Below are 144,179 nucleotides of genomic sequence, written 5' to 3'. Positions count from 1 at the left end.
CTAAAACATTGCTATTTGTACCAGTTATAAAGCAAACTATTCTCTACAATTCGGTAAAAAATTCATTAAAATCAGAACAATACAAAAAGAGATATAGAGGTTTGAAATTTGAACGAGTTACAAAACCTCTAAAATTTAACCTTCTATAACTCATTACCTTTTACCACTAAAACATTGCTATTTGTACCAGTTATAAAGCAAACTATTCTCTACAATTCGGTAAAGAATTCATTAAAATCAGAACAATACAAAAAGAGTTATAGAGGTTTGAAATTTGAACGAGTTACAAAACCTCTAAAATTTAACCTTCTATAACTCATTACCTTTTACCACTAAAATATTGCTATTTGTACCAGTTATAAAGCAAACTATTCTCTACAATTCGGTAAAGAATTCATTAAAATCAGAACAATACAAAAAGAGTTATAGAGGTTTGAAATTTGAACGAGTTACAAAACCTCTAAAATTTAACCTTCTATAACTCATTACCTTTTACCACTAAAACATTGCTATTTGTACCAGTTATAAAGCAAACTATTCTCTACAATTCGGTAAAGAATTCATTAAAATCAGAACAATACAAAAAGAGATATAGAGGTTTGAAATTTGAACGAGTTACAAAACCTCTAAAATTTAACCTTCTATAACTCATTACCTTTTACCACTAAAACATTGCTATTTGTACCAGTTATAAAGCAAACTATTCTCTACAATTCGGTAAAGAATTCATTAAAATCAGAACAATATAAAAAGAGATATAGAGGTTTGAAATTTTGAACGAGTTACAAAACCTCCAAAATTGAACCTTCTGTAACTCATTACCTTTTACCACTAACACATTGCTAATTGTACCAGTTATAAAGCAAACTATTCTCTACAATTCAGTAAAGAATTCATTAAAATCAGAACAATATAAAAAGAGATATAGAGGTTTGAAATTTTGAACGAGTTACAAAACCTCCAAAATTTAACCTTCTGTAACTCATTACCTTTTACCACTAAAACATTGCTATTTGTACCAGTTATAAAGCAAACTATTCTCTACAATTCGGTAAAGAATTCATTAAAATCAGAACAATACAAAAAGAGATATAGAGGTTTGAAATTTGAACGAGTTACAAAACCACTAAAATTTAACCTTCCATAACTCATTACCTTTTACCACTAAAACATTGCTATTTGTACCAGTTATAAAGCAAACTATTCTCTACAATTCGGTAAAGAATTCATTAAAATCAGAACAATACAAAAAGAGATATAGAGGTTTGAAATTTGAACGAGTTAGAAAACCTCTAAAATTTAACCTTCTATAACTCATTACCTTTTACCACTAAAACATTGCTATTTGTACCAGTTATAAAGCAAACTATTCTCTACAATTCGGTAAAGAATTCATTAAAATCAGAACAATACAAAAAGAGATATAGAGGTTTGAAATTTGAACGAGTTACAAAACCTCTAAAATTTAACCTTCTATAACTCATTACCTTTTACCACTAAAACATTGCTATTTGTACCAGTTATAAAGCAAACTATTCTCTACAATTCGGTAAAGAATTCATTAAAATCAGAACAATACAAAAAGAGTTATAGAGGTTTGAAATTTGAACGAGTTACAAAACCTCTAAAATTTAACCTTCTATAACTCATTACCTTTTACCACTAAAATATTGCTATTTGTACCAGTTATAAAGCAAACTATTCTCTACAATTCGGTAAAGAATTCATTAAAATCAGAACAATACAAAAAGAGTTATAGAGGTTTGAAATTTGAACGAGTTACAAAACCTCTAAAATTTAACCTTCTATAACTCATTACCTTTTACCACTAAAACATTGCTATTTGTACCAGTTATAAAGCAAACTATTCTCTACAATTCGGTAAAGAATTCATTAAAATCAGAACAATACAAAAAGAGATATAGAGGTTTGAAATTTGAACGAGTTACAAAACCTCTAAAATTTAACCTTCTATAACTCATTACCTTTTACCACTAAAACATTGCTATTTGTACCAGTTATAAAGCAAACTATTCTCTACAATTCGGTAAAGAATTCATTAAAATCAGAACAATATAAAAAGAGATATAGAGGTTTGAAATTTTGAACGAGTTACAAAACCTCCAAAATTGAACCTTCTGTAACTCATTACCTTTTACCACTAACACATTGCTAATTGTACCAGTTATAAAGCAAACTATTCTCTACAATTCAGTAAAGAATTCATTAAAATCAGAACAATATAAAAAGAGATATAGAGGTTTGAAATTTTGAACGAGTTACAAAACCTCCAAAATTTAACCTTCTGTAACTCATTACCTTTTACCACTAAAACATTGCTATTTGTACCAGTTATAAAGCAAACTATTCTCTACAATTCGGTAAAGAATTCATTAAAATCAGAACAATACAAAAAGAGATATAGAGGTTTGAAATTTGAACGAGTTACAAAACCACTAAAATTTAACCTTCCATAACTCATTACCTTTTACCACTAAAACATTGCTATTTGTACCAGTTATAAAGCAAACTATTCTCTACAATTCGGTAAAGAATTCATTAAAATCAGAACAATACAAAAAGAGATATAGAGGTTTGAAATTTGAACGAGTTAGAAAACCTCTAAAATTTAACCTTCTATAACTCATTACCTTTTACCACTAAAACATTGCTATTTGTACCAGTTATAAAGCAAACTATTCTCTACAATTCGGTAAAGAATTCATTAAAATCAGAACAATACAAAAAGAGATATAGAGGTTTGAAATTTGAACGAGTTACAAAACCTCTAAAATTTAACCTTCTATAACTCATTACCTTTTACCACTAAAACATTGCTATTTGTACCAGTTATAAAGCAAACTATTCTCTACAATTCGGTAAAGAATTCATTAAAATCAGAACAATACAAAAAGAGTTATAGAGGTTTGAAATTTGAACGAGTTACAAAACCTCTAAAATTTAACCTTCTATAACTCATTACCTTTTACCACTAAAATATTGCTATTTGTACCAGTTATAAAGCAAACTATTCTCTACAATTCGGTAAAGAATTCATTAAAATCAGAACAATACAAAAAGAGTTATAGAGGTTTGAAATTTGAACGAGTTACAAAACCTCTAAAATTTAACCTTCTATAACTCATTACCTTTTACCACTAAAACATTGCTATTTGTACCAGTTATAAAGCAAACTATTCTCTACAATTCGGTAAAGAATTCATTAAAATCAGAACAATACAAAAAGAGATATAGAGGTTTGAAATTTGAACGAGTTACAAAACCTCTAAAATTTAACCTTCTATAACTCATTACCTTTTACCACTAAAACATTGCTATTTGTACCAGTTATAAAGCAAACTATTCTCTACAATTCGGTAAAGAATTCATTAAAATCAGAACAATATAAAAAGAGATATAGAGGTTTAAAATTTTGAACGAGTTACAAAACCTCCAAAATTGAACCTTCTGTAACTCATTACCTTTTACCACTAACACATTGCTAATTGTACCAGTTATAAAGCAAACTATTCTCTACAATTCAGTAAAGAATTCATTAAAATCAGAACAATATAAAAAGAGATATAGAGGTTTGAAATTTTGAACGAGTTACAAAACCTCCAAAATTTAACCTTCTGTAACTCATTACCTTTTACCACTAAAACATTGCTATTTGTACCAGTTATAAAGCAAACTATTCTCTACAATTCGGTAAAGAATTCATTAAAATCAGAACAATACAAAAAGAGATATAGAGGTTTGAAATTTGAACGAGTTACAAAACCTCTAAAATTTAACCTTCTATAACTCATTACTTTTTACCAGTAAAACATTGCTATTTGTACCAGTTATAAAGCAAACTATTCTCTACAATTCGGTAAAGAATTCATTAAAATCAGAACAATACAAAAAGAGATATAGAGGTTTGAAATTTGAACGAGTTACAAAACCTCTAAAATTTAACCTTCTATAACTCATTACCTTTTACCACTAAAACATTGCTATTTGTACCAGTTATAAAGCAAACTATTCTCTACAATTCGGTAAAGAATTCATTAAAATCAGAACAATACAAAAAGAGATGTAGAGGTTTGAAATTTGAACGAGTTACAAAATCTCTAAAATTTAACCTTCTCATTACCTTTTACCACTAAAACATTGCTACTTGTACCAGTTATAAAGCAAACTATTCTCTACAATTCGGTAAAGAATTCATTAAAATCAGAACAATACAAAAAGAGATATAGAGGTTTGAAATTTGAACGAGTTACAAAACCTCTAAAATTTAACCTTCTATAACTCATTACCTTTTACCACTAAAACATTGCTATTTGTACCAGTTATAAAGCAAACTATTCTCTACAATTCGGTAAAGAATTCATTAAAATCAGAACAATATAAAAAGAGATATAGAGGTTTGAAATTTTGAACGAGTTACAAAACCTCCAAAATTGAACCTTCTGTAACTCATTACCTTTTACCACTAACACATTGCTAATTGTACCAGTTATAAAGCAAACTATTCTCTACAATTCGGTAAAGAATTCATTAAAATCAGAACAATACAAAAAGAGATATAGAGGTTTGAAATTTGAACGAGTTACAAAACCTCTAAAATTTAACCTTCTATAACTCATTACTTTTTACCAGTAAAACATTGCTATTTGTACCAGTTATAAAGCAAACTATTCTCTACAATTCGGTAAAGAATTCATTAAAATCAGAACAATACAAAAAGAGATATAGAGGTTTGAAATTTGAACGAGTTACAAAACCTCTAAAATTTAACCTTCTATAACTCATTACCTTTTACCACTAAAACATTGCTATTTGTACCAGTTATAAACCAAACTATTCTCTAAAATTCGGTAAAGAATTCATTAAAATCAGAACAATACAAAAAGAGATGTAGAGGTTTGAAATTTGAACGAGTTACAAAATCTCTAAAATTTAACCTTCTCATTACCTTTTACCACTAAAACATTGCTATTTGTACCAGTTATAAAGCAAACTATTCTCTACAATTCGGTAAAGAATTCATTAAAATCAGAACAATACAAAAAGAGATATAGAGGTTTGAAATTTGAACGAGTTACAAAACCACTAAAATTTAACCTTCTATAACTCATTACCTTTTACCACTAAAACATTGCTATTTGTACCAGTTATAAAGCAAACTATTCTCTACAATTCGGTAAAGAATTCATTAAAATCAGAACAATACAAAAAGAGATATAGAGGTTTGAAATTTGAACGAGTTAGAAAACCTCTAAAATTTAACCTTCTATAACTCATTACCTTTTACCACTAAAACATTGCTATTTGTACCAGTTATAAAGCAAACTATTCTCTACAATTCGGTAAAGAATTCATTAAAATCAGAACAATACAAAAAGAGATATAGAGGTTTGAAATTTGAACGAGTTAGAAAACCTCCAAAATTTAACCTTCTATAACTCATTACCTTTTACCACTAAAACATTGCTATTTGTACCAGTTATAAAGCAAACTATTCTCTACAATTCGGTAAAGAATTCATTAAAATCAGAACAATACAAAAAGAGATATAGAGGTTTGAAATTTGAACGAGTTACAAAACCTCTAAAATTTAACCTTCTATAACTCATTACCTTTTACCACTAAAACATTGCTATTTGTACCAGTTATAAAGCAAACTATTCTCTACAATTCGGTAAAGAATTCATTAAAATCAGAACAATACAAAAGGAGATATAGAGGTTTGAAATTTGAACGAGTTAGAAAACCTCTAAAATTTAACCTTCTATAACTCATTACCTTTTACCACTAAAACATTGCTATTTGTACCAGTTATAAAGCAAACTATTCTCTACAATTCGGTAAAGAATTCATTAAAATCAGAACAATACAAAAAGAGATATAGAGGTTTGAAATTTGAACGAGTTACAAAACCTCTAAAATTTAACCTTCTATAACTCATTACCTTTTACCACTAAAACATTGCTATTTGTACCAGTTATAAAGCAAACTATTCTCTACAATTCGGTAAAGAATTCATTAAAATCAGAACAATACAAAAAGAGTTATAGAGGTTTGAAATTTGAACGAGTTACAAAACCTCTAAAATTTAACCTTCTATAACTCATTACCTTTTACCACTAAAACATTGCTATTTGTACCAGTTATAAAGCAAACTATTCTCTACAATTCGGTAAAGAATTCATTAAAATCAGAACAATACAAAAAGAGATATAGAGGTTTGAAATTTGAACGAGTTACAAAACCTCTAAAATTTAACCTTCTATAACTCATTACCTTTTACCACTAAAACATTGCTATTTGTACCAGTTATAAAGCAAACTATTCTCTACAATTCGGTAAAGAATTCATTAAAATCAGAACAATACAAAAAGAGATATAGAGGTTTGAAATTTGAACGAGTTACAAAACCTCTAAAATTTAACCTTCTATAACTCATTACCTTTTACCACTAAAACATTGCTATTTGTACCAGTTATAAAGCAAACTATTCTCTACAATTCGGTAAAGAATTCATTAAAATCAGAACAATACAAAAAGAGATGTAGAGGTTTGAAATTTGAACGAGTTACAAAATCTCTAAAATTTAACCTTCTCATTACCTTTTACCACTAAAACATTGCTATTTGTACCAGTTATAAAGCAAACTATTCTCTACAATTCGGTAAAGAATTCATTAAAATCAGAACAATACAAAAAGAGATATAGAGGTTTGAAATTTGAACGAGTTACAAAACCACTAAAATTTAACCTTCTATAACTCATTACCTTTTACCACTAAAACATTGCTATTTGTACCAGTTATAAAGCAAACTATTCTCTACAATTCGGTAAAGAATTCATTAAAATCAGAACAATACAAAAAGAGATATAGAGGTTTGAAATTTGAACGAGTTAGAAAACCTCTAAAATTTAACCTTCTATAACTCATTACCTTTTACCACTAAAACATTGCTATTTGTACCAGTTATAAAGCAAACTATTCTCTACAATTCGGTAAAGAATTCATTAAAATCAGAACAATACAAAAAGAGATATAGAGGTTTGAAATTTGAACGACTTACAAAACCTCTAAAATTTAACCTTCTATAACTCATTACTTTTTACCACTAAAACATTGCTATTTGTACCAGTTATAAAGCAAACTATTCTCTACAATTCGGTAAAGAATTCATTAAAATTAGAACAATACAAAAAGAGTTATAGAGGTTTGAAATTTGAACGAGTTAGAAAACCTCTAAAATTTAACCTTCTATAACTCATTACCTTTTACCACTAAAACATTGCTATTTGTACCAGTTATAAAGCAAACTATTCTCTACAATTCGGTAAAGAATTCATTAAAATCAGAACAATACAAAAAGAGATATAGAGGTTTGAAATTTGAACGAGTTACAAAACCTCTAAAATTTAACCTTCTATAACTCATTACCTTTTACCACTAAAACATTGCTATTTGTACCAGTTATAAAGCAAACTATTCTCTACAATTCGGTAAAGAATTCATTAAAATCAGAACAATACAAAAAGAGATATAGAGGTTTGAAATTTGAACGAGTTAGAAAACCTCTAAAATTTAACCTTCTATAACTCATTACCTTTTACCACTAAAATATTGCTATTTGTACCAGTTATAAAGCAAACTATTCTCTACAATTCGGTAAAGAATTCATTAAAATCAGAACAATACAAAAAGAGTTATAGAGGTTTGAAATTTGAACGAGTTACAAAACCTCTAAAATTTAACCTTCTATAACTCATTACCTTTTACCACTAAAACATTGCTATTTGTACCAGTTATAAAGCAAACTATTCTCTACAATTCGGTAAAGAATTCATTAAAATCAGAACAATACAAAAAGAGATATAGAGGTTTGAAATTTGAACGAGTTACAAAACCTCTAAAATTTAACCTTCTATAACTCATTACCTTTTACCACTAAAACATTGCTATTTGTACCAGTTATAAAGCAAACTATTCTCTACAATTCGGTAAAGAATTCATTAAAATCAGAACAATACAAAAAGAGATATAGAGGTTTGAAATTTGAACGAGTTACAAAACCTCTAAAATTTAACCTTCTATAACTCATTACCTTTTACCACTAAAACATTGCTATTTGTACCAGTTATAAAGCAAACTATTCTCTACAATTCGGTAAAGAATTCATTAAAATCAGAACAATACAAAAAGAGATGTAGAGGTTTGAAATTTGAACGAGTTACAAAATCTCTAAAATTTAACCTTCTCATTACCTTTTACCACTAAAACATTGCTATTTGTACCAGTTATAAAGCAAACTATTCTCTACAATTCGGTAAAGAATTCATTAAAATCAGAACAATACAAAAAGAGATATAGAGGTTTGAAATTTGAACGAGTTACAAAACCACTAAAATTTAACCTTCTATAACTCATTACCTTTTACCCCTAAAACATTGCTATTTGTACCAGTTATAAAGCAAGCTATTCTCTACAATTCGGTAAAGAATTCATTAAAATCAGAACAATACAAAAAGAGATATAGAGGTTTGAAATTTGAACGAGTTAGAAAACCTCTAAAATTTAACCTTCTATAACTCATTACCTTTTACCACTAAAACATTGCTATTTGTACCAGTTATAAAGCAAACTATTCTCTACAATTCGGTAAAGAATTCATTAAAATCAGAACAATACAAAAAGAGATATAGAGGTTTAAAATTTGAACGACTTACAAAACCTCTAAAATTTAACCTTCTATAACTCATTACTTTTTACCACTAAAACATTGCTATTTGTACCAGTTATAAAGCAAACTATTCTCTACAATTCGGTAAAGAATTCATTAAAATCAGAACAATACAAAAAGAGTTATAGAGGTTTGAAATTTGAACGAGTTACAAAACCTCTAAAATTTAACCTTCTATAACTCATTACCTTTTACACTAAAACATTGCTATTTGTACCAGTTATAAAGCAAACTATTCTCTACAATTCGGTAAAGAATTCATTAAAATCAGAACAATACAAAAAGAGATATAGAGGTTTGAAATTTGAACGAGTTAAAAAACCTCTAAAATTTAACCTTCTATAACTCATTACCTTTTACTACTAAAACATTGCTATTTGTACCAGTTATAAAGCAAACTATTCTCTACAATTCGGTAAAGAATTCATTAAAATCAGAACAATATAAAAAGAGATATAGAGGTTTGAAATTTTGAACGAGTTACAAAACCTCCAAAATTGAACCTTCTGTAACTCATTACCTTTTACCACTAAAACATTGCTAATTGTACCAGTTATAAAGCAAACTATTCTCTACAATTCAGTAAAGAATTTATTAAAATCAGAACAATATAAAAAGAGATATAGAGGTTTGAAATTTTGAACGAGTTACAAAACCTCCAAAATTTAACCTTCTGTAACTCATTACCTTTTACCACTAAAACATTGCTATTTGTACCAGTTATAAAGCAAACTATTCTCTACAATTCGGTAAAGAATTCATTAAAATCAGAACAATATAAAAAGAGATATAGTGGTTTGAAATTTTGAACGAGTTACAAAACCTCCAAAATTGAACCTTCTGTAACTCATTACCTTTTACCACTAAAACATTGCTAATTGTACCAGTTATAAAGCAAACTATTCTCTACAATTCAGTAAAGAATTCATTAAAATCAGAACAATATAAAAAGAGATATAGAGGTTTGAAATTTGAACGAGTTACAAAACCTCTAAAATTTAACCTTCTATAACTCATTACCTTTTACCAGTAAAACATTGCTATTTGTACCAGTTACAAAGCAAACTATTCTCTACAATTCGGTAAAGAATTCATTAAATCAGAACAATACAAAAAGAGATATAGAGGTTTGAAATTTGAACGAGTTACAAAACCTTTAAAATTTAACCTTCTATAACTCATTACCTTTTACCACTAAAACATTGCTATTTGTACCAGTTATAAAGCAAACTATTCTCTACAATTCGGTAAAGAATTCATTAAAATCAGAACAATATAAAAAGAGATATAGTGGTTTGAAATTTTGAACGAGTTACAAAACCTCCAAAATTGAACCTTCTGTAACTCATTACCTTTTACCACTAAAACATTGCTAATTGTACCAGTTATAAAGCAAACTATTCTCTACAATTCAGTAAAGAATTCATTAAAATCAGAACAATATAAAAAGAGATATAGAGGTTTGAAATTTTGAACGAGTTACAAAACCTCCAAAATTTAACCTTCTGTAACTCATTACCTTTTACCACTAAAACATTGCTATTTGTACCAGTTATAAAGCAAACTATTCTCTACAATTCGGTAAAGAATTCATTAAAATCAGAACAATACAAAAAGAGATATAGAGGTTTGAAATTTGAACGAGTTACAAAACCTCTAAAATTTAACCTTCTATAACTCATTACCTTTTACCACTAAAACATTGCTATTTGTACCAGTTATAAAGCAAACTATTCTCTACAATTCGGTAAAGAATTCATTAAAATCAGAACAATATAAAAAGAGATATAGAGGTTTGAAATTTTGAACGAGTTACAAAACCTCCAAAATTGAACCTTCTGTAACTCATTACCTTTTACCACTAACACATTGCTAATTGTACCAGTTATAAAGCAAACTATTCTCTACAATTCAGTAAAGAATTCATTAAAATCAGAACAATATAAAAAGAGATATAGAGGTTTGAAATTTTGAACGAGTTACAAAACCTCCAAAATTTAACCTTCTGTAACTCATTACCTTTTACCACTAAAACATTGCTATTTGTACCAGTTATAAAGCAAACTATTCTCTACAATTCGGTAAAGAATTCATTAAAATCAGAACAATACAAAAAGAGATATAGAGGTTTGAAATTTGAACGAGTTACAAAACCACTAAAATTTAACCTTCCATAACTCATTACCTTTTACCACTAAAACATTGCTATTTGTACCAGTTATAAAGCAAACTATTCTCTACAATTCGGTAAAGAATTCATTAAAATCAGAACAATACAAAAAGAGATATAGAGGTTTGAAATTTGAACGAGTTAGAAAACCTCTAAAATTTAACCTTCTATAACTCATTACCTTTTACCACTAAAACATTGCTATTTGTACCAGTTATAAAGCAAACTATTCTCTACAATTCGGTAAAGAATTCATTAAAATCAGAACAATACAAAAAGAGATATAGAGGTTTGAAATTTGAACGAGTTACAAAACCTCTAAAATTTAACCTTCTATAACTCATTACCTTTTACCACTAAAACATTGCTATTTGTACCAGTTATAAAGCAAACTATTCTCTACAATTCGGTAAAGAATTCATTAAAATCAGAACAATACAAAAAGAGATATAGAGGTTTGAAATTTGAACGAGTTACAAAACCTCTAAAATTTAACCTTCTATAACTCATTACCTTTTACCACTAAAACATTGCTATTTGTACCAGTTATAAAGCAAACTATTCTCTACAATTCGGTAAAGAATTCATTAAAATCAGAACAATACAAAAAGAGATGTAGAGGTTTGAAATTTGAACGAGTTACAAAATCTCTAAAATTTAACCTTCTCATTACCTTTTACCACTAAAACATTGCTATTTGTACCAGTTATAAAGCAAACTATTCTCTACAATTCGGTAAAGAATTCATTAAAATCAGAACAATACAAAAAGAGATATAGAGGTTTGAAATTTGAACGAGTTAGAAAACCTCTAAAATTTAACCTTCTATAACTCATTACCTTTTACCACTAAAACATTGCTATTTGTACCAGTTATAAAGCAAACTATTCTCTACAATTCGGTAAAGAATTCATTAAAATCAGAACAATACAAAAAGAGATATAGAGGTTTGAAATTTGAACGAGTTACAAAACCTCTAAAATTTAACCTTCTATAACTCATTACCTTTTACCACTAAAACATTGCTATTTGTACCAGTTATAAAGCAAACTATTCTCTACAATTCGGTAAAGAATTCATTAAAATCAGAACAATACAAAAAGAGTTATAGAGGTTTGAAATTTGAACGAGTTACAAAACCTCTAAAATTTAACCTTCTATAACTCATTACCTTTTACCACTAAAATATTGCTATTTGTACCAGTTATAAAGCAAACTATTCTCTACAATTCGGTAAAGAATTCATTAAAATCAGAACAATACAAAAAGAGTTATAGAGGTTTGAAATTTGAACGAGTTACAAAACCTCTAAAATTTAACCTTCTATAACTCATTACCTTTTACCACTAAAACATTGCTATTTGTACCAGTTATAAAGCAAACTATTCTCTACAATTCGGTAAAGAATTCATTAAAATCAGAACAATACAAAAAGAGATATAGAGGTTTGAAATTTGAACGAGTTACAAAACCTCTAAAATTTAACCTTCTATAACTCATTACCTTTTACCACTAAAACATTGCTATTTGTACCAGTTATAAAGCAAACTATTCTCTACAATTCGGTAAAGAATTCATTAAAATCAGAACAATATAAAAAGAGATATAGAGGTTTGAAATTTTGAACGAGTTACAAAACCTCCAAAATTGAACCTTCTGTAACTCATTACCTTTTACCACTAACACATTGCTAATTGTACCAGTTATAAAGCAAACTATTCTCTACAATTCAGTAAAGAATTCATTAAAATCAGAACAATATAAAAAGAGATATAGAGGTTTGAAATTTTGAACGAGTTACAAAACCTCCAAAATTTAACCTTCTGTAACTCATTACCTTTTACCACTAAAACATTGCTATTTGTACCAGTTATAAAGCAAACTATTCTCTACAATTCGGTAAAGAATTCATTAAAATCAGAACAATACAAAAAGAGATATAGAGGTTTGAAATTTGAACGAGTTACAAAACCTCTAAAATTTAACCTTCTATAACTCATTACCTTTTACCAGTAAAACATTGCTATTTGTACCAGTTATAAAGCAAACTATTCTCTACAATTCGGTAAAGAATTCATTAAAATCAGAACAATACAAAAAGAGATATAGAGGTTTGAAATTTGAACGAGTTACAAAACCTCTAAAATTTAACCTTCTATAACTCATTACCTTTTACCACTAAAACATTGCTATTTGTACCAGTTATAAAGCAAACTATTCTCTACAATTCGGTAAAGAATTCATTAAAATCAGAACAATACAGAAAGAGATGTAGAGGTTTGAAATTTGAACGAGTTACAAAATCTCTAAAATTTAACCTTCTCATTACCTTTTACCACTAAAACATTGCTATTTGTACCAGTTATAAAGCAAACTATTCTCTACAATTCGGTAAAGAATTCATTAAAATCAGAACAATACAAAAAGAGATATAGAGGTTTGAAATTTGAACGAGTTACAAAACCTCTAAAATTTAACCTTCTATAACTCATTACCTTTTACCACTAAAACATTGCTATTTGTACCAGTTATAAAGCAAACTATTCTCTACAATTCGGTAAAGAATTCATTAAAATCAGAACAATATAAAAAGAGATATAGAGGTTTGAAATTTTGAACGAGTTACAAAACCTCCAAAATTGAACCTTCTGTAACTCATTACCTTTTACCACTAACACATTGCTAATTGTACCAGTTATAAAGCAAACTATTCTCTACAATTCAGTAAAGAATTCATTAAAATCAGAACAATATAAAAAGAGATATAGAGGTTTGAAATTTTGAACGAGTTACAAAACCTCCAAAATTTAACCTTCTGTAACTCATTACCTTTTACTACTAAAACATTGCTATTTGTACCAGTTATAAAGCAAACTATTCTCTACAATTCGGTAAAGAATTCATTAAAATCAGAACAATACAAAAAGAGATATAGAGGTTTGAAATTTGAACGAGTTACAAAACCTCTAAAATTTAACCTTCTATAACTCATTACCTTTTACCAGTAAAACATTGCTATTTGTACCAGTTATAAAGCAAACTATTCTCTACAATTCGGTAAAGAATTCATTAAAATCAGAACAATACAAAAAGAGATATAGAGGTTTGAAATTTGAACGAGTTACAAAACCTCTAAAATTTAACCTTCTATAACTCATTACCTTTTACCACTAAAACATTGCTATTTGTACCAGTTATAAAGCAAACTATTCTCTACAATTCGGTAAAGAATTCATTAAAATCAGAACAATACAAAAAGAGATGTAGAGGTTTGAAATTTGAACGAGTTACAAAATCTCTAAAATTTAACCTTCTCATTACCTTTTACCACTAAAACATTGCTATTTGTACCAGTTATAAAGCAAACTATTCTCTACAATTCGGTAAAGAATTCATTAAAATCAGAACAATACAAAAAGAGATATAGAGGTTTGAAATTTGAACGAGTTACAAAACCACTAAAATTTAACCTTCTATAACTCATTACCTTTTACCACTAAAACATTGCTATTTGTACCAGTTATAAAGCAAACTATTCTCTACAATTCGGTAAAGAATTCATTAAAATCAGAACAATACAAAAAGAGATATAGAGGTTTGAAATTTGAACGAGTTAGAAAACCTCTAAAATTTAACCTTCTATAACTCATTACCTTTTACCACTAAAACATTGCTATTTGTACCAGTTATAAAGCAAACTATTCTCTACAATTCGGTAAAGAATTCATTAAAATCAGAACAATACAAAAAGAGATATAGAGGTTTGAAATCTGAACGAGTTAGAAAACCTCCAAAATTTAACCTTCTATAACTCATTACCTTTTACCACTAAAACATTGCTATTTGTACCAGTTATAAAGCAAACTATTCTCTACAATTCGGTAAAGAATTCATTAAAATCAGAACAATACAAAAAGAGATATAGAGGTTTGAAATTTGAACGAGTTACAAAACCTCTAAAATTTAACCTTCTATAACTCATTACCTTTTACCACTAAAACATTGCTATTTGTACCAGTTATAAAGCAAACTATTCTCTACAATTCGGTAAAGAATTCATTAAAATCAGAACAATACAAAAAGAGATATAGAGGTTTGAAATTTGAACGAGTTAGAAAACCTCTAAAATTTAACCTTCTATAACTCATTACCTTTTACCACTAAAACATTGCTATTTGTACCAGTTATAAAGCAAACTATTCTCTACAATTCGGTAAAGAATTCATTAAAATCAGAACAATACAAAAAGAGATATAGAGGTTTGAAATTTGAACGAGTTACAAAACCTCTAAAATTTAACCTTCTATAACTCATTACCTTTTACCACTAAAACATTGCTATTTGTACCAGTTATAAAGCAAACTATTCTCTACAATTCGGTAAAGAATTCATTAAAATCAGAACAATACAAAAAGAGTTATAGAGGTTTGAAATTTGAACGAGTTACAAAACCTCTAAAATTTAACCTTCTATAACTCATTACCTTTTACCACTAAAACATTGCTATTTGTACCAGTTATAAAGCAAACTATTCTCTACAATTCGGTAAAGAATTCATTAAAATCAGAACAATACAAAAAGAGATATAGAGGTTTGAAATTTGAACGAGTTACAAAACCTCTAAAATTTAACCTTCTATAACTCATTACCTTTTACCACTAAAACATTGCTATTTGTACCAGTTATAAAGCAAACTATTCTCTACAATTCGGTAAAGAATTCATTAAAATCAGAACAATACAAAAAGAGATATAGAGGTTTGAAATTTGAACGAGTTACAAAACCTCTAAAATTTAACCTTCTATAACTCATTACCTTTTACCACTAAAACATTGCTATTTGTACCAGTTATAAAGCAAACTATTCTCTACAATTCGGTAAAGAATTCATTAAAATCAGAACAATACAAAAAGAGATGTAGAGGTTTGAAATTTGAACGAGTTACAAAATCTCTAAAATTTAACCTTCTCATTACCTTTTACCACTAAAACATTGCTATTTGTACCAGTTATAAAGCAAACTATTCTCTACAATTCGGTAAAGAATTCATTAAAATCAGAACAATACAAAAAGAGATATAGAGGTTTGAAATTTGAACGAGTTACAAAACCACTAAAATTTAACCTTCTATAACTCATTACCTTTTACCACTAAAACATTGCTATTTGTACCAGTTATAAAGCAAACTATTCTCTACAATTCGGTAAAGAATTCATTAAAATCAGAACAATACAAAAAGAGATATAGAGGTTTGAAATTTGAACGAGTTAGAAAACCTCTAAAATTTAACCTTCTATAACTCATTACCTTTTACCACTAAAACATTGCTATTTGTACCAGTTATAAAGCAAACTATTCTCTACAATTCGGTAAAGAATTCATTAAAATCAGAACAATACAAAAAGAGATATAGAGGTTTGAAATTTGAACGACTTACAAAACCTCTAAAATTTAACCTTCTATAACTCATTACTTTTTACCACTAAAACATTGCTATTTGTACCAGTTATAAAGCAAACTATTCTCTACAATTCGGTAAAGAATTCATTAAAATCAGAACAATACAAAAAGAGTTATAGAGGTTTGAAATTTGAACGAGTTAGAAAACCTCTAAAATTTAACCTTCTATAACTCATTACCTTTTACCACTAAAACATTGCTATTTGTACCAGTTATAAAGCAAACTATTCTCTACAATTCGGTAAAGAATTCATTAAAATCAGAACAATACAAAAAGAGATATAGAGGTTTGAAATTTGAACGAGTTACAAAACCTCTAAAATTTAACCTTCTATAACTCATTACCTTTTACCACTAAAACATTGCTATTTGTACCAGTTATAAAGCAAACTATTCTCTACAATTCGGTAAAGAATTCATTAAAATCAGAACAATACAAAAAGAGATATAGAGGTTTGAAATTTGAACGAGTTAGAAAACCTCTAAAATTTAACCTTCTATAACTCATTACCTTTTACCACTAAAACATTGCTATTTGTACCAGTTATAAAGCAAACTATTCTCTACAATTCGGTAAAGAGTTCATTAAAATCAGAACAATACAAAAAGAGATATAGAGGTTTGAAATTTGAACGAGTTACAAAACCTCTAAAATTTAACCTTCTATAACTCATTACCTTTTACCACTAAAACATTGCTATTTGTACCAGTTATAAAGCAAACTATTCTCTACAATTCGGTAAAGAATTCATTAAAATCAGAACAATACAAAAAGAGTTATAGAGGTTTGAAATTTGAACGAGTTACAAAACCTCTAAAATTTAACCTTCTATAACTCATTACCTTTTACCACTAAAATATTGCTATTTGTACCAGTTATAAAGCAAACTATTCTCTACAATTCGGTAAAGAATTCATTAAAATCAGAACAATACAAAAAGAGTTATAGAGGATTGAAATTTGAACGAGTTACAAAACCTCTAAAATTTAACCTTCTATAACTCATTACCTTTTACCACTAAAACATTGCTATTTGTACCAGTTATAAAGCAAACTATTCTCTACAATTCGGTAAAGAATTCATTAAAATCAGAACAATACAAAAAGAGATATAGAGGTTTGAAATTTGAACGAGTTACAAAACCTCTAAAATTTAACCTTCTATAACTCATTACCTTTTACCACTAAAACATTGCTATTTGTACCAGTTATAAAGCAAACTATTCTCTACAATTCGGTAAAGAATTCATTAAAATCAGAACAATACAAAAAGAGATATAGAGGTTTGAAATTTGAACGAGTTACAAAACCTCTAAAATTTAACCTTCTATAACTCATTACCTTTTACCACTAAAACATTGCTATTTGTACCAGTTATAAAGCAAACTATTCTCTACAATTCGGTAAAGAATTCATTAAAATCAGAACAATACAAAAAGAGATATAGAGGTTTGAAATTTGAACGAGTTACAAAACCACTAAAATTTAACCTTCTATAACTCATTACCTTTTACCACTAAAACATTGCTATTTGTACCAGTTATAAAGCAAACTATTCTCTACAATTCGGTAAAGAATTCATTAAAATCAGAACAATACAAAAAGAGATATAGAGGTTTGAAATTTGAACGAATTAGAAAACCTCTAAAATTTAACCTTCTATAACTCATTACCTTTTACCACTAAAACATTGCTATTTGTACCAGTTATAAAGCAAACTATTCTCTACAATTCGGTAAAGAATTCATTAAAATCAGAACAATACAAAAAGAGATATAGAGGTTTGAAATTTGAACGACTTACAAAACCTCTAAAATTTAACCTTCTATAACTCATTACTTTTTACCACTAAAACATTGCTATTTGTACCAGTTATAAAGCAAACTATTCTCTACAATTCGGTAAAGAATTCATTAAAATCAGAACAATACAAAAAGAGTTATAGAGGTTTGAAATTTGAACGAGTTACAAAACCTCTAAAATTTAACCTTCTATAACTCATTACCTTTTACACTAAAACATTGCTATTTGTACCAGTTATAAAGCAAACTATTCTCTACAATTCGGTAAAGAATTCATTAAAATCAGAACAATACAAAAAGAGATATAGAGGTTTGAAATTGGAACGAGTTAAAAAACCTCTAAAATTTAACCTTCTATAACTCATTACCTTTTACTACTAAAACATTGCTATTTGTACCAGTTATAAAGCAAACTATTCTCTACAATTCGGTAAAGAATTCATTAAAATCAGAACAATATAAAAAGAGATATAGAGGTTTGAAATTTTGAACGAGTTACAAAACCTCCAAAATTGAACCTTCTGTAACTCATTACCTTTTACCACTAAAACATTGCTAATTGTACCAGTTATAAAGCAAACTATTCTCTACAATTCAGTAAAGAATTCATTAAAATCAGAACAATATAAAAAGAGATATAGAGGTTTGAAATTTTGAACGAGTTACAAAACCTCCAAAATTTAACCTTCTGTAACTCATTACCTTTTACCACTAAAACATTGCTATTTGTACCAGTTATAAAGCAAACTATTCTCTACAATTCGGTAAAGAATTCATTAAAATCAGAACAATATAAAAAGAGATATAGTGGTTTGAAATTTTGAACGGGTTACAAAACCTCCAAAATTGAACCTTCTGTAACTCATTACCTTTTACCACTAAAACATTGCTAATTGTACCAGTTATAAAGCAAACTATTCTCTACAATTCAGTAAAGAATTCATTAAAATCAGAACAATATAAAAAGAGATATAGAGGTTTGAAATTTGAACGAGTTACAAAACCTCTAAAATTTAACCTTCTATAACTCATTACCTTTTACCAGTAAAACATTGCTATTTGTACCAGTTACAAAGCAAACTATTCTCTACAATTCGGTAAAGAATTCATTAAATCAGAACAATACAAAAAGAGATATAGAGGTTTGAAATTTGAACGAGTTACAAAACCTTTAAAATTTAACCTTCTATAACTCATTACCTTTTACCACTAAAACATTGCTATTTGTACCAGTTATAAAGCAAACTATTCTCTACAATTCGGTAAAGAATTCATTAAAATCAGAACAATATAAAAAGAGATATAGTGGTTTGAAATTTTGAACGAGTTACAAAACCTCCAAAATTGAACCTTCTGTAACTCATTACCTTTTACCACTAAAACATTGCTAATTGTACCAGTTATAAAGCAAACTATTCTCTACAATTCAGTAAAGAATTCATTAAAATCAGAACAATATAAAAAGAGATATAGAGGTTTGAAATTTTGAACGAGTTACAAAACCTCCAAAATTTAACCTTCTGTAACTCATTACCTTTTACCACTAAAACATTGCTATTTGTACCAGTTATAAAGCAAACTATTCTCTACAATTCGGTAAAGAATTCATTAAAATCAGAACAATACAAAAAGAGATATAGAGGTTTGAAATTTGAACGAGTTAGAAAACCTCTAAAATTTAACCTTCTATAACTCATTACCTTTTACCACTAAAACATTGCTATTTGTACCAGTTATAAAGCAAACTATTCTCTACAATTCGGTAAAGAATTCATTAAAATCAGAACAATACAAAAAGAGATATAGAGGTTTGAAATTTGAACGAGTTAGAAAACCTCTAAAATTTAACCTTCTATAACTCATTACCTTTTACCACTAAAACATTGCTATTTGTACCAGTTATAAAGCAAACTATTCTCTACAATTCGGTAAAGAATTCATTAAAATCAGAACAATACAAAAAGAGATATAGAGGTTTGAAATTTGAACGAGTTACAAAACCTCTAAAATTTAACCTTCTATAACTCATTACCTTTTACCACTAAAACATTGCTATTTGTACCAGTTATAAAGCAAACTATTCTCTACAATTCGGTAAAGAATTCATTAAAATCAGAACAATACAAAAAGAGATATAGAGGTTTGAAATTTGAACGAGTTACAAAACCTCTAAAATTTAACCTTCTATAACTCATTACCTTTTACCACTAAAACATTGCTATTTGTACCAGTTATAAAGCAAACTATTCTCTACAATTCGGTAAAGAATTCATTAAAATCAGAACAATACAAAAAGAGATATAGAGGTTTGAAATTTGAACGAGTTACAAAACCTCTAAAATTTAACCTTCTATAACTCATTACCTTTTACCACTAAAACATTGCTATTTGTACCAGTTATAAAGCAAACTATTCTCTACAATTCGGTAAAGAATTCATTAAAATCAGAACAATACAAAAAGAGATATAGAGGTTTGAAATTTGAACGAGTTACAAAACCACTAAAATTTAACCTTCCATAACTCATTACCTTTTACCACTAAAACATTGCTATTTGTACCAGTTATAAAGCAAACTATTCTCTACAATTCGGTAAAGAATTCATTAAAATCAGAACAATACAAAAAGAGATATAGAGGTTTGAAATTTGAACGAGTTAGAAAACCTCTAAAATTTAACCTTCTATAACTCATTACCTTTTACCACTAAAACATTGCTATTTGTACCAGTTATAAAGCAAACTATTCTCTACAATTCGGTAAAGAATTCATTAAAATCAGAACAATACAAAAAGAGATATAGAGGTTTGAAATTTGAACGAGTTACAAAACCTCTAAAATTTAACCTTCTATAACTCATTACCTTTTACCACTAAAACATTGCTATTTGTACCAGTTATAAAGCAAACTATTCTCTACAATTCGGTAAAGAATTCATTAAAATCAGAACAATACAAAAAGAGATATAGAGGTTTGAAATTTGAACGAGTTACAAAACCTCTAAAATTTAACCTTCTATAACTCATTACCTTTTACCACTAAAACATTGCTATTTGTACCAGTTATAAAGCAAACTATTCTCTACAATTCGGTAAAGAATTCATTAAAATCAGAACAATACAAAAAGAGATGTAGAGGTTTGAAATTTGAACGAGTTACAAAATCTCTAAAATTTAACCTTCTCATTACCTTTTACCACTAAAACATTGCTATTTGTACCAGTTATAAAGCAAACTATTCTCTACAATTCGGTAAAGAATTCATTAAAATCAGAACAATACAAAAAGAGATATAGAGGTTTGAAATTTGAACGAGTTACAAAACCTCTAAAATTTAACCTTCTATAATTCATTACCTTTTACCACTAAAACATTGCTATTTGTACCAGTTATAAAGCAAACTATTCTCTACAATTCGGTAAAGAATTCATTAAAATCAGAACAATACAAAAAGAGATATAGAGGTTTGAAATTTGAACGAGTTACAAAACCTCTAAAATTTAACCTTCTATAACTCATTACCTTTTACCACTAAAACATTGCTATTTGTACCAGTTATAAAGCAAACTATTCTCTACAATTCGGTAAAGAATTCATTAAAATCAGAACAATACAAAAAGAGATATAGAGGTTTGAAATTTGAACGAGTTACAAAACCTCTAAAATTTAACCTTCTATAACTCATTACCTTTTACCACTAAAACATTGCTATTTGTACCAGTTATAAAGCAAACTATTCTCTACAATTCGGTAAAGAATTCATTAAAATCAGAACAATACAAAAAGAGATATAGAGGTTTGAAATTTGAACGAGTTACAAAACCTCTAAAATTTAACCTTCTATAACTCATTACCTTTTACCACTAAAACATTGCTATTTGTACCAGTTATAAAGCAAACTATTCTCTACAATTCGGTAAAGAATTCATTAAAATCAGAACAATACAAAAAGAGATATAGAGGTTTGAAATTTGAACGAGTTACAAAACCTCTAAAATTTAACCTTCTATAACTCATTACCTTTTACCACTAAAACATTGCTATTTGTACCAGTTATAAAGCAAACTATTCTCTACAATTCGGTAAAGAATTCATTAAAATCAGAACAATACAAAAAGAGATATAGAGGTTTGAAATTTGAACGAGTTACAAAACCACTAAAATTTAACCTTCCATAACTCATTACCTTTTACCACTAAAACATTGCTATTTGTACCAGTTATAAAGCAAACTATTCTCTACAATTCGGTAAAGAATTCATTAAAATCAGAACAATACAAAAAGAGATATAGAGGTTTGAAATTTGAACGAGTTAGAAAACCTCTAAAATTTAACCTTCTATAACTCATTACCTTTTACCACTAAAACATTGCTATTTGTACCAGTTATAAAGCAAACTATTCTCTACAATTCGGTAAAGAATTCATTAAAATCAGAACAATACAAAAAGAGATATAGAGGTTTGAAATTTGAACGAGTTACAAAACCTCTAAAATTTAACCTTCTATAACTCATTACCTTTTACCACTAAAACATTGCTATTTGTACCAGTTATAAAGCAAACTATTCTCTACAATTCGGTAAAGAATTCATTAAAATCAGAACAATACAAAAAGAGATATAGAGGTTTGAAATTTGAACGAGTTACAAAACCTCTAAAATTTAACCTTCTATAACTCATTACCTTTTACCACTAAAACATTGCTATTTGTACCAGTTATAAAGCAAACTATTCTCTACAATTCGGTAAAGAATTCATTAAAATCAGAACAATACAAAAAGAGATGTAGAGGTTTGAAATTTGAACGAGTTACAAAATCTCTAAAATTTAACCTTCTCATTACCTTTTACCACTAAAACATTGCTATTTGTACCAGTTATAAAGCAAACTATTCTCTACAATTCGGTAAAGAATTCATTAAAATCAGAACAATACAAAAAGAGATATAGAGGTTTGAAATTTGAACGAGTTACAAAACCTCTAAAATTTAACCTTCTATAATTCATTACCTTTTACCACTAAAACATTGCTATTTGTACCAGTTATAAAGCAAACTATTCTCTACAATTCGGTAAAGAATTCATTAAAATCAGAACAATACAAAAAGAGATATAGAGGTTTGAAATTTGAACGAGTTACAAAACCTCTAAAATTTAACCTTCTATAACTCATTACCTTTTACCACTAAAACATTGCTATTTGTACCAGTTATAAAGCAAACTATTCTCTAGAATTCGGTAAAGAATTCATTAAAATCAGAACAATACAAAAAGAGATATAGAGGTTTGAAATTTGAACGAGTTACAAAACCTCTAAAATTTAACCTTCTATAATTCATTACCTTTTACCACTAAAACATTGCTATTTGTACCAGTTATAAAGCAAACTATTCTCTACAATTCGGTAAAGAATTCATTAAAATCAGAACAATACAAAAAGAGATATAGAGGTTTGAAATTTGAACGAGTTACAAAACCTCTAAAATTTAACCTTCTATAACTCATTACCTTTTACCACTAAAACATTGCTATTTGTACCAGTTATAAAGCAAACTATTCTCTACAATTCGGTAAAGAATTCATTAAAATCAGAACAATACAAAAAGAGATATAGAGGTTTGTAATTTGAACGAGTTACAAAACCTCTAAAATTTAACCTTCTATAACTCATTACCTTTTACCACTAAAACATTGCTATTTGTACCAGTTATAAAGCAAACTATTCTCTACAATTCGGTAAAGAATTCATTAAAATCAGAACAATACAAAAAGAGATGTAGAGGTTTGAAATTTGAACGAGTTACAAAATCTCTAAAATTTAACCTTCTCATTACCTTTTACCACTAAAACATTGCTATTTGTACCAGTTATAAAGCAAACTATTCTCTACAATTCGGTAAAGAATTCATTAAAATCAGAACAATACAAAAAGAGATATAGAGGTTTGAAATTTGAACGAGTTACAAAACCTCTAAAATTTAACCTTCTATAATTCATTACCTTTTACCACTAAAACATTGCTATTTGTACCAGTTATAAAGCAAACTATTCTCTACAATTCGGTAAAGAATTCATTAAAATCAGAACAATACAAAAAGAGATATAGAGGTTTGAAATTTGAACGAGTTACAAAACCTCTAAAATTTAACCTTCTATAACTCATTACCTTTTACCACTAAAACATTGCTATTTGTACCAGTTATAAAGCAAACTATTCTCTAGAATTCGGTAAAGAATTCATTAAAATCAGAACAATACAAAAAGAGATATAGAGGTTTGAAATTTGAACGAGTTACAAAACCTCTAAAATTTAACCTTCTATAATTCATTACCTTTTACCACTAAAACATTGCTATTTGTACCAGTTATAAAGCAAACTATTCTCTACAATTCGGTAAAGAATTCATTAAAATCAGAACAATACAAAAAGAGATATAGAGGTTTGAAATTTGAACGAGTTACAAAACCTCTAAAATTTAACCTTCTATAACTCATTACCTTTTACCACTAAAACATTGCTATTTGTACCAGTTATAAAGCAAACTATTCTCTACAATTCGGTAAAGAATTCATTAAAATCAGAACAATACAAAAAGAGATATAGAGGTTTGAAATTTGAACGAGTTACAAAACCTCTAAAATTTAACCTTCTATAACTCATTACCTTTTACCACTAAAACATTGCTATTTGTACCAGTTATAAAGCAAACTATTCTCTACAATTCGGTAAAGAATTCATTAAAATCAGAACAATACAAAAAGAGATATAGAGGTTTGAAATTTGAACGAGTTACAAAACCTCTAAAATTTAACCTTCTATAACTCATTACCTTTTACCACTAAAACATTGCTATTTGTACCAGTTATAAAGCAAACTATTCTCTAGAATTCGGTAAAGAATTCATTAAAATCAGAACAATACAAAAAGAGATATAGAGGTTTGAAATTTGAACGAGTTACAAAACCTCTAAAATTTAACCTTCTATAATTCATTACCTTTTACTACTAAAACATTGCTATTTGTACCAGTTATAAAGCAAACTATTCTCTACAATTTGGTAAAGAATTCATTAAATTCAGAACAATACAAAAAGAGATATAGAGGTTTGAAATTTGAACGAGTTACAAAACTTCTAAAATTTAACCTTCTATAACTCATTACCTTTTACCACTAAAACATTGCTATTTGTACCAGTTATAAAGCAAACTATTCTCTACAATTCAGTAAAGAATTCATTAAAATCAGAACAATATAAAAAGAGATATAGAGGTTTGAAATTTGAACGAGTTACAAAACTTCTAAAATTTAACCTTCTATAACTCATTACCTTTTACCAGTAAAACATTGCTATTTGTACCAGTTATAAAGCAAACTATTCTCTACAATTCGGTAAAGAATTCATTAAATCAGAACAATACAAAAAGAGATATAGAGGTTTGAAATTTGAACGAGTTACAAAACCTCTAAAATTTAACCTTCTATAACTCATTACCTTTTACCACTAAAACATTGCTATTTGTACCAGTTATAAAGCAAACTATTCTCTACAATTCGGTAAAGAATTCATTAAAATCAGAACAATATAAAAAGAGATATAGTGGTTTGAAATTTTGAACGAGTTACAAAACCTCCAAAATTGAACCTTCTGTAACTCATTACCTTTTACCACTAAAACATTGCTAATTGTACCAGTTATAAAGCAAACTATTCTCTACAATTCAGTAAAGAATTCATTAAATTCAGAACAATACAAAAAGAGATATAGAGGTTTGAAATTTGAACGAGTTACAAAACCTCCAAAATTTAACCTTCTATAACTCATTACCTTTTACCACTAAAACATTGCTATTTGTACCAGTTATAAAGCAAACTATTCTCTACAATTCGGTAAAGAATTCATTAAAATCAGAACAATACAAAAAGAGATATAGAGGTTTGAAATTTGAACGAGTTACAAAACCTCTAAAATTTAACCTTCTATAACTCATTACCTTTTACCACTAAAACATTGCTATTTGTACCAGTTATAAAGCAAACTATTCTCTAGAATTCGGTAAAGAATTCATTAAAATCAGAACAATACAAAAAGAGATATAGAGGTTTGAAATTTGAACGAGTTACAAAACCTCTAAAATTTAACCTTCTATAATTCATTACCTTTTACCACTAAAACATTGCTATTTGTACCAGTTATAAAGCAAACTATTCTCTACAATTCGGTAAAGAATTCATTAAAATCAGAACAATACAAAAAGAGATATAGAGGTTTGAAATTTGAACGAGTTACAAAACCTCTAAAATTTAACTTTCTATATATAGGTTAATAAGTTTTATTGCTATAAAAATTGGTATTTATAGTAAACGAACATTTGTCCTATATTTTAAAGATAATTTGGGAATTTTATCTTTTATAGTAACTGAGAAAAAAATTGTCAAAGTTGGTTGTTATTCAACGTTACGCTTTTTCGTGCATTTTTTGACAATCTACACTTATACAAGTGTCCTACCGGACAGTTTTAATGACGAAATTAAATATTAATTTGTCCCGAAAATAATAAAAAATGTTTTCACAGTCATAAAATAACACTTGAACAATTTTTACTAAGACTGTTTTCAATTGCAACATGATGCACCTAACTGTAAATTGTAATAATTATTATGTTTTTCTATCTATTGACATCACCTAATTTTAATTATTGTTGTGTAAAATACACTTCATATTCTAAGGAGAATATTGGTGCAGAAAAAAGTACATTTAGCACCATAATATAACTTTAAATGTACAGTTCAACTAAAATATTAGTGTCATTTAAGCTCCCCCAATGGAAGGATCTAAGTGGTAAAGCTAAACACACAAAATCACTTACCATCCGTTCTTAGAGAAAAGTTCAGAAAGTGCTTTTCATGCTGTAACTGTACTCTCTATGATAACAGTTTAAAAGAAATAAATAAGACTGAAATGGATCCTGTTTGTAACAGATAGCCACATGTTCAGGTGAAAAAGAAATAGAATACAGTAGACAGAAGCGAACTTATTCCAGTCACTTGAATGTTCGTGAATTATCTAATTGAATGCTATTCATCATTTTCCTGTGGAATTTTGTGTCCAATCTTAATTTTTGCCTCTTTTCCATTACACAAGAGCACTACGCAAGAAAGATATTCTTTTTATCTGCTCAAAATTGTTGGTAAGGTGACAGTCTTGGCACTTTTATTAGAATAGATCAGGGGTCGGCAACCCGCGGCTCGCGAGCCGCATGCGACTCTTTTATCCAAATTTGTGGCTCTTCAGCCTGTCCAAAATAAATTGTATATTTCAATTTTATTGAAACAAATGAAAATTTCATTTATTAAAGTAAAGATATTTTTTCAAAAAGAATTTTAAATGCGATAGGTTTGAAATTGAATAGAATTTTATTAAAATACAGTACGTAATATATAGGACTGCCGCCATTTTCATTCAAATACATGTTTAGTTATTATTTATTTTATTTATTTACTTCGTAATATGTGGAAAAAAAATATATAAAACATTTAAACGTTATTGAATATCGTAAAATAATACTTTGTGAATACAAATGATCTACAGAATTTTGTAGATCATTATCCTTGCGGCTCTTGGTAAGATTTACTAAAATTATTTAAGGAGAAATGGCTCTTTACTTAAAATAGGTTGCCGACCCCTGGAATAGATCATTCAAACATTTATTAGTAAATACGAATGAACGTTTTGATTTCAACGCTTTCTTGTAGCGCTCATTGCAGATCGTTCCCATATTTAACCCATTTACTGAAGAAAAAAGAAGAGTCTTTTACACGTTTTGATCAAACAAAACTTTTATGAGACGCGTAAATATTTGTGGGTCGATGATGCACAGTGTACTCAATGAACTGCCAACCTTTGAGAAGTGTTCTCTACTTTAGGGAGAAAACTTTCTTTTTCCTTATAGCGATTAAAAAAGATTCTAAAATATGATAGTTATTATATTCTTTTGGCAAGATGAAGAAACAATTCAGTCAGATTTAAAAGTATCATTGTAGTTAATAGTGTAAATTCTAGAAAATGCAAACAAACTTCTAGAGTTAACAGTGGTTAGACAATAGAGCTAGTAAATATTTCCTTATTACTGACTAGTGGTAGGTTAGAGATAATGGTGGGCAATGCGCTGTTTGGCTCTGATGTGATCATCATCCTCTTCTAACGTTTAATAGCTGCACCTTAACACATGCACCTGCAACATTGTTAGAAATAAAACTAATTTCTAGCACATTTAACTGACACTGAGTTTTATTAGCCTATTTCTTTTTTATTGTATTTTTTTTTTTTTTTTTTAATCTGGTTTTAATAATTCATACGACAATTTCTTATTCCCTTACACATCTAAATAAACTTGTTTTGAAGATTTAGTAATAAAATTAGGCAGTTTATCTTCTAAGAACAAAGAGAGTTACACCGAGATTCTTCAGGGACTGGAATACCGCATTCCCTACACAGCACTTCTTACAATGGTGATCCACCTAACTGCATAAGGTCATCAACTATCCTGTAATTTTAAATAAATAAAATAAAATAAGTTGGTCAAACCTAAATAAGGAGTTGCAGTCAACACTGTGGAAGATTTAATCTGAGTGTATCTTTCAAATACAAATAAAAATTCAACTTCATTGAAAAGAAAAGATCATGTCAGTAAGATAGACTGTCTAATATAAAACAAGAGGATGTAGTTAGGTCTTTATTTTTATTTACCCATTGTTTGTTAGATTGAACCACACGACAAGCTAAGAACTAATTTATCTTTATTTCCTTGTATGATCTAGTCTTTATTTAGAATAATATAACTAAACATCTTAGACAATATATTTAAAGTAAACAATTTAAAAATAGTTTAATGAAAAATGGTACTTGCTTTGTCAGTCAAAATACTGCCAACTATCAATAATGAAATTGTTGAGAAACACTTAATTCCTTCAAGTAAATGATAACTTGAGGGATAATTAAATTGCAACATTTTGAATGAAGAGTCGTACCTGATTTTCGATTTGGATCACTTTGTTGAATTACTAGACATTACCTTGCTCTTCCCGGGATATTTGGTTCAAGTTTAGTCTGATTTGATCGTCGTTACTTCAAAAAAAAAATCTTATTAACCAAATCTTTTGGAAGTCGTTTCGATTATTCAAAATAATACAGGGATAATGATAATTTTCAATTAATGAGAGTTTAACTTCGTAAAAAGAAAAGTTTCATTTTCATTTTAAGACCAATTCTAGTCATATTGTTTTGTTCATTTTGGACCAAGCTCTTGACCTAAGGACTACTAGATCATGTTCAGGGCTTAATGAACTATTGCGTGATGGTTTTGAGTTTGTTAATTAACAACAGTTAACCTTATAGTTTTCATACTAGGTACAATGTTAAGTTTTAAATCATATAATCGAAATCACCGAGCAAATTTTTAATAAATTGCGATTGGCAATTATTTCTATTCAAAAGATTAATCGATCAAAGGATCAAAGGTTAATCGATTAGTCTTAAAAAGGATTAATTTGTGCCAACTTAGGTTTACTAAAAATGAATAAAGCTCAACCAAATCTAAATGATCTGCTGTTAGTTAATTCGTAAAAGCAGCAAAGACAACAAAATAATTGTAATATTTAAAAATTGTCATTGTTTTAAAAATGTGGTAAGTTACTTTTTGTAGTAAAAAGGGAAGAAGCCCTGAACTCCAGCGGGAGAAGGATGATATTGATCTGAAGAGAGAGGGCGCTCATTGTATCTCTGCCCTTCTCTGACCACAAGCTGCTGCTGCTGCTGCCTCTAGAATTAGCTGCTCACCAACGTGTGACAGGAACTTCGCACTTTTCCCTTTCTTTCTTTTTAAGCGACACCCTTCATGTTGAGAGTCCTCATTAATTTCCAGATAGATACCTCTATGTCCGAGCTGAACTGCGTTAGTGCTGGACAATGCATGCATAAACAGTGCATCGCATAGCCTACTTCAGGTCAGATCAGTTTCATTATAGCTTTTTTTAAGGCTTTAAAAAAAATAAAATCTTTAAAGTTTTTTAAATTACTTTTAAAAAAGTTTTAAGTTAACTGAATCGAAATTTTTTGCTACCCCTCTTCATTCAAAGAAAACCCTGTAAATTATAACAAATAGTTAACATTTTAATTACTCTTTCCGGAGTAATTATGTAATATTACTAGTTTAAAAAATATTTTTAAACTGGAATTTGTACAAGAAATCGTTGAAAAAGCGTCATTTTGCATGTTAGAAATAACTCTTATGTTAGATCAACGACATCAAATCATTTACTAGAACACTGAACTAAAAATCGTTCTTAACTTCAATTAAAGTTATATTGACCTACATTATATTGAGAGCGTCATCACAGCACAGTTTGAAGGTTAAACAGGGAAAATATACAGATTTGAAGCCATTTGGATGATTGCAGTCATATTTACGCTTTTGCAAAGCTTAATTTTCTCATCCTTGAAAATTTCATTCTTTTACACGAAATTGTTTTTCTTTTTAGGTTAATCACTTCTGCCACAGTAAAAGAAATCTGGCAATCTTCACTTCATTTTGTTGAATCTTGTTGAATAAATGCCATGGAAAACTGGTTAAATTTAAATCCAGGCTTCATATGCAATTTAAAATAAAATAGAATATAGTAAAAATGAATTTGCACACTCGAGCGAGAATTTTGGCATCTAATCTGACCAACTTATTTTGCTGGAAGTCTGGTATCTAGACTGGAAAAACTAACTTCTATACGAAGTACGTTCTAGTCTAGATGCCATTATTTTTGTCTACACCTTCAGTTTATTCTTAGAGATTATGCTTTGATTTCAATTTATCAAGTTCATCTTAGTTTGTACAGATTCAGCACTTCTTTAACTTAAAATTATCCTCTACAACTTACAATTATTTAACGAAGTTTCTGCTACATTTATAGAAGAACGTTCTCCAAACGTTAAACAATTTGCTTGAGAAGAAACGATATTTTAACGATAGAATTCGCATCTACAATTCTCATATTGATTGCTCAACACTTTCCAAGCATTTAAACTAAGCGGGTATTTCATGTATTGAGAGGGTTTGATTAAGGCCGACAAACTGGTCTCTAGCTCATTCGATGTTTCGAATCACAGCTTAATTTAATTGTTTAACAGATTATTCATGAAATCTCCTCTCTAAAGACAGTATTGTGTTTTCAGGGATTTCTAGCTCAATACAATAATCTAATTTTAGGAAAACACTAACAAGCATTATACTATTATATAATAGAGAAATAAAAGCAGGTTATTATTAAACGTTAAGTTGAAAATTGACTGCGTGAATAGAAGAGACGTATCTTATAAGTTCTGAGTTCGTTCTATAATTCTTCTAGATGAGTTCAGATCACGTAACCTTACCTATTTCCTACTTCTTTAATCATACTATATCCCCACTCTTCGTTTAGACATTCTTATCAGTTTGTTTTATTTTTTTTCAACTATTTTGTTGCTACTGCATTATTTATGTTAAAAATACAATAAATATGACGGCTATTTGTGATTCATTTATTTAAAAAAATATTTATTATATTATTTGATGATTTAACATGAGTATTAAAGGATATGTGGTGCATTGCAGAACCAAAACAAAATATAACTTATTATTTCTACATTCACTGCAGTGAGCCTTACTATTAGAGCACATTTTGGAATTTGTTTTTTAACAAAAATGGATTTTTCTTCTTCTTTTTTAATTATCTTTTCTGCTACAAAAAAAAATGTACTGAATTATTGGAAAAGAAGAGTATAACAAATATCAAAAATCCATGAACTTCCTTCCTAACGAGAGAAAATCCGGGCGCCAGATGGGAAATCCTGCAAAGAAATTGCACTAAATATACGAAGTATGGCTATTAAATAACGAGACTGATGATGCTGCAGAAGAAATGCATGCGTCAAATCCTAACGACCGAAGCTGTGCAGCGTAAAGCCTTCTCTTTCGATTGCAGCGTCTCACGTGTTTGTAGAGAAATCTGTCTGACCGGAACCGTCGTTTGTGTAAAAAGTGTTAGTTTCGTTTTGCCTGAAACTTGCTACTACACATGTAGTAGAGCAACGAATTATCGCGAAATTTCACATTATTCTTGGTAAAACCGCTACTGAAATTTATCTCTTATTAAAAGAAGTTTATGGCGATGAATTTTTATCACGTGCGCAAGTTTTTGAGTGGTTCAAGCGTTTCCAAGATGGACGAGAAGACGTCGGAGATGATGACCTCCCGGGACGCCCTTCCACATTCAAAACGGATGAAAATATCGATTATATTTAATCGATTTAATTATTAACGAAAAAACGACCCGATTTGTGGAAGAACAAGTCATGGGTCCTCCATCAAGCCTGACCTGGCTCCATGTGACTTTTATCTGTTCCCCAAAGACAAATCTGCATTAAAAGGAACACGATTTCGGTCCGTTGAAGCTGTGAAAGAAAAAGCGGCACGCGTCATGCAGGAGCTCACAGAAAAAGACTTCCAGCACTGTTTCGAATGGTAAATTCGCATGGAGCGTTGTAGGGATAGGAGAGGGATGTGTATTGAAGGTGATAATAACTAAATATGTTTAAATTTAAAATAAAATGTTTTACAGCAATAGTCTCATTATTTAATAGCCACACCTCGTAAGGTCACAATTTAACTTCTTGTGCTAACCTTTAATACACAAATTACAGAATAGTTTTATACTGACTTTACTTCTACAAAATAAATAAAAATATTTTGAGGTAAGCTTACCGATAAAATAGGTTACATTTGGCTTTATCTGAAGACAGGAGTTTTTAGTGCTGCCAAAAATTTATTTTCAAAACCTTCCGCCACTACTAAGCACTGATTCTTACTGCAAAAGATTGCAGAGAATAAACGGAAGTTATCTTCAAGGCTTAGCAGCCTAAGCTATTTACTCCTTTGACTTTACTTATCTCAAATCCTAGATCTCATTTTAACATACCTTGCTCCGCTATCTGTAGAGAGAAATTGGTACTAATTTTTATAAAACATTGCTATAACTTCCTTTTTACCAGGAAATTACCTTGTGGCGCTCAGGTGACGTGATCCGGTGGTCTGTCTGTTATATGTCCTTAAGACTCAATTCTCAATCTGGAAACCTGGTGGGTGACCCATGTTTTATTCTCGTTAATCCTGGTAATTCACGGACTAATAATGACGTTTCTTTGATGGTCCAGGATTAGAATAAATGGTCGACATATTAAATTATAATCATGAGTTTGCTTATCTGAGGATGTTAGTTAAATTTTTCTGTAAAAGAGTGATAATCTTCTTTGGAAATCTAGTTGCCTCTAAGAAAACAAATCCATTAACGAGAAATTTGCGGGTTTTTTTCAACGGATCCTCGATAAAACGTGCCCAATCTGGGTTATTGCGCCCAGAATTTCGAGTTTAAGTAGAAGAATTATTTAGAAGTGGAATAATGTTCATCTAAAGTGCGACTGCAAAAAAAGTTTTTTAAAATTTGTTGTGTTATTGCTGAAAAAGTTTCTTTCGAATTTGGTATTTCAACTTGTTGTACTTCAAACTTATCACTTGTAGTTTGAAATGTTTCCAGCGAACATTGATTTCAGTTGTGTTCTAGTATTATGACGCCATAAACCCTTTAACTTTATATTCATCAGAAGTAATCTGTATAATCTTGAATGCAACCTACATTTTTACATATTTTAAGAAAAATTAACTAAAATAACAGTAAGAGATAGTCATGAGTGTATCCACAATAAATTTATTTTCATTTCAAGGCAAACTGAACATTTAGAAATGTTCCCATTGGTTAATTAATTAACAATAAGAACAAATCGTGCGAATGTTTCATAACAATTCTGTTTTTTGTTTACGTTTATCTTCCAAATCTTTGGCTATTGATGTTTGTTTTGCACAATTCTTGGCAGGCCCAAAACCTTGTGTTTATAAATTCTTAAATCTAAATTTGTTTTTATAATTTGTTCTTTTAGTTTTGAAACATTTTCGATTTAACCGATCTCTCCCTGTAATATTTCTGCCCTACATCAAAATGTCAGACGCTTAAGGCTAATAATACTCGTGATTAATGTCTTTTGTAATTGTTAACCAAATTTGTCTAAGTGATTGTTTAATTTCTATTTGATTAACTGGGAAATGTCTAGTTTATTGTTGCAAAATAAATAATAATTATTTACCAAAATTAATTTAGTACAGCTCGCTTTTAAAGAACTGTATTATTTACATAGTCCGCCGTGTAAATATAGCTACATTACACATACAGCCAGTCTGGTGGGAGGACTGTAGTTGTCGCAGGTTTTTAATGCAGCATCCGTTAATGTGGGCCACGTCCTTCACTAACATTTATTATCTAGATAATTATTCATTTAAGCTACACACAAAGATAAAACAATGCAAATGTATTTTCAAAAAAAGGTATTCATTATTGTTTACACTATCAACTTATTCGCTTAATTCAATTAATGCAAGTATAAAATACTTAGTTTTAATGGTGAGATTATAGTTATATTAGATTCCAACGGAGTTAGCCAACCAGTCTAGGTCAACCCCACTAATTTCAGCACCTTCTCCTTTGATTAGAGCTACGATTCTCACGAAGACCTCCAGGCTAAAGCTTGACGGCGTAAATTTTTCTGCTCCGAACAGCCGAACTCATAACAAGCCTTTCATAGCGGTCTAAATCGCAGGCGAGCCGGGGCCTACAGTTTTTTTTAGCTCTCATCCAAGCTTTTTACCCGCTTTTTTGTTTACCAAAACAAAATCTTGTAAGAAAATGCTCACGGCTCTGAGTTTCGTTATTATTTTCAAGGTTCTAAGTCATACATCTTCCTCCAATTTCAAATATTTGAAGCATAATTAATTCTTAATAACATTATTCAGTTGGTAGAACGGGTTACAGTTCACTAAAATGACACCTTGTTCTCTACACCTTATGTAGCATATCTTCATTACATCGTCGATCTAAAACTTTTATTTGGATTATTATGGGAAGAAATTTGTTTGAGAACAGTTCTAGATGAGGAGAGAGAGGGTAGGTTTCCCTCTAAAATATTTTATTCCGTTTATAGAATGAGTTACTAGCTTTTTATTGTCACAGAAAAATAAATGAAAAAGTTTCTGCAATTTTTTAGTTTAAACCTTGAAAATAGTATAAGAGAATCGTGGGATTATTCAAACAAGTTCTATCATTATTATTATGTTTATTCATCCTCCCCCCCCCCCAAAAAATACATTTTCATTACAAAAAAAAAAAACAAAAATTAAATTCCAATTCGTTTAGAAATTGGCCCACCGATCATGTGGAATTTTTCGATCTGACTTAACAGTCCCTACAAAAATTTGCCAAGTCTTTTAAAAAAGAATTTTAGAACTATTCACAATAAATGCAGGCTTATTACTATTTGTTTTTAAAATTTCTCATCTCTACATCGGCACTCAAAGTACTGTATTATCATGGCGAATATTATGCTGTATAAATAATACTGTATAATGTTAATTCAATTTAAGGTAAATTTATGAAGAAACTTGAGGCATTGAAACAAGTCACATTTTTCATTGAATTATTTATTTATTTATTGAGATCGTCTTGAAAATTCTTCCACTTTAATACTATGAGAGAAACATAAGTTAAAAAGTATTTTAAATTCCAAAAATATATCGGGGAAGGAAGTATTTTAGTTTTATAAATAGAATATAATATTCAATATTTCAGTATAACCGTAGGTTATTTTGATTTATACACGAATAGAGCACACTTATAGATTACTTTGAATTTTTTTTAATAAATTGCGTGGACGTCATTTCTGTCGTGACCGATATCGCATTTATAGAGTTATTAATACCGTTTTGTTTGTAATACATTTAAAGTTCATCGCACTATAATTCCATTGTCTATTTTCTATATTATATTTCTTTTATTGTAAAAAACAAACATCCAATCTGAAATCTGATACATCCTAAACATATAAACAAAAACATTTATGTGCACTAATATTATTGTAATTAAGATTGGTTAAAAAGAAAAAGGTTTGCCTTTAAAAACGTCCAAGGTCATTAAATACAGGTGTCATTTAAAAATAGCTGTTAGCTTTGAAAATGAATGTAATTTTAAACTGCATAATCTTTTTAAATACTTTTTTTTTTTTTGTTATCTCACAGGAATCATTACGTTAATATTAGATGTTCAAAATTACGTAATCTTCTCCACAATAAAATGAAATCCCAAACTCAATGATTCAGCAGTGCTTTTTCTCTGTCCACTTAACGAAAATACAAACGTTAAATAGTTACATCATTTTTTTTTTTTTTAACATCGAAAAAGATACACAAAGATACTTTTATTTATTCAATTGGGACAACTCACCTAATTTTTTCAATTTAAAAAATGATTTTGTTTTTAATCATACTTACTGAGTGTCTTCTTATTTGACAGAAACACAGTATAAGAATATTCTCTATACCAATCTGAGTAATCAACCTATATGATAATGGATGAAAATTCGACATGCGTGCTTAGTGGATAATATGGTTGACATTATCCATCTTTGGCGGACCCAATCACATTTTAATGTTATTTGTAAATCATGTACTGCAGTTTTAATATTGATGAATTAATTTAGGTTTACTTCCGCAAATAACTGTTTCAAGGTTCCATGTGAAATGAGTATCGATGATAGCTAAGCTCTTCAATTTCCTCTTCAAGATAAATAATAAAGAAATATTGTGTATTAAAAGAAACAATAATGTAAACGAATAAATAATGTGAAATGCAGTAAATTATTTTAAAAAATATTAAATATTAATATTAAATTACATTAGTGAACAGTGCAGTATAATATTCTGTCCTACTTTGAATAGATAGGTTGTTACATTAGCGAGAAGCCCTTTAGGTAGTGATATTTAAGCTCGACTAACCGACGTCAGGGTAATAATGTGTGACATTTTCAACATGTCTGACAAAGTAGCTTTATGCTCTTATATAGATAGAAGTCACATTTTCTTAGCAAGGGAAAAATAAAAAAGAAAAGTCTACATTGAAGTCTCAAAATGAAATTAACAACTATAAAGAATTTAATACATTTTTTTAATTACAAAATTAAAGGACTGAGACCGCTGTGGACCGAGAGATCTACTGATGGATTAAAAGTGGTCTATAATTTCTTGTAAACATGTAAAATATCCTTTTCTCTTCTCGAACAGTTAAACTCTAAGCGCTATTATTCTATTAATTAGTCTCATCTTCTTCAACTCTACTTGTAAATAACTCGAAGGGTTGTCAGTGGACAGTTGCGCCCCTTCTGTGATCATCTATTGCTCTCATCCTTAAATGTAGATGCAAATTTGTGCAGTTATAAATTTTTCAATAATTTTTTTTATAATCTATCCTTAAATTAATTGTTTAATGTATTTCATATGTTGAATAGTTCACAAAGCTCATGATTAATTTTTTAAAAATATATTGTTCTTTGACTTCTATTCTGGGGGTTCCCAGTAAAGTGTTTACATTTCGAGGGAATGTATTTAACAAGTGGACAAATTTTTACAATAATGTTAAAAAAAAGTTTCTTATTTTTTAAACTTTAAATAAAAATCTAATAATCATTTAATAAATCATATTTTGTCATGTTAGCCAAATAAAATGCATCAGAAATATTGATTACAAAGAAATGCCGCTAGATAGCAGGACCTCCTTTATATTAACATTGCTATGCTTAGTAGCACTTGCCAGTAGGTAAATTAAATTTATCTGAACTTATACGGTCTTAGTGGGCAGCTGTTTAATTTGTGTATTTGTTAGTATTTTAATATATTTCCTCAAAGAGAAAGAAAATTTAATCGTAAAAGAGAAAAAAATAAGTAAGATTGAATTTAGAGGCAGCTTATGTTCTTTCCTTTTCACATGAGGAATATGCAACTGGTTCATTTTTGAAAGAGTTACTTTTAAAAACAAATTGAGCATAATTTTAGTCAGCAAATCAAAAAATGTTTTCTGTTTTAATATTCATTTGCCACATGTATACTTACCTATACTAAAGAATTTTGGGGGAATAAAAGCAATTTTTTTACATTATACAGTTAAATCACAAATCCTTTGTCTGAATTTGAGTCTGAGCAGACTGCTTTCTTCTAAAATAAGTGTTCCCAATAATAAAGAACTATTGACAAAACAGCTCTTCAAAATCCAAATCTAAGAAAGAAATAAATATCAAGTCCATACATTAATGAACTCATCGAATATTCTGTTTCGATTAACTATCAAGTTTTATTACTTTTCATACTGTTGAATTTATAAAATAAATTTCAGTCTTTCTGCATACCTAAAAACAATTTGTGCTGCATACAATTTTTAAATTGAGTGAAGATTTGGGAAAATAATTTCTAAGAGAAGAGATTAGTTGAGTCAGTTGTGCGGTCCCGGATTGAAATCCAGTCATGTTACCCTTAAGATATTCTGCTCCAAGCAGCCACTTATTGTTGTCAGTCTAGTAATGGAAGTGTTTGCTGTAGAGAAAGAACCTGTTCGGACATGTATGCCAGGGAACTTACATGTTGAATTAGCATAAAGTAAAATAATAATGATAATAATTCATAAAACACCGTCAGGAAGCGCAGAGAACCTGGGTTTGAATCCAGCTGCTGGCCCTTAGATTTTCTCTTGCTAGGAGCTTCTTGGAGCTCACAATCCGCTGATGGATAGGATTGTTTGTAACCCATAATGCATTGAAACAAATTATATTTTCTTTGTGTAAGTTCGAAAGTTATAATGAAAATATAAAAAAAGGGATAGAACTTCCATTTTCTTATCAGATTTCAGTACCCAGTTAAAACAGTGTCTAGTGGTTACCCAAAATTGAAATATTGTGTCATCATCAGTTGATAACCAATCATTCGAACCGATCAGTTGGAAGTAAAACAAATTAACCCTTCACACCAGGTATTATTGCCTGACTAAAGAGTATATACTTAAAACAACAGATTAAGACCTAGAACAAAGATGAATCATAGTATTCTGTTTACTCGCTAGATAGCATAATAGTACAGATCAAAGACAGCACCGTTCATTTTAGATTGCTTAGTTTCTTTTGGCTACATGGACTCTTTTTTGTTTGTTTGATTTAATTAATTGATTAAAACGACACTGTAATTCTCTTTAGTAAATATAGTGTGATTACTCTTCAATTTCTAGAATTTTTACTTCCTTTAATACCAAAACAATATATTAGATTTTGACTTGAAAAAGTCATTTCTCGTTGGTATTTTTTTTAATGTTGTTCAATAATTATGGTCCTTACAAAATTGAGTTAAGCTGATTTTCAATTTCTCTTTCTCCTAGTTTTTCTTTGTTAGATCAGAAAATATACCAGTTTTTAGTCAATGAAATGACATATTTTGTACCTAAAATTGTAGTTTAAAGATGCGGAAACAATATGATTAAATAGAAATCGATCAAGCTACAACCTTGAACTTCGAAATACGTCTAGATTTGTAGACCTTCAAGTGACAAACTTCACACGGTTTATTTATTTGTTATAGGTTTTTAATAATATAAAGTTGAATGAAATCCTAAGTGGGATTTCAAAATGCAAATAGAAATTTTAATTCAATTAAATGCTACTACCAAACCTTCGTTGGCCCTATTCATTAAAAAATCATTCCTAAAGGTGTTTATTTTTACACTTTCCACAAGCAGATTATCATGAAAATCAATCTAATACTTATGTATTTGAAAATATTCGATTAGCATTCTATATTTAGGCAATTTTAATAACATTTTAGATTCGCTTTAGATTGACTGTTTTAATTGGAAGTGTAATCGTTTTCTATAAAAACCTTCTCTTGTTTCTTTCTTTAGAGAAATTTATACTAATACCTAAACAGTTGTAAACAAAGGCACCAAACTTTAAGGCAAACACCATAATGGAAAAATACAGCTGTTCCTAAGCCCTGAAGTTGACTTGGTCCGGTCGAAAACTTGTCAGTAATACAGATAAAAAAAATGTATGACTTATTTTGACAATAATCTTTCTTTTTCATGTAATATTTCTGTTAAGTTGTCAATGAGTTACCTAAAAACTGAATATAATTTTTGTTTCCAATCTGGTTTTAAGGTGGAAAAATTTAACATTTCGAACAAATAGAAATCAATGAAGCTACAACCTTGACCTTCAGAGGGTCTACCATTTGTTCATCTTTGAATGACAGACTTCACTCTTCTATTTTTAATTGATTTTTTTTTTTAATCACCGAATATTGGATATTACTTAAAAAAATATTTATAGTTCTTCCGCTTCTTATTGTACCAGTCGCTAAGATTGTGGTGCAATGGGTCTTGGACTTCTCTAGAGATTAATAGCCACAACTAGATGCAGATTCAGATGATTCTTCTCCGCATCTTGAGCTACAATAGACCTACCACGAACATCTAGGTCTTCTAATACATAGTTTCCTTGTAGGTCTCTCTCGCAGAAGTTTGTAAGGAACCTGTTGAATGATATCACTCTAACGTCGACCTATCATAATCTTCTTACTTTAAACCAACCTTTTGAAGATCTTTTTATCCCTGTTTTGTCTAAGCTATCTTGTTGTGACTTTGTAAAAGAGATTTTCTTTGTGTAATTAAGAGATAATGCATAATTTCTAATTCAGAGTGACCATTTCAATATTAGATTGGTAGATTAAATTCTTTTACCATCACCTTCTTGAGTTTAGCTCATCAGAAATGCCCATCAAACTGTCTACAAATTGTGGGTAGAAATAGTGTGGCCAATGTTAACGAATATAACCCTTTAATTAGTGAAGTATATAAAATGTAAAAATAATCTCTGACAATAATCAGAGTCAATAGTTGAGGATAATTAATGTTGAGAAAAGAATGAAGTTCTGAACAATGCCATTAAAATATTGTACGTGTTAATGATAATAGGTCTGAGGCAGAGTTAGGGTTAATTTAGGGTTAATCCCACCGGTATAATTTTTTAGGGTTAATAACTCCGACACTTAAGTGTATTAAGTACGTATTAAAAAAATATTAACTCTCTTACATTTGCTACCTTAAAATTTATGTTTTTCCGAAAGTGTTTTACCTCATCCCTCTCTTAGTAAAATAAAAAAAGCAAAACAATAAACCTTTAGCTGGATCACGCATGCACGATCTGCTCTTACTGTTCTGTCATAATTCTAAATTATAAATCGTTTATCCAAAGCGTGTCCAAGACATTTTTTTTTCTATTATATGTTTGCATGTCCTAAATTGTCGATAGATCTAGGCTTACTAGAGTAATTCGGCACTAGTCTCCTAGGAGTTCTTTAACTCAATTCTCTTGGAACAAGTGTCTAATAAAAGTGATAGTCAAGCCAACCCCTCTCTTGTACCTGATTTTCTCCAACCTTGGAGTTTGAGAGATTCATTTATTAATTTTTTTGTTTTTTCGGCGTATTGATATTTTGGACGTTAGCGCGACTATTTCTTTTAAAATATACGTACAGAATTCCACCTTTTTGTTTTTTCTTAAGGGTTTTCAACAACTCGTGGTTCCCTTCAGCCGTCGAGAGTAAATACTTTCTTCCAAGTGACACGATCCTCTGCCTGTTCCTTCTGCATGCCATCCTCTCCTTCACCTGGTCGCTCCACCCACTTCTGCGTCTTCCTTTCCTCCTTCGGCCACCCATCTCGCTGTCCATACCACGTTAGTACCTTGGTCTTTCTAATTTCCAAGACGTTCCTCTCCACTCCCATCCTTTTCCTGATATCCTCATTTCTAACTTTATCCCGCCTCGAACATCCTGCAGATCTCCTCCAAAAATCCAATTTTCCACAGCCAGGAGTCTCTCGTGCTGTCTCCTTTCCTACCCTTCTTAAAGCTATTTTTTTTTTTTTTTTTTTTTTGAAACTTCAGAAAGAGAAGTGCACATTTTATACCCTTCTAAAGAGGTACATTGAGACAAATTTACCAAAAGATGGAATTAGAAATTTCAGCGTTCCATTTAAATAAAATCACGTTGAATGCAGATAAATACCTAAATGTTTTTCCTTCAAAAAAAATAAATAAATAAATATTAAAATTGGATTATGTCTAATGTTAACGTGCTAGGTTGAAATTACTTTTTCTTTTTTCTTTTTCAAGACTTCCTGCCTTCAATGAAAATCGTTACTTTTAGAAATGGAGCAACTAAACGCAATTCCATCTGTCAGTTTTATTTCAAACTTTGATTCTTAATATTAGTTCAATGTATATTGTGAACGACATTTAGTCTTTTTTATCTTTTCTTCGTGCTTTGCTCCATTTTATTTCTTTATATAATATTTTTTGTGTCTAAACACTGTGAAATTATTAATTTACATGAAGTAAGTACAAGTTCATTAATAAAAGTTTTTGTAAATTAAGTGAATTTGTTTTATGATTACTTAACTTACTTTTTAAATCTGGTTGGTTGGTCGTGATGTCGGAAAATCTCCCATGAGTCATCAAACCTGGCTAGTGGTTTATACGAAGGCTGTGCTGAGATTTCAGCTTTTACAATGTTTTTTTTGTTTTTCAGCGTTGTAATTTTTAATAACTCTAACCAACAAAATCTTAACACCTTTTTTGTAGTACTCATCAATTAGACAGAATTAGAAAGTTTTGTTAATTTAATATCTTTGATTTTATCAGTAGTAACATGAGTGTTTATTGTATCCCTTACCGGCTTTAGACTTTCTTTCAACGTTAGAGGTAGAATAATCAATTTGGTGTAGAGTCTTCACTTAGGTGGACTTCACTTACGTTACCCTCTCGTACTACACTTGCTGAATCAGTCAATGTCAATAAATGTTTTCATGCCATCATCAAAGTCGACTTTACTTGAAACACATTACCTGGAAAATCTATTTTATGAACTTCTGACGAAGTACCTACTTTGCAGCTTTCACTTGAAATGTGCTTTCGTTGTAACCCGTACAGGTTTAACTGCTTATAGAAGTAAACTTTAATTTTGCAATCCAGACATTTTATTTTTTTAGTTATTTTAGACTCTCTAGACTTTTATTTCTGAAGAAGGCTGCAATTATTAAATCCTGATCAGAAATTTCTATTCTTTTTAATTTCAATGCAACTATTGAGTTATATTTTAAAAATATTTCGTTTTGTAATTTTCACAATAGAAACAACAATTTAAATATTTGTAATATCCAATTAAATGAATTTTAATTGTGGTTAATTAATGGAACGGATCATTTGCCCTTATAATTATCTAAATATAATATCATCTTCCAACGAGTCTCCTGCTAGTTTTACAACAACTATATTTAATTTCACTAAATATTCAAATAGCTAATTTATAATTAAGTTCTAAATATAGATGTGGGAAATGTTTTCGTCACCAATCTGTAATTCAATGTAATCCGATCTGAGAGAAACCCCTAACAGTCAGAGAATTATATATTATATATTTGCATACAAATAAAATTATTCCTAATGTTACATTACACCGATTCCAGGCGCTGAAAAATAAATGAATTATTTAATTTACAATAATTACTGTTTACAAATTTTAGATGCCTTGTTTTTAGTGAATGTTACCACAATAAAGATTTTAGTAAAATTATGAAATAATGTAGTTCTGGAATTACTACCATTAAGTGATACAAAAAATAAAATAAACAAATGTCAACTGGATGGGGATTGTAAATATAATTAAAATACATTTTAATCTCTTCATGGACAAACGCTTAACCTGGAATCCACATACCTTATACGGAAAGAACCAAACGGACGATTCAAACTTCTCTCTTAGACTTCTCGTCAAACGATCGAAACTTTTATTAAAGAACAAACGATTTATCTACGCCATGGTACTCAAACCTGTCTGGACACGCGGAATGGAACTTTGGGGCTCAGCAAAAGCTTCCAAAATCAACAGAAAGAACCAAACGGACGATTCAAACTTCTCTCTTAGACTTCTCGTCAAACGATCGAATCTTTCATTAAACCACAAACGATTTATCTACAATGACATATTGGATGCAGAAGCTGGAATAAGCAAAACCAACTGGAACAACCAAACCCTCAACGTCGATTTGTCATTGTACATATTTCACGATTCCCAAATATAACATTTGAACATTTAGGTATTTTACGAATATTTATTTTGTTTTTTTTTATTTGTTCCATCATAGTTAAATAATTAACCAAACTGATTAATGCCTCCTCTTATGATACACGAAAATCTGAAACCAGTAAACTGTAAACATACGTGCTACCGACGGATATAAAATCAAAGATACTATCCAGCACGGCGGACCTAACCACTTTTCCATCAATTTATTTTGTAGTTTTTTGTGATAAGGAAGACAGATAAATTGCTATTCACAAAATAAGGATATTTCATTCTAATATTTTCAGTTTTTTATAAACATAAATTAATTTTGAAAATAAAGGATTTGGCATACTTAATGTATTAATACTTAGAAGAACGGAAATGATAAAAATTAGGAATGACATACTGAAAGAACTTAAATTTCAGATTTTACACGACTACTATCACTAAACCATTAAATTTGTAGTCAAAGTCTTAATTTTGCTTCTTAATTTTGTTGCTTAATCTAAATAACTTTTCCAAATAATTAAAAATACACGTTAAAATTGCGAGATAAATTAATTTAAATAATTTTTGTTTCAGGTAAGATAACAACAAAAAAAATGCTGAGAAAACTAACCAGAAGTGAGTAATAATTAATTTTTTACTAAATTTATTAAAAAATAATAAAATAGTTAAATTCTCTTGTTTTCATAACAATTGCAATACTCAACACCCAATGAATAAATGATACGTTGCAAATGGTAAATGAACTGAGCGAGCATTTACAATGAACTGAATGACGTCATTTCAGTTGCTAGGCACGTTCGATTTTGTTATGGGTGGAGAAGCAAGTTGAACGTTGTGGATACTTCCTAAATCATTTCACTAATTTCGTCTTTAATTTAGCCCCGATAATCGAGAGGAATTTGGATGAATGGATGAGAAGGGCATGATTCTTGCTTTTTGATTATTAATCAGTAATAATAGCCTTTAAGTTTTAATATTAATTGCTTACCCACGGTGATCTGGGTTCTCAACTGGATTTCCTTTCTGTTTCTTCACTTATTAAATCAACTTTAATGGTACTAACTTATTAAGAAGGCATAGAAAGCTTTTGTATTTTGATAATAATAAAAATAGTCTTAGCAATTTTCTTGAAAAAAACACTAATGCTAGCCACTAACCTATTACGACAGACATTCATGGTCTTTTACATCGTCTGAAGAGTTGCTGAAAAAAAACAATCTAATAAAAGTCAACGACGAACTTCGGCAATGGCGAACTTAAACAAATATTTGAACTGAAATTACAAAATGAATGAAAAATCTAAAGAGTTGCTGAACCTAATGTGTAACAGACCCTTCATACTTCAGTTTAACATTCCTTCATTACTAAATTGTTTTAAAATTACGTTAGTTAAAAGAAATATTCCCAAATCGATACAAGAATTTTGGCCTCTTCCATTTTTCAATTTGTCCGCAATTTTTTTAGTAAATCAAAAAACTTCAGCATTTCAAATTGTTAGTTAATTAATAATTAATATAGATTAATTTTTAGTGTTTTTTAAAAATTATAACAACATTAAAAAGCACCTAATCTGTAGTTGGACGTTAAGCCCCGCCTTAAATAATAGGCGATTACTTACTTAACTCTAAAAAACCAGTAATCATTGAATTTGTTTAAAAGATCATTATTAATGGTTACACAAAATGAAAATAGACAATCTCTTCAATAAAATGACGTGATGGACACATTTCATTCAGTAAATCTTAAACACGCTAGTAACAGCTTCGATTGATTTAATATTTTAGGTCAATAAACCAGTCTTTTGTTTATGAAGAGCCTTTTCTCTTTTTATAATATAATTTTAAGCGTTTCAACATCCGATTTCTTTGGTGCCCGGAGCCTTTTTCAGTGCTCTCCGTACGGTAAGCTGTAAGCGTAAGAAATTACTATGAAGTTATGTAACAGTATGTAATGAAAACATGTGACATTTACTTACTGTTATCAACTAAATTGATTTTGTCTTTCCGTCGCTTATATCCAGTCCTCTTGGCGCACAATGTCACTCAGTACATGCTAGAAGGCTGTCAATCTCTCATATAAATGAAAATTGAAAGCTTCTGAACATTTAGTTGTCCATTGTCTTTAGTTCCTCCAATCGTTAGAGGTTACAAGCCGAAGATTTCAGTGTCCTTCTACGATAGATTAGAGAGACGTGACAGTTATAAACCAACAGCAGCAAAATAGTCGCTCTGAGTAGATCTTCTGCCAAAAAAAGAGCCCGTGATCCATTCTTTTTTTGGTCATCATTTTGAATACTCCTTTCGGTTTTCAAGATCCACAACATGATTACACTCATTTCATTCCTCTTTCTTTAAAGTCAAGGGAAAGCTGAACACGCTGTTGCAGTGGGTACCACCACTAGTCGTCTTTGATCCACCCCTTCATTACTTGTGATTCCACAGCGTGAGGTGGCCAAAGCAGAGCCACATGACTCCCATTCTTCCCACAGATTAAGTCTCCGCAAGTCTCTTTGTAAGGATAATAGAGCCGTTCGGTTCTAAGTAGCGATAGTGAAGGCAGAGTACGAGTAGAATCAGTGAAAATGGTTACTGGCCCAGAAATCTGGAAAAGATTACTGTAGACTCCCAATTCTCTCCTAAAATTCTGAATTCTCTTTTGCTATATTGGTAGATAGGTTTATTCAATGAAAATACTATTCAGTAAACTTAGGTAATATTTTAAAGTTTATTCTAAACAAGTTGATTAGCAGAAATTACAATCAACGTATCGTGTAAATCATTTCTAAACTTCTACAAGATTTTCTTACTTAAGAAAGTGCAAAATATCTTCTTCAAAAGGAAATTGAACTCCAAAATCTGCCTGCTCGCAAATATTTTCAGTTATTGCTAGAAAAACCCCAAAAAAGTAGTCAAACCTTTTAATATTAATTAATTTCTAAAAGATCAGATTAGTCCACAAGCCATCAGCTTCATTTACTGATATTTTATATTTATTGTTTTAGCATTACAGCCGTAACAAAACAAAGTAAAGTAAAGGAGTCTCTTTTACATAAACAATAAAAAAATTACTAATAGTTTTATGTTATTAACGTAAAATGCAGAAAACATTAAATAAAAGAAATAATTCATTTAAATAGAAATAACATTTAAACAAAATTCAGCTATACTCTTCTAGTGAAAAACTTCTTAATTTCACATGTCAATTACATAGAAATAAATATAGTTTAATTCTTCTTTTGATTTTATATTAAAGCAAGAGCTGTTTACAACCAAATATACAAAATTAATAATAAAGGAACAAAATTTTGGTTATAACAAAATTAAAACAAAAGACTTCATTTGTTATTTTTTTTATTAGAGTAAATTAAACTACTTCTCTTTAGATTCAGAAAGCAAGGATCAATTTTTAGTCTTTCAAGATGTATAAGAAATCTAAAAATCTTTAGAAATTGATGTACCAACAGCGAATTAATGAACGTCACCACTAATGTAGTATTATATGCATCCAGTTCATTGATCTGCAGAAATAAAGCGGTCGATACAGAGAGTGATGGCGGTCCTATTTGGTCTTGACTAGGCCATCTTTGCCTTTGCAAATGTTAGGCTACACTGAGCGCTGGAATTAATTAAAAAGAATAAATTAATAAATACAAATATTCGCATTTAGTTTTCAATTGAACAAGCAATGTTTCTTCGATAAGTGAATGGGTGCTTTCGTTTGGTGGAGAATACAATTAGAACAACCAATCACATACCTTGTACCATTTTTACGCACTAATAAGCTAGTTTAATACATCCTTCCATTGTTTTTTAATTCACTTATAAAATTCATTTCCTCCTATAATTCAACTTCCTCTGTTAAAAATCTATAAAATCAATATGGTTTTTTTGTTAACTCCCTCAAGCCCTTCTTTCGCCTTCCTTTTCGCTAATAAAAAATAGTAGAGGAAATATTAAAGACTGCTGAAAGTTTCTTATTACTGAGTAAAAGTTTTCGGTTATGGGACATGCAAACATGACGTGACCTCTCACAGAATGAACAATCCATGCGTTCTTTTTAACGGGCACTTTTAGCCAATAACTTTAGTAAACGTTATTTCTTTCTAATGTCTTGGTAGATTATTGTATATATGTATATATATGATTTATATTTGTAAAGAATGAGAAAACAATTTGGATTGTCTGCACAGAACTTGCACTCAAACGGGGTCATTCGAGGTCTTTGTATTTGTTTCCATAAGCTTCGTAAGTTTTTTTTTTTTTTTAAGATTTCACAGTAGATCGACTACTATGTACGAGGGTCGTTTGAAAAGTCCGTGCAAAAATAAAAACTACTTAATTTTTTGGGGTAAACCTTTTTTATTTTTCAACATAGTCTCCTTTTAGGCTTATACACTTCGTCCAACGCTGCTCTAGTTTGTTGATCCCTTCCGAATAATAGGATTCGTCCAAGTCTGAAAAATAGCCATTCGTTTCTGCAATCACCTCCTCGTTTGAATAAAATCTTTTTCCCGCCAGCCATTTCTTCATATTGGGGAACAAATAGTAGTCCGAGGGAGCCAAGTCTGGAGTATAGGGGGGGATGTGAAACGAGTTGGAACCCTATTTCCATTAATTTTGCGACCACAACTGCTGAGGTGTGAGCTGGTGCGTTGTCGTGATGGAAAAGGACTTTTTTGTGGGCCAATCGTGGGCGTTTTTCTTGCAGCTCGGTTTTCAAACGGTCCAATAACGATGAATAATATGCACCTGTAATAGTTTTACCCTTTTCCAGATAGTCGATGAGGATTATTCCTTGCGAATCCCAAAAGACAGTCGCCATAATCTTTCCGGCCGAAGGAACGGTCTTTGCCTTTTTTGGCGCAGATTCCCCCTTGGTAACCCATTGTTTAGATTGTTCTTTGGTCTCAGGAGTGTAGTGATGTATCCATGTTTCATCCACAGTGACGAAACGACGCTTAAAGTCCTGCGGATTCTTCTGGAACAGCTGCAAACCGTCCTTGCAACACTTCACACGATTTCGTTTTTGGTCAAGCGTGAGCAATCGCGGCACCCATCTTGCGGATAGCTTTGTCATGTCCAAATGTTGATGCAAAATATTATGTACCCGTTCATTCGAGATGCCCACAGCACTAGCAATCTCACGCACCTTCACTCTTCTGTCACCCATCACCATATCATGGATTTTATCAATGATTTCTGGAGTAGTAACCTCAACAGGGCGTCCAGAACGTTCAGCGTCACTTGTACCCATATGGCCACTCCGAAAATTTTGAAACCACTTATAAACTGTTCTAATCGAAGGTGCAGAGTCACCATAATGTTTATCAAGCTTTCTCTTTAGTCTCCTGAGGCGTTTTGCCTTTCATAAAGTAGTGTTTAATCAACACACGAAATTCTTTTTCGTCCATTTTTTGAAAATCACTCGACTTCCTCGATTCAAACGAATGCCAAACACAAAGAAATAGACCGATCTGGCTGAAACTTGGTGTGTGTTCTTCCAAGAGATGCTACTAACTAAACATAACCTCGATACGCGCCAGTGGTGCTATCTCTCTGACTTTGCACGGACTTTTCAAACGACCCTCGTATGTACGAGGGGGTACCCAAAAATAACCGGAATTGCGTTGCCGCGCATGGAGCTTATGTAGTACACATTTCTGCCGCTAGACGTGTATAGCGCAATTCCTTGCCAGTTCAGTCCTGCCTGTGTTGTCTGCCTGGCTTGTTCTGTTCATCTGCAGTGATTGTTTTTACCAGCGCTGTTTTGTTCTTTTTTCGTTTTTTATGATGGCAAGTTTAAGTGAACAACGTGCAGCTCTGAAATTTTGTTTTCTACTCGGCAAAAATGCTGCTGAAAGTGTTTTAATGTTGAAAACAGCTTACAAAGATGACGCTATGGGAAAAACTCAAGTATACGAGTGGTTTACTCGGTTTAAAAATGGCGACATGTCGATTGATGACAAACCTCGTTCTGGACGTCCATCAACTGCCCGAATCGACGAAAATGTTGAAAAAATTCGAGAGCTGGTGTTCACAGACCGTCGACAGACAATTGATCAACTGTCAGAGAGTAGTGGGTTATCTTGGAGCTCGGTTCAGCGAATTTTAACGGAAGATTTGGGGATGAAAAGGGTTGCTGCCAAGTTTGTTCCTCGAGTTCTGACTGACAATCAAAAAGAACATCGAGTTGAAACATGTCGTGCTTTGAAACAACAGCTTGAAACTGATCCAGACTTTCTGTCAAAGGTCATTACTGGTGATGAGTCATGGTGCTATGGTTATGACCCAGAAACAAAGCAACAGTCGAGCCAATGGAAGACGTCATCTTCACCCCGACCAAAAAAATGTCGTCAAGTCAAACATCAAAACAATGCTGATTTGCTTTTTTGATGCCAAAGGCGTAGTCCATTCAGAGTTTGTCCCCCCAGGTCAGACCGTCAATCAAACCTTGTATTTGGAAGTTTTGAAAAGATTGCGCAATAGTGTTCGCCAAAAAAGATCCGATTTGTGGCAAACAGGAGACTGGTTCTTCCACCACGACAATGCACCTGCACACACAGCCATCTCTGTTACACAGTTTTTGGCTAAAAATGGCATGGTTCCGCTGCCCCACGCACCTTACTCGCCTGACCTGGCTCCGTGCGACTTTTTCTTATTTCCACGCATGAAAAAGGGCATGAAAGGTCATCGATTTGACAACATTGAAGAGGTCAAGAAAAAAACGAAGAAGGAGCTGTCAGCCATTTCTAAAGATGACTACAAAAAATGTTTCGAACAGTGGAAGCACCGGTGGGACAAATGTATTAGTTGTAATGGAGAGTATTTTGAAGGGGATAAGGTTGTTCTGTAAAAAATTTGTAAATAAATAGCTTTTAAAAAATAATTCCGGTTTTTTTTGGGTACCCCCTCGTATATCTCAACTTGTTTTATCATCAAGAATTTAATCATACTCAATGTTGGCAACAGTTACAATCTTTGGAAACTGAATGCTGCAAAATGTAATACACAGATGTAATGCGGGTTTACATACAGTGTGAAGTGTAGATACAATATTGACTCAGTTTAAAGATTGTGTTCATCAATTAATTGATAAATAAAAGTAATTCAATTATTAATGGCCATTTGTGCCAATGGTTTTTAAAGGAATCAAAAAGAACAGATGATTGTAATTTATTACTATTATGATTTATGGTTGAATAATTATTAATTGTAAAGTAACTAGCAGAGTTTAGGTATTAATGGGTAACTAATATTGATAATAATTCTAGCAAGCATTGTCGTTAGATACTCGATTGTTTGTTAGACTTTTAACCTTGTCTCAACATGTAATTATTTACAGCTATTATCTAGAATGGCCCACAGAGGATAATAACTGCACAGTAATTAGTGAGTTAGGAGGTTAAAACATTACTTGGTTCCTTAGCTAACATAGTGTAACTTTACTTTGGTAAGTTAGTGAAGTTTGCTTTGTAATATAATCTAATAAATTATTTTCTAATCTTCCTACCGTCGGGAAATAGTCGGGTTTGACTTTGTTTTAGTTTTTTTTAGAGAATGCTATTATTTTAAGGGTCTAAAACAGAAGAACTTATAGTTTTAGGATGTACTTTAGGCACAATGAAGCTCCTAGATTCTATGAATCAACATATCTCCTCTATTTATATTTTTCTGATTTGTTATTAGATAATGAATAATTTTTAGTACTAGTTATGTACAATACGTATATTTTAGGCAACTACTAAATTATTAGCATTAAAGCATTTCATTATTATGCTCTGGCATATATACTTCATAAAGAAGATCATGTGGCCACAGGCGCTTTAACCACCTTGGTGGATTTCCTGGCAGTGTAGTAAGCTGGGAAACTAAAAGCATCTTGCAGCTTCAGAAGTACAAGGAGATCTCCATCTTAGAGAGGATTTTTTGGAGAAGTACGCAATGACTCGTTCTAACGCAATCCAGTAACTGCGATAGTACACCCTTTAACCCAACTTTGTTAGCATAACGTACAACGATAATCGCACAAACTGCTCCTGGTTGGATGCCTGAGTCTGGGGCCGATATTAAGGCTTTCTTGAGTCGCTTATATGGTTCTTGGCGTATTGGGGTCCCATTCGAAAGGTTGCTTATTTTCAGTCAAACGATGAAGGGGCCTGGCTATATCCGTCAATCCCTGAACGAATCTCCATTAGTTAAGTACACAGCCCCAAACAAGCTTCTAACTTCACGTTTGTCTTTTGGGACTGGACACGCACTCTCGGCTTCGGTCTTCTCAGGATCCGTTTTAACACCTTCCGAGGAAACAAAAAATCCTAGATATTTCACTTCCTTACTAAACAGATGGCATTTCTTCAAAGCCAACGCTGAACCATTTTTCCAATACCTCTCCCCAGTTGCTTGAGGTTTTCCTTCAGGGTTTTACTGAAGATGATCACGTCGTCCAAGTATATCAAACAGGTTCTTCAATGTAGCCCTCTTAGAGTTGTTTCCATCAGCCTCTTCAAAAGTCGCAAGGTAGAGTTAGAAACGAGCGAATCTGACGGAGCGTTTTTGTTTGCCAAAATTGGATTTTGGAAGCTTTGGCTGAGTGCCATTCAGTTCCATTCTGTGTCTCCATTCAGTATGATTTAAATCGGAAAAACTGAATACATGAAATAAAATTATTTATTCGCTGATTCTTTTCACTTTAATTCGCCATCGCTTAAAATCTTTTTTTTCTGACCTTCCTCTTTCCATCTCTCATTCCCAGTATCACCTCTATGCTGATGATTTTCAGATTTACCTATCCTTTTCCCCGTCGGATTTGTTTGAAGCTGTGTTTAAACTTCAAGAAGACCTCAATAATATCTCAGCATGGGCCACGAACAATAAGCTTGCCCTGAATGTAGAAAAGACCAAAGCTATTGTTATTGGCTCCAACCCACTCCTTAAATCATTGGCTCCTCGTCCTAATCTTTTCCTTTACAATACCCCAATAAAATATTGTTCCTCTGTGAAAAACCATGGTATAACTTTTGATCAAAACCTATCTTGGAAAAACCATTTTTCCCAAATCTCTCGTCGTTCCATCCATATCCTAAAGCAGTTTAATAGATCCCCTTACCTTTTTCCAATTCCTAGTTTCCTCTCTTATATTCCCCCATTTCGACTATGGTTGCTTAGTGTATGGCCGGTCTTTCTGGTGATATTGAAGCTAAGCTCAAGCGCCTCATGAACTGCTTCATAAGATTTATTTTCAGCATTTCCAGAGACTCTCGCATTTCGCACTGCTACGATGAGTTGAAGTGGCTTTTTCCTGTCTATCGCCGCCAGTATTTTTTGGCTTCTTAACTTTTTCAAGTCATCCAGTCTCAAAGGCCTTCCTATACGTTTCAACTCCTTAAGTTTAAATCCTCGGTACGTTCCCGTAATACCAGATCTCGCTCTTCCGATCTCTCCATTCCCTCTCACCGTACCTCTTCCTTTGACAAATCCTTCCTAATACGTGCTACCTCTCTCTGGAACTCCTTGCCATCAAGGTAGAGTTAGAAACGAGCGAATCTGACGGAGCGTTTTTGTTTGCCAAAATTGGATTTTGGAAGCTTTGGCTGAGTGCCATTCAGTTCCATTCTGTGTCTCCATTCAGTATGATTTAAATCGGAAAAACTGAATACATGAAATAAAATTATTTATTCGCTGATTCTTTTCACTTTAATTCGCCATCGCTTAAAATCTTTTTTTTCTGACCTTCCTCTTTCCATCTCTCATTCCCAGTATCACCTCTATGCTGATGATTTTCAGATTTACCTATCCTTTTCCCCGTCGGATTTGTTTGAAGCTGTGTTTAAACTTCAAGAAGACCTCAATAATATCTCAGCATGGGCCACGAACAATAAGCTTGCCCTGAATGTAGAAAAGACCAAAGCTATTGTTATTGGCTCCAACCCACTCCTTAAATCATTGGCTCCTCGTCCTAATCTTTTCCTTTACAATACCCCAATAAAATATTGTTCCTCTGTGAAAAACCATGGTATAACTTTTGATCAAAACCTATCTTGGAAAAACCATTTTTCCCAAATCTCTCGTCGTTCCATCCATATCCTAAAGCAGTTTAATAGATCCCCTTACCTTTTTCCAATTCCTAGTTTCCTCTCTTATATTCCCCCATTTCGACTATGGTTGCTTAGTGTATGGCCGGTCTTTCTGGTGATATTGAAGCTAAGCTCAAGCGCCTCATGAACTGCTTCATAAGATTTATTTTCAGCATTTCCAGAGACTCTCGCATTTCGCACTGCTACGATGAGTTGAAGTGGCTTTTTCCTGTCTATCGCCGCCAGTATTTTTTGGCTTCTTAACTTTTTCAAGTCATCCAGTCTCAAAGGCCTTCCTATACGTTTCAACTCCTTAAGTTTAAATCCTCGGTACGTTCCCGTAATACCAGATCTCGCTCTTCCGATCTCTCCATTCCCTCTCACCGTACCTCTTCCTTTGACAAATCCTTCCTAATACGTGCTACCTCTCTCTGGAACTCCTTGCCATCATCTGTTCATGGAAAAAGGTAACGGGAACTATTAAACTGCTTTAGGATATGGATGGAACGGCGAGAGATTTGGGAAACATGGTTTTTCCAAGATAGGTTTTGATCAAAAGTTATACCAAGGTTTTTCACAGAGGAACAATATTTTATTGGGATATTATAAAGGAAAAGATTAGGAAGAGGAGCCAATGATTTAAGGAGGGGGTTGGAGCCAATAACAATAGCTTTGGTCTTTTCTACATTCAGGGTAAGCTTATTGTTCGTGGCCCATGCTGAGATATTATTGAGGTCTTCTTGAAGTTTAAACACAGCTTCAAGCGGTCTTTCTGGTGATATTGAAGCTAAGCTCAAGCGCCTCATGAACTGCTTCATAAGATTTATTTTCAGCATTTCCAGAGTCTTCCGCATTTCGCACTGCTACGATGAGTTGATGTGGCTTTTTCCTGTCTATCGCCGCCAGTATTTTTTGGCTTCTTTCCTTTTTCAAGTCATCCAGTCTCAAAGGCCTTCCTATACGTTTCAACTCCTTAAGTTTAAATCCTCGGTACGTTCCCGTAATACCAGATCTCGCTCTTCCGATCTCTACATTCCCTCACACCGTACCTCATCCTTTGACAAATCCTTCCTTATACGTGCTACCTCTCTCTGGAACTCCTTTATCTGTCCGCCATGCTCCTACCCTATCTATCTTTAAATCCCGTCTATTCAGTTATCTCTTTTCTATCCAGCTTCCTCCGAAATTCTAATTGTTTTAATTTATTTCCTTAATTTCTATTGTTATTTTTATTTTCACTTTTTGTAAATACTTATTTATTTATTTATTTTCTGTTTAATCACAGGCCAAACTGTTCCTGTATTTATTCTTAGGGGACAATTGTCCCAGAATAATAAATTTCTTTTCTATTCTATTCTATTCCGTTTATCTTTAGATACGAATCCATTTTCTAAACAACTTCTACTTTTCCCTTTTTCCGTTCCCTTTTTTATAGGTTAGCGACTTTTATACAGGAGTAATGATTTAACAGTATAGATTATTATTATCATGTACACAGTTTATATCAAGTTTTCGTTTTTGTGCAAGTGTACGACAGAAAAGCCAATTTCCATCGATTAGCTACTTCCCCAAAAGAAGCTACTTTATTGCAAATACTTTTACTCAAATTATTCACATAGTTAATGCGTATATTGTTCACTATTGGTTAGGTTACTTGTTCAATAATATTTTATCAATTTTTATATTCTCTGTCTCAGAGGACTTAAAACGTTGCATTTCCAAAGAAATCCATTTTCAAAAATAGAACTAGATCGCGATAAATTTTTTCTAAAAGAGAAGAAAAGTAATAATTATTAAATAATTTAAACAATCCATTAAACATTTTGTTTTCTGAATGTTCTGTATTTTCGTCCAATAAGGTAACATTATTTTTAAAAATTGAAACCCTGGTATTAATGTCTTGTAACAATAAATTATTGATTAGCAATTTTCCGATATTTAGATTGAAAAAAAAAAATGAACTCAAGTGAAATGGGTAAATTAGAGACACAGGTGTAACACAGAGATAAGCAATGAACATCCAGCCTTGAGCGTCAGTTCGCTAATAATGGATTTCATCAATAAAAATGTATTTAGTCTTCTGTTCATTAGCCATTCATTACCGGAACTTAACTTTTCTTTGAGTATTATTACGTATCCGCTTAGTTAGCTGGGGCTAGTGATATCCGGCAATCATTGCGCCTATGATACTGTACCTGAAATTGTACACTTTCGCTTTGTTGATGGTTTGGATGTTAAGAAAACTGTTTCGTGTATTAGGTAAGTTTTCTTTCACTTCTAACCAATTTCTATGATGTAATAAGTTGCAATAAATGTACTAAATAATGAATATTCAATGAAAAATTTATTAATAATAGTTCTAAATTATGTTTATCTAAGAATGTAACGATATATTTCTAATAAAAAAAAAATTGATAAATAAAAATGATGGCTATGAATTAAGACACTTTATTACCTTTGCAAATACATTTCATGTATCATGCAACGGAGAAACAAAGTAATGACGATGGATAAAGGAAATTGGGTGCTAAATTTGATTGACTAACCATGATCACTTTATCTTATCGATTAGACTAGTGGTCGATACCTTCATTTTCATGTTTCTTCTATTTAAGTTTACCTAAGTGAAGGTCTAAAATTGTTTAACTAACTATTATTGGCAGGCGGTGTTTAACTATGGGGACTTTGGGGGCGGAAGCTCATTCTGTAGTATTGCGAACTAGGGATCTCCCATTTACAAATTCACAACTACGCCTACATCCGCCTTAACATGAAGTAATATTATGCTCACGTCTGGTTACGTGAACATATCGGGGCCGCCCTAGCAGGGTCTTTGTGAGATAAAATGAGCGTTTGAGTAGCCTGTACGGTTCTATCTTTTGGGTACTGAAATATACTTTTGGGTACTCGCACTATGAGGAATGTCAGAACTTCCACCCTGCAAATCTATACCGCAGAAGCACAAAATTCAATTCCAAGCATCCCAGACTCCATGCATTCAAGCATCTCTAAATACTAGTTCCTGGCTTTTAGCGATACCATCAAAGACCAAGGAGAAACGGGAGAAACATTGGCATGGGAAAATATAGCTACTTCCGGCCAATGGAATCTTCAACCCACTCTCTTCCGCAGTGCCTTCTTAAACTTATATCATAATGGCTCCCAAAATTCTTTAAAATAAGAATAAAATAAATTATGCAATGCTAGATTCGTACCAGTTCGAATGGAAACGAGAAAGTTGGTCGCTAATAACCTAATAGTTGGTGTGTCCGAAGGTAATAAATAAATAAATAGAAAGTAAAATAAAATAAAAAATAAATAAATGTGACTTAAATTCGTTTATATTATAGAAAGCCACATTGCCATTGTAGTTCTTTGATTAACTATATTTGTTATGACTTAGATATTTAGAAACAAAATTGATACTAAGCGGAATTTTAAAAAATGTATTCAAAATAACGCTGAAAATACAATAAATAAAACCGCTTTAATTTTATTTATTATTAGTAGTTGTTATTCGGATAAGTTTGAACCAGTGATGTTAAAAATAATAAAATCTGGTCCAAGTTATTGTAGATAAAGAAAGAATGAAATGTTATGGAAGTTGTCTTAATCTAAATTTATATGTCCCAATAAAAAAAAAAAAAAAACTAATTTAAACTTAGTGAGCATCGAACAGCGCGTTAATAACAACAGTATGGAAAAAGTTATTTTTTCTTTGCTATCAACCGAACAATGTACGATAGACAACTTCGCATGTAGTTTGTTCCATTCACGCACCATAACTTTCTAAAGGATTTTGTCAGTTTTTTTAGAGAAAAACTTGTCGGTTATAATGTTAGCAGAGAGGGTAAAGTAGGTGATGGAATTTTACATTACTCTGTTCATGCCTTTACTTAATATCAATTTTGGTTCATGAAGGATGTTCTAATGAGAATCTAGATATCCGCAGTTTCCTACGTGTACTATTTCAATACTAATCAATTCTGTAGGTTAAAAACTGTAAGCTTTAATATTAATACATTTATATCATCCTTATCTCATGGAAGATAAGATGAAGAAAGTAATTGGAGAGAATCACTGTTACTTCGTGGAAGTCTTGGAGAAGTGAAAGAGGCTGCAGAGAAACAATTCCTTTAATAATATTACCATTATTCCCAATTTTCTGTTTAACCATTATTAGTGTAAAAAACAAGACATTAGGCAAGAAAAATCTTTTATTTTTTGAGTTTTTATCGAGGAAATTTTTTATAGCATAATTTGATAATTCAATAAATACCTATGGAGGAAAAATTAGTAAAAGAAATTTAGCTTTTATTTTTCATAGAAATAATTACCAATAAAGAATTGGCCAATCGCAGTGAAGAATGGAAGTGTGAAAAGTAGGCTGGTTGAATAGCCAATCAGAAGCGAGAACTGTTTACTGAACCACGCCTACCCTTCCATGTATATCAGACCACGCCCTCTTTGTACCTGGAATAAAATGGAAGATCTGTATTTTTCATTTTTCTACTTTCTATTACTTTTGACAAACGAAAATATTTGGCCAATTTCATGTAAATTAAGAAATTTTTGCTAGCAGAAGAATACGAGAACACAAATTACACACGTGTAATAAGAAATAAATAATTCATTTCTAAATGATATATTAATATAGTCCCTTTAATTGAGAACTTGTAAAGGAGTTTTGTAATCAAATAATTAGTAAATTACTTTAACAATAATTGCTTATACTAAAATATGCACAAATGGACGACGCAGCGCCAAATTCAGTGATCCCAACAGGCCTTCAAAACATAATTGGGCACGTCCATCAGAAATTAACCAGGTTAATCACAAAATATAAATAAAAATTGCAACACAGTCGTCTAACTAAAGTTAAAAAAAAAGAAAGTCAATTTATAGTTAGAGTAATTAAAAAACGAGATTGCTGTTTTTTTATTTTATCTTTGTGAACTCTTATTAACTCTTCGTTGATTACTATTCTGAAGTTTTAAAGTTCTGTCAAGTTATATTTAACTTCTACTACTTTTTGTTTCTTTAGTTAAAGAATTAAATCTACTTTGTTTACCTCCATAACTCCAAACGCCGTATTGATCTTGTTGTATTGTAGTTACCATAAACAAAAATTTGCAAAAACGTTTTCCAAAAAGAAAATAGCCTTTCTCGTTTTATTGTAATCCTGCAGATTTTCTATTTTGACTTTCCACCGAAAATATCTGTGAGGTACCCTAAATCCGAAAAGGAAGTTGTCTCTAATTGGCCTGGGTGTGTCTGCCTTTGTATGTATGTATCCACCGTAAATAAAAAAAATCGCAGAAAGCTAAAAAATTGATAGATTACTTAGGTTCCTTCAGAGGATGAGATAATAAGGATTTGGCCAAATGTGGAAGTGACACTCTACTAAATTGCATTTTAGTTTTTTGAAGATTTTCTTAAAACTGACTCCAACAAATTTTGTTTTAGTGTGCTAATTTCATCTATAACTGATATCTGAAACCTTATTTCGGAAAAAATCGATTAAGGGCACTTTAGCGAGTGAGCCATTTCCGTTAATTACACTGTACGAGATGTGTTCAAAAAATAAGGTGAATTTTCATTTTTCTTAAAAAATATTTATTTATTCATCGATTTTTATTTTGTCTCCTTCAAAGTAGTCCCCCTCAGATATAATACATAAGTGCCAGCGTTTTTTCCAATCCTCGGAACAGTTCTGATATGCACTTTTTGGTATGTCCTTGAGCGCTCTCTCAGCGATTCGGTTTTTATCTCCTCAATCGTCGCAAATCTCCGTCCTTTCATGGGTCTCTTCAATCATGGGAACAGGAAAAAGTCGCAGGGCGCCAAATCTGGTGAATACGGTGACTGAGACATGATAATGTCATTCAACAATTCCTGAGCGATGCTCATGCGACGGTTTTTTTGATCAAAATTCAGCAATTTTGGAACGAACTTCGCTACTACACGCTTCATGCCCAAAATTTCCGAAAAAAAATTGCAGGACATGTGCCAACCGATATGCCGACAACCTCAGCAACTTCTCTAATTGTGATTCGACGATTCTTCTCAACATTTTCATCGGTTGTTGATGTGCTGGGGCGTCCAGGGCGAGCGTCGTCATTCACATCTTCTCGACCTTCTGTGAAAAGCTTGTACCACTTGTAAACATTTTTTTGACACAGAGTACTCTCACCGTACGCCACTCTCAACATTTCAAGTGTTTTTGAGCACTTAATTCCATTTTTTACACAAAATTTGATTCAAATTCGTTGATCCATTTTTTTCGACAGAAGAAAATCGCCGAACTCGCAAAACACTTGTCTTATTTATGCCTCTAACATACAAACTAAACATGCTATATAGCTACAACTTTGAAAATATGTTCGAGACAAGTGTACCAACATAAAAAAAAAAGACAATCGAAATTCGAATGTACGTAGCCCGCGAAATTTGAAAATTCACCTTATTTTTTGAACATACCTCGTATTGCCTCTTGTATAGTATTAATAAATATCAAATGTGGGACTGAATTTTTTGTTTTTTGAATTTGAATAAAATCGGTTGATCAAAAGTGCTGCTTTTTACCGAATAGAATTTTCCATATTTCAACATTTTCTCGCAAAACGGCGCTATGATTTCATTTAAACATTTTATAGTGAATACAAGCATATAAATTTACAACTTTTACTTGAAATCTTAGGCCTAAAATACTATTAAAGTTAGTTCGAGTGTGAGATAGTAGGATTCCTTCTAAACTGATAGGAATTAATTATAACTCAAACATTTGGAGTTTAGAGAAAATATGTAAATTAGAATATTGAGAATAGCAGTCGTGAGAGTGTGCAAGGCAGAAGATTCTTCAATTGTTGATGGAACGCTAAAAAATGATCCAGCAAATCAAATCAGATTCCAAAAGTCAAGAAACTAGCAGGAGATTCGCTTAAAAATAATCTGACAAAGTTGGAATAAAGAATTTACGTGTTCACAAACAATTATTATTGAAGTTTAGCAATAAATTTCTTCTTTGACAGGCTGTTGACTTCATGTAAAAGCAAGACAAGTCTTTTCTTAAAACGATGATCATGAAAAGCAGAACTCATCAATCTATACTAACAATCAATCAATCTATAATCATTGCGCTCTGACTAAATCTAGTATTAAGAACACATTTAGTGTTTCTACTAAATCTGCTTTTATAAATTGAAAATCAAAATGAATCACGCATGTTATTTTCTAATTAAAGTATCTGGTTTTCACTTTTACTTTCAGCGCACATACAGGCACGCCTTTCCAAAAAGCAGTTACAAGTGTGGTGCCGTCAAAAAAAAAAAAATTTCTAAACCTGTTGATAGCTAAACATACAGCTTAAAAACAAATTGAACCTATCTGAACAAATAATTGGTTATAAAGTCAAAAGGTAGCGTGTCGGCTTGTTTCTAATAGATTATAAACAGTTTTAAACGTTACCCCAACTCGCTTCTCGTCTATTTTCCCTTTTAACCAAAACTACAATTTAACTCTTTTTCTCATTATACGACCTAAATCACACCATAATAGAGTAATAGACCTTTAAACTGGTTCAAATCGCAAATGATTTTCTAAAGTTTGCATTAGTAAATGTATTTGTTTTTCAACAACTCAATTTTGCCTGACAATTTAGGTAAAAATTATTAAATGAGCAAAGTAAGATGAGAATAAATGATTCGTTTGTTGAGTATTATTTATCTATTTTTGGATTCATTAATCCAAAAGGAATAACCAAAGGTTATAACCAATTTCCGTCATAATGTTTTATTTATTTCTTTAATAAGCTTTCAACTTAGGGACGAAGTCTTCTAAGGGTTGTGGAATATATTTTTTAGAGAATCAAATTACCATGTAAATTGATTAAAACTGTCCAGTAGGACAGTTGTATAAGGGTTGATAGTCAAAAATTGCATGAAAAAGTGTAACATTGAAAAACACACCCAACTTTGACAATTTTTTTCTCTTTTTCTATAAAAGATAAGATTCCCAAATTTTCTTTATAATATAGGGCAAATCCTCTTTTATAACTGTAATTTTATTTGCATCTACAACTGGAAAAAGTTGCCGTAAATTAGTAAAATCGGCATTTTCCAAAATTCTTCTTCTTTGTTACCTTTTCTGTAAACAACGTAGCGCCTACACGCGTGTACCAATTTTGATGAATGAGGTGTCATTCCATCCAGAATATAAAATACAATCAATTTAATAAGCTGAAAGCTTGGGGAAAGAAATACGTAAAAAAATATGACTGCAATTGGCAGTAATCTTTCTTCCTTAATTTAGACTTGGTCACTTAACGCTAATTTGTCTTAAATTTAAATTAAAGAATTTAATTTTGTTTGTAAGCCATTTTGTATTTAGTTATATGTTATTATATTATTATTGAGTGATGTAAGCTTGAAGTATAATAAGATACAATACAATTAAGTAGGAGTCAACTTCTGCTAACGGACTTGTTTGTATAAAATTTCGTAAAAACCTGTCGAGTAGGAAACGAGATATTTAGAGTTAAATTTTGGTTTCGTTTGAAACAGTGAAATCTTTAACTTCAAATATCTGGAAAACTACTCGATAGATTTTGTTTATAATTTACCTGTGTATGGAGACAACTTTTGTCTATAATTGTATAAAATTTCGTAAAATCTATCGCGTAGGAAACGAGATATTTAGAATTAAATTTCCGTTTCGTTTGAAACAGTGAAATCTTTAACTTCAAATATCTTGTAAACTACTCGATAGATTTTGTGCTTCGGTTTAAGATTAAATTGTGTGTTTTTCTAAATTGTTTTTAAAAAAAATTAATAAAGCATATATTATTATTATTTTTTTTTTTATTTTTTTTTTTTTATTTTATTTTTTTTTTTTTTTAGCGCATCAACAGCTCAGGTTATTAGCGCTCGGAGCTTTTTTCAGTGCACTGCCGGCCTCCGGACAGTGTTCTCTCGTTACAGACAACACTGTCCATCACCGGACAGTGAGCTGTAAGAAGCTCCTAGGAAGAGAAAATCTAAGGGTTAGCAGCTGGATTCGTATTATCGTATACACACTAATTCGCAGTTGTTTCTCTATCAATCTATCTATGTTGCTATCTCCTCTTGGAAGATTATCTGGTATGTCGGAATAGAGTAGGTGTTAGATCAAAGGATTGGTTTAAACTGTTGTAGAGGATTGAAATTTGAAGAAACAAGTTTTCTCTAGATGGTTTAAAAAAAAAAGATTTTGATACGAAAACAAAGGAGGTTCTAGGATTGGATGCATAAAGAGTTAAAACTTATAGTTGGTCGCTAAACCTCAAAGCCTTATGACCAAATTAATCTTAGTAATATTAAATAAAAAAGATGTTTGTGGTTTAACTTGAGTTTTGAGCGTTTACCAAATAGGACAGAGAATAATAAGACCGAAATTTCAGCCTTGTAACTGACACAAAGCAGGAACTTGCGCTGGAAATAATTTTAAGTTAAGAAAACAGAATCGCTGATTTTATTCGTCCATAGGAAGCCTGTTCTTTGTATCGCAGACCGATTTCGGACATCCATCATCTGAGATTGATCAATCAATTAGTTGAAGACTAAGTTTTCGTCTTACACTACTGATTAGTGTTGAGGTACCATCGTATTGAGACCACATTAGTTGCCACCTTTGAAAGAAAGTGTCTTCTAATGTAACAGAGCTTTTCATTTAGGAAAATCATATTTTGAGACTTTAATCTGCTATGTATGGGAACTGGGAATTGAAGACTTCCGTCCAGGTGTTAACACTTCAGCGATGTTTAAATACCGATTATTGTTGTACGGCATGCGCATTTTGTTGAGTCCATAGATGAAAGTAACGATATTTATTGATACTATCTCTCGTTTTAGGTGCTCCACTTATTAGCCACAATTGATTGTTAAGCCAGTACCCAATGGACATCAAAACAAGGATGTAAATTTTTCTTTGTATCCATGTCTGCCAGACAAAATTCGCAATTGTCTAGCAATCTTTCTATCAATTGTCTAGCCAAATCTACTGAAGGAGATTTGGTTGATTAAAATTTTTAAATTACGAACATTACGTACGCCTCGATCACGAACTATATTTCTTTATGTTTTGAACTTTATACGAATGTAAGGCCAATAAATACACTTCGCGTAGATTCGTAAATCTCCGTTGGTATTTTCTTGATGCACATAAAGTCCAACTATGTCCATGAAGTGCATAAGTTAATACTAAATCTGCATATTCAGCTGCACTAAAGCATTCTAGATACTAAATTATTGTTTAACCACGAGTTTTTAAAAGTTTATTTACAATTTAAAAACAGTTGTACAACTGTATATTCAAAAGGAGGTTTCAGGCTGCAGTGCCTATTCAGGGTGTCCCAAGCTATATGGATAACGACTTTTTCTCGGAAACTAAGATAGCTAGAAAAAAACTAAAAAATACGTGTTCCCTTAGTTTTTTGTTAGGAATCCAAATTTAATTTGTAAATTTTTTTCGGTGCATTCAGAAGCGAGATACAGGCACCAACTTTATTTTTTCAAATGGGAAGGTGCGGTTTTTATTTCAGAAATAGATTCCTCTATTTTTTTAAAGAAAAATTTACTTGAACGGTTTTTTTCTGTGAGCGATATTTTACAAGTTATGAATGAAAACATGATTCTTATAAGAAATGCCAAAAAGATAATATTATAACGGTTTTTTGTTAGAATAAGAAGAAAAGTATTATTTTATTATAAATTTTACTCCTCATTAATATTACAGATCATGCTCGAAATGGCCTCCACCATTAGAGATGCATAGACATGCTCTTTCCTGCCAATTGCCCCTTACTGCCAAAGAAATAGATTCGGCTTTAACCGAGTTACAGGCATCTATTATTCTTCGCTTTAGCTCATCTACAGATGCCAACCCAGCTTGATTCTGATGCACCTACATTTAGAAATGCTTCTAGGTAAGCAGAAATAAGGAAAGAAAGAAAAAAGTTATGAATAATCACCTTGTTTTTCAAATATCCCTAAAGGAAATAGTCCATAGGTGTCAAATCCGGTGAACGAGGTGGCCACTGAATCGCCCCCCGAGTTGATATAACACGCCAATCAAATAGCCTGTCGAGATATCTCTTTACATGCCTGATGGTGTTATATCGACACGGGGGATATTCAGTGGCCACCTCGTTCACCGGATTTGACACCTATGGACTATTTCCTTTGAGGATACCTGAAAAACAAGGTGATTATTCATAACTTTTTTCTTTCTTTCCTTATTTCTGCTTACCTAGAAGCATTTCTAAATCTAGGTGCATCAGAATCAAGCCGGGTTGGCATCTGTAGATGAACTAAAGCAGAGAATAATAGATGCCCGTAACTCGGTTAAAGCCCAATCTATTTCTTTGGCAGTAAGGGAAAATTGGCAGGAAAGAGCATGTCTATGCATCTCTAATGGTGGAGGCCAGTTCGAGCATGATCTATAATATTAATGAGGAGTAAAATTTATAATAAAATAGTACTTTTCTTCTTATTCTATCAAAAAACCGTTATAATATTATCATTTTGACATTTCTTATAAGAATCATGTTTTTATTCATAACTTCTGAAATATCGCTCACAGAAAAAAACCGTCCAAGTAAATTTTTCTTTAAAAAAAATAGAGGAATCTATTTCTGAAATAAAAACCGCACCTTCCCATTTGAAAAAATGAAGTTGGTGCCTGTATCTCGCTTCTGGAAGCACCGAAAAAAATTTACAAATTAAATTTGGATTCCTAACAAAAAACTAAGGGAACACGTATTTTTTAGTTTTTTTCTAGCTATCTTAGTTTCCGAGAAAAAGTCGTTATCCATATAGCTTGGGGCACCCTGTATACTCTCCACAACTTTAATATTTACATTGGTAAATCTGTCGAACTTAATACTAAGGCAAAAAAAACTTTAAAAAAACCTTACTATATACAATTAATTAAAGCAAGATATGCTTTAGCTTTTTGTGCTTGGTATTTTTTATAACCAAGAGAAGGCAAGAAGTACAGGAAGTTATACATTTTTCCGTGGCCCTATAGATAAACGTGAAGATACGCTGGCAACATCAAGTGCTACATGTAACATATGTACTAGTTCATGTGTATCCACCGGGGATATGACCCAACTAGTCTTAAGCATTTATTTTGGACTCTTTGTAACTTCCCGTTGTTGATACGATAAGTATTGGACCACATAGGGGCTGCATATAGGAGTACTGGACGGATGTAGAGATAATGAATTAGTTTTTTGTTAAAAAAGAGTTGCGGTTTAACAGAGGAAACACATAATACCTACCGCTTTATCGCGCACTGAGTTTATGTGTTTGGTGAAAGTTAATTTGGATTTTAACCACGACAGAATGGGTTTTGTTCATAAATTAAATATGCCGCTATAATGAAAACTTCTAAATTAATTATTAGAATAATGACTAAAAAGTGAAACTGTATTTAGTACAGCCTTATACTATATAATATAAAGATCAGTTAGCCAGTAAACAGAATAGAACATTGTTTACACTGGAAATAAGCACGTGATAATGACGTCATCAAGTTTGCCGCCCCACAACTTGTCCCGCCTTCACGGAGTCTAAACCCCCTCCCCACGTTTAGCCGCCTCACAATGGTGCTTCTCTAGTTCTTCGTCTGACGTCTACACAGCCACAGGTAAATTCTTTTGTGTATTATGACCATAGAGTGAGTGCACTTTACCACTCTCCGATTCAAACGTAGTAAGGATGTTTCCAAAATAATTTTCCTACCCATCATTAATACAGAAGAAATGAACACCCAGAATCTCAAAAAACATTTAATTTATTGCTTTAAAAATACATTTTAAATAGCCAATTAGACTTCATTTAAAATCTGCAACAACTACAAACATATTTTCAAGTAGAAAATCTAATTAGATTGACAATATACATTTTGGTTACAGTAAAAATAAATAAAGTTAACCAAGAAATTGAAAATCTCAGTTTATATTTAAATAAAAATTATTCATTAATACAATTTCCCCCTTATCTGCGCCATTGTGAAAATATTTGAATTTTGTATGCACCAAAATTACTTTTTTTTAAAAAAGAAAAAATTCTGCTGGCTTTTTATAAGGTAAAAGATTTCAAAGATCCTTGTTTGAACTAATATCAGTTTTCTTATAGTTTGAATATTTCTATTCTCCATTGGCTTTGAATCACATTTATTTTGGTTCGATTGATTCGGCTTTTCAATATTTTATCGCTCTAGCAATAGTGAGTGATTTTTAATGAGGTACATGTCACGATTCAGTCTGAGATGAATGATTTTTAAATTAAAATAAAGAATAAGATGGCTTCTTCAGAATAGAAATCAATTCTTAGCATTTTTTTTAAAAATCTCTACATAAAATTTGTGAATTTTAAATATAAAAAGTTATGTAAGATTTCAACAAACAATAATGAAAGTGAACTAATAAGAACTCAATCCGTTAATCTGCATTAATAAATAAAACTGCAGTTAAAACGCTCTTAATTCATAGAACATTTTCGATGAATTTAAGATTCTGAATAGTTCTGTGAATTCTTTAATCAGAACACCGTCTTAAAAATTGTAAAATTGTAAAATTTAATTGTCTTTTTTCTTCACAATTACAAAAAAGAACTTAGTGATGCAACTTTAAGTTTGAATTACAACTGCATTAATCAATCGTTACTTTGTACGAAGATTCTCGAACAACTTTTCTATTTGCATTAATTGCCTTTATACGAGGGTCGTTTGAAAAGTCCGTGCAAAAATAAAAACTACTTAATTTTTGGGGGTAAACCTTTTTTATTTTTCAACATAGTCTCCTTTTAGGCTTATACACTTCGTCCAACGCTGCTCTAGTTTGTTGATCCCTTCCGAACAATAGGATTTGTCCAAGTCTGAAAAATAGCCATTCGTTTCTGCAATTACCTCCTCGTTTGAATAAAATCTTTTTCCCGCCAGCCATTTCTTCATATTGGGGAACAAATAGTAGTCCGAGGGAGCCAAGTCTGGAGAATAGGGGGGATATGAAACGAGTTGGAACCCTATTTCCATTAATTTTGCGACCACAACTGCTGAGGTGTGAGCTGGTGCGTTGTCGTGATGGAAAAGGACTTTTTTGTGGGCCAATCGTGGGCGTTTTTCTTGCAGCTCGGTTTTCAAACGGTCCAATAACGATGAATAATATGCACCTGTAATAGTTTTACCCTTTTCCAGATAGTCGATGAGGATTATTCCTTGCGAATCCCAAAAGACAGTCGCCATAATCTTTCCGGTTGAAGGAACGGTCTTCGCCTTTTTTTTGGCGCAGATTCCCCCTTGGTAACCCATTGTTTAGATTGTTCTTTGGTCTCAGGAGTGCAGTGATGTATCCATGTTTCATCCACAGTGACGAAACGACGCTTAAAGTCCTGCGGATTCTTCTGGAACAGCTGCAAACCGTCCTTGCAACACTTCACACGATTTCGTTTTTGGTCAAGCGTGAGCAATCGCGGCACCCATCTTGCGGATAGCTTTGTCATGTCCAAATGTTGACGCAAAATATTATGTACCCGTTCATTCGAGATGCCCACAGCACTAGCAATCTCACGCACCTTCACTCTTCTGTCATCCATCACCATATCATGGATTTTATCAATGATTTCTGGAGTAGTAACCTCAACAGGGCGTCCAGAACGTTCAGCGTCACTTGTGCCCATATGGCCACTCCGAAAATTTTGAAACCACTTATAAACTGTTCTAATCGAAGGTGCAGAGTCACCATAATGTTTATCAAGCTTCTCTTTAGTCTCCTGAGGCGTTTTGCCTTTCATAAAGTAGTGTTTAATCAACACACAAAATTCTTTTTCGTCCATTTTTTGAAAATCACTCGACTTCCTCGATTCGAACGAATGCCAAACACAAAGAAATAGACGGATCTGGCTGAAACTTGGTGTGTGTTCTTCCAAGAGATGCTACTAACTAAACATAACCTCGATATGCGCCAGTAGTGCTATCTCTCTGACTTTGCACGGACTTTTCAAACGACCCTCGTACCGTAGAATTTAAATTCACAGCCTCTTTCATAAATATGTAGCAAGTGATATATGAAACAATAAAAATAATAAATAATGTTACATAAATAAAAATAAATACACTATTTACACAGAACCTTTACATTAACTTCCACATAGCAATACCGGCTCAGACCCACTCGTAATTAGTAATTAGTGTGAATAACGTATCCTGCGTTTCAAATAACTCACCACTCTTTTTGAAGGGTAAACAGAACGGACAGATTTCCGTTGTTGCACGCCCAAAAGAGCTTTCATCATTATTTGATTTGTTTATTTTCTCATTTCCGCACTATTTTCTGGTAATTGAGGCTGACATAACTTAGAAATCGATTAACAAATGAATGAAATCTCTTTACAAGTTTTCAACATGTTCTCCTGCTTCATGATAGCTAATTGCAGCATGTGGTAAATAAAAAAAAGTTCACGATCCAGACAAGTTTAGCAATATTCACCAACATGATTAATGCATTAAATATATGGTGTACAATCCACGGATAGCAAAAATAAATACATAGACGGACTTGGAGCGTTGCCTTGGAAAGTATATGATATACGTATACAGGGTGTTCATTTTAAGACAGCACAAATGTGTTTCATGCTTAAACGGTTGATCTGAGCAAAAAATGGTAGTAGAAAAATTTGTCGCCCGTTACCTCTAGTTTTAGAATATGTGACTTGATTTTAGATTCCTTCCCGCATATGCGGCAGACGCGCGTCCAAAAATAAGGGTTTGCAGTTAACCCCCATTTTCATATATACAGTTTTAAAGAGTATAAAAAGTTATGAAAGAAACCGGAAACCGCAATTCGATATCTTTAAAATTAAAGGTGCTAGGCCATTTCAAAATCTGATATTTATTAATCATATTTCAATGTTTTAACTTGTTATCAAAGAGAAAGAAGAGCACGCGATAGGTCATTTTTATGTATTATTTCAACCCCTTTCTTCTGAAAATATTGCCAAGGCAGCGAAGCTAGTATTTTTCTTAATATCGGGAAATAAGTAGTTTTCACAGTTATTTTCTAAGAAAAATCAAATGTTAAGAGCTTTAGATGTTCTCAAAGCATACACAAAATGGCTAAAAAATAATTTTACATCTGTTACAAACAAGAAGCTGCGTAAAGTGATTATTTGATAAAGTAAGGAATAAGTTTGATCCTTTACATGAAAGATATTGATCAATTAAATGTGTGGCAGGAGGTTTCCAATTTTTTGGTAATTAAACGCAACTCTCCCAAAATTACCAAATAATTATTAAACCTTCTTGTAAACAGATGCAAAATTATTTTTAATGTGTGCTTGAGAACGTCTAAAGCTTTTAACATTTGATTAAGAAATGCATTTGAGCCGTCTTAAAATGAACACCCTGTACATATAAGCAAGTCAATGGAAATAGGGGCCAGAACTGGTGTCTTGAAAAAAAAAAAAACAGAAAACTAACGTTCTCTCAAAGAATTGGAACAGTTTTTGAGAAAGTTAATTAGTTTAGATCTGTTTTTGAGACTCATTCTTGGCGCTAAACTAAGATTTTCGCCATATGAGGCATTTTTCAGTGCCCTGACGGCCTCTCCTCTCGTTATAAACAACACTCCCAGATCGCCAGACAGTGAGCTGTAAGAAGCTCCTAGGAAAAGAATATTTGAGGACCAGCAGCTGGATTCGAACTCGAAGTTTCCGCTTAGGAACAAAATATTTGATAAAACCTTCCCTTTCTTTAACCATATATCGTTAATCTGTAAATTAAAAATAAAAGATTTAACATATAAATAAACAAAGATCGCGTACAAGGTAGAAATCCTAAATAATTACTAATTGGACTTAATTTTAAATAATATTAATTAGTTATGATATTTTTTTACTTCGCTTAAAATTATTAATTTTTGGAATAGAACTTTCATTCTGTAATATAATGCAGTGCGCAGTGTTATGGTGGTCGGGTTTAATATTCTACATAAGTAAATTAGATTACGTTAGATAGATTCGCGTTTAGTAAAGATCATTAAAGAGGATGATGATACTCATCTTTGGCGGAACTTATCTGCTGCACAGGAGGAAGGAGGGCTAGCCACGGAACAGCGCCGGTTCCGTCATATCTCTGAAACCGTCCACTCGATGTCACTGTCATGGGAGATCTCTTCCCTTCTACAGCACAATTTCCAACTTCATTGTGTTCTGTAAATAACTAGATGTACCTGAGAAGTTACTAAATCGATTTTCTCCTCTAGTTTTTTGTTTTTTTCTTTTTACTTAAGCAAAATTCAGTTCAATTGAATCAATAATTTACGCTGTAGGTCGCATTCAAACAGTAAGTTTTTATCTTATTTCCAGGCACGCAAGAAAACGGAAATTATATTTTCTGTGATCGGTACAGGTTAAGTTGGCCTGACTTCTCAAACGTCTATTTAATTTATTACTAAGGTTAACTGTTCAAATGCGGCATTTTAATGCTCAGGATAACTGCAACAATGTTATTTAATACTGATAATATTTGGTGATTGATTCATTAATTCAAAGGGAATAAAGATAATTGCCAAATTCATTTACAATTTTTGTATTTGTGTTAATGTAAAGCTTTTGTCCTAGGCTATGAAATTGTACTTGTTTTACAATTGTTATTTGTTTTACATGACAGGCGTTTGCCTTAAAGGTTGGTGTCTTTGGTCCTGACTGCTGAAGTAAGGCAAACACCCATAATGCAAAGCAAATAACATTTGTCTATGAGTACAAGCACTAAAGATTACCTATTCCTTAAGTTGAAAAGTTCACATTACCACAGACAAAAAAATAATTGGTAATACATAATATTCCCCTTGTATATAATTTAAATTTAGTGCATAAAATGTTTGGTTTTTGAAATTTAAATCTAAATAGGACAGCGGAGGTACCAGCCTAACCTTGAAGGCTTCTCTGAACAACCTAATTTCAATTTTCTGGTTAAAAGAAGAAGGTTTAAAATAAAATGTTGAATTGGTTCTAAATGTGAAGTAAACACGCAAATATGTTCCCGCATTTCTTGGCTAGCGAACTCACTGTTAACTGAAGTGGCTCTTTTAAGCGTGACGTTGCAAAACTCCTTTAATCCATTCTAATGACTCCTAAACATAGGATAAATACACCTAGTTGTATTATATTTTATATTCTGTGATAAAATTAATGAAATATCAGGTTAGATTTTCTCAATCCCTTGGGGAAGTGTCCTTGGGCTTGTACTCTGCACCATATACACTGCTGATATTCCTACCAATCCTCAAATCTTCCTTTTTTACTTTTGCCGATGATACGGCAATCCTCTGTAAAGACCCGGTCCTTGCCTATCGCTTCCTTCAATCCCATATAGACTCAATTGAGCCTTGGCTAAAGAAATGGAGAATTAAAAGAAATAAAAACAAATGTAATTACGTTACAGTCTCCCTAAGGCAAACTATTCTTCCATCCGTTTACCTAAACCTCACTTCTCTTCCCACAACAGATTGTGGTAAGTACCTAGGACTCTTCATGGACAAACGCCTAACCTGGAATACACGTACTAGACTTAAACGGAAAGAACTAAACAAACGATTCAAACTTCTCTCTAGACTTCTCGTCAAGTGATCTAAACTCTCGCTACAGAATAAATGACTTATCTACACTAAGATACTGAAACCTGCCTGGACATACGGAATGGAACTTTGGGGCTTAGCCAAAGCTTCCAATATCTACAAAATCCAATCCTTCCAGTCAAAAACATTCTGTCGAATCGCAAATGCTCCTTACTAATATATATCTCGTACCTCTACCTTGCGCCGAGATTTCCTTGTTCCTTATGTTTCAGAAGCTATAAGATCCCGTTATATTAAATTCCACACATCAATCAGCTTACATCCTAATCCACTAGTGTCCCAACTTACTACTCTACCAGGAAATCCTCCCAGGAGTTTGATGCGCAGGTGGCCACGCGATTTTCTCAATGAAGTAAGTGTGCCAGTGTACAATAGTGAACTGTACCACTTTGGGAGTTTCACCAATGGATGAAGTCTCTCCTCATGCTATTCATGTATTTATTCTATTATCAAATTGTATCAGCTTCACTTGTTGCAGAATTATTCTGCAGTTGTGAAAATAAATAAAGTAAAAAATAAAAGAAAAGATTTTCTCAAATTTTTAGCTTTTGAAGAACCCTGTTCCTAAAATACGAGTACATGCACTCGCAAAAACTAAAGACAAATTATTATTAAAAAAAAAAAAACCGTCTCTGATTCAGAGTATTCCAGAGATATTGTTACTAGTGCCTTGGAACGCTAAATAGTAAAGCGCTGACCTGGATCGTGGACGCCTCATTCTTCCAGTTTCTGGCTAAGCTAGTCTGAGAGTTGTTGCTCTTCCTACCAGTCTTCATGGTTCAATAGGAGATACATATCCGAGGCCGGCAACATACTAAGAGGAGTAAAATCACGATGGTGATCAGTCTTAATCAAAATAGGAAAACAATTACTTGTCGGTTGTGAGTTAAGGACTTAACCCAATTCGTTTTGTTGTTAATATCTGTAATTTGTCCCAAGAAAACTTTTGAAACTTACTTAAACATCCTAGTCCCAGTTTGTTGGAAGGTTTAAAATGGAATGGTAAGTTATATTCGTTACAATTCCAACAATATGCGAATGACTCTTAATAATAATGCATTTACAAGCTAGTTAAACTGTTGTTCTAAAAAAACATTGCAACTTATTGTGAATTTAATATTTCTACTGATAAAGTTCCTTATAGTTGAAGTACTGCTGTCTCTTTTTCATAGTCTGTAAACGATCAAGTATGTGGGTTAAAGAATGAAATTACCGCTTATGGTAAAGACGTTTAATGCAAGAAGTTTTTAGTTGTTTCTGGCTTTGCCTTTAAACAGAGAGGAAATCAATAAAGAGGAGTGGAACATTTTGGAACGGAATATTTTGGGGACTTTTAGTTCAAGTATATCTTAGTTTTTTCTGAAGTGGAGTTAAGGTGGAGGGGACAACTCACCTCATTAACTCAGGACTTGGGTTTTTAGGCAAACTAATAACGAGAAGTTTTCTTGTGGCCAGGCTGCAAATACTCATTAAAGTATTCGAGTAAATACTCAAATTAAAATGTTAAGAGTGAATAGATCACCATGTCTTTTTCCCAATTCTTTCTATCTTCTCCAAGCGCTAAACATCTCTCTGCTCATTCGACCCGCTTTTCGTCACCACCAAAACGTAATGATTCAGCCAGTAATTGCAAATTCTAAAAAATGACCTTACGAAAGCTTCGTACAGTCTGAATCTGAGAAGCAGCACATATTGGTTCATTAAAAGTACTCTTTTTGTACCGCAGTATCTCAAAAACTGTTTTTCCGATTAAAAAAAAATTGCAACTTTCCTGTGTAACAACTTACCAATAAATGTTCAGGATTTCTTTGTTTGTAACTTCATTAGCACTTTCTGCAGTGTCTTCGACATTTGTTCACATCGACTTATTAATATTCATTACATTAGTTGCATATTTATGCATTGTTCTAAAGTTACATTATTCATAGAAACCTAATAGATAAAGCAACAAATCTAAAACTGCTTGACTAGAAATCCCAGACTTGTAATGTTTTAACTCAAGTTATTTATTGTCGTAAATCATTGTTATATTCTATCATGCAAATTGTTTTAGTTCAAGGTTAAATATTTAACCAGATTGAGGTAAACAATATATTTATCTGCTTAGAGGAATACTCTCTTGCAAAAAGTATAGGTTTTGAGTCCAAATGAAATGTTGCAAATTAAGTAGACAAATGTCTTATATTTTTATACGTTTATAATGCAAAAAAATTCAATTTGATTCGTTATTTCCATTAATATTGAGCCTACTATTGCAAAAATGATTATTAAATTTAAAGATATTCAATTTGAAAACTATAATGTGACTTTAAATTACTTTTAACCAAGTCTTAATGAGATATTATAGATTTCTATAGATAGAATTCTTATAAATACGGTTTATAAAAGTTCTTTTAGGATCAAAGAAAATCGTTAAAGTTCAGTTTATTATCGTTAAATCGTTAAAGAGAATTCGAATAAATATAAATTTAAAAAAATAAAGAAAAACTGAAATTGCCACTCTCTGAAAACGAATGACTGTCTTTAGTTTGATTCTAATACACTCGTAACAATTAGTTTGTGTTGAAAATAGAAAATTCTTAGCAACATTGATATTATTGTTGCGAAGAGGGAAATGGGCTAACCCGACCTTCAGGATCTTAAAACTTCACAAAAACGCGATGCGGGTTAGCCTGACCTGGACCATCATAGTTGGCAATGCCAAAGTCTTTAACATTTTGCAAGCAGTGGTTCCGAAAAGAGGACCATTTGTGGCTCGCACAATAATTAGAATACATTTTCAGTTCTATATTTTTTGTTACATTAAAATGTTTCATTACATTCTAACTGTAGGTCTTTTTTTTTTTGCAGTTTTCATATTAGGTTGCGTGCTTGTAAAAAGCCCAGTTCAATAACCTTTTACTTTTAGTAATTGCAATGGAACAAATAAGGCCTTTGGAATGACCAAGAAACAATTAATATTGATTTTCAATCAGTTAACATGTTTCTATGGGGAGTAATGGTTATTGATCTTTTAGAGAAGAATAGACATAACATTAACAATTGTATCTTCATTAAAATTACTTTAAAAATGCATTTAGAAGTAGTACTTGAAAATTTCAAATGAAGGTAACTTGAATGTCTAAACTTCGTTAAAATCTTTTGATAAAGCCAAATTTCCGCCATGTCTGAATATCTTAAAAGGGAAAAATAGATTTTATGCTTCAAATTCGAAATCACAAGTACCCAATGCTTATTTAATATGAAAAAAAAGTAATAATAATTTTTGAATTGGTTTTTGTTGTATTTTATATGAAGAGGGGCGTAAAGTATTGGGTTCACCACTATGATCTTTTTATCCTAATCTAAATTATTCAGTACTGTTAATGTATTTTTGGTAACTGGTCGAATAATGCTAAGAAATATTAGGAAAGAATAGCCAATGTTAAATTGTTTTATTGTTTACGGCTGTGAATAATTGTATTTTGATTTACATAAAGGGTATTCCTACAAATACTTGCTTGCTAAGTTCGCTAAAAAGTGGCTGATAATTTCTTTCATTTTCTTTTTGAATGCCCAAAATTTTCTATTCAAAGAGATAAATATGTAGTTCAAAAAAAATGTTTTAGGGTTAAATGCCCCAAATGACAGTTTCGAAAATTTGTTTAAAATTGATGATGTAGTTAAGCTTAATAATATTTTTTTGTATAGCCTAAAAGAAAGAAAATTATGTTTAAACTATTCAGCCTAATTATAAGATGAATGTACGTATCATTTCAATTTCTTGGATTTTAAATTTTTCGTTGTAGAAAGTTTATTAAGTAAGTATATAAATAGTAAGTTTAAATTTTGTACATATTTACGAGGGTCGTTTGAAAAGTCCGTGCAAAGTCAGAGAGATAGCACTACTGGCGCGGTTATGTTTAGTTAGTAGCATCTCTTGGAAGAACACATACCAAGTTTCAGCCAGATCGGTCTATTTCTTTGTGTTTGGCATTCGTTTGAATCGAGGAAGTCGAGTGATTTTCAAAAAATGGACGAAAAAGAATTTCGTGTGTTGATTAAACACTACTTTATGAAAGGCAAAACGCCTCAGGAGACTAAAGAGAAGCTTGATAAACATTATGGTGACTCTGCACCTTCGATTAGAACAGTTTATAAGTGGTTTTCAAAATTTTCGGAGTGGCCATATGGGCACAAGTGACGCTGAACGTTCTGGACGCCCTGTTGAGGTTACTACTCCAGAAATCATTGATAAAATCCATGATATGGTGATGGATGACAGAAGAGTGAAGGTGCGTGAGATTGCCAGTGCTGTGGGCATTTCGAATGAACGGGTACATAATATTTTGCATCAACATTTGGACATGACAAAGCTATCCGCAAGATGGGTGCCGCGATTGCTCACGCTTGACCAAAAACGAAATCGTGTGAAGTGTTGCTAGGACGGTTTGCAGCTGTTCCAGAAGAATCCGCAGGACTTTAAGCGTCGTTTCGTCACTGTGGATGAAACATGGATACATCACTACACTCCTGAGACCAAAGAACAATCTAAACAATGGGTTACCAAGGGGGAATCTGCGCCAAAAAAGGCAAAGACCGTTCCTTCGGCCGGAAAGATTATGGCGACTGTCTTTTGGGATTCGCGAGGAATAATCCTCATCGACTATCTGGAAAAGGGTAAAACTATTACAGGTGCATATTATTCATCGTTATTGGACCGTTTGAAAACCGAGCTGCAAGAAAAACGCCCACGATTGGCCCACAAAAAAGTCCTTTTCCATCACGACAACGCACCAGCTCACACCTCAGCACTTGTGGTCGCAAAATTAATGGAAATAGGGTTCCAACTCGTTTCACATCCCCCCTATTCTCCAGACTTGGCTCCCTCGGACTACTATTTGTTCCCCAATATGAAGAAATGGCTGGCGGGAAAAAGATTTTATTCAAACGAGGAGGTGATTGCAGAAACGAATGGCTATTTTTCAGACTTGGACAAATCCTATTATTCGCAAGGGATCAACAAACTAGAGCAGCGTTGGACGAAGTGTATAAGCCTAAAAGGAGACTATGTTGAAAAATAAAAAAGGTTTACCCCCAAAAATTAAGTAGTTTTTATTTTTGCACGGACTTTTCAAACGACCCTCGTATTTATGTCTTTATTTTAATGCAAAACTCTTTTTGGTCTTTATTTTTTGTGTTCTTACTTTATAGTCATTTATTTCTGTATTATTTTTTGTAAGTATAGTGACCTCAACTTCTTGCCATAAAGATGTAATTCTTTTGCGCAAATAAAGTGATTATTTGATTGATAAAGGGGTGTTTGCCTTATAGGTTTGGTATCTTTGGTCCTGATGTTTAGGCAATGTGTGGTTACTTTTTTTAAAAAATAAAAGCAGTAACTGAAAGAAACTAACAATGTCAAACAAGTTACAATTGTTCACAAATCTTTAAAGCCCTAGGACGTAAGATTGGCATTAATACAAATTTTACAGATAAAAAAATTATAATTGAAATTGGCAATAATTGTACTCAAAACTAATTGATATTTTGTTTTACTTATACTTGCAAAATTCTAAAACTGGGTCTAAGATAAGCGCCCTAGAAGTAGTGTAAAGTCACGGACAATTGAACACCATGTCCGGGACACGACATCCATCCTGAAATAGGAACAATAGAGAGGGCCCAGCCCAGTACAATCTCATTAATAGCGGCGTAATCAGATGAGGTGATATGTGAGCGGGTAAACGGTGACCAGTTTTACTCCGTCAGTATTTCGGTCGAGTATTTAAAGTATTTTGGTCAACAATCTCTAACTAAGCTACTTGACGACTTAGAATGGCGATACAACGTAAAAAGTGTAAGGTGCCTAATTTTTTCGTTTGTTTAGTGTAAACATTTCGCTGTTTTCCTTCTTTCTGTTATAACTTTTTAGAGAAAGATTTGAAATAGTGTTAATGATTAATAAATTAAAGCTTCCCATTGTTAACTGTAAGATCTCACACAAATATCATTCTTTTGGTTCAGAATCTTGCGCTTATCAAGAAAACTATTACAGGAACCGAAGAAGTTGTTAAATTTTTGGCTAGCAAAGAATGAACGCTTGGGCCGAAACATTGTTGGAGTTATACAGAAGAAATTGACTGCTACAGTGCGTTTTGTCGGACGGTTTCGGCCTGGAAACGATTTGTGTGCGATTAACGTCGGGTAACACTAGGCAATCTTTTAATAAATAATTGTTGGTAAATAATAACCCGGAATTCATGAAAAACAGTTAATTTATGTCATCTTATTAAAATTACCCTCTTGCACCAACCGAAAACATTAAGTGCGTTCATACAGCTGAATATCTGTCTCCAAGATTTCGTAAGTAAAGCCATTCCTCATCAGATGTCATTAGTTTGGGATTTTGTATCTTTTAGGAGTTTACAAGTACATATCTATATTTCTGCCTGTTAAGGTGTCAGTCAATGTGACACACTACCCAAAATATACTACCCTATAGCTGTTAGCGGCGGAGGAAAGTGTCACGTTACTCTGTCAGTTCTAGAGTATGTGCACGTGTTCTTGTGGTTGGATTGGAGTCAACAGTTCCCTTTGCAGACATATTGTCATTACAATCGGAAATAAGACTCGGTCTTAACAACAGTTTTTGTGGACTGCGTTCAGTCACGCTTCTCATCCAATCATGTCCTCCTTCTTAATTGTCCCTTCTTCACCATTTTTACGGTTTGAAACAGTTGATCAAGGAGCGCCGATCTCCATACCATATCTCCAACAGAACATTTCATAATTATCTGGACTTTGAACTTATAATCATCAAAACCCAAATAATCAAAATAACTTCGATATAAAATTATCAATTTTCTCTTCTCTATCATCAATGTAGTAATTCAGTAAATTTTACCTGACAACTCCCATCGGCTATTTTGGAGCAGCGCTCGAAGTTAAAAGGTTCCGTTCAGGTTATTTACTTTTCCGGAAGGTTTTATTGCTTTATTGGAGTAAATAAATGAATAGACTAATACCACTATTATTCTTTAATTGTCAGACTACATAGTCTTATTACTTATTTTAAACAAATAAACATTTCTGTAATAACATCCCTTGAATAGCTAAATCTTTAAAATGTCGAAAAAAGAATAAATGGAAATAGTAACATTATAGACTACCTGTACTTGACCCTAATGTTTGCGACCCCAACTTGGCCTCTTTTTTTGCGCTGGATATGACTCTAGAGCCCTTATCAGATCCATATTCATTACAATGCACAGTGTATTACCGTTTAACACACGATATTTGTTATTGAATTGCGTGCATTGTTGAAACATTCTTAGAAATTATTAGGTCATCTTTATTTTAATAAAAAATTTCGACCGCTACGTTTCTTAAAACTTTTCGGTAGTTTTTATAGAGTTTATCAAACAGTATTTTGGCAAATATTTCACAAAATTGGCAGCCTATATTATTGAAAGATCTTGTACAGCTCACAAACTGTCACTGAATCAAGTCAAACCAACGACCACTCACCAAACCGACAATGCACCAAGTGCTGTTGGAATTGCATATTTTCTGCTTATTCTAACCCTTCTTTTTGTTACATCGAATTGTAAACGTTTGAAAAGCTTTATATTCTTTGTATCATGTGGAGCATTCAGGCTTATAAACTTCGAAACTCTTTCCATCTCTTTTGTAGGATTTTAGATTTAAGGCTACCAGAAATCGAATGGCTGCTGTCTGATGTTTGTAGAAAAAAAATATATTGCTTGTTTGCTACTGGGCCTTTACAAAAAAGAATCATAAAGGTTTGATGCTGAAAATTAAGTTACTTGTGAAATTTAAATAGGTAGAATGATCTTCAATTGAAATGAAATGAAACTCACATAAAACAATTATTAGCCTTCAAGATTTCTTTGATAAAACTAAAGAGCAGTAAGTTTTAGAGATGTGTATTACTTTCTTTACATTTGTTACATACGGCAGTTTGCTCACTATTTACGACTAACAATCCTGAGCACATGGAATTGTGCATATACGAGGGTCGTTTGAAAAGTCCGTGCAAAAATAAAAACTACTTAATTTTTTGGGGTAAACCTTTTTTATTTTTCAACATAGTCTCCTTTTAGGCTTATACACTTCGTCAAACGCTGCTCTAGTTTGTTGATCCCTTCCGAATAATAGGATTTGTCCAAGTTTGAAAAATAGCCATTCGTTTCTGCAATCACGTCCTCGTTTGAATAAAATCTTTTTCCCGCCAGCCATTTCTTCATATTGGGGAACAAATAGTAGTCCGAGGGAGCCAAGTCTGGAGAATAGGGGGGATGTGAAACGAGTTGGAACCCTATTTCCATTAATTTTGCGACCACAAGTGCTGAGGTGTGAGCTGGTGCGTTGTCGTGATGGAAAAGGACTTTTTTGTGGGCCAATCGTGGGCGTTTTTCTTGCAGCTCGGTTTTCAAACGGTCCAATAACGATGAATAATATGCACCTGTAATAGTTTTACCCTTTTCCAGATAGTCGATGAGGATTATTCCTCGCGAATCCCAAAAGACAGTCGCCATAATCTTTCCGGCCGAAGGAACGGTCTTTGCCTTTTTTGGCGCAGATTCCCCCTTGGTAACCCATTGTTTAGATTGTTCTTTGGTCTCAGGAGTGTAGTGATGTATCCATGTTTCATCCACAGTGACGAAACAGCTGCAAACCGTCCTTGCAACACTTCACACGATTTGAAAATCACTCGACTTCCTAGATTCAAACGAATGCCTAACACAAAGAAATAGACCGATCTGGCTGAAACTTGGTGTGTGTTCTTCCAAGAGATGCTACTAACTAAACATAACCTCGATACGCGCCAGTAGTGCTATCTCTCTGACTTTGCACGGACTTTTCAAACGACCCTCGTATATACGTACTCAATTCATTGTATAACCAGCGGCTACTTAAATATTGAAGATAGCTGTGATTAGTACAAATAAATAGAATAGAATCTTCTAGATCTCCTAGTATTAAGAGGTCGTAGTAATTTTCAACATCTATCGTTAATATAGTATAAAAGAAAAACTATTTTTTGTTATCTTCCGCAGTTCTGTAATTAAATGAAAATAAAAAATAGCCGAAGGTAAAAACTTAACAGAAAAGGTTAGTTAGTACCTACAAACCCAGTATCCATCCTTTTTACTAACCTCAATTCTGTTCGATCAATATGTATTACGTACATGGACCTATATTAAAAATTTACCAAACTTTATTCGGGTTCTTCTTGTTGACTGGTGTTCTATTTTGGTTGACTTTTCTTTTTATTATTTTTGGAAATGTTTAATTATCTACTTATACTAGGATGTGCGTTCTAAGTTCTAAATACGTACACTAATTTAATATTCAAAGTTATTTTTTATTGAAGAAATAAATACATTAAATTACTCTATTTATTATCAAATATTACAGAATATTATGAAATAGTTTTCTTGCCCATATCTTTAACTTTTTTTTATTTAAACAAAAATCAACGAAATTACCTAAAGGGACCAACAATAATTAGATCTTAAATTTTAAATTAATTATGCTTCAAAAAAACTAAATAAATATAACAAATAAACTGTTCATTATTTTTGGCGACTGAATCAAAGTTTCAATAGGATGAAAAATTAATACCAGTTTCAGTCATGATAAAAGTTTATTATGCCGAGCTTTCAACCTAAGGGACTAGGTCATCTTCAGTGCTAATTTACAATATACTGTTTTACATCATTAGAGGGTTGGTGTGTCTTCTTCTGTCTTGTCTGTTCATGGACTGAATGATGTAAAACAGTATATTGAAATTAGCCCTGAAGATGACCTAGTCCATAGGTTGAAAGCTCGGCATAATAAAGTTTATCATGACTGAAACTGGCATTAATTTTTCATCCTATAACAAATAAAGCTTACAATAGAATAAAAAGACTGATTTAGTTTTTTAAATGTTCTCTGGAATAAATGTCTTTTCATTTCAACTAAATAATAAAATCATTTTGCTGAAAATATAATAATTGTTTAATAATAATTTAATAAGGTTTAAATAAGGAAGTATTTGAGAATTTAATTAAAAAATAAGCGAAATTTAGTCTAGAATTTGAACCTATATTTTTCTTGTTTCAATTAAGAACTTTATATTAGCTTTTAGTGACTGTAAAAAAATATTGTATTAAGAACATAAACATCTTAAGTCATTGGGCCAGAGCCTCCCAATAAACTGCCATTCTCCAAACAGTATTTATCTGATTAGCGAACTAATGTATGATAAGAAGATAAAGAGAGATCGTAAAATTCCTTTTATCACCCAAATTGCCAAAATTCTTTACAGAAAGCACCGCTTTAACCTGAAAGTAACTCGCAAATCGTCTTTTTCAAAATCTTTCTTTCAAATACTCTTTCTTATTTCCAAATATTATTCTTGTGCCATTGATTGAATTATATCCAATCGCATATTATCTGATCTCTAAAGTTACCGAAATTGTTTGGAATTAAGGTATTAACAATCAATACAAATTTGAAGATTTAATAAATAATATGAAAAATTTGATAGGAACACTAGAGTTGATAAAATATCTCTTTTCTTATTTTCTATTGATTAAACAATCGAGGCCGATCGATTCAAATGCAACTCTACATGATTCATTGTACAAATAGTACAAATTACAAGTTCTATTGTAACAAAAATTGCATGAAATATATTATTACAGAAATTAGATTTAGTTTTGAAATGCTAAGTGCAACTAGAATAAGAAATTGCGTGAATAATTGAATTTAACCGTTGAACATTAAAATACCGCTTAATGTTTGAAAGTGTTTTGGGAAGGAGTTGCGCACGCGTACACAAAATAGTAGGAGGTTATTCATTTCCAAAATATCACAAAGCAAGAATAACCGTACATTTTCTCAGCAAAAAAATGAAGTAGGAAATAGTTCAAATACTTTCGTAATCTAAATAATTCAACACAAGCACATTATTGATGCAATCTAGAAAAATAATAAACTAAATAGTGGTAATCAAAATATATGAACTATTGTCAGTTCTTGGTGATTTTTATGGAGTGAGGATTCCAAAGAGCTACTTAAATTGAACAATACTGATGATCATATAATAAAGGAAGTGGGTTTGATAAAATGGACTTTAAATTAACGATGAATCTTCACCGCCATTGGAGAATTGCTTACAGTTCTACATTCCAAAAAAGACATAAATCAAAAGTTACCAAACAAATCTATTACGAAACCAATAAAAGCCAGCATAATTTGATTTTTACATGTTTTTTGATGAAAACAAAATTTTTTTTCAACGAATGCTTTTGTGTTTTGTCAACAGTTCGACGGCTTAATTATAAATAAACAAAAATGATAAAACTAATATTACTCGCGTTTAAATTCAAACAAAAAAAGAATGTCACATTGAAATAATTCAATTTGACAATTAAATAGAAAACCAATTTTAATTTAAATAAAGATATTTTTTTAAATAAAAACAAATTTCTTAAATTAAAACAAAAAAAGTAATAATAATAATGTCAACCGAGCCGGCGGAATCCTCTGCCCCGCCAGCAGCCGAGCAGAGTTTGGTGGACGAAGAATGTGAAGTTGATGAACCATCTGAGAAACGGAATGAAATTGTCGATAAAGAATCGGTAAGGGAGAGACAAAAATACGTAAAAAATAGACCACTACACAAAGCGTAAAACAGAGCAATTAAGTTTTAAAATGTTCTAATAGTAATTAAAAAAAATATTACTGTTATGCAAAGTGTTACATGTTATTGTTTATTCACTAAAAATTCATTTGCGAAAAAGAAATGTGGAAGGTTGAGGAATTATTGTCAACTTGAAATATTCAGATAAGAGTTTGGTTGAGTAAATTGGTGCCACCCAATGTCAGTCCTAAAAAACAAGTTACAGTCAAACAGACCGAACGAGGTCATATCATAACATTGATCCTGGCTAGGGAGTCACGGAAGTTTTTAAAAACTCTTTTGTAATAATGCCTTTTTATTGATAATAAATTTACAAAGTATTGTTGGGTGGTTGATTAGGTAAACGGAGAGACTTCAGAAGAGGAAAACGAAAAAGAAGCAGAAGAGAAGGACGAAGAGTCGAAGGGTGTTGTACAACAGCCACCACATTCTGCTCCTTCAGTTCCCGTAGTTTATGTAAAGGAACAGAACGAAGTACCTGTAGCGCAACCGACTTCCTGGAGGCCATCCCCGCACGCACCATCACAGTCCTTAAACTGGCCGAGACAGCAACCTCGGCCACCATTGCAACAGCATCCATTCCCAATCAGACCTCCTCCACCACAGGAACATCACGATTGGAAATCTGTTCAGCAGCAACCACCCCAACAACAACATCTAGAACATCCTGAAAGAAAGACCGTCCAATTTGCAACACCGCCAGCTCAACGTTTACCACATCCAGGACTAATAAGGCGAATTTCGCCTTGGGCTGTACTTAGGGCAAAATTACCACCAGACCATCAATTTCTCCGCAGAGGTGGGCCCGATTTTCCTATACTGAGAATGCAATCACCAGATACATTGGAAATGAACGGCCCTCAACGAACACTCAGTGGAGGGCCAAACGGTATGGGCTCAAGACCACAAACAGCCACTCGCGGACCACCGCCTTCACAGATGACAAGACCACCATCACAGGAATCTCATCCATCCGGAATGTCAAGTCCTGATCCCAGATCTGTGGTCAGATCCCCATATCTGCAAAGATCAGATTCTCCTCTCAGAAGTCCCATGCCAGACCAGAGAAACGTCAATCAGAGGGTACCACCCTCCATTAGCAGGCCTCCAAGTCGAAGTTCGACGTTAAGGTCTTCAGTCGATGATGACGATGATGTAGTTATGACATCTCAGAGTAGACCTCAGAGTGGTACAGGTCAAAGACCTGTTACATCCCCACAAACCCCACAAGGCATGAGACTTCCTCAGCAGATGCCTGGCAAAGTTTCGCCAACGTCGAATAGTGAAGTACCGCCAACACAAAGTAGACCTCCTTCAAGAGCTACACCTCCTCAATCTCCTTCATTGGCAGGATTAGCTGCCCGTAGCCCTCTACCAGATAGGCAAAGCAATCTTTCTAGTCTGAAAGAAGAAATAAAAACTACTAATAATGTAGACATACCCAAATTGGATCCTTCGAAAACTGATTCTGATATTAAAACAGAAATCTCAAAGCTTGAGACGGCCAACTTAGAACCAGCGAAAACTGACTCACTTGTTACAAAGGATAAAACAATTGAAGACATAAATAAAACTGAAAGTGTTGAAAAGGAAGATCCTAAAAATGAAGCATCCAAATTGGAAAAACATATAGCAGAATCAGTGGTAGCTGATTCCGCAAAACAAGAGATTAAAAAGTCTGAAACAAACACATCAGAAGTACTTAAATCAGATCCACCTAAGCTAGAAACTTCTAAATCAGACCAACCAAAAACTAGTGACGTTCAGAAAAATGAAACTATAAAAACAAACCATTTAAAACAAGACACTACATCGCCTGAACTCTCAAAACCTATAACTTTTAAATCAGACGATCCAAAATCATCTGAATCAATTAGAACTGAAACACCTAAACTTGATAACGGTAAATTAAGTAATTCTTCTACTCCTGTCCCGTCAGTAACAAGACCTGTCTCCAGATCAGACACAGTAGTGAAAGAAAGTGCTAAAATGAGTACGGTAGATGAGAAAAAAATTAATGAAAAAAAGGAAACCAATGAAAAAACAAAAGAAACTAAAGAAATAAGTAAAAAAATAGTTAATGGAGATACTTTTACTGAAGGTAAAGTTTCAAGTAATAAAAAGACAAATCTGAAAACTGATGAGTCTAAAATATCATCTCCAAAACGCCCCACAATCCTAAAAAGCAGCTCACCAAATGTTAAAGGTAACTACAGTATAATTACAGTTTGTTTGGTGTTAGTAAACCTTCTCAATATTGTTGGAATTTATGTCATTTATAATATTGCACTTACATCAGTCTAAACTATTATTTACTTAGCTAACCTATTTTCCTTACTTATCTCCAAAAATCTGTATCAATTCTCTAAACTACCTTAGCAATTATCAACTCTTGTATTATTAAAGGTAACAGTTAAATAAATTTATCTTAATGCCTCCGTTCGAATGGTTAGCAGAAGAATCGTTTTTTATTTTTTACGAATTTCTAAATGTTTTAAATGCATTGTTAATTAATTGTTTTATTTTGGAATCATGTAAATTGAAATAAATCTTTAATTTCTGTTTCAGCGGAAAAGAGTAATTCTAACGTTACAAATGAAACAGCAGCTGCGCATGACAACAGCGGACCCAAAGTAAGTTCTTTAAAATTATTATTTGCGTAAAATCGCAGAAATGATTGAAGTATTTAAGACTGAAATCTTTGTGTGAACGCCCATCTAGTACCTAACGAAATATGTAGATGAATCGAAATAATTTGCTTTAAAAATATTTTGTTTAGAATGCTCCCTGGAAGACAAGAATTCTAATTACAGTCTGTTTGATAAATATTTTCTTTTACTGTGAAGGGTTCTCATAACCTTTACTCATGAGGAAAACATTAAGCCATTGTTTACTCTTACAGCAATAGAATCCTTGTATGCGAAAAAAACGCTTTGTTTGGTGATGCCTACATTCAAAAAAACACATTTTTAATCAGCTGTTTTCACCACCTGTTGGATCTGCTTTAAGGTCTTATTCCAGTAATTTTAATTATTAAAATGAACTTTGGCTTTGTCCGGGCGCCACCAACCTATTTACGAGATTATTTGAAGCCTTATTTTAAAAAAGTCTTGCAACACAATTCAAAAGTAATTAGTACATATATCTTTATTAATCTGTATCTCTCATCTAACTCCTGTGGGATTTGAATTTTGCCGTTTATAAAAGCCTGACTCAACTATGTAGTCTCGCCTTTACCAACTCCTTCTTCAATCTTTTCCCTCGTCCATCTCCTGGGGATTGTAAAGGTTCCTTCTTATAGAACCTTATCCAGCCAGCCCTATACCAATATCTTCCACCAATCCTATCCCCTTTTCTTAAAAATATCCAGCTAGAACACAATATCTTGTTAAATCAGCTACTGGTTAGCACCCTCAATATTCCTGCATTTGCTTTTATTGCAACCCAACATATCCTACACCTATAAGAAAATTAATTGCATTTATAAAATAGCTAGACACATAATATGAAACAAAGCACGTTATGCATTGGAAAAAATAAATCGAGTTTTAGAAATAAAAGTTACTTTGAAGTAAAATAAGAGAAGGTAAATTCAATAAAATAGAAAATTATTCTGTTGATAACTTGTTGATTAAAAAATTTATTTCCAGAGCTTACTTAAAAGCTCTTGGAATTTAAATCAGTTATATAAAGCATATTATGACAATTGAATATGGGAATTTGTTCTAAATCAGCTCATCTAAAGCTGCACTACATATTTATTAGTTATTAAATGCTAATACGCACTTTGGTTCTTAGTTCCATTACCATTCTATGGCTCAGATTTTATTTAAGGTATTAAATGAGAAAAGTAGTTAAGTATGTTAGCTAATGGCGTCTAATCTAACTAATCAGTAGTTTGACACAAAGTAAGCTTGTGAAAATACTCACTACACCACTTTACATATTTAAATAGTTCAAATATAGACAGGAAGGTAATTAATAAATTGTGATGGAGGTTTTCTGCTGCCTGTAGAGTGCATATCGTGTACTTGGTAGTATTGATACATAGAGTCAGTATTTGCTGAGTGTTAGTTCTAAGATTAGCAAATGTTCTTCTTGTTCTAGACCTACTTTAGGTCCATACCCCTTGAAGGGCCTCCATTAGCTCCCAACCATTTCTGGCTTGGCTCTCCTCCTCCAACATGGTATAAATAACTTGAGACTAAGTAGAGATAAAGTACTTTACTATATAAACTGTGCAGAAAAGTAAATTCACATGTACGTAGAAAGTCTTGTTCTAATCTTTGTAAATTCAGCTTAATTAACTAAAATAAATTTTCTCGTCTATTTTAGATAAATGATAAGTAAATAATAACTAACTAAAAGAAAGGGAAATATTCAAAATAAGCTAACATTTGTTAATTAAAATCAATATTTAGCTTTTGTCATGATTTCAAATTATTTAACAGCTTATGTACTTAAATGAAAATATCTTTCTTTTAGGAAGCAGTGGTCAATGGCGGCCATGAATCGCCTAAGAAGTCACCTTCAAAGGTACCTCCCGCTGCACCTAAAAAACTTGCAACGGCTCAGTCTCCGATGAAATCGCCAAATAAAGCCGCTTCACCGAAGACACCTGATACGCCGAGTACGGCTGAAAAAAAGAGTTAGTTTTTTTTTTTTTTAATAAAAAGCCAAAATTTAGGATGTACCATTATTTTTATAAAAATATCAGTTGTTCTTTTCTTCCCATCATAAATATATTTATCATTTTAAGAAGGCAAAAATTTTCTAATGGATTAGCAAATGTTTATTCATTAAATTCTGGAATAATTAAAAAATCCTATAGTCCTCCTCTGGAATGACTGGATTTTGTAATTTATTCTACATCAATGCAAATTCAAGTTTGTACTAAAAGCAGTAACAAACAAAATCAATAACTGATAAATATAGTAAAAATATTTTAATATATTATTTTTTTATGGAACACAAGAAGTGCCGATGAACAAAGTTCAAGTTGGAGCAGCACCGTCGCCTAATTTGAAAACGATTAAATCTAAAATTGGTTCTTTGGAGAATGCTAAACATAAACCTGGCGGAGGAAATATTAAAATAGAATCTAGAAAACTTAATTTCAAAGTTCAGCCGAAAATAGAAGCGAAGAACGATACTTATACACCAGGAGGTGGCGATAAAAAGGTATAATCAACGAAGTTCGTCAATTTTTTTTTTTTATATTTTTAATTTTTATAAACCTAATTTTGAGACAGATGGCAAAACGAAGTGTGTAATCCGAATTAGAGGGCTAATTAGGAAGACCGTAAGTGGAAGTCGTTTAAAATCTTCGATTCCAATATATAAGATTCTGAGAGAATTCTATCCAATTTTTTTTTTATGCCGACCGAAAATGATTCCTAATTTTTCATTATTTTTTTAAAAACTAAATCTACAGTGCAATAAACAAAACAGTTCATGTTCTGCTAATCACTTGAGAGAGATCATATTTATTAATATCGACCCTTGAAAGCTCTTTACCGGGTAAAATATTGCTGTATCCATAAATGGAGCCATTTCATTTATCAGCGTTTATTTGTAATCAAAATTATAATTTTACAAATGTATAAATTCTTAAAAACTGAATTTTATTTTATTTTTTTAATGTATACTTTTTATTGTTAGATACAAAGCGTTAAACTGCAATGGAACGCCAAACCAAAAGTTGGATCTCTTGATAATGCTGCACACAAACCAGGAGGTGGTGATAAAAAAATAGAATCAGTAAAACTAGACTTTAAAGACAAAGCAAAACCGAAAGTTGGTTCAAAAGATAATATTAAACACGTTGCCGGTGGAGGAAGTGTAAAGGTAAACATTTTTATTATTTGTAATTATTTAATCTTAAAACTCAATTTGGTTATTTATTTGGAAAGTAAATAAATATAAATATAATATGATCAAAAGAGAATTTGAGCATGTTCTTAGAAGTTTTTCATTTGTTTTTATTTTAAAATAATGAAAATTGTCTAAGCATGGCAAAATATTAAAAATCTTAAAATTGAATAATTTTTTTTTTCTCCCGAAGAAAAAAAATCTTCATTTTCTGTTTTAGAAATGCAAACCCGATCTATATTTTTTGTACAGTTTATTTTTCATAGTGGCACTATGGCATGCTGCAAGGAGATTTTGTTTTATTTACTTCTTTACATTTTAAATTAATTATTTTAGTAATAAAACCTACAGTCGTGCCTCATTACCCGAGATCAACATTTAGAAGACCTTATTAAGTCATTTTGAGTCCAACGTGTTTATTTAAATAAATTATTTTGTCAATCTCAGTAAATAAAATATAAAAATATGAAAAGTAAAGATTTAAGAAAATCTGCCGTGTGTTTTTCTACCTTTAATGGTAAATAAGCAGAGAAATATGAATTAGATTTAAACCAATTCGAACACAGATTTATTTAGCGCATTTTTCGCTCAAAATGGTTTTTCCCAACTACGAACCACGAGGTACATGGGGCACTTTTAAAATTCAATGTAATTTTAGCACACAATTTTATCTTAAAAATAAGTGTTATAAGTTCAAAATGACATTATATTTATATTTTTAATTAGGGTTTAGGGAGGTGGAATAAGCTGTTTTGTGCAGCTCTGTTGTGCACATTTTGTGGCAAGTTGATAAACTTTTTTAATAAAGAAATCGTTAAAAAAAATAAAAACAATAAATATATCGTGATCCTTCAGTTTTTATTAGTCAAAAATTTTCTCCTCAAATCAAAAAAATCAAAAATAAAAAAATATTCTTTGTGAAAGTCCGTCTCTCTCGGCTGTATCTTTGAGCAAATTCTTCAATGTTTTCCTCCTTTATCTCTAAGGAAGATAAATCGCTTCATTTACAATTCCTGAATCCAGCTGGCTATTTAATAATAAACAAATTTGATAATCCATTCATATGAAATAAAATTATTATTATATATTATTTATATATAACATTTACATTTATGTTAAATAGATTTTGTAGCAACAATTTTGTCCATTTTCCTTGTGTGCTAAATAGTACTTGTCCATAAGTAAATTAAGTAAATAAGTCAGTCCCTCATTTTCCTTAGAATTCTATTTTTCTCAAGGGACAGTTCGAATCGCATGTATGCGATTAGAATATTATCCTCAATAATTCATTTGTTTGTCGGACTTAAGTAACAATCAGTATCTGTGGGGTACATACTTGTTTTCGTTACAAAGATTTTTTACATAATTCTTGTGTGTACTAACCTAAAATATTGTCGTTTTTTTTATTTATTTATTTATCATTTTTGTTGACCGCTTTAATCTCAATAATTGTGTAAGTATTGAATGCCATTGTGATGCAGATTTTATAACATTATTGTTTAGAATTCTACTGGATCTCAGGAGGGAAACCCTAGTGATGTAAGTATCACATAAAAGAACAATTTAAAATTATTACAACCAGAAGCCAACTTCGAGAGACTTGGAATTATTTAAAAAATAAAATTATTATAAAGTCTGTCATTTTTGTTTTTATAGTTAATAACTAATTACATTATTTATTTTTTTGTTTGCTTGAGTCCATTATTTATTAATATTATTTTATAAATGCTTTTCAAACATGGAAAAATGAAAATTTATCATTATTACACATGTACTCACAAAAGCACTTTTTTATGCAGATTTTTTTTTGTGCATTGCCTTTTAAATCAGTTTTAGCTTTGATATTTGTGAATAATATACTAAGATAAACCTAAAAAATAATGTATTCTGTGTTTATGATATATCAATTTAATGTCATTAATAAGTGTAATGTAATAAGAAAGAATATTGTAAGAATAAAAATATCTACTATGTGAATTATTTAACTTATTTGATTAAATAATTTCACTTTTTTTAATTAAAAAAATAAAAATACTATTTTTAGAGAATATTCAGTATCTTGCCCCTAAATAATCTAGTTGTAAAGTTACATTATTTAAATACATTTTGAACTTTTTAAATTATCTCCGTATTTCGTAATATAGTTCCACTATAGCCCTTATTTTTAGTACCAATCTATGTCCTGAATTTAGTTTGATTTCTAAAATTATTCCTCAGTTTAGTGGATGGTATTTATCATTTAGTAGTGATGGAGGTTGAGCATTGAACTATTGTAAAACCGGCATAAATAGCATAATTGCTTTAAAAACAATAAACATATTGTCAAAGTAGATTGAGAAAAATACTGTTGATCTATTGAATTGCATACTAAATCGACTGGAAGATCAATTTATATTACAATCTTTGATTTTCGTGTGTATTCTAGCTCAGTGTGGTTCCACCTTTCGAAAATATTATATCATTAAATTTGCTATACAATATTTTGATTTACATATGTTAACATAGACTCGCCTGAAGAGAAAGTATTTGAAATAATTAACCTGGATTTTATTTGAATTACGAAGATTAGGGAGTAATAAAAGTGTGAAATGTTCAGCTTAAAATTCTAAATGCTACAAGTGGCATAGTGTGCTTATTTTTCAAAATAAGTGATTATTTTCTGTTACATAAATCCTTCTTTCAATCAATAATTTGTTCCCATTTAGATATCGGCAGTTATTTTTTTATAGTAAATAACTCCCAAACCATTTGTATTAGCTACTCTTTATGTTTTACAACGTATAGCTTTGAATTCTAGTTTGACGTTTGAGTGATAAAGTGAAAATCCAACTGTTTATCGAGACTTCTTAGACGTTACCGTAGCCTGGTTGTAGAAACATTCTTTTCGTTTAAAGAGCGTCACTTTTCTGCCAAAAGTAAAGTAGGATTCTGGAATAGTGTTGAGTTTAGATGTAAATTGTAATCCCTCTCGAATGAAGTCCAAAATTATGCCATAGTCGAACCATTAAGGCAGACATCACTGTACGCTCAGCAACATTTATTTTCAAATCTTTTTCATAGGAAGATGGGATGGGACAGCTAGCCTCTGAAGAGGTTCATTTCTTTTTGGTTTGAAATGATTTTCAATTTTCAACAGTGTAATGAAAGAAGATTTTTCGGAAATTAAAGAAAAGCGTGCAGAATTTTGGGGCGCAATTGATACAGATTGCTCTCGGCTGCGAGAATGTGACATTTATGGACGGTAGGATGACACGTGATTTCACGTGTTGGTTACTTCATCAGATGGTTATCTCAAATAGCTGCCTTCTGAACAGATTAATTTAAGAACTTTCGAAGCTTACATCAAATCTTGGCTCAATTTTTGAACGGTCTGTACAGAAACAGGGCTTTCCTCTCTCTAAAAATAAAGCAGCATATGTGACATCACAACTTCATTCTAATGTTTGTTTTTATAATACTTCACAATCACTCCCTAATTCCAACATTCAAGTTGGCCATTTTTTAAAATGCAAAATCGTTTTCATAAGATTGTATATACGAGTATAAGCATGATTTGAATGTTGGATAGCCAGCTCGAAACTATTGTAGATGGTAAACAGTGCAAAGTAAGGTTGAGGAGAAAACGCATTGACTTGTTGCATCCAACAAAAAAATCCATGCATCCCAGACAAATAAAACCAACCTATGAATTTAGTAGTGCCATGATTTAAATTTGTAATTATTTACAGTAAAAATTAGCCAATGTTAATTTATACCATTTATATCACAAAGAGCTTCCTTTTTCATTAATACCCATAGATTTTCTTTCATCACTTAATTTATTCTTAACTATAAATAGCATCTCTTAATTAAATGATACAAATTATACATCACTTATTAAACAATATATTAAACTGTAATTTTAACGTATTTATTTCTGAAAAATAAAAGATTCATCAGAAACCATTTTAGTATTTTTGCATATCTGTTCTAACATTTTTACTTTCACAGAAACAAAATATTTTTGCTTTATTCATTAGTATTTATATAAAAAAGAAAAACAATGGTTTTTGCGTTTAATTATTTATTACAAATAATTGTGTGGCTTTCAAATTTGTAACAAAAATTGAAACTAAAACTAAACAAAAAAAAGAAACCGTATTAAAGCTTAAAATTCTATTTGTGCTATAAAATTGTAAAGAATTAGCTACCCTCAAGACGGTAGTTTAAAATTGTTAGCTTCACACATCTGGAACTGTAGGTTTGAAACAGTCAAGAAAGTAGAATGGTAAGTTCATGAGCATGTTTAAAAAAAAAAATGTATTTCTTACTAATTTCAGATTAATAGTTAGTGATTAACAGTAACAATGAGTGGTAGATTTTTGTGCGCATGTAAACTAACCATGTTCACTATTGTGCTTGTTCTTAGACTTTTTTTATTTTTTGTAGAATTAACAATAAACAATAAAAAAAAAAAAAATAGTTTTAAACTATTACATTGTACTAATTAGTATCTAATTTTTTTTTTTTAAATTCTTTTTATTTTTGATCGTTATCTGCACAATTTTTTAAAATGCTTTCCAGTAAACTATAGGTAATCACATTATTTTAATACTACTATCAAAAATGTTTAATTACTTAAGCAATTAATGCTTTATTTTCTCTAACTCTAACATGAAACGTGGGAAGCGTCTTATTTTCGTGACATTTTTGAAATTTAGTTTACAAAAGCTAAAAATACGTTTAGTTTACAATACGCTTACGAACTTTAAAAGTAATTTTCAGATTTTAATAGCAATTGCAAAACTTATTCAAATATTCTTCAAATCAATTCATTGCTCTAAAAAAAAGCGTATTTCAAAGACATCTTCCTCAAGAAAATTTTTATTTTTCTGAATTTCTTATTTTTAATGAAAAATGTTAGGACGGGTTTTTTTGAGCTATATAAATTTTAGGTAGAGCACTGTAAGCCATTCAGCCCCTCACGAAAAAAAACCTTATGGCATAAACCAAGGTTAAACCGGACGGTATAGTACCTTTTAGGGTATAAAACTACTTATCATATATATTTAGGTGTAATTTGATTTTTTGCACAAACACAAGCTTTGCGTTGTTTGTTAAGGAGTCCTGTTATCCTGTTCATTTATTATTTATTTTATTGTTATAATTTTTTGTTTAAGGCACGTCAACATCAGAGCCTTTTTTTAGTGCAATGCTGGCCTAAAGTCTACAGGCTAACCTTTAGTGAACCCGGGACACACGGAATGGGAATTCAGTGGGCTAAACACTGAGCTAATTTCTTTCCGTACTATTATTAAATTGGTTGTTAAATTGATCAATCGATTCGGTGGAAAACTTTAATATTATTATAATGGAATAACAGAGAGATGTACTACTGCATTTTCACTTCAGATTCGTCTGAAATGTTTTTTATGACATTCACACCACTACAACCAAGCGCCGCTTGAGACTCGCTACTGTGGACTCTTCTTAGACCATCTCCTCACTTGGAACCTTCGCCTAGCGTTAAATTACTGATTTTGACAACTTACACGTTTACCGGACAGAAAGCAAAACATTAGCACAATACTAATTTACAACACTATGATTTGATTGTGCGACTGTAAAGTTTGGGAAGCTGCCAAACCTAACCTATGTAGAATACGTACATTTCTAATTTAACTGTTAAGATACAACACTAAACTACCATACTAATTTTCAAACCTTAACTGCACTCACTTACTTTAATGCCTCCATCAATATTGCATAAAATAGCAATTTTGATTATACAGATTTTGCTTCTTTACAAAAAAAAAAATTCTTGCTTAAGTTTTATTGCTTTCAGAAAATTTGAATTGAAGAGTAAAACTTGTAATTAACATTTTCTTCTCTGCAAGAAATTATACTTTTAATATATTTTTTGGGAAATTAATAAACTTTATTATGAATAATTTATTTCCTCCTCTTATTGGAAGAATGAGTTGCAAGGAACAAAATAATACTTTTGTACCATGCTAAAAAGTTCAACTTTACTAATCCAAGGAAATCAAATGAGTTTAATTTTAATAATGAATAATTATATATTGTCATGTTTTATGTGTAAATAGTCCTTTTACATAATGATAATAATCTACTCATAGCATTTACCAGGTCGAATGTTTAGATGAACAATATTGTTGTAAATGATGCTTATAACTGACAGCGGCAGTTAACTAAAAGATAATTGCTATTCACAATTTATTTTATGTAAGCACTAATTTGTAAGTCCACAGTTTAATAAACTGCCTGCTCTAGATAATCTTCAAGAACCTAATAATAATTATATATTTATATTTTACATAGATCGAAGATCAGAAGTTAGAGATAAAAGCACAAAGCAAAATTGGATCATTGGACAATGTAAAACATAAACCAGGAGGAGGAGATAAAAAAATTTACGATGATAAAACTTATTTGAAACAAATGGCAGGATCAACTAGTGACATTAACAGCACTCCTAATCAGGTTTAGTGAATTTTCATTTTTATTGTTAATAATTACTACACATTTTTGAAACATTACTCGACATTAAATTCATACTTTATCATAAAATTTTGCAGCAGTTTCACATTTTTTATCAAATTTAACATGAATGTTCTTCACTACTGTTTTCTTGCTTCTTTAGTGGAGGTTGGTTTTTCATTACTTTCTTACCAAAGTTCCAGAGATATTTATTTCCATAATCATAGTTATAATAACAATAATTTACAATATTTGAGCTTTATTTTTTAGATAAATTTCTTTTTTAACCAACGTCTAGGCAAATTTATTGCCTTCATTAGGATAATATAAATTTGTAGAGCAAATTATCTGTTTAACTACATCATATCTATTCTGATAATAGGAGCTTTTTACCCTTTTGATGACTTTTTTTCTAATTATTATCATTTATTAATTTATTTCGTTTAGAACATTAAATTATTGTTTGTATCTTTTTTATAAAGTAAGAAAACAAAAGGCAATAGAAAATATTGATAGTGGATAATATTTCAGAGTGTATAAGTTGACTAACGCCTACTTACAATTACTTTTGTATTCCAAGACAAAAACTAAAGAGAAAAAAAAATAATCAAATTTTTATGTAATTATAAACTTTTCTTGATAGTTTTCTGCCATCCATCCATGAACTATTTTACCCAATAATTATGGCATGTGGAAATAAATACTTCAGAAACGAAGGCAAAAAGTATTTATTTAATAAAGTCTCCAATAAATTGAAGAAAGAGCAAAAGTAGTGATAGTGGGTCGATAAATCAATCAATATGAATATTTTTCCACAATATTTTTTCTGAAGTGAATTCGAAGATATCTTTTACAAAACATTTTATCTGATAAGGTACCAAAGTTTATCCAACTTACTTTCAAAGAGCTATTTAAATTGCTTTTTTATTAACTACTAAAGAACAATTCGAAATAACCAGTTCTTGCTATTCTCTAGTTTGGTGGTGATTTTTGCTAATTGTTGAATATTATCCCTTGGTCGAGCTATTACTCTATTTGGTTTTTCTCTCTTACTTCTTTCAAATCTGTTTTTGCCTTCACCATGATGTACAAAAAAAAGTTGTTTTACCCTTTCTAGTTTTATCAGCTAAATCACTGATAAGTTTTAAATAATTCAATTTTTAATTTTACTTTTGTGAACCACGTAAAATTTTGATGTCTTTGTTGTATGTCTTTTGAAATCATGTTAAAAACTACAAAATGTCTGTCATAATTTTCTAAAAAAAATTATTCCACTCATAACATGAAGTACTCTATTCTTCAGTTTCAGTAACAGAAATCAGAACTAATTTTGTCTATACTTAGAAAACAATGATTCGTTTTCCTGGCTATGCACACACACTCATGAATTTAAGTGTTGGTTATTATTACTTTTAAGGCGCTATATAGTATAGATCCCCATGTACATTTGAGTGTCCCATGCATCTGATGTAAACAAATTATTGCAGCATTCTCCATTTCGGTTGGTAAATGTTTATTTACTTTGAATTGAGAGGGAAGATTAAATTAGAACCAATACAGATTCGGGTGCTAGCGCCTCTATTACCATAGTTACTTTAGGCTGAGTATGCGGAGAAAGTACTGTAAACTACTGCGCACGTTTCAGAATTAGATTCATGTCTAAAACGTATTATGTATTATGTATAATAAATACATATTACATAGCTTACTCAGGCCAAACTTTAAACGGTGGACTCTCTTTACAGATGTGGTATAATAAGTAAATTTAAAGTCAATTCCCTACACTTACTACCCGAACAGCGTGTTGTTTAAAACATTTTCATGATTTTTTTTTACTACAATAATTATAATCTTATTGACAAACTTCTGAAATTGAGTTTGATCGAATTTAGTATTTCTATTACTTGATGGCAAGTTCGACAGATAGTATGACTAATTATATTCTGCCACGTCAAACCAGCGAAATTCGAATAGCTATTTTCAAGAAAATTTCAAAACTGAAGAACCGATTTCTATAACCGAATTTATTCAAATTTGGAATTCTAGCAAAATATTTTATCTCTTTAGATGAGAAGTAATGCATTCTTTTTAAAGAGCAGTAAAGCGAAGCTAGGAAAACAAATCTTTTATAGTTTTCATAATTTTCCAGATCTTTTATAAACGTGTAACAAAGAGAAATTTTATATACGTATAAATCAGGGCAGTTTCTTAAATTCTAATCCGGAAAACTTATTTTTTTAAATAATTTTAAAATAATAATAATTATACAGCCAAGTGGAAATTCGAAACTAAATCTTAACAAATTATTTCATTAATTGTGTTGCACATTTCTAGCGCTCTATAAGATATTATTTACAACACAAACATGAGCTTCAACATTAATGTATAAAATAAACATTCAAGATAAAAACAAAAAACAACAAATAAATAAATAAAAAAATATATGAAGTCTGTACAAATTGTCAAAGCCATCATATTATTACTTCAGAACTTATTCTTCATATCCAGTAATTTTTTTTTTTTTAAAAAAAACTTTCAACAGCACATAATATTAGCGAAACATTTAAAACAATATATTTTTGTAAATTTACTTTGTGCACCAGTTTTAAGCTTTCCCTAAATATTTAAATTTTTTAATATAATATATAGTATAGTTTGCACTATTTTTCTTATTTTTTGCTTCATCACGCTTTTACTTCTTCCTGCAGAGTCCGGTGCACTTGCCCCAACATGAAGAAAGTTAGTTGGCCATCTTCATGACAAGCTTCTGGAAAATTCTGACATTATTGTTCATGTTTTTTGTACATTTTTAAATTTGTCTGTTTATGGTCACTGCTTTTTATTTGTACACACACACACACACACACACACACACGCACACACACACACACACACACAATATATATATCGTATATACGCACGTATTAATATCTTGTTTTTTAAATAAAATTGTTTATTATTTCCTTGCCTCTTTATGATTACTGTCTACATACAGTCCAAATAGTAGTACAATTTCCATTTGATATAAATCAAACTAGGTTTGCTTTAATTGCTATTAATTGGCGAGCATTATACTTGTTTAATCAAACAAACAAACCAAAAACAGAATTTAGCAGATCATTTTCAGTAATTAATTTCTGATATCTTAACAAGTACTTTCAAATCCATAAACTCTTACATGTTTACTTTAGTGTGCAACGATCTATGCTCAGGTTAAAACTAAGTGTTTAAACAGCTGAGCGAAGAAGCAACTTGATGTGGAAATGTAGAAAGGAGTAGATTGTAAATTCAACTGTATAGGACTCAAGACCAAAATTATGAATAATTTCGGTCTTCAATATCGTTAGTAGCTTCCACTTTTGGATCTGGCCGTTAAGGGAAGCGAATTCATCTTGTAATGTCAAAACTCAAGTTGTAACAGTTGAAAACTACTCTTAGATGTTTAGAATACTCTACGTCCAATGCCCCACCATTGTCCTCTTAATAGAGTCAAAGAAATGCCTCTTAACATCAGAATAGTGGGACTTTTTTTTATCTAATATGACACTTTTAGAAACATTGTGTAAGATACGAAAACGTAATAGCTGCGATAACTAGATTTGAGCACACCGCAAGGTATCGGAATGAAAAGACTCCATGGAATCATTAATTTCACTGCCGTTAAACTAACGTGCATCAAAATTGGCATTAATCATCCTTTTTCAAGGAAAATTGTGAAATGGAATGTAACTGGGCAAACGATCTTCTTGAGCTATCACAGTAGATTATAACAATTGGACAGAACAATATTGTTCTTCTGTGTCGGGTATTAATCAGAATCCAGGGCAAGCGGAAAGTCGCTTGGAATCATCGATTGGATTTAGAATGTCGAATATAGTTTCTGAATACACTGCCTAAGTTGTAATCATGTGAAAGGCCAAAAATTGTGAGTTTTCAGATTTGAAGAGACTTACAGAAATCCCATTGTCATTAGCACTAAACGGAAATGTGGCTTTAACCCCATCCTGGAACAACATTTAAGTACTCTCCTAGCTATCATTCCTAATACCCTTCAAGATACTTATGGCCAGCACTGCTCTTAAAATAATCGAACGCCAAGGCAAATTTTCCACTAGTACCAAGAGGAACAAAAAGATAAACTTGTTGTTTGCTCTTTCAACTTAACATTTAAATTCAGAAATCATCCACTCATCTAGATTTCCCCCCTTACCATAACGCTGAAACTATGATTAGGTATACTTTCCTAGTTTTATTTTCTTTAAAAACATTTAAAAAAAAGTTTATTTTTCTATATTAAGTAAATATTTTAGTTGCCATTTCATTTGAACTAGAAAGAGCAATTTTTAAATGTTTGTTTAAAAAAAAGTTTAATTTAATTGAAATATTTAGTACAAATTTATATTTTTCATTTTCAATTATAATTTAAATTTAATGTGTAATTTTTTTCTGAAAAAAATATGAAATTTAAATTAGTTTCTAAGACATTTGTAAAAGTTTTTTTTTAACGAGAGTAAATCAGAAAAGAAAGATTTAGTAATTAATACAAACCAAAGAAATTAAAATATATATACATAAAAATGGTACACCCAAATGTACTAGTGTAATTCCTTTATAAATGTTTTTATACCCTTTTATTTGAGAATTTACTGGATTTATTAATTATTAGCTGTTTGTAAACCAACTTCATACCCAAACACCAATCTTCATTCATTTATTTTTTATTAATTTTTTTTTTTTTTAATTACATGCAATATTGATTTACATCTTTTTCTTTCAGTTTATAATCCCCAAAATTATTTACACATATTTTTGGAAATTTAAGGTAGAACAATTGAAATCAGGAGAGAAATTGTACGGAAAGAGTTAAAACAGTTTATGATGTACTACTCATATTTTAATAAATTTTAATTAATAATTTTATGACAAAGAAATGACGTTGAAATATTTCATTTAATGATAAATATATTTATAAACTAATTTTTCTTCATTTTTTTTTTTTTTTATTTACTTCTTATGTATCTTATATTTTTTATTGTTTTTCGCTCAGCTCTAATGCTAGTTATACCCTTCGAAATTTGCAAACGCTTCATAATTATTATTACACATTTATTTGTAAATAAATGATTTTATGTTAATTACAAAAAACTAATTTAAAATTGCATGTTGCATGTTTAGTATATTATATATATATGTTCATGAAACTAATTTACACGCAGAAAAATTTATATTTTGTCCTATCATCGGTTGTATATTTCTATGCTATATTTAATTTAAAATAATACAAAGAAATGTTTTTGCAATGTTAAAAGAGAATCAATTATTAATTTATTTTAACTTAATTATTAAAAATTGTAATTAATTTATTAAAAACTAAAAAATAATAGAACTGTATAGTAAAATTCCCCTAGAATTTACTATAAATAATTATTTTAGGGCAAAAAGAAATCCTCAGCAACACAATATATTTTATGTCATTTTCTAATTTTATTTTTTCAAAACATTTTCATAGAATTAACAAATGTATTTATAGAAAAATGACGATACCAAAAGATTAATTTGGGATCTTAGTAGCCACTTAAAATTTTGAAAAGTCTGGTCTGAAATGAACTACCCATTTCATGTTTTTTTGTTTTTCAAATATCATACAATTTTAAATTATAAAAAAATTTTAAACTTCGAATATCTTCTGCATTAGGCTAGGAAATTAACGCTCCTGGATTTTTTTGTTTAAATTTTGCCTTAATTTACATAAATTGAATGGCAAGCCTCTGTAGAGCATGTTATAGCATTTTAAAGAAAAAATGCAATTGAAAGTATTGGTTATGGTTATTGTGATAGAATTTTCTAAGTTTAAGGAAATCAATGGAGTCATTTTTCCAGAGAATTCTTAAAATTCAGAAAGGGATAAGACGTCGTAAGTCGCACACCACTTTTCTGATTTTCTCCAATTTCTATTTCAATTATTTTCATTGTACAATACCTCTGTTTTTGAAGTGGTGGAAATTGAGTGGTCTTTCTCCACTGTTAAGTTTCACTGAAAGACTTAATGTCCTTATAAAGCTAGCTTTGGAGCCCCTCCTTTGTACATGGCCCAACCAACGTATTCTAACTTTTTAGAATAGAATATTGAGTTCAAAGCTAACCCGAAAACTGTAACGCGGTGGTCTCGGATTATAAAATTCCAAGCTTTCAGGTTATCATTTTCTGATTTCCAACAGTACTCAGTTAAATGATGAGTTCTACGCGACTGAATCAAGAGAAATGGAGGTCAGGTATGCACAATGGAAAGAAAGCACTGGGCACTAATTTAGGCAGCTGTAAGACATTCAATACGAATATAAAATTTAAAAAAAATAGTAAAAATACAAGTTTTTAAGTGTAAATTGAAAAAAAAGTTGGAGTTTTGAGCAAAATTTAGTCATGACTAATTCTTACTACTAAATCAGTTATAGCATGCCAACGATTAAGTATTTTTTCGTACATTTTGAATTGATAATATATGGTTTATATTAAATATAAGAAGGTAGCCGAGCGGTTAGAGGCGAGACCTGCGAAGCTAATATGTATTGTGGTACTGGGTTTGATTCCAGGTCTTAGGCCTTGGAGTTTATTTAATGGTTAATAAAAGAAATTTATAGTTAAGTATGTTTGCTAGTCGCCTCCGTCCACGACCACTAATTGGTAGCGGGCTTTCCCGCCTGAAAAAATAGGCTATTATTTTACTTTACTTTATTAAATATAAGAATTAGTCGTTAGGTCCACCAGGATGTTTAAATTCTCTAAATTTACTTTATTCTTATTACCAATATTCAAAAATGTGTTTTATTTAAAATACTGGTATTAAAAAAGCTAAGAGTCTTTTTTAAAGATTTTACTCATGAAAATCATAATTGAAAATTTTATATTTAAATAATGGCTGATTAGATAATTTAAACTTTTTCACATAGATTAGGTCTAGGAAAATCAAATTTACACATTTTAGATTTATAGAGTACACCAGGTTGCACACTAACATTAATTATATTAATTTTTACAAAAGTGTTTATGCCGCCATTCACACTTGCTCAAAGTGGCGCTTCACATGTATATGTGAAGGATACAGTAAGTTCAATCTTCATTAGATTAGATTTTCCTATTAGCATTTAGCGGTTACAAAAATGGGGGAAGGGCTTTGTCTGGTAGATTAGAAAAAGATCCCCCCCACATTTAGGGACTCACGGGTACGGGTAACTTCAAAATATGGATACACCACCAACTATCAAATATTAAACACAGTAATTTTATAGGTAATTAAAGAAAAATCAAAATAGGAACGATTTAATAAAGAGCGATTCAGTTTCTTGAAACACGCATAACTCCCAAGTCTGTAGTTGCAAATTTATCTAAAATTATAAATGCACTTCTCTCATATAGCTAAGTTACTTCAGGGAATCTTTAAATGCTTTGTTATTCCACCATCCTCAGTAAACTCTTCAAGCAAAACAAAACAGAAAAACGAACTTTCAATTTTGTTTATATTTCAGATTTCATATCTGAAATAAAAGCAGCGTAACTTTGTAATCAAGTGTGAATTAGGCCTAAGAATTTAAATAATAAATCTAACAGCCTTTGACAAATAGTAATCAAAGTAGTTATATATATGGTTTCAGGGTAAAAAAGATTCAAGGCGAAATTCGTCAACAGCAAGAAGTAAATCAACAGAACCAAAAATGTCAACAAGGGAGATATCAAATGATGGCTTAAGGACACCTGATACAAAGCCAACTGATCAAAATTTTAACCAATTAAATGAGAAAAATACTCAAGGAGTAGTTAAATTAGAAAATCAACTTATACAAAATTCTAGTGAAGCGGATAAAACAATGAAATCAAGTGAAACTTCTGATAATCAGTTAACCAAGAAAAGTAATGCTGCAAGGATGGATGAAACTAAAGATGAAAATAAAAAAGATGCAAATGGAAATGGTAAATTAGATTTAAAAACTAAAGAAACTAATTTTATTAATAGTACTCATGTTAATAAAAATAATTCCCTTAAGACTGAAGAAGAAATTAAAAATAAAGGAGATGATAATTTACAAACCTCAAAAGAAAATTTAGCCACAAGCGCAGTAAAATCAGAAAATGGAATAATTTTACCACAGCAAAGTTCAAAAGGTATTGCAGAAATAAGTGATAAACACTTAAACAATTCATCCAATAATCAAGATCAAGTAGAAACAAAATCTTCAAATTTACCAGAAGAAACAAATAGTGATGAAAGTGTAACAAGAAAATTTGTGCTGGTGGATAAATTTGGTGCAGTATAAATTGCACAAGTTATGCTTTTATTACACATTCTCTCGCCATTTATTAAGCAGGACTAATATTTGGGAAAATTTTAAAAAAAAATATCCGTAATTCCTCTTTTCTCAGTTTGAAGAAATTGATGGTAAAATATTTTCTGCTAAAAATAAACTGACCCGCCAGTAAACTGTAATTTTTATGTAAAATCCACAACTTAGGGAACACTAGTAATAATGGTACTTTAAATTGTATTAAATACACTAAATTTTTTGTCTCATTTTTCCTAATGCATAATGTTCCATTAAGATTATGTTGCACGTTTGGATGACGCTGTTACGCAGGTGGTAAACCCTTGATGGAAATGTTGAACAACTCAAAATTCTTTTCAACGATTTCTTATTAACAGTTTTAGAAGAAAAGTTCAGTGCCACAAAAATGGTTATTTTGCGCCAAAAGACCTCCCATCAATTAATTATTGATCGTTTGGAAATAATAATAGTCCAGTAAGGCGCAATGGCTATATAAGTTAAGAAGTGTTATAATTATTACCATCTGATTCGTTAATCATTGTTGCCATGTCATCATTCTTCAACGAGGAAAGAGAAAGAATCCTTTCTAATCACAATCCTCAGTTATTATTGTCGAGTTAGTAATCAGATAATTATTAACTATAAAGCTTTTTTTTGCTTTATAGATATTAATTGATTTAAACCTGAAATTTAAAAAGAAAATTGAGATTATATTTTACTTAAGCTGGCTTTTAATGTAAAACAAAATATTTTACGACCTCTTTACCATTGTTGAACATTGTTTAAAAAAATAATAAAGTAAAAAATGAAAGTTAACCATTTTTGATATGCTAATTATTTGATAAAAAAGGAAATAAAAATGATGTAGTGCACTTAGTAAACATTGTTTTTATTAGTACATAGCAGAATCAAATAAAGATATCTAAATAATGCAGTATGTAAAAAATAAAAACAGCTTGTAGTTAATTTTCTTTTTTCAGGCATTGTAAATTTGAAAAAAAGTACTCAGTGAAATTACTGAATTCGGTTTTAAGTTTAATAATTTTTTATTAAAATTGTTTCATCAATTTTAATAAAGACAGATCGCGATTGTTTTGGATACAAAGTGTGTATCTAACTTTTACTTATTCTCTTTATAGGGAACAAGTATTAAAGTGAAACTACGAGATTTTTTGTAAAACTTAAATTATTAAAACATTTATTAATTATAAAAAGTTTCAAAGGTATTTTATCATCCAATTTACATTTCATAGAACATAAATGAAGTTTTTTTTTAAACAAAAAGACAAATATTTTGGAGATTTATATCCTTCCAAACATACCATCATTAAATAGAAAAAATATAAAAATCCAAGAATATGCACTCTTGTGCTATAAATTTATTCAAATTTATAAAAAGTGTACAATCCTTAACATATACGGTTCGGCAGGCATTCACTTTGCTAATGGTCTAATCTAAACTTAAGATCCACTACATTTCGTCTTCTCAAAAAGTCTCTCTACTTAACAGAGCCGATGCAACCCAGAAACAATGTATGTCACCGAAGTGAGAACAGTGGAATGGAATAGAAAAATTTACAAATTATGTTTAATGCTGCCATTCCAGGTACATTTTTAATTTAAACGCAGATGTACTAAATATGCTTGTTAAATTTTACATAAATTATTTACATTATACACATATTTTCCTTTTTCTTATAAACCTTCGGCTACTGCCATTCTGGACCTTCTTAGTGCCCCTGGAAACTCTTATACCGCTAAAAATGGCAGTTTCAATCAGTATTCATCCGATAATTGTTTTTAGTAGCATAGGCGATATAATAAATATCGTCCTAAGCCGACTAAAACAAATCGTTCTGCCCTAGCAAAAATTATGAAGAGCACAGTTCGTTCACTCATGTGCCTACTAATTAGTTTCTTGGGTCTTTAATGAACTATCTCACAGTTTATAAATTCGGTCTCATTGAGCTAAGTTTATAGTCTCGTTTTTTCTTATAATCATGGCTTATGAGCTTTCATATGGCTTTCTAAATGTGCCATCAATCTAAAAGTATTACTACACTTATTACACTTATATGCTGTACGTTCTGCATGACATTTCATATGTGAATAGAGTATGTGAGGAAGTCTAAATTTACAAGAACAAACACCACATTCAAAAGGTCTTTCACTTTCTGAAAAAATCAATTTTGGTTTAAGCGGATTAACTAGTGTAAATATACATTTACACTTACACTGATATTGATATTGTCCACTTTCAGAATTCGAAATTCTTTCCATATCATCAGGTTCTTTAAAATAATTGCCACATACAGCACACACAAAAGGTTCTTTACCTTCATGCAATTTCATATGTCTTCTTAAAAACTGAATTTTATTGAAAGGATATTCACATATGAAACAAGTAAATTTTGGTTTATCTATACTATTTTCAATTGGTTTTTTTGTGTCATCTTCACCATTTAAGGCAGCATCTTCTACTGACTTCTGCTTGACACATTCATGAGTTTCAGCAATATGTTTTCTCAATGTAGTTAGTTTCGAAGTATTAAAAGTACATTTATTACAATTATGTAGAAATTTTTTATGAACCTTTCTAATGTGAAACACTAAATCAACACCTTTATTAAACTCGCGAAAACATTTGTCACAAATAACCTTTTTTTTTCGTAAATGTTTCCGCATGTGAGACTTCATGATTGATGGTATGTTTGTCTTAAATTTGCAAATACCACACACCAAACGACCAAGAATTTTTCCTTCTGCAGCTGCATTTATCACCGTAGAATTGGTATTTACATTTGAATTTTCTTTATTATTCAATGATGTTTTTACTCCAGCTGCAAAATGAAAGGACATAATCATTGTTCAGCAATTATAAGTGATCATCAGCACATAGCATAAAGATAATTCGTTAATTATATTGTTTTTTAGCCCTGATCTGTAATAAGTTCAAAAAAAAAATCAATAACTTACAAAGACAATCTAATTATCGCTAGACTAAGAATTCTATCCAAGAGAGCAACCTCGAAGAACTTTTAATACATTAGGAGATTATTTAAGATTTCTACAAAGCACTTTCAGAATGCCTTTCTTACCTGTTTGATAAGACTTAAGAACCTGGAGATAGACTCCTATGTCTTTAAATAAAAAAAAATGAACAAAAATTCAAACGCTACCATAAACCCGACTAGTGCAACGTACAGAGACTTCTTATATTGTGAGTAAATATTAAGAGAAGAAGTCACAGTACCAAAATAAAAAATTAATCGATTTTTTCTATTGAATTTAAGGCAAAATAAACAAAAAATATCAAAATCTATCAGTTCAAATTCATTTAAGGTAAAAGCTGGCAATATCTTGTTCTCTCAAGAGCACCTAAATCCTTTTTTTGTAAACCTAATTATTTTCCTGGAATTTGGTAGCTCTTTTGATGATACGAAATAAAGTATATAAGCTTGAATTTCATATTCTTATATCCTAGATTAGTTTCGATGGGGATTGGCCAGAAAAAATTACACGCCACCGTGGCCAATGAGTTTGTAGTCTGACATAAGCTATCTACGCTTCCAAGTCTCTCCTCCCGATATAAAAACTGAAGGATTTTTTGATAAGGTAGAAATCCTAGAATCTCCGGCTTCTTTCTGTTATAACTGACAAGATTCATGCTTGCCCTTTCAGCAGATGTTTATCATAGCTCTAGCTACAACTTGGGTATAACTATTGATAGATTAGAAGAACCTCTAAGGCCAAAGTGGTTGCGGTTAAAGCTAAAGGAACCAAACTTTTGAACGCTGTTAAGTACTTTAATAGCACATTTATGTGAAGTCTTCGACCACCCAACCACAGGAGACCGTTAGCCTAACCAACGTTTGATCTACAAGGTAATCTTGGAGCTTTTTATGCGTAACTTATATAATTAGCAAAAAGGAAAGAACTTTAACGATACAGTGCATAATTAAATATAAATCAAAGCAGTACTAGCAAAAAAAGTTCATCAGGTGCAAGATAACTTTTAAACTTTGCACAATCGTGCAAGCAAAAAAAATATATATAAACTTGAAGAAAAAGGATAACAAAACTAAATTCAGGTACAATTCGCATAAAATTTAAGTTCACGAATGAAAAACAATAGTATTTACCTTGTTGCGCACTTTCCCTTTCATTATCCTTCATATTTTGAAATAATTTCGCCGGTCCCAGATAAACTGAAAAAAAGATTAAATGTCAGAATTGTTTATTTGCCATTTATCAATTGTAAATCACTTATAAAAGGTTTCCGTGCGCATTGTTGGAGTGCGGCGATTCCACGGTTGTATGTGATAAACTCTAGCAAAGTATGTTTACAATTGAATTGAATACTCCTAGTGCTTCATTATCTAGGATGTTTTCCAAGAATTATCCTTCTATAATCATCTTAGTGTGACAATATACCCTTGAGGAGCGTCAAAAAATAGACCAGGACCATCAGAATGATTTTTTTCAACCAGAGCTAATCTTAAAATGAAATGTCCCTTTTTTTCCAAATTAGAATCTTCCTCGATTATGTTTGTTGTGGTACTTGGATTAAGATGATTATATTTAATTGGCGAAGTGCTAACAGATATAAACATCGTTAGTGAAATGCTAAAAAAAGTAGAATTATGCGCATACTACATAGTTTTAACCCACACTAAAATCATACTGCCTCTAAAGAAAGTTTTAAATCATAAGTAAATAAACTATACAAATTATTTTACTTACCCGGCGCCAATGCGAATAAAAAAGTTAAAATATAAAAAAAATTACCTAACTTTCGTCTGTATGTTTTTATGGAAACTGGACTGGCGATTTCATCATCTGATCCCCAGTCCTTCATAATTTCGTTCATTCCCTGTTTGCTTTCCATTGCCACAATTTTAACCTATGCTATCCTGGAGAATCCTGAATTCAATATCGAGAACAGGCACTATATTAAAAAACAGATATATTACAAGCTTGCATTTCAATTACAGTCCCTGATGAAATCCATTTCACACAAATATTTAAAGTACGCTCTAAACATATTAACAACTATTACAATACTAAAACACAATTATAATAACACGGCCAGAGAAAATCTATATTACTTTGTCTTTTACACATTACAAAATCTCTAACAAAATATTAGCCATAATTAAAACGAACTGTAAAGTTAAACAATCTTAAACATAAACTAGAGGTTATAACCTTAGCCTTCATAGATGAATTACCTCAAGCTGAACTCAGTGTTTTAAGCATAGTCAAGGTAAATTTCACCGTCCAGTGTAAGCTGATTAATCATCGCTGATAATGGATGATAGTGCAAACTCTGAGAAATTCGACCAACTGTATTCTACGATGGACAAATAAGCGATACATTTCACATTCAGGTAATAATAATAAATGTTAATCCATAGTGATATTTCAAAATCAGCATGTTTTGAGATATTATTTTAAAAAAGAATGCTTTCTTTTATTATGAACAAACTCTTCAAAATAAAAGAGGGGTTTTAGTGATGTTAGCTTTTTTTTTTAATTGTTCGGTTGATTTCATTTATTTTGGTTGATTGTTATTACTCCATTATTTTGGTCAAAAAGATAGCTTTCATTTTATTTATTTATTTTTTAATTAGAGGTGGGTTATGTATTTTTAATCGCTATATAATCCTCCTCTTATTCCGAAAAAAAATTTGAATTTTGTAGTATCTTATGTAGAGTATGAGAAATTAGATTCCCCTAATCCGTCAGTCAGAGTGAAGGATGTAATCAGAAAAGTTAAAAACAACAAGGGCCCCAGTATTATAGAATTTTATAAAAATGGGAGTGGGTCTTTTTTAGGACTAATAGTGCAAGGTAGGGTAGGGATTAGCTATGAGGTTAGCATACTGGACTCCCACGCGGAGGTCCCGGGTTCGAATCCAGCAGCTGACCCTTAGATTTTCTCTTCCTAGGAGCTTCTTACAGCTCACTGTCCGGTGATGGACAGTGTTGTCTGTAACGAGAGAACACTGTCCGGAGGCCGGCAGTGCACTGGAAAAAGCTCCGGGCGCCAATGACCTCAGCTGTTGATGCGCCAAAAAAAAAAAAAAAAAAAAAAAAAAAAAAAATAGTGCAAGGTTTTAACAATTTTATGGAATCTTGTAGTACACCTTCGAACTGTAAAACGGCTATAATTTTCCCTGTGTATAAGAATGGTGATAAGAATACTGTGAGTAATTACAGGGGATTATCTTTCATTGACACTGTGCTAAAGTTTTTATGAATGAGCATATACCTATTTCATCTGAGTGTCAAATTTTTAATACAATAAAATTGACTTCTTTGTGTTATGGCTTTGAGATTTGGGGGTATAAGTTGTATGAACAACAGAGATTTTTTTCTTAAAAAGATCCCAAAAGTGACGCCAAATTATGTTCTGTTCTTGGAAACTAAGCAGACTCTGATTTTTACAGGACTTTGAAGTTACATTGTAATTATATAAGAAGAATTTGTAATTAAGAGAACAATAGATTTTCAAAAATACTTGCGAAAATAATTACTGAAAATAAAATTTCTTGGTTTAGAGAGTGGCAGAGATTGGCGAGCACATATAAAACTAGCAGTTTTGATTTATCAGACCTATCTGCACCTATGCAGTGAACAGATAGCCAATTTAATAGAAATAATGAAAAACTGTCATAAAAATTAATTAATAAGTAAAGCACATGAATCTCTGTATCATAAGTTGTACAAAGAATAGTTACCGCTTAATTAGAAATAATGACCATAAAATTGATTTCATTAGGACAGTGTTTAAAATAAGGGGAGAATTATTGGATTTGAATTACAAGCCCTGGATACCCAATCGAATTCATTATTGTGAAGTAAGAGGATACATTACATTTCATAACGAGATAACCTGTTTTAGGTTTTATTAGAAAATTATATTTGGGCGAAAATATAATCTCAAAAGAATACTTCATAGAAATATTAAGATCTGGCAATTTACATAATTTATACAAATACGCTAAGCAAGCGTAAGAATATAACAAATTTTTAGTAGACCAATTTAATTATAATTAATCTTTTATTCTAAACTGCTTACATAGATATCTTCATCCAAAATATTTACATGGACTGGTATAACTTCTTTCTTTTGTACTTTGACCTTAAATAGTTCTGTTTTTTCAGTATAATTATCCTTTATCTTTGTTTTCTTTATTTATTTATTTTATATAATAGATTTATTTTGTCATTAATTATTGAAAGTAAAAGAAAAAAAGAATTCATGTGATTGCTCTAAAGTAAAAGAACTTTTTTTGCTTATGTTTGATAATTATTGTTTATTTTTATATTCACTTGGTTAAGCAAAACTCCTGGCAGACGGCTAGTAAACGATTGTCAATATATGTTTAGAGTTAAAAAAATTTCTTTTGTAAGAATTATGTGTATAAATAAAGCAATCTTCTATTCTTTTAAATTTCGTACTCGTTTCGGCGGTACATATAGCAAAATATTAAATTTCTTAGGAAAATGGTAACATTTAAACTACAGAAAAGTTATATTTTTTAGATAAATAAGCTAACTGTTAAATTAATAAAACAAGGTTTACGTTCTTAAAATCATTTATTTAAAAGTACATGTCAATGCTACGTCTTATTTAAACTACATTAGTTTATATTGATTAAAAGATTATTGTGGTTTTGGGTTCTATTTCCGATCTAGGCCTTGGATATTGTTTATCCTCTGTCCTAATTTGATAGTTACTAAAACCCGCCTGAAAAAAAATTAGTATTACTATACTCTATTACATTTTGCACAAAATTATATGAGTTTAGTGAAGGTTATTCCAATAACAGTTTTTTCTTTCTCTTCGACTTCTTATTGTTGTTGGATTTTTGTACTAATACAAATTAGCTATTATTTTATAACCTGGAACTGCTTGATATGCGATTTAAATTGACTGAAAAATGCACGTAATATTAGTTCCTTTATTTCCTTATCTTAAGAAACGGTTGAGTTTTTATTTGTAGTATCTTTGGATAGAACACTTGTTATTTCAAGATTAACTCTTATGAAAACATTATTTCATTGATTAATGATGATTAACAGATTGAAACCGCCAATGCCTGCAAAACTGTTCATCAAATGAAGTTGAAATGAAAAAGACAGTGAGAAACCGTCCAATGAAAATGTAAAAACAACTTTTTGTTTAAATAAATTACTAAAAAAATTATTATTTAGTTATATGAAATATGCATGTTTATTTCACAATGTAATATGAATTTTTTACTTTTATAAAGATAGTGTATAACTTAGTACAAGAATAAATAAAAACCTTTAATTTATTTTTAATAAATCTACTTCTGTGTATTTCTATTTTTTACATAAACCTTAGTTTTATATATGAATTAATAAAATGCTAAAAAACGTTAAAAACTAAAAAAAAATTAAAAATAAAATTGAAGAAATTTATTTTTTTAAAAATCCGGCAGAGAGCGCAAAATATCAAAAAAGTAAAAAAATAAATTTGTTCTAAAAAATCTTTTCCAATTTTTTGTTGCTTCTCTATAAGAGCCTGATCCGAGCTGAATTAACATATGGCTCCGAAGCTGGGTAATTTCAAAAAAAAAAGATGAAAGGAATTTTCGAACGAGAAGTTCTTTGAGGAATTTTTGGTCCCATTAAAGAGGGCGCAATTTGTAAAAGAAGAAAAAATCAGGAACTTTAGCATCTATTCCAGAAAGCAGACATCGTAAAGGTAATTAGGCCTGGAAGGTACAGATGGGCGGGCCATGTGGTAAGGATGTCTGAGTTGGAAACACCCAGATTGCTTCTGCAGGAAAATGTACGAGGATACTCGAACATAGGATCAGGAGAGTTGGCAGGCCTAATTTAGGATAGAATGATGGGGTAGGTGTGGATGCCAGAGACCTGCTAGGAGTGAGGAATTGGAATAGGGAGAACTGGCGACAGCGGATTGAGGCCAAGGCCCAGAAATGGGTAATATTAGAGCTGCATAGTCAAACTTCTAGTATATATTTAGTTACATGTTTAAAGTGAAGTTATGTAAAAACACGGAACAAAAATACTAAAATACATATTTTATTTTCTAAAAGACTATTCCTATAATAGCTTCAAATTAATCTTCTCAACTACACTCTCAAAAACTAGAATACAGAAAATAAAAAACTAGTTTGCAATTAATACCTAGGCCATATCTTGAGGGGTTAAAAGTATAGTGTTCTCAAGCTGATTATGAAGATACGAATTAAGGGACCTCGCGGTATGGGTAGGAAGCAGCTTTACAGGGTGAGGGACTGGACCGGCATACGGAGTGCAGGAGAACTCTTTCATGTGGCGAAGAATAGGGAGGCGTTCGCGAAGGTGGTTGGCAACGTTCGGAAAACCGGATATGCCACATGAAAAAGAAGAGTCGGTGACGGAAAAAAAACCTCCGAGTCCGTACTCAAAAGGATTTACATCTTTCTGGATTCTACTCCACTGATTCCAGGAGATTTAACCAATGAAAATGTTGGTATTGGAACCGAAGTTGTTTCAATCGTTCCAAACCCTCTCTGCTGCATGTATTGAATCAGCTAGTTCGTTTCTAATAAATGTTTTTCATTATGAAACATTATATCGACTATTTTCGGTTGAATTAAAATAATTTATGCTAAGATACTTAAGAAATAATTTTCCAATGATATTGTTTACTTTATTTTATGCCCACATCAACATAAAGTGCAAACTGTACGTTACATACTGTATCTAACATAAAGCTTTACGTGTAGTGTTGAGAAATAAACAAAATAAATAATGTTATTATTGTTTTATAATTATTGACAGCCTTCTAAAAAATATTGGAAATATGCCCCCCTCCCAATCATCTGTATTTTAAGCTTGCTAGGTTTTTTATTCTGGTGAAGGGATGGATTTTACCAGTTAGAATATGTTAGTGACTTTAAATGATAGCCTTAAGTCAGTTAAAAATTATATTTCAGTGTAATATCTAAGTAACTTCAGTATTAATTATTTCATTTTAATTTGCCTTAATTTTTTGGGCGGAATAACTTTTTTTAAAAATAGGGATTTGAATCAACTCTTTCCAATATTAGATTCGTTCCAGTGGACCGAGTCCGCTCAAATAGTTCACCACTATGTAACAGTATTAAATGTGATTTATAGTCGTGGTTAGTGGTTTCTTGTAAGATTTCTATTGGTGGTGAGAAAAGTAATATTTTTTAATAAAAGATATTATTGTGCAACAAAAATTCCACCGAATCAGCTTCAGGAAAAAAAGGCCCGTTTCCTGGGCCTTGATCATGACATGACATCGCACACAGCTGACATAACTTTAAAGAATTTTTTTGTCTACAACGTTACTTTCGGACAAAATGAGGGTCAAGTAAGAAACATAAAAATGTTTAGACTACAATTATAAGGTTTTGTTGATAAATGGCTAGAGAGAATCTTTGAAAAACTGTATTTGTTGTTCATTCGCTATTTATATTCATTCTTTATTTATCCATTTCGAGTCTTCATTTCGAGCTCAATAATCTTGCCTCCGTCGTTTTTTAAATTTTCAGTTCCTCTTTTAATTTCCGTTGAACGAATTCTTCAGAGCTTCTCATGAAAGTTACCAATGGTCCTGAAACATGGATCAAGAGTAAAGATGGTTTTTAAAAGACTGTCCATACCAAATACCTTTTTCTTATAAATAAAGCCAGAGTTTTTGCAACATTTTTCACATCACGCTTGTGAAAGGTTTTGCGCGATGGTTGTGTAATAATATATTTATAAAAATTGTAATTAATTTCTCTAAAGGACTACTTTGTTTGGTAGGAAGAAGAGAAAATTATGTATTTTTATCCAAGAGAAACAGTGATTGATGTCAAAATGAAAGAAGTAGGTCTTAGTGAAGCAATAATAAAATTTACTGAGTAAGCATTACACTTATCGCTGTGTTGATATAAGATTTTAGTGACGTAAACTATGATTGTACTTTAATCTTTACATTTTTTTAGAACATTTTCTACTGATCTGTGCGAAGCACTGCAAACGAAAAAGACGAGAAAATTATTTTTACAACCTGAACCTAACTTTTGGATTGTTATGGTAATTACATAAGAATATTATTGGATTGAGTGATACCTTACATCCTTGCCTAAATAGGTCTGGAATTGATTTTTTTTTTTTACTGCTCATCACCACGGTCTTGGGACTACAAAGTACACAGAAGTTGTGTAAGAAGTTCGACAATCATTTATTATGAACAAAAACATGTGCTTAGGTTTGTGAAGATGCTATTACTATTTAAGCATCCTTATTTACTCCGTTTCTAGAATTGTGCTGTATTATAAATGCTACAGACCTAAGAAGAGTTAGTCATTTCAGATTCTCTTCCGAATTCGTGAGCGGTAATTGTAAAAAAGATCTCTTTTTTCTGAAAGTTAACAGAGAAGTTTGTTTTTAGTGTTTTAATGTTTGCAGTATATATCAACTTAATTTTGTATGTATATCAACATAGTTTTAAGTAATGTTATTAATATTTACTTAATTCTACAATTATGATAATGAAAGTTATGTATTTGTAGACCATAACGGTGCCAACTGGTTGGGATGCGTTAGAAGGGACAGAGTATCGTGGGAATGAAGTTCAACTGCCTATCTACGAAGCAGTGCTAAGACAAGCTTATTTAACTTCTAAATTGTTTATTGGTCCTTATCAAACAGCCATTGAAAAACATGGTCCAGATTTCCTCAAGATGAAGCTAGATATGTTTTTTACAAGAGTTGGTACTTTTTTATGTTACCTTAATATTTAAACGTAAGGCATTTTTAAAATAGACTTGAATACGATTGTTGAATACTTTAAATCTAGTTCAAATTTAGATAAACATCAAAAACAGTAACAGACCCATGCATATTTTGAACATTTTGTTTCAAGTATCTGCTCAGTGTGAGGTTGAAGGAGAACGATATAATCGGCCTCTTCCAAGGAGTAAGATTTCTACCACTTGACAAGCCAACCTTCTTGCATTCTCAGTGTTTCATCAACTCAGTAGAAGCTAAATTCCCAATCGTGGATTATGTCATGTTATTTTTTAATGACGAACTTATTTGGTACGTTTTTTAGTTGAATTAATTTATTTTATTTAAAAAATTATTTAATCATAAATATAGAAAAACAAACGTTGGTTCTAATTGTTTCGGTTGGATATTTGATCTTAAAGATAGTCCGACCTTCGGTCGATTTAAGTCAATGCTTTAAGAATATCGTGGAAACCGACAAATCTCAAACAATTCATAAGCTATAGACGTCAGCAGAACTGCTATCATTGATGGTTTAAAGCACATTGGAAACGTGCAAAAACTCGAAAATTAGTCTCATGATTTAATCGATTGGCATAAAATGTCATGTTCTTTACATATAAAAAAAAAATACTGTACATTTTTGGATCAAATAGTGTTTTGTAATGAAAGTGAATCCTTTACGAAATCAGGAAACGTAAAGTGGTTAGTCTACTGGGAGAACTTTCAACTCTGAATACCAGGAAAGAAACGGCATTCGTAGAATTTCTCATAACCCGAGGACCCAATTTAATGGCTTCTTTCTTGTTGGACAAAATTTGTTGAAGCCGATGTTTTTATTTTGATTGAATTGCGTTAGGCAATATTAAAATGTACCCTCTGACACTCGCTTAACTATCTAATTAAATATGAAAGAGATTTATATTTTTCGAATTGAATTATTTCATCTCTCAATAATTTTTCATGAAAGGAGCGGAGTTGGCGCTGAAGATGCACAAATCATCTACAGATATTTAATATCTAGTTTGTTACCAACCTATTTGAAGGCTACGAAATCTATTTCTGCCCTATCATTGTCACGGCCATTGCCTGCAGTTAATAGGTAGGAAGTACGTCATGAATAATTATTGCTATTGGAAATATAATTTTTAAAATTCAATTTATCCTTTATAGGTTTGTGACTGGTCCAGACACTCTAAACGACAAAGTTTACACTGATCAGGTTCCTAAAGTGTACATTTCTTCTGTAATGACACCTGGACACTACCATCTTGTCGTATACAGGCTGCAACAATTGACCATAGCTTTGCTTATCCCGAGTTCGTACATTTAAAATATTATTGATTAAAAATAGCATTAAAGTTGAAGTTTTGTCAATAATAACATTAAGTGTACTGTTTTTCCCCAAAAGGTGATCAAATTCTGAAACTTGAGTTTTACAGAAATTTAGACTCGTTCTTAGCACCTAGGATGGAAAAAATTAGTAAAGAAATTCACTCTTATAGAGATCTACAACATCAAATTAGCTCTTCCAATTGCAGTTCAGATGAGTCAATGGATACCAGGTATGTGAGGAAAATTTTTAGTTATTTCTTCTTCATTAGTGCATTCTCTTATTGCGTATTACAAGATCAATCAGACTGACACTCCTTCACTAATACGTACAATCCGTTTCAATTCCGCTACAGTTTCTTCAACTTTAGTTTTTTCACCAGTGTAATAATACTGCTGTTCACAGGTGCATATAATATGAATGGTAGAAAAGGGGCATTTATTTCTATAACTGCTGTACTCCCAATTTACATGTGTGCTTTTTATTTTTAAAATAATCTTATAATGTAATAATCAGTGCGAAACTGCTTTACAGACTACTTGGACGACGCTCCAAATTACCTATTGAACTTAAATGCTTAATATACAGTACTATTCTCAAACCTATGTGGACTTACGGAGTAGAGCTGTGAGGTTCAGCCAAACCTACAAACAGACGGACAGTACAAACATTTCAGTCAATACTTCTCCGGCAGATAGCTGACACTCCTTTCTACGTGATTAACCTCACACGTCACAGCGACCTCAACATTTCTTTCGTACACCAACTTGCCAAGACGAAATATTAAAAATTCCATACTGCTCTCTCTTCTTGCTCTAATCCTCTTGTACTGTCTCTCGCCTCCTCTTGACATCCCTAATAATACTTGCCTACTGAATGGCCAGTGGCCCCGCGACTTCTTTGCAGTCTGAAGACATAATATGCTGTAGAGAGTGCTACCACTGGGTGGTTTCTGTCCTCCTGCCTTATTATTTACTTATTGTATATATGTATGTACAGATTGTAAATTACGAAATGAATTTTAAAGAATAATAATTATCTTAAAAAATTATTTAAGCAATAAAAAAAAAGTTGATCCTCGTTCAAATTATGTTTTTGAACAGAAAATCTCAAAAATAGCAATTAAAATTTGATATTTCTACTTGGATTATCTCTCAATACTTAATTGGGCACTTTTCATTTCGACCGAAATTTGTCAGTCGTAACTACTACTTAGTGATGATTGATTTAATTTTGGAAACCTATAATTTAAACATTACATTGTCTTGTTTCATTTTCAGATAAGTAATCTTTTTTTCTGTTTTTGTTAGTATAGTTTTTTTTATTTATTTTCTAAGGTACGTTTATTTTAATTCTCTGAATTTGGCAACGAAGAGTACATTGAATGAAAAGAAGTTCCCAGCGCAGGGACCAATCGCGAAGGATCTTCTGAACATACTTGTTACTATGCATCAAAATCAAAAAAGGTATTTATTATATATTATTTCCATTAAAAACTCATTAAATTTTTTAAAAATTGTTTAATTATTTTGTGTAAATATGTTTGTACAAAGGTTAGTAGAAGAAGGCATAACTTCAGGAGAGCACATCGTAAAGACGAAGACTGATCATTGGGTTGTAGGTCGAATGTCAAATAACCGCCATTTCTATATTACTTTAGAGAGGAAGAAGACTAATTTGGTCGAAGTTAGCGGTAAGTTTCAGTGAAGAAATTTTGAGATAAAAGTTAGGTTAATTTATCCATATGTATGTTTTATTAAATCATGAAGTATTCCCGCTAAAGTACCGTTTCAAAATAATTTACAGTTCTGTGACATACTAATAAATAGGGTTAAATTTTTTTATAAATATCGAGTCAAAAATCTTTCAACTAGAAGTTTCACTTAACTGTTTAGATTTTTTTAATTTTCTAAGACTTCTTCGATTATGGTTATGGCTAATACGTTATCTCTTATGTTAACTTTGGATGTAATACATTAACATTTAACTTTTATTTTGAATAATTTGCTTAGAAAAAAACTTTTTGAGGAGGAAAGAATAATTTAAAAATTAAGTTTTAAAACTCTGAATTAATAATATTAAGAGAAATTCAACCCTTCTCTCATGAAATATGAAAGTAATTTGTATAATTGTGCTATCATGATCAATAGTTAGTTTCAATAAAGGATGTTTTATTAAATTTTCAGAGGAAGTTAAAAAAATTTGTGAAAAACAGCTGAAAAGTATATTTTTCCATCTTTGACTTCACATCATCAAAGGCATTACACATTCCATAGTTCCTACCCCTATGCAACCCCGTTAAATTTATTCTTAAACAATTATTAAAAAGTCTCCATTTATTTTAAACTGTAATTAATACAATTAAGAAACACTTTAGAAACTTTTATTATTGTAGATAATTTTTGTATTATAAAACATATTTGTAAAGTAATAAAGTTGTAACATACTTACCAAATTGTAAAATATTAATTTCTACTGTGATTGTAAATTTTGAAACATAATATATTTATCTTCATATTTCATGGTTAAAACAGTTTTTTTTTTAAATATTTTTTCTTTTTTCCCTCCAAAAATCCTTTTTTTTTATTCAGACTTCTATTCTGATCATGGGTTTATAAATAAGTTTTAATTAACACAACAAGACATTTTAATCAAGAAAAAAAAAATTTCTTCTTTACATATCATACTTATGGTACATAAAAAATTACTATTTTAAAAATACGCACTTCAAACTGCTTACACGAAGTACCAGCAGTTCCACTCTGTGCACTATCGTTTGTTTAAGAAAAAAAAAAAAAAATGAGACTACACTGAAGGTTTCATTTTCATTTGCGTAAATATTTATATTTAATTACTCATAAACATCCTGTCTATCTCCTACATATCTAATAATGTCGGCTGGCCTTAATAACTTTTCTGCGTCTGCATCAGGAATTTCAAATCCTGTAAATGTAAAGTTCAAAACTTGTTTGAATTCTGTCAAGTTAGTAAATGAATATTGGGAACTAAACCGAAACTTACCGAACTCATCTTCCATAGCCATTATTACTTCTACATGATCTAAGGAATCCAAACCCAAGTCATTTATAAAATGCGTTTCAAGGGTAAGCTAAAACCATTAACTCTACATTAGAATGAAATAAAGACAAAATTACAAAATAATGGAAATATCTGTACAAGTTAAAAACTTGTTTTTCAAAGTAAAAATAGCTTCTATTAACTAACAATGATGTTTCAACTGGTAAACTTTGCTCAAACCCATATGCTTAATATTTTATTTATTACTACAAACCTGTACCCACAAAACTATAATTAGTCCGGAAAAGTAAAGTAGCAATTGACCCGAAGAGATTTTTTATCCTGTACATATGTACAGCTGGGACCGAGAAACACAATTTTCTTAATAAAGATTTTGATCAACATTTTGGACATCTTTGATATCCTTGAGGGAAAGGGGAAGAGGGTTGTAGTGATAAAAACGATGAAATATTTTTCTTTTATTCGTTTGACTGTTAAATATCTCTTTGCCTAAACTTTCGTCTTTCAAAAATATAAGTTAGGCCAAAAGAGAGTGCGCAAATTTACTTACATATTACAATAAGTCCTGCTTGTTGTAATTTTAAAGATGTGGTATCATGAGGAAGTAATAAAATTATAATTAAGAGTAATATTTCTTTTCTGTGGTTAGCCTACTTTTTAACCTCAACTCCGCATTTGTTTGAAATATTTGATTTGTCTTATTTTAAAACTCCAACAAAATTGGCAGTAAAAAACAGAACATTATACATATTATGTGAAGAACAGTTAAAAAAGTTATTCCAGTCAAGTGTAAGTCAAACCATGCTTAACAACACAGAAAAGTTTCTACCAAACGGCCGTCTTAAAACGGTATGTTTACAAATGCTTGGCATCTTGTATTTGCGAAGTTATTTTTAGCAACTCAGTACATATTCAAACAAACTGGAATAGAAAACGGCTATCCCCATCTAACTTCGTTGGCATATCAACATAGTAATATTAAACTATTCAACCTATTTACACTGTTTTAAACTTCTCTTATGTAAATTTGGAATCAAACTAACAATTATTTAAAAACTACATCTAATTATATTTTCAAACTTAATACCTTATCAGGGTCAACCTTATCGTAAAGCTTTAATACTAGAAGAACTCGGTCTCTGATTAGATCTAACGTTAAAGGCTCTCCATGGCTGTACAGCCTTTTCTGTAGCAGGCTTGAAATTATATTCTGAAAAGATAGAAATAAAAAATATACACATTATGTACCTTGTCTGCTGTTATCTTGTCATAGGCTTTGATCACGCTCATTACTCGCGTTTCAATTTCTGACCTCTTAGCAGGGTCTAGATTGGAACTTGAAGCAGAACGTTTAATTGCCAAATACTGCACACATCCGAAAATAAAAATATGATATTTTATTTTAATGAGCATATTACTCGTGAAAAGAAGGAGAAAATTTTCTTTAATTTGATTGTATGGACTACAATATTTTATTAAACTTACCGAATTCTTAGGTGTAGAGTTTTGCTGAAATATTTGCTTTTTCACATTACTATGAAGCCCTAGTGCAGTTGTTCTAATAAACGTTCTTTTAATGACAGAAGAATTTCTAAATAGACTACTTCTTATGGTTTGCACGATGGCTGCCATTGTACAAACTGGATGTCGAACTTGTCTAAGGTTGAAACAGAAAAGGAAAAGAAACCCACCTAACCTATAGCCGGTAGTAAAGAACGTATTCAAGGTGGATTGCTGTTCTTTGATAACTTAATCATCAAGCCGACCATTTTCTTTTTTTTAGTTTATCATAGATTTAAAATATTTATAACATTTAAGTTATTAATTAAAAAGGAAGAAAAAATTAATAGAAAATGCTATTATATTTTAGTATAAAAGTATAAAAATATACAATAGGTGACATGATTGAAAAAAATACATTTTATATAGCTTATAACTTCCAAACTTTCTAAATTAATTTACAAGTGGTATAAAATGTTAAATTCTAAGTGATGTTGCAACAAAAATTATGTATCGATACACTTGAATGATAATACCTTAGACTAGAGAAGGTTTGTTTTTATTTTGAAAGTGTGTTATTTTGGCGTATCGTAAACTGTTATTTAAGAAAAATAAAACTGTTCTGTTAAAGTAGTTTTCAATAAGTATCCAACTGTTCTTCAACTAACTGGATGATTTCCGAAATAACCCGTATGATTTGTTTTTAACATTCTCCAAATTTAGAAATACTCAATACTTTTAGAGAATATTTTAACAGTTCTTTCTGGAGCACTATATCCTGGCCCAGTTTTGAAGGTGTTTTTGCAGTACAGTTGCTTATGTAAATTCCACCTTTCTTATTGAATTTAGACGAAATACATGGTGCTAAAACACTTATTGCACCTGCATCTACATCTTTGCATATAAATTTAAGTATCCAGGGGAACCATCTTTTCAATGGAGTTCCATTAAATAAGTCTGTGTTAACGATTCCAGGATGCACGGCTAGGACGTAAACATTCGAATTTCTTTCTCTCAAGTTCCTATCAATTTCTGCCGTGAAAAGTATCTGGCAAAGTTTGGATTGGGCATAAGCAGCAGCAGTAATAAAATTTTTTCTCATGTTCATATTTTCAAAATGTATTGCTCTAGCGGCAATGTGAGCACAAGAAGATACCATAACAACCCTGCTTGCTTCTTTTTTATTTAACAAAGGCATTAATAAGTGAGTTAAGTAAAAAGGAGCTAAGTAGTTCACTGCCAATTGCGTTTCGAAACCATCTACTGTTTCACGATATGGTGTAAACATAACACCAGCATTATTAACAATTAAATTAATAAATTCAAACTTGTTATATATTTCATTTGCGAAGTCTCGCACAGACTGCATTGATTCCAAATCCAGTTTATAAACATGGGCTATCCCTTGGGTAATTCCTTCTTCTCTTATTTGTTGAACAGTTAGCAAACCTGCTTCTACACTTCGACAACCGATGATAACAGTCATTTCACATTGCAACAACTTTTTTACTAAGTTGGCCCCGATACCTCTTGATCCTCCCGTAACGATAGCCACTTCACCATTTTTATTAACTAAAGCACATTTGTTTTTGCTCTTTAAAATAATATCTTCTAACATAGACTGGGCTCCTAGTACACAAAAGATGATTTCATACAAAATGTAATCTAAAACAAAACTAATTTTTTTGGTCAAGTTAGCAATATATCTAGCTAATGAACTCATATTCTACTTATAAAATCACTAATACAAGGGGCTGTATCAATATGAGTAACGTAAAATAACTTTCTCCTGCCTGAAAGTAGTACACATTTCTCGCCCCTCTACTTTCATAATCAGTAACCTTTCCCAATCTTCTTATACTGTTACATTATACCAACTAAATATTATATTATTCAAACTAAACATTTAAGGATTAGTAAGGTGTACCTTAGAGTAGAATTTACTATCTCTTAACGAACTTGCCGTTATTTATCCGCAGGAGAATTTATTCAGAAGTGCATGATTAAATTTTATTGTGCAGATATTTTCTTAAGAATTGCTTGTGGTTTAAACTACCCACAATTAAACTGAAAAATAATAACTAAAAATAATCTACTGTTAATAAATAACTCCCATATTGTATAAATGTCTCAAGGGTACGTTTGGTTGTGTCATAAATTCCGAAATAAATATTTTAAATATGTAGAGTTAAATTACAATATAATTACTAAAATGTTTGTCATTTATTTATATTTCATAGGTCATGCCTCCGTTTAGAAACAGATTTGTTTTTATTTATATTTTTTAGACTTATAGATTGTGACGCAGGTCTCACTTGTACTGGATCTAACATTAATTAGTTAATATCAAGAATTTGAATGCCAAGTATGAGTTGTTTAATATAAAGAATTTGTTCCATCATTAAAATTCGGAACGCTTTCCCTAAATAGATATAATTTCGTTCTTATTATTAGAGTCTAAACTTCCCATAATATTTACGTCCATGTATCTGTTCGAAAATTCATTAAGAGAAGTGATATATAAATAATTGTTTTTCTAATAAATGAAATTGGAAGTGATCGTTTATCCGTTAGTTTCTTTTCAACCATCTTCAGAGTATGGTATTCATGTTTGTCTTAACACCCACTTTCAAAGTTTTAAGAACTTTGAGCATTTCCTAAATCATGCTGAAGATACCTGGAAGAAAGAAAAGAAATTTTAAAGAAAACTGATAAAACACTATTATCAGCGTTTTTAATGAAGCCTAATCATTTAAATAATTTAAAGACAACAAATCATTTAATTACCTCTGTAACTATTGTCCGATAAAGGTTGTCTTAAGTCGACTTTAGAAGAACCCTCTCATGTAAGTTATGCCATAAAAATATGTTGTGAATATTCACACGGCTTTCACTTACAACAGTCTCAAGAAAACTTTCAAGTACATTTAATCCAAACTCAGAATTCCAAACAAATTGTCCCTAACAACAGTGAAAATGACTATTTTAAACTAAATTAATGTAACATGGAACAATGTAAATTGGAATCTACTCTCATTCGTCTGAAGAATTTCCTTAAAACAATTTACATGAAAAAAATAGTAATTGCAATTCAGAATGTAAATGGAAATTCCGTCTAAGCATTATGCCAGTAAGTCCGGAGGTCTTCCTGACGGGTCATAGATATCTTACAACTTGACACATTCATCAAATTGGTCTGTCAACGTCTTGCCTGTTTAGGTTAGTCAAAAAAGAAAAGAAATAGTACATTTTTTAGTGCATTTCTGTGTCTTTGGCTGGTAGACTCTTTGGAAAAGAAGAATTCTTAGCTTTAAGCTTTTTCCAGTAGTTCCTTTAACTCTCAAGGTTGCCTATTCTCTCAGGTCTGATCAATCAGACAGAACTTAAGGAATGCTCCAGTTGGAAGATGCTACAGAAGATTTTCGAAGTCGCGATGGCTTTGGAAGAGTGGCAACCCCCCATGGAATCTCAATTAATGCATACTTACGTCCAATGTTGGTATCAAATAATTAGTTAATTAATTAAAAGAAACAGTTCAATTCATGTTCCTTTGCAAACTTAGGGCAGTCAAGTAATTTAATTTTGACTCAGATCTGGAATTTCTAAGAGAGGTATGCTGTCTACATTAAAATTACATTTTGTATAGCTTACTACTGGAAAACTTATATTTTATTTCGTATACTTTTGATCCATTTCTAAATCCACCTCTTTATGCCCCACAGTTCCTACATAAAATTGAATTAGCAGTTTACAGAAAATTTTATTGACCCATATAGAAGTACATACCCTAATTAGAATTTTCCTTAACAATAAAGTTAAGTTGCATATAAGTGCTTAGGTAAAATAAAAATCTTCAGAGTCATTTTTGCTAAAAATAAAAAGTGCTAGTTGTGTGGTTTTGTTCTCCACATTTTGGTAGTTTATCCCAAAAAGTATTCTAAAAAAAGATTTTGAGTGTATGCAGGAAAGTCGAGCTTAAAAATTGATGTTACTCCTTATAAAATGAGATTCATGCGTTGACCCCATTTTGTGTCTCGCTAAAAATTAGACAACTTAAAACAATAATTTTTTAACTTAAAACTTTTTTTTTAGTGCACTGCCGACCTCTGGACAATGTTCTCTTGTTACAGACAACACTGTCCAACACCGAACAGTGAGCTGTAAAAAGCTCCTAGGAAGAGAAAATCCAAGGGTCAGCAGCTGGATTCGTACATGGGACCTCCGCGTGGGAATCCAATACGCTAACCTCATAGCTAATCCCCTCCCTCAATAATAATTTATTAATATTAAAGTGATAATAGTTCTGCGGTTATTTCTCATTATCATGTTTCTTTGAGTAATTTGACAACCTATTCGTTTTGAAACAGTTTTTAAACACAAATATGGCCGGGTAAGAGAAAGCAAAAGCAGCATTCGTTTGTCGCATTTTCAGAAGAAAAGTAGAAAACACAATGTTCTCAAATTATATTTGTTAAATCTGTTTACTAAAACAAAAATTATATACAAAAAAAATAGGTTTTATATACAATTTCACAATTGAAATTCAATTTCAAAAATAAACGGGTCAACGTTTAAAATAGAAATACCAAATTATATATTAAAAAAAAAACAAAAGCAGTTAACTAAAACGAACTTTTCTTGGTTATAATTAAACATAAAGAAAATTCTTTTTTAAAAAAAGGTCTTCAGTATACCATCATACATTTCTACATTTAAATACATCCCCCAATTCTCGGAATAAACATACAAGATTTTTTATATGTATTAAACCATAGTGTATGTCAACCGTATTTATAGGTTTTCTAAAATCTACAGTTATTTTATATTGTTGATAACGCTATTATTATTTGTTTAAAACCTTAACTCTAAAACACCAATAAAGGTAAAAATGCAGAAGTCATTTAATACGCTTTTTTTTTCTTTCTTTTTTAAATACATATTTTATATGTAAATACAACATATAAAACTGCAATTTCACAAGCTATTAGAAACAAAAACAAACAAAAATTCTTACTCTTTTCTTAAAATAAATACTTACATATAACTTACTAAACATATTTCATAGAAAGAGAATGGAAATATTGTTGAAAATTTAATATATAAACTATTCCTTTACTGAACAATAAAATGTGCATTTTGATGATAAATTTAAGTAGTTACATTCCACACTTTTGTCTCATAATATTTGAAAACAGTAATACAAAATGCGGCTAGAAATTTTTTGTGCATAAAATCAGTAATTCAAGTTATGTTATAGATTTCTCAAGAGTGTGTAATACATACTTATATGAACATCACTAATTCATATATATATTTAATATTCATTCTAAATAGATGTTTATTTGTAAAAACAAATTAAACAATGAACAGTATTTCTCAAACGTTTAACCCTGATCGGTTTTATGACATGATAATATGACAATTCCACTTTCAAGTCGCTAAGAAGTTTGTCATTACGGCCAAATCTTTTACGATTCGTTACTGATATTATTACCCTTCTAATTTGCTAAATTTACTTAATTTAACGACAAAATCGAAATAGAGCAGATCATTTTAGTAGGTGAAACATTGTACAATAATTGCATAATGGTAGGATAGTATCTTAAAAATCATTGCAGAAACTGAAACATAAATTTTCAGAAATGCCGGCTACTAATGCAGCACTTAGAGAAAACCAGCGAAAAGTTGGCAAAACAGAGAGGGGAAAATAAAATACAAAAAAAATTAAAATAAATTTTTTAACCTTAAAAGATGTAATGTGGAAGAATTCGAGCTTAACCAAGGATGGTTATGAAGAAACGAAAGTGGAGAGCAAAAAGGGTCAGTTTCTTTGGATTCCTTTCTATTACTTACTTCTACTTATTAAGTAAAATTTCCATTTACTGGCCAGTTCGGAGGTGGATAGTTTACCATGATTTTTTGTTATGAAAACCAGGTTAGATAAAAAAAAAAAGGTCAAGACAAGAATCGAACCCTGTACCAAAGTCACTGTTTAATTTGTAGTTGGAAGTAATGGACGCCTAAAAAATTACGCATTTCTTTACTTTTTTTTTTTTTTATGGCAAATTCAAAAATCCGATAAGAGTTAAAAGTTTTTTACAAATTATTCAAGGAATTTAAGTAACTTAAAACAGTGTAAAGTAGATATAAGTGCTTGTTCCATAATGATCTTTTATCTGAAAGGGTAAAAATAAATAATTATTAATTAGATATGTAAAACAACTCTTAATTTATATAAATTGAACATAAGTTAGTAATAAAATATCCGTAAAAACTTATTAAAAAGGTAAAAGAGAAATTACATTTAAAATATTAAAAATTAAAAGTCACCCAAAACTAAAGTCCATCACATTTGTGTCACATTATTAAAACAGCATATACATCTACAATACTTAAGATAAAAAAAATAAGAAAATTGTCAAGTGAGAATTCGCTCACTTCAGCTAATTCAAAATAATGAACTAACAAATTTTGGGTGGCCACTCGTAAATCTGAGAAATAAAGTAATATTCTTACTTAATAAAATAAAAATTTTAAAAAAAGATAGAAAAAAAATATCTTACATATAAAAATAAAATAAAAATAATTATAATTTACAATATTCTTACAAAACGTCATATAATTAAAAAAAAAAGTATACATTTTACATTAAAAATAAAGAAAAAACTGCAATAAATAACAGATTTATATTGATAATCTAAAATGTTTGGACACTATATAATTGAAAAATAAAGAAATATATCACAATTAAAAAAACAAATTAATATCAAATACAGTCTAATTGTTTAATGGTAGAACATAACATAGATATATTAATTTTTACATTATAAAAAAAAAAGTTAAGTATATACTCCTCGGTTTTTTAGATAATCTATGTTGTATTATTGAAGGTGGTATAGTTATAATTTAGCTTTATTTTTTAAATAAATTAATCCCATCACATGGACCACCCAATAATACAGAAATTATAAGAACAAAAAAAACTTAGAAAATATAGTTTTGAAATTCATTTAAATATATAAACTCTATATAAACCTATTCTTCTATTGGAACACACAAAGCTAATTTCAGGGCGCTCGCTTCTATTGCATTTCCAAAATGAAAAAGATATAATTAAAGAAATACTTCCCCCCCCTCAATACCCCCAATATCCCTGTAAAATGTAAAATAAAAAATAAAAATAAAGGAAATAATTATTAGTGTTGAATATAATACGTAGGTTCTATAACCTTGTAGTTTGAAATTTGGAGTCATTTTTTTAAAGTAATTAATAAAATGAAAATAAAAAAATTTATCAGACTGATCACTGCTTTGCTTCTCTTTGAAGAAACCAAATCTTGTAAACTTCCTAATTTCTATCCTGTAACCTGCCAGGATGCCTTCCATAAAATAGGAATTAAAAGTGTAAAAATGCTAGCCTATATGTTTAAAGAATAAGTGATGAGTGGTGCTTCTACCAAATAATAATTCCAAAATATGAGAGACAGCAATCTGAAAATTAACAGAAGATAGAAAAGATGCATCCTAAAAACTTTTTAAAAACAATTTATTCAAAATTTGAGTCTCTCAAAGCCAAGTACTCATTATTTAAAATCCAAGTTGTTAAAATGAGCACCATAAGTGTCGACAGACACCGAAAGATGTCAAGAAACACAAAGAGAAAATCAGATTTGTAGAAGAATGCTTGGTCTTGCCTTATTAATAGGAAACTTTATTTTAAACGAAATTAAATCATCTTTCGTAGGAACTTAGATAATAGCTGTACGGACGTCACATCAGGATTTAAGTTCAGGAAGTTCCCGGCTCATAGATTTCATCCATCTCCAAGATAAAATTTTAGGTTTTATTACAGAAGCCTTTATTTAATGACACTCCAAAGTTCAAAACTAGAAGTATTAGGCCAGAGGTTCCATAGGTATTAAATTTATTAAAATATTGTGCAATTTAATTAATGTGGTAAGTTAATATTTTAAAAATAGTGAGTATGGTAAATAGAAAGTATTCATATAAATAAAACATATTTGATTAAAAAAAAAAAAATCCAATATTATGTTACTTACTATAACAAGGTTTGAAATATCGAAAAAACATGTAAAAGCTTGGGAACCACTGTGAACCTAAATTATTGTACATCACTACTGAATCTTCGATACAAAGTAACTATATTATAATTAAAAATTTAAATGAATAAACAAAATAAAAAATATTAACAGAAGAAGAAAAAGCATACTTCTTAACATAACAGCTTACTTCTAAATGTTTAATTTTTTTTTATTAAACCCAAGTTTTGAGTAAATAAATACTTTCCAGTATCGCATTTAACATGTTACATGTTAAAATTTAAATTCGTACTGGCATTATTATGTGAAATAAACGTTTGTTGAAAATTTTATAGTTTAAAGATCATTTTTTTGGATTGTCAACGAACCGTACACTATTTCAAAATAATAGAAACGAAATAAAGTACGTTTATATAAAAAAATATATATATTTATATATATATTCTCTTTTTACTTTTCTTTGCAGCAAAACCTTTTTTCCTTTTTAAGCACACAGCCATTACCAAATTTTCTCTTCAGAACCACTACTGAAGAAGTGTGAATAGAACTTTTACCAGAAGTGGTTAAGTACGATGTCATTTTGTATATATTAAATTTACATATATAAAACATCACGTTCATTCATTTCTTTTTTTTAATAATATATATATCTATATATGTATCACCCTTATATATATTTTACAATGATCACATATCAAATATATTTCTTATAAGTTAAGAGAAATTTTGCGTTGATTAATAAAACATAATTTAAAAATTTGTACTAAACAAGTTAGCTGTTTCATCTCAACACCCCAAAAATATTCCCTTTTTATCAAAAAAAAATGTATACTATTTAATTCTTTTCTGAGTGTTTTGTGTGAAAGAAGAAAACTTAAAAAGACTAGAAAAAAACACACAACACTCGCTATAATGTTGAGCACAGGTTTATTTATTTTTATTTTTAAAAATCTAAAAATATAATAAAAACAGAGTAGTAGTGCTTGGTGGTAAGTGTTATTCGAAAATCGTCCTTTTTTTTTTCAAAAATCTTGGAAATTTAAGATATATCTTATGGTTGGAATATTTCTCCTGAAGTGTCAGGAATTAACTTGACGAAATTCTAAGGTACATCACCTCTTAATCCAACAAAATCTTTAGAGAAATGCTGAATGCTGTCGTCTCTTCTCAGTTTATTCAGCACTTGATAATAGCAGTTTTACTAAGTTAATTATAGTATATTGTTTAACTAATAACATTAACGTCTGATACATTACGTCTGATTTACAAGGCAACATCTCCCCTTTTTTTTGATGGCGAATTTCGACTACAAAAGTCATCTTACCTTGAAAAAATCTGCAATAATGAACATTTTTTCGAAAATGTAGCTGAAAATCGTTCACAAAACTATAAAAAATCGCGTACTATAATTTATTTAGAAAGAGAATAAATTTGTGATAGGAGCGTTGAGAGAACTGCAAACTATCAAGGACTAGGCAATCGAAACGAACGCCCACCATATTATTCTTTTTTTTTTTTAACTAAAAACTAGAAAAAGATAAAATACTACGAGATTGTTAGACACGATAGTGTATTAATATTACAATAATACGACATCAAATATGACGGACTTGTACAACTAATTATGGGTGTCGGTGGTGTATTATAATAATAGTAATAGTAACAGTTAGGAGGGGGACGACTTTTTGTTGTATCGACGGGTGTATGTCGTCTTGGTATGATGGCTTCGGTATTCCCTGTTAGTCACAGGACGATATCGCACATGACGCAGAGTCGGCGGAGGCCCGGAGCAGGTTGCTGAGATGGTGGCGGCTGATGTCGGCAACAATCCTGTGCCCCACCTCCTGCAGTCGCCCGGCATCGCCTCTTGCGACCGCGAGAACCCAGCCCCCCTCCGCTTAATTCGCACTCCTCTTCGCCGCGACCAACTGTAACCGCCATGCAATAAAATATTTATGAACAAAACTGATAAAATTAGTACATTTTATTTCTAATACCCCGCAGAGGATGTTGCATAAACTACCTGGATGTAGACCTTTTTAGGGAACACAAACTCAATAGACCATGCAGAAATCTCAACATCAAGTACACATTACCCATATTCAAGCATTTAAAACATACACTCAAGGCTATTTACACCTTCTCTTAGGAGCGGAATCATTCTTGGAAGTAAATCCATATAATCCAAGATACCCTAATGTAGCAGGTCAGGTGGGTTCAGGATCGACAACTCTATCCCTCATATACTTCAAACTCTCTGAACATCAGAGAAGAAAGCTTCTGAGCATTGAAGAAAGTGATGAACTTCAACGAAATGTACAAAGAACCCAACTTGAGGTTCATCTGGGTGATATCTAAATGGGATGAACGCCTACTGGGCAACTGGAAAAAATTACTTTCTGGAAAATTTTTCGACTTTTTCTCGAAAACTAAAATAACTGGGGGGGGGGGAATTGTTGTCTTCGATTTTGTTAGATATAAAAATTCAACAAACAAACTGATTTTTTGTCCTGCCTGAAGCGAGATCTTTATCAGTCAGTTATAAGTGAGCCGTTTATTTTGAAAGTGGGGCAAGTCCATTTTTGAAAAAAATGAAGATAATGGTAATTATAGATAAAACTTAGTATGATCTTTTTATCTGTAAACAATTTAGAGTCAAAAAAATTCAGAATCCTAATATTTGGGAGATTGAAGTTTTAGCTCTTAACAATATTGTAAATATGTTTAATTTGAAAATGGTACACGTCCATCTTAGGTTGAAATTATTTAACCGTACAGCAAAATTTAACTCCGGTTGCTGTATGGTGAAGCAAATGTGATGGTTCAACATCATGTCTTATCTATCTATCTTTGATATTGGTAATCAGTGATTGTACAATATTTCATAAAATTTGTTATTATTTAATGATAATAGGTATATCTTAATTTTGTATTTCGATAATAACACCAACATCGGGAAATCTTAGTACTATTGGCTCTGAAAAACTGTAAATTGTATAACATTCGACTTATATTATCGGCTATCAAGTAAGTTGTGTTCTTTTGTGCTCGGTGTACGAAAAACGTTTCATTATTTGAAAATTAATAACGGATTGTGGTTTATTTTATAAAAAGAAAAAAATGGCTGAAACCGATTACAACGGTAATCATAACTCTGATGCATCTAAAAGTGAATTTGGTAGGTAACAAAAATAAAATAGAAATACTTTTCTGGGTAATGACGCCATTTCAGTAAAATCCTCATTTGCAAGTAATTTTATTATGTTTGTAGAAATAAGACCCATGACAATCGGTAATAAAAGAAGAATCTTGGAATCAGAATCTGAATACGAAGGCAATTCGGACCAAAATGATTCAAAAAAAGAAGAATAGTTGAACTGATTAGTATTTTGTTTTTATTGTTAAAAAAAGACTGATACGACTGAAATATTATCCATTTAAATCAACGATTACAATAATTCATTAATTTTAAAAGTGAGGCAAGTCCATTTAGTTATAATAAAACCTTTATTTTTCTTAGCCAGCACTATAAATGCTATTGGATTATTTTTTTTTTTTTTAAAGAGGGGGTGAAATGCAATTTACGCACATTGTGCCGGACTCCCTCGCGGCCTACCGGCTAAAACACCCCCCCCCTTTACTGCCAGGCCTAGCCTGGATTCGCTGTGATGTCAGCATTACATCAGGCTAGGCCTCAGTCCTGCCCCTACTCAGGGGACCCTTCTCATACTGCGTTCCATTCTCCTTTTTTAGAGACGAGTACTTCTCTTGCAAAACTAGCCACTAGCGACCAATTAGTTCTGCAAGAGAGCATCGTCTCCACCAACGTCTCTGGAGTCAACCGCCCGATTATATGCTCCAAATCTCTTCTGGGGCGACCCCACCTTTCACATACAAAAAAGGTATGGCAGGCGTCGTCTCTCGTTTCAGGACAATATAAACAATTTTCTTCTGCCTCCTTACCCATCCTCTTGAGGTATGCTCTGAAAAGGCCATGCCCACTCAAGAGTTGGGTAAGGTAGAAGTCCACTTCTCCGCTAGACCGCCTTATCCAGACACTAATATCTCTGATAAGCCTGGCGGTCCACCGGCCACGCGGCTCCTCATCCCAAGCAGCCTGCCATTCCAGCACGGTACGGGAACGCTCCTCCCTGGACACGGCTTCTCTATTCATTTCCTTCCTCCTTTCATATAGCCTCTTACGCTCTCCAGCTAAGAGGGCAATAGGGATGACCCCAGCAATTACCATAATTGCAGGCTCGGATACAGTGCGGTATGCCGAGGCTATTCGCAGTGCACCGAGCCTCTGCACCCTGGCTAGCCTTTTTCTATACGCCGCTTTATTTAGAGCGTCCGCCCACACCTCCGCCCCATAAAGGAGTGTGGAGTGGATGACGCTCATCAGTACTCGCCGGGTGCTTGCCCGCGGGCCACCTACGTTGGCCATCAGCCTCCCCAGCAGTGCAACATTTTTCGCAGCCTTGTTCGCAGCCTGTTGGACGTGCAAACCAAAGCTCAACCTCTTGTCTACCGTCAATCCCAGGTATTTCACAGAGTTCCCAGAGATCACCTCCTCCTCACCAACAAACCATGAGATGTCGGTCGGGATCCTTTTCTTCGTTAGGACAACAACCTCCGTTTTGGCCAACGCCAGAGAAAGACCATGTTCGGCCATCCACCTATTTACCACCCGCATCACTCGATTCAGCTTCAGCTGAGCTTTATCCGTGTCACGAGCAGCAATTAGCGCCGCGACATCATCTGCGTAGCCCACTAACACAGTCTATTGGATTATAAACTTACATTATCTAATACCACAAAATACAAAAAATATGTCTATTAATATTTACCAATATTTTTAAATTTATTGAACCACAAAACCTTAATTATCTCGAAATAACAAAAAATGGTCTTGCCCCACTTACAGCAAGGTATGGTTTTCTGATCTGGCATTTCTTAGTTACCTTTCTGAATCTAAAGAACTGCTATAAGCTAGTTGCTCATGAATTATTTTGCAATTAAGGTGTGATCTGAGATTTGAATTGTTAATCAGCATCCAAAATTTGGTAGGTAAATTTTATTTAAAAAATTGAAAACACTTCTTAAAATTACATCATATTACAAATTACAAAAAAAAAAAAAATCTTCATTTAGTTGAAACAATCAAATACTGAACATTATATAAATTCAGAACTAAATTCTTAAACAATGACAAAAGTCACACCGTCTTTAGTAACAATCTTACACACTAACTTTTAATCTCTTTCAAACTCTATACATCTCGTACTCCTCGTGACTCATACTGAACTGACTCAAAGTCAAAATACAAAAGCCGCCGCCATTTTTGGAGAACTCCCACTCACAGGGCACGCTGGAAGGGGTAGAGTAGAACCTAATGTTTCCACATATAATATAAAAATATATATTATAAATAAATATATATTATTTATAAATATATATAATATACGACATGTGTACCTACCTATATGTAAAATTATTTGTAAATATTCCTTCATGTTATCAATAAACTTAATATTACCACCGAAAAAATATCAACACTGAAATCTAACATTATAAACATTGTAAAAATTCGAATACATTTACCTAATAACCACCAATAATTAGAGATGTACTTCCTGAGTCCTGGAACTGCAAGTAGTTGTCGCAGCGTGTCCTGATCACCAGCCAAGGCTTGTAATGATAGAAGTTTGAGAGATACAGGATGAGAGACTGACAAAGTAACTCTCATAGCTGACTGCGCCGCAGTACTGCAAACCATTGGATACAGCACACTGCTGCCAGCCAATGAACGAAATGCTATTCCTATTGGAATATTTCATAAAATTAGAATTTAAATTACAAAAACTATTAATGACTTTGGTGGGCATAACATATTATGTTATATTAATTATATGTTATATTGCAACTCTTTAGATATTTTAAGGATGTAAACATTGCATTCATTATTTACTTAAAAATAGATAAGAAATACTGGCGTTCCGCGAAAAACCATTCTTATAAATATAAAGAACATGAAGAACAGATTATTAACACTACACCTACCGACATTTATGCATAACTATTCCTACCGTGACCGGTCAATTGACCGGACTTTAAAATTACTTAAATTTCTTATTATAGAATGAAGATAATAATTATTTAACTATGAAAATGCATATTTTTTTGTTTTAAAATAAATCTCGTAGATTTTATTCTTTATTGCATCATTTTTTATAATGTAGGCTTCTCAATTGCACATTTCCCGCATACACATTTTTTACATTTTAGACAGCATTTTTAGTCTAATTGCCTTTGCAGTATCTTATTTGGCTATTTTCCGACCACTTGTTCGTGTACTAATATTTGTCATGCTTTTGCAATGGTAATATAAAGTTTCGCCTTTAAATTTCACTTCCGGTAGTTTTTTTAATACAAAATCCATGCATTTACCCCGGGGCTAAGTCTAGGATATTGTAAACTATTTGTTGAGGCCATCTCCGAGATTTTCCACGGTTATATTTCTTCCACGAGCTGTATACATTTCTGCTAATTTCAGTGCGACAAACTCCCCAAGCGGAACTGAAGGTTCTCTGCTTTCACGTTTTCCAAAATATGAAAAGCCTTTAATTAGATCGAACGCTAGCTGAGTAAATCTACATCTTGACTTTGTTGGGAACAAATGTCCATCTTGAGATATGTATACGCTCTTGGTTATAACAATTTTGACTGTTCTCTACGAATTTGTTCCAAAATCTAGAAATCAAAACAAATTTATCGGTTTGTAATGTAAGCGATGATTTCTTTGATCCAATCGAATAAACCTCATAATTTCCGTCTATACATTTCTGTTCATAGTGTTTGAGAAAAATGCTCGTCCCTATTTTTTGTTACATAGAAAATGGCAATATCGTACATTTTTTGCCTGATTTGCACCACATGCAAACAATAATCCGATAAATGCATTATCAAATTGAGTTTTCGAGAGAATTCTGTTACAAAAAAAATAATTAATAAATAAAATATTAAAATAAGTAAATTAAATGAAAATATTCAGCCGGTCAAATGACCGGTCGCGGTGGTTAAGACGAACTACATATTTTTCTCAAAAATCAAATATTAGGAAAAAAAAGTTAATAATTGTATAAATATTAGGTTTAATGGAGGTACGATAACGTTATATTTTTAAAATTTAAAACAAATTTAAAAAACGGTCAAATGACCGGTCGTGGTAGGTTTAGTGTTAATAAAAAAAAAACAACAAGGAAAAGGGAAATCATGATAAAGTTAGAAAATAATGAAAAAGAAATTATAAGTTTCTTCACCTAAAGGTCTTCGATTAAGGAAGAACTCCAAAGTTCCCTTCCACATATCAAGATAGATTCCAATAATGCTACCTTTTCCAAAGGGTGGTCCATACCATTCCGTCTTGCCATTATGTTGTAAACGCCCTAATTATAATAAATACTTTAAATATAAAGTCTTCTTAATTAGATTGGAAGTTTACATGTCACAAATGAACAAAATAATATTACCAGTATAAGAGAAGCCCCAAGACTCCTTGTCAGAACCAAGAAGACTGCAGAACTGGTAAGCATAATTGTGCAATTTTGCAGCCTTTGTTCCCACGCCGACCATCTAAACAAGCAATTAAAAAAATGTAAATAATGTAAATAAATAAAATGTTCTAAGTAAAATCTCATTTTTTTTAAATAATCGTAAAGACAAATTGCTTAAACTATAAGATAAATCCACAGAACTTTACCTCCTTTCAGTATATGTCTATGATGTGTGTGGTATACTTACAACATCCGTGCCATACAACGAGGTCAACATTTTAATCTCCCAGTAGTATACATTTCCTCTTTTAAATGGAGAATCACCTCTTACTGCAGCAGTTCCACTACTAAATCCTGGATGGAATCTTACCTCACGGTTCTGTTTGCTCAGCAAAGTAGCTGGTGATGCCATTTGATCATCCCAAGCCCACTCATGAACTAAAAAAAAAAAATAAAAGAATTACTTTAAACGTACAAAAACAATGAGCCTCAAGATTTTTCTGGAACACACTTATTCTTCTTTACGATTAAAAACAAATATATTTTTAAATTTAAAAAAAGGAATTTTAGTTCACAGTTGAAAAGCGGAAGTATTTTAAACTTTCAAGTAAAAAAGATTTGCTCAAAATCCTAACGACCGACAGCTGTGCAGCGTAAAGCATTATCTTTCGATTGCAGCGTCTCACGTGTTTGTAAAGAAATCTGTCTGACCGGAACCGTCGTTTGTCTAGGAGGTGTTAGTTTCGTTTTGCCGAAAACATGTTACTACACATGTAGAGCAACGAATTGTCGTGAAATTTCGCATGAAAACTGGGTAAAACCGCTACTGAATCTCATCTTTTATTAAAAGAAGTTTATGGCGATGAATGTTTATCACGTGCGCGAGTTTTTGAATGGTTCAAGCGTTTCCAAGATGGCCAAGAAGACGTCGGAGATGATGACCGCCTGGGTCGCCCTTCCACATTCAAAACGGATGAAAATATCGATTATAATTAATCAACATTACTACCGTGAGATGCTTGCTCAACTCTGTGAAAGAGTAAGGAAAAAACGAACCGATTTGTGGAAGAACAAGTCAAGGGTTCTCCATCAAGACAACGCGCCGGCTCACACTGCATTGTCTGTCAAGGCGATTCTAGCCAAGTACAACATCCCAGTTTTAGGCCATCCGCCTTATTCGCATGACCTGGCCCCATGTGACTTTTATCTGTTCCCCAAAGTCAAATCTGCATTAAAAAGAAATACGATTTCAGTCCGTTGAATCTGTGAAAGAAAAACGGCACGCGTCATGCAGTTCACAGAAAAAGACTTCCAGCACTGTTTCGAACAATGGTAAATTCGCATGGAGCGTTGTAGGGATAGGGGAAGGGTTTATATTGAAGGTGATAATAACTAAATATGTTTAAATTTAAAATAAAATGTTTTGCAGCAATAGTCTCGTTATTTAATAGCCACACCTCGTATACAGTATAATTACAAACGAAGAGTTAGTCAAAGGAAGGGAATTAGGTTGTCGCGAGTAAAGTTAGCGAAAGTGCATGAGTTTGTGGTCTATATTCAACTTGCCGCGGTACTAGACTACATGCAGGCTCATCTCTTCCTAATTGGAATTGTCAGATACCCTAACTGTCCGTCCTGTAGTCTCTAATTTTCATAATGCTGAGTTCTGAATTGGTTTGATCATAAACTATGGCTTCTGCCAGTTCAATAAAAACAGTTACTAAATGCGAGAATCAGGGCTGGAACAAAATGCTATGGCTTTCAAGCTATATTTGTTGCCCTCGAGCTGCAGCTAAAGCGGCAACTGAATTAATTGAATATTTAAATTCGCAACGATCTACTAATAATTTATAAATGAGTAAGAATTAAACGAAACAATAGAGTGAAACTTGGACTCCTCCTTAACTGGAGTTTTACCAAACAAAATCCAGAAGTCCCTCCACACTCTTACGTCTGTTCAAAAAGATAGAATTTGGATTGAATTTTTTTTCTATAGAAAACCACAATAAACCCTAGGGGTTATGCTAGTAAAGACTAGGAGCAAAAGTTGATCAACATTTATGTCCAATTTGTCATAGAGAATTAATTTTAGACTCTCGACACAGTTGTAAAGGCTGACGAACTCATGCTTCTCTAGGGATGTAAGAGATTTAAGCCATTTAATCTAAACTAAGAGTTGGAATTTTTTAAATAATGCAAAATAGTCTACATTACAATTACGCTTTATAGTATATTATAGAACATCTTAAAGTTTTTTTTATATTTTCAGGGGGTAACCTCTATAGAACCTCCGAGAGAGTATATAACCATTATGTTCTTTAGGTAAACCAAATTGAACATTTTAATTTTTATTATTGTCCAATAATTTCCCTCGTCATCCTTAGAGACAAATATTTCCTAGTTTATTTTGGCTTTAATTTGCAGTATGATTGAAATAATTATTTAATATCTAAATTTCCTATATCTAAATCATACATTAATTCATTTCACTTTATAGCCTTAAATGGTTAATGAATCGGAATAACAAAATTAAATAAAAAGGTTAGATAGTATAATAAGAAAAATAAGTGATAATACACATAAATATTTTAAATAAGTTAGTCTTCTGACTTGCACATACATGGGAATATAATTCTGCTTTTTAAGAGAACCAGTAAAAATAGTATTTTTGATAAATAAAAATAAGTGCAATACACTTATAGTGAAGAAAATAAATATACGATGATAAAGAGAGATGGCTGGCCAGACCCAAACCTACTGAGTGAAAATAACACAATAAAAATAAAGCAATGGAGGAGAGGCAAATGATTGAATTCTGCTTAACGTTTTTGCGGATAACCAAAAAAATAAACGCTTGCACGGTTAGTCACTCTCAATAGGCTCTTGCATATTTACGACTAATAGACTTCTCTAAGAAGATTAATCTTAGTTTATGCAACTAATAATTGGGTTAATTATATCAAAAAAGTCAGAATGTGTAGCATTTGATGGAAGTTTTGTAAGGATAAGTCAAATTCTCTGCAAGAGCATTTTTAACTAATTTCAGACAAGGATTTTTCAATAAAGTAAAGAATGCTTGCTTAAATCAATTATACAGCAGCTTTTATCAAGGCACTTGCAACAATAACATGCTGTAGAATGTCTAAGGTGATGCGGATACCGTATTGACGTATGTTACAAAGTTTTAAAGTACCTCATTCAATGAAATACATATAACTCTATTTGAGCTTATGTTACGATAACAACTTAAAAAAATTCCGTGTAAAAGTTCCTTAAAATGCTACTATAGGATACTATTCATAAATTAAAATATGTATTACTTTATCGGCTATGTATTCCATAATTATTTAAGCCATAGCTTTGAATATTTTTTCCCACACACTTTTGGAGGTTGTTAAATAAATTTTAAATGAAATTTGGGAAAGCAGTTAATTCATTATTTAGAATTGGAGAATAACGAAATAATCTCACTTATTTAGGCTTTAACAATTCTTATCTTACTATAATAGTGATTTGCCTGCAGATAACATAAGAAGAAAAACTGATAAAGAATTAAAGCGACGGATCAAAGAACTCAATAAACTTTGCATTCACTTTCTACATTAAAAGCAATAGCATAGCTCGTGGGATAAGTAATCAGCATAATCTCAATAATGTGTTCATATACAAGACGATAAAAAAATCCCTTTACACATGGTATATGAGGAAATTCTTAAAGCTTATTAAAACAATTACTACATAAACAAGATAAAAGTGCAAAATGGTTCGTTGGGATGGAAAGATTTGGAGTTCAAGAAATACCAGACCAAGTTTTCCTAAAGAAGTTGTGCATATTCCGTTTTGTTGAATATAATACCGTACTTCGAGTCAAGCTTCCTGCTATTCCTTCACAATATTTATTTTACTAACGCAATTAATCCGATTGGTTAAGTCTATTTATATCAATAAATATTTAGAGTTTAGTACAACGAAATACCCATAATTTAAAATTTAACAAATTTAAAAAGTAAAAATAAAAAGCGGTGTTATATTTAAAACAATGAAAAATCACTAGAAAAAATCTTTTTATGAAATAAAAGACAGAAAAAGGCTGAAATTGTTTAATTGTGACCGTTGATAAAATAAGAAAAGGAAAAGATATTTATCACTTAAATAAAGACGCTCATACAATAAGCTAAGGCGGCTTTTCAAATTAATGTTTTTTTTATATTCACAATAACAAAACCTGGACAATTACTCTCCGTATGTCAGAATAAAATGTAATGTCAGTATAAATAATAATAGTAATGTCAGAATAATGCTTCTCCGTAATATTTTATAATGAATTCTGACAAAAAAAGTAGATAAAATAAATCTTTTCCTTGAATATTTAATGAATTTTATAATTTTTCGCTAAACTTAAAATGTAAACAGAATCAGCAACTCCTTCGGTAAATATATATATATTTATATATCTCACATTAATACACATATAAAGTATGTATCTATATATGTATAGATATATACACTACCGTAATAATAATAACTGGTAATAAGGTGTTTATTATTAATATAGCAAGTTGGGATAGGAAAGAAATTCTTAGCATTTAATTGAATCCATAAGAAATGCAGCTAGGGAGGCTATTCCTTTAATAGCGGTAATTAAAATCAGATCACTAATTTATGATGACTACGACTTGTAAAGAAAAATAAAGTTTACATATTTTATATTAGCTTTAAAAGCTACATAAATAATATTTCGTTTTAGAATCAATATAAAGCGAATAAAAGCATATACTATTTACAAATTTACAGGAAAAACTTACCGTCATAATCCTCACCACAGGTACAGAAAAAATCCGCATTACTTGCAAACTGACACATACAATATTCTTCTTGGCAATTTTCTGTGATATCATCCACAAATGTAATCTGCCTTTCAATCGTAGCCATTTTAACTTGTTTATTAACTGGCTTTTAGCTAAACCGAATAAAGAGCGTTAAGCGATAATAGATTGAACACTGTATATAACCTTTGGCCAAAACAAATATCAATCAGCTGTTTTGCTGATCCAGAACTTTCTGAAACCTCCGCTAGGTTGGGGCGTGCCCTCCTTGCATTTGTAAGAATAAACTTTTTTTCATGTTGCGTTAATTGATGTAGGTCAAAAAATTATTATATTTTTTCTCTAAACTTTACACTTCCTTTGAAACACTTATTGTTGTAAAATTCGTTTCTTCACATTATCTTTGCAAGAAAAATGCAATTTTAATTACCTTAACCTTAAGGAAAAAAATTATAGAAACAAAAACTTTTCAGTATTTAACGAAAGGAAGAAAAATAAGTTTATGAACAAACCTAAGTTCTGTATTAACTATTTTTGGTATGCAAGAAAGGAACAATCGAATCTTGCAATATTTTGCAATGCTGCATAAGGGTTCAGGTCCTGCAAAAACTCTTGAGGCCTGTACCAGCAACCTGGAACCCGAATGACCG

General features: G+C 31.2%; 6 protein-coding genes and 1 long non-coding RNA gene across 17 annotated transcripts; 2 read left to right on the top strand and 5 right to left on the bottom strand.

Annotated features, from left to right (window-relative positions):
* The first annotated feature begins 84,390 nt into the window (after positions 1–84,390).
* LOC141454051 (uncharacterized) lies at positions 84,391–107,569 on the top strand. Of its 6 annotated transcripts, none has more exons than XM_074127833.1 (9): positions 84,391–84,694; positions 85,096–86,962; positions 87,325–87,389; positions 89,242–89,404; positions 89,735–89,937; positions 90,418–90,603; positions 92,131–92,166; positions 96,949–97,110; positions 104,757–107,569. In XM_074127833.1, exons 1-9 carry the CDS (start codon positions 84,575–84,577, stop codon positions 105,414–105,416), a joined length of 3,462 nt encoding a protein of 1,153 aa, XP_073983934.1. In that variant the 5' UTR covers positions 84,391–84,574; the 3' UTR covers positions 105,417–107,569. The 6 variants fall into 6 exon arrangements, with proteins under 6 accessions (XP_073983934.1, XP_073983933.1, XP_073983936.1 ...); XM_074127832.1 differs by having other exon boundaries at positions 84,455–84,694; positions 89,732–89,937; XM_074127835.1 differs by lacking the exon at positions 104,757–107,569 and adding an exon at positions 101,885–102,085 and having other exon boundaries at positions 84,455–84,694; positions 89,732–89,937.
* LOC141454059 (uncharacterized) lies at positions 106,291–110,655 on the bottom strand. Of its 2 annotated transcripts, XM_074127852.1 has the most exons (4): positions 110,531–110,655; positions 110,211–110,370; positions 109,565–109,630; positions 106,291–108,262 (listed from the first exon to the last, which is right to left on the bottom strand). In XM_074127852.1, exons 2-4 carry the CDS (start codon positions 110,308–110,310, stop codon positions 107,421–107,423), a joined length of 1,008 nt encoding a protein of 335 aa, XP_073983953.1. In that variant the 5' UTR covers positions 110,311–110,370; positions 110,531–110,655; the 3' UTR covers positions 106,291–107,420. The 2 variants fall into 2 exon arrangements, with proteins under 2 accessions (XP_073983953.1, XP_073983952.1); XM_074127851.1 differs by having other exon boundaries at positions 110,211–110,615.
* Positions 110,656–110,675: 20 nt separating this feature from the next.
* Positions 110,676–121,090, top strand: Ccz1 (vacuolar fusion protein CCZ1). Of its 2 annotated transcripts, none has more exons than XM_074127842.1 (11): positions 110,676–110,812; positions 116,247–116,344; positions 116,429–116,519; positions 116,999–117,196; positions 117,352–117,527; positions 118,186–118,317; positions 118,389–118,534; positions 118,627–118,780; positions 119,886–120,014; positions 120,102–120,241; positions 120,735–121,090. In XM_074127842.1, the coding sequence occupies exons 2-11, from the start codon at positions 116,262–116,264 to the stop codon at positions 120,788–120,790; spliced, it is 1,305 nt and encodes a 434-aa protein (XP_073983943.1). In that variant the 5' UTR covers positions 110,676–110,812; positions 116,247–116,261; the 3' UTR covers positions 120,791–121,090. The 2 variants fall into 2 exon arrangements, with proteins under 2 accessions (XP_073983943.1, XP_073983942.1); XM_074127841.1 differs by lacking the exon at positions 110,676–110,812 and adding an exon at positions 115,506–115,809.
* On the bottom strand, positions 115,872–116,684 carry LOC141454067 (uncharacterized). The gene is made up of 2 exons (XR_012458382.1): positions 116,556–116,684; positions 115,872–116,052 (listed from the first exon to the last, which is right to left on the bottom strand). It is a non-coding gene; the product is annotated as an uncharacterized lncRNA (long non-coding RNA).
* ND-ACP (NADH dehydrogenase (ubiquinone) acyl carrier protein) lies at positions 120,759–123,314 on the bottom strand. 2 transcript variants are annotated; one of them, XM_074127866.1, is made up of 4 exons: positions 123,073–123,314; positions 122,836–122,952; positions 121,570–121,657; positions 120,759–121,491 (listed from the first exon to the last, which is right to left on the bottom strand). In XM_074127866.1, exons 1-4 carry the CDS (start codon positions 123,217–123,219, stop codon positions 121,400–121,402), a joined length of 444 nt encoding a protein of 147 aa, XP_073983967.1. In that variant the 5' UTR covers positions 123,220–123,314; the 3' UTR covers positions 120,759–121,399. The 2 variants fall into 2 exon arrangements, with proteins under 2 accessions (XP_073983967.1, XP_073983966.1); XM_074127865.1 differs by lacking the exon at positions 122,836–122,952 and adding an exon at positions 122,675–122,797 and having other exon boundaries at positions 123,073–123,313.
* A 116-nt stretch (positions 123,315–123,430) lies between these two features.
* Positions 123,431–127,436, bottom strand: LOC141454058 (retinol dehydrogenase 11-like). Its single transcript, XM_074127850.1, has 2 exons — positions 125,875–127,436; positions 123,431–125,764 (listed from the first exon to the last, which is right to left on the bottom strand). Exon 2 carries the CDS (start codon positions 124,808–124,810, stop codon positions 123,791–123,793), a length of 1,020 nt encoding a protein of 339 aa, XP_073983951.1. The 5' UTR covers positions 124,811–125,764; positions 125,875–127,436; the 3' UTR covers positions 123,431–123,790.
* Positions 127,437–127,534: 98 nt separating this feature from the next.
* On the bottom strand, positions 127,535–143,746 carry LOC141454060 (SPRY domain-containing SOCS box protein 3). Of its 3 annotated transcripts, none has more exons than XM_074127855.1 (6): positions 143,509–143,746; positions 138,951–139,141; positions 138,680–138,782; positions 138,470–138,595; positions 136,752–136,970; positions 127,535–129,263 (listed from the first exon to the last, which is right to left on the bottom strand). In XM_074127855.1, the coding sequence occupies exons 1-6, from the start codon at positions 143,633–143,635 to the stop codon at positions 129,184–129,186; spliced, it is 846 nt and encodes a 281-aa protein (XP_073983956.1). In that variant the 5' UTR covers positions 143,636–143,746; the 3' UTR covers positions 127,535–129,183. The 3 variants fall into 3 exon arrangements, with proteins under 3 accessions (XP_073983956.1, XP_073983955.1, XP_073983957.1); XM_074127854.1 differs by having other exon boundaries at positions 127,535–133,075; positions 143,509–143,745; XM_074127856.1 differs by lacking the exon at positions 127,535–129,263 and adding an exon at positions 136,210–136,539.
* Positions 143,747–144,179: the final 433 nt, after the last annotated feature.

The sequence above is a fragment of the Rhodnius prolixus genome, unplaced genomic scaffold, assembly GCF_049639745.1.
Source record: "Rhodnius prolixus isolate KJV_2025 unplaced genomic scaffold, Rpr scaffold_9, whole genome shotgun sequence".
Classification (NCBI taxonomy): domain Eukaryota; kingdom Metazoa; phylum Arthropoda; class Insecta; order Hemiptera; family Reduviidae; genus Rhodnius; species Rhodnius prolixus.
Note: the sequence above shows the minus strand (reverse complement) of the source record. Positions and strands in the feature narration are given on the sequence as shown.

Bases quoted from the DNA above. Each gene is read 5' to 3' on its own strand.
- LOC141454059 (XM_074127852.1), bottom strand. From the start codon at position 110,310: ATGGAAAGCAAACAGGGAATGAACGAAATTATGAAGGACTGGGGATCA. The intron at 109,631-110,210 runs GTAATTTTTTTT...TCTTTTTTTCAG, and splicing joins AACATACAGACGAAAGTTAG to TTTATCTGGGACCGGCGAAA. The intron at 108,263-109,564 runs GTAAATACTATT...TTCATTTTGCAG, and splicing joins AAGGGAAAGTGCGCAACAAG to CTGGAGTAAAAACATCATTG.
- LOC141454060 (XM_074127854.1), bottom strand. From the start codon at position 143,635: ATGGCTACGATTGAAAGGCAGATTACATTTGTGGATGATATCACAGAA. The intron at 138,596-138,679 runs GTAATATTATTT...TATTATAATTAG, and splicing joins TTGGGGCTTCTCTTATACTG to GGCGTTTACAACATAATGGC. The intron at 136,971-138,469 runs GTGAAGAAACTT...ATATTCCAATAG, and splicing joins CCTTAATCGAAGACCTTTAG to GAATAGCATTTCGTTCATTG.
- Ccz1 (XM_074127841.1), top strand. From the start codon at position 115,732: ATGACATCGCACACAGCTGACATAACTTTAAAGAATTTTTTTGTCTAC. The intron at 115,810-116,246 runs GTAAGAAACATA...TTTGTTTGGTAG, and splicing joins TCGGACAAAATGAGGGTCAA to GAAGAAGAGAAAATTATGTA. The intron at 116,345-116,428 runs GTAAGCATTACA...ACATTTTTTTAG, and splicing joins GCAATAATAAAATTTACTGA to AACATTTTCTACTGATCTGT.
- LOC141454051 (XM_074127832.1), top strand. From the start codon at position 84,575: ATGTCAACCGAGCCGGCGGAATCCTCTGCCCCGCCAGCAGCCGAGCAG. The intron at 90,604-92,130 runs GTAAACATTTTT...ATTATTGTTTAG, and splicing joins CCGGTGGAGGAAGTGTAAAG to AATTCTACTGGATCTCAGGA. The intron at 92,167-96,948 runs GTAAGTATCACA...TATTTTACATAG, and splicing joins AGGAGGGAAACCCTAGTGAT to ATCGAAGATCAGAAGTTAGA.
- ND-ACP (XM_074127865.1), bottom strand. From the start codon at position 123,219: ATGGCAGCCATCGTGCAAACCATAAGAAGTAGTCTATTTAGAAATTCT. The intron at 121,658-122,674 runs GTATTAAGTTTG...TAATGGTTTTAG, and splicing joins ATAAGGTTGACCCTGATAAG to CTTACCCTTGAAACGCATTT. The intron at 121,492-121,569 runs GTAAGTTTCGGT...TTACATTTACAG, and splicing joins GGCTATGGAAGATGAGTTCG to GATTTGAAATTCCTGATGCA.
- LOC141454058 (XM_074127850.1), bottom strand. From the start codon at position 124,810: ATGAGTTCATTAGCTAGATATATTGCTAACTTGACCAAAAAAATTAGT.